We start from the raw sequence: 102,429 nt of genomic DNA, 5'->3' as shown, positions 1-102,429 counted from the left end.
TGGGCAGGGGTGGGGGGCTACCTGGGGTCAGGGGCAGTCAGTCCCAGTGGCTGTACCTGAGCTTCAAGAGGGTGTTGGGAAACTGGTCTGGCAGAAGTATACCAAGATGGCAGGAGCCTACAAGGAGAGGCTGAAGGATGTGGCCTTGTTGGAGAGGAAGGCTCAGACTGACCTGAGAGTAGCTGACACATGCTTGGAGAGGAGTTACAGAAGCAATGGAGCCAAGCTCTGCTCTGTAGAAATGGCCAGAACAAGAAGAAGCAACAGGCACAGGTTATGTCTTGGGAGTTTCAAGGTGACCATCAGGGAAAAGAATGTCACCAGGATGTTCACTGCTCGGAGAGGCAGCAGAGTCTCCACCCGTGGAGACTCTTGAGGTTTAGCTAGATCTCAACTGACCCAATCTAGTGTTGGTGACTGTTGTATCTGGGCAGGAGGTTGAACTTTCTGTGACCTGTGGCTGGATTTCTTGGGCAACACCAAAACCAGCTGGTTTGTCCTTTTGCCTCCTAGTTTGTCAGTTCCTATTAAACGCTGCTCTACCACAGAAAGCAGGTTCCTCCTTGAGATGCCATACAGACCTAGGCCACCAGAGGCTTGTTGGTTAACTACAGAAACCAGAACACTTGCATATGCGTTTGTAGTCTGAAAACAAACACACTGTTATGAAAGGAAAAGGACCCCCCCATACTTGGCTGCTGATTCTGAACTGCTTTGTGCATTTGAACCTTTGCTGATTGAGGAGACATCCTGCTACATGCAAAGCTGGTGGTGGCTTCCAGGACAGGGTAATGCTGACCAGCTGCAGCAGTCCAGCATGTGGTGACCAAAGGACCAGGAAGCCTGAACCTTGTAGTGCTCTGTCCCATAGCTGCATGAAGCACTGCAGCAACCCATGTCCAGTAGTAGCACTTGACATAGAACATTAGAACATTTTTTGCCCTGCTGAGCAACCAACCAGCCACTCTTTTTATGCTCCAAGGAAGCTTTTTAGTTTCTGATCTTAGCTGGTTTGAATTTTCCTCAAGGTTCGAGGAAAAGTGGCTGTGAACGGCTGTACTAATTGCCAAGACTTCATAAGCAGCTCCTGGGGCTAGTACATGCCCTTGAAATCCTGAGGGATTGCTGGTTTTGGGTTAACGCCTGGGGAGCTCCTGGGTTGGGCCTCTCACTCCCGTTTCACTGGGGGGAGGTGATGCACACCTTGCTCCCCCCTGCACAGGTCTTGCACGGCACAGAGACTCCACTACAACAACGGAAATAACTGGGACGGGAGGGATGGAAGGAGCAGCAGTATATGGGGTGTGGCAGACGGTACCATCACTTTTTAGAGACACGTACATTTTGAACCCAGTGCTCAGCCTTGCTTGCTCAGAGGCTGTTATGGGCTGGGGTTTCGTCCCACCTGTGGGAGCTGTGGTTGGGGTTTGGCCGCACGAGCAGCTCACCTCCTCCCCTGGCATAAGCACAGCCTCTTCATTTTTGCAGCATGAGTTGCACAGCTCTGCTTGGCACCGTGACCTGCTCCTGGTGCTTGAGCACAGTCTGAACATCAGCCAAGGCTTTGAACCTAATTGTTTTCAGTGAGTTAAGGCAAAACTTCGGGAGAAATGAGCAGTGCCCCAGGGAAGGATGAGGCATTACAAATTCCACATTTCCTCCTGCTAAGCAACTGTTTCCTCATCCAGAGAGGAGGCATTTTGAATGACTTGTTCCTTTTAGGACACTCCTGAGTTAGGCAACTCACAGGCATGGCTCTGCCAGGAACCATTGCTGCATGAAAATGCTTACTAAGAAACCCTGGTGAGCATGGAGCTCCTCCAGCTGCCAGCCAAGGTGAGAGCATCTTGTCTGCTGCAAAGGGCAATGGCCTGGGTGCTACAAAGAGAGGTGAGCGGGAGTGTGCTAGCTTGATTGCTCTTCAGTCCAAGTAACCACAGATCCCTGCCCTCAGTCAACCCCATCATACCAAGGAGGCTGCCACACGTGACTTCTGCGTGGCCAGGAGTGGGCCCAAGCCTTTGAACCCGTTCCCATGCAGCACATGAGCCAGGTCTCCAGCACTGGGCAGGACCAGCTCCTTTCCCTAAATCTTGCTGATCTAGGAATGTTCTCCCTTCCCACCACGTAGAGATTTCAGTCACGCTGCTGGCTGGTGGCGATGCAGCATGGCACAATGTGACCTGTAGTCTGTAGACTGTGTACATCTGTATGTGTACAGGCACACACACCCACACAGACAGATGGGAGAAGCTGCCACACCACCCCTGCAGAAAGAAATGTTGCTTGAAGACCCTGACATGCAAGTTTCTGTTTTCTCACTTAGACATGTGCAACCAAATACATATCCTGTAGGTGGGATGGTATTCTGTCAGTGTTTTCCTTGTTCTCTGAAAGTGTTTTTAATATATGAATAAACTATTTTATCCCTGATTCAATATTTGCCCTTTTGATTTCCTTGCCCTTACCATTTATTTTTTGCAGCCCTCTTTTGCTTTATTTTTCCTCGTACCTTTTCATATTGTTTGCTTTAGGTGTAGTCTGTGGATGTGTGTCCACACTGCAATCAGTCAGTGTGGTCATACATGCACACTCGAAGCTAGTGTGTATGGGTCAGTGGCAGTAGGGTGGGTACGGCCCTGGAGTAACTGTACCCACCCCGTTGGGCCCTTTCCAAGCACACGCTGTGGGCTGCAGGATCACGTGGTGGTGGTGGGAGGTCCTTCTCCCCATCTTGGGTCTCTTGATGGTGTGGGACAAAGTCATGAGAAGCAAGTTTGAAGGCTAGGACTGTTCAGTATGGAAAAGAGGTGGCAGTGTTTTGTAACAAGGGCTGTGAAGACCATGAGTTGCACGGAGAAAGTAAGTTGGCATAGCTGTTGACTGTCTCCTCTACCACAAGGATGGGGGCTGCAAGAGAAGTTAGCAAGCAACAGTGTCAAAGCCAGAGGAGCTTCCTTCTCCTACAGTGTGTCATCCAGTTGAGGAACTCCTGCCCACAAGGACACAGCAGATACTGGCGGGTTCCTTCGGTTCAAAAAGGGGGCAATTTTATTTTTAAAAAAAAGTGTCTGACTGGAAGAAGTGACACAACGGAGATCTTTTCTTGTAATTTCTTGCACAAAATTCCAAAGAAGTATTTTGTGAGAAGCAGAAGTATCTTATCCTGAGTCATTTTAGTCCAATATATAACATAATTTATTTGGTTATTTCCAGTGCAACAGTTGTACCAGAGTTGAAGGTCAAGCAGTCATAGAACTGAAATCCCAAATTCAACATTTATACATAGTTACTCCTTATATCTAGGCTGATTTTGCAATTTTACCTCTTGCATCTCAGCCAGGGAAGGAGAAAAGGGTCTTGAAAAATAACCTGAAAAGATATTTTAACATTATAGCATTTTGGCTTGCTGTTAAAGCAACTCTGTATTTTTCTGAGAAGGCCTGGCATAAAACCTCAATTTCCTGTGATGACCACAGTGCTTCTCTTTCAGGACAGTGAAAGTGCTACTATGCAAGAGCGTTTTGCCTGAGTGGGGATCACAGGGCTATAAGCCTACATTTGGTATATGTGTAGTCGTGGTCTCCGTTTTAGCTTTGTCTTTGCCTTCTTCAGGGACAGACTCCCTGGGTGGTGCTGGGTTGGGCACAGAGCAACGTGGTTTTCATTCCTTCTGGAAGTAAGTGCCCACAGCTAGTCACCTGCATACTTAGCTTCGGGTCCAAAAACCTCTTTCAAAATTCAGTGAGAAGGAAACAATGGAATTTCAGTAATTATTTTATTGGCATCAATCACTTCTCTGGTATTTGCCTTAGAGAGACTCATTACCAGTTAGCTGGGGCCAGATGACTTGGAATCAGTTAAGATCTGGGCTTGGCCATCTTGCATCAACCCCTGACGTCCGATTGCCTGCCACAAGTTGGCTCATGTAAGAGCAGAAGAGAATCTGCCTACCAGGAACATGAGGTGCCCTTGGGTCATAGCTGACAGGCCACTGTCACAGCCCCTGGTTGATGTACGTGAGTGAGAAGTGATCAGATCAGCACTCCTTTCAGATTAACAGCAGCACAACATGTCAGGGTCATTACATGGATGAGATGTGTCTCACTGCTAGGAAACTCTTAATGACCAAGATACGAACGTGATGAAATAGTGAGGGGAGGAACAACGTAGCACCTTGAATACAGTCCAGCTCGAAAGAGATGGACCAGATCTTCAGCTGTTCTTCATCTGTGCGTTTTGCTTTTTTCTTTTTATCCCCTCAGGACTTCTCATTACTTATCATTCCCTAGGCTGTCATTCAGGAAGGACTCAACACATACTAGTTGGTACACCTGGGAGCAGTCCTGCTGTGGCCAGTGGAAGGCACCTCATCACTGTGGTACCTCTCAGGACTCAGGCATGGGCTGTACATGTGTGTACCTCAGTGGATGCTCCGCTCACCCCTTAGCACCTCTGAGCAACACTGCAAGGCAGCTGGAAGGAGTAGTTCACATTTCCAGAGCATCAAAAAGGAAACCTGTGGTGCTTTTGATCTGTGTTTTATTTTGAGTGTTACTCTGACTGGAAATACTGAAGGAAAAAAAAAAAAGTCAAAACAGAAGCAACCTGAAGTCTTAGATGGCCATAAAAAATGTAGGTCACCACATTACTATTATAAAAGACAACTTCTCCATGACTAGACATGGGCCCACAGGTGAATAAAACTGTAAAGCTAAGGACTGGTTTGCACTTCGTGTCCCTCCTACTTGACATCGATATCTATGGTCATGCTCTGCAGCTTGACTTGTTCTTGTCATTTTTGATACACAGACTAAACAAAACCTGAGACAGAGGGCAAACGTGTAAATAGGGGAGCAGCCCGCTGGGGAATTCTGATTTTATTTGTTTGTGTTTTACTACCTTCTTATGCCAGCTAATAAGGTGACTTACCATGCAGCAGATAGATGCAGATAGAGCTGATAGCCTCTGGTGCCTGATTTTGCAAGCTGGGAAGTGAGTCGCTGAAGTTATTGGTAATAGACTGGAGATATTGCCTGCAAAAAATATTAATGTAACCTGCCTCTGTTAATTAGACGAGTATACTATTACGGGGTAGATTGAAACAATTAACTATTGTAACTGTTTAGGAGAAAAAAATCAAAAGAGCTGCTAGTTTTCATAGCTTCACCAAGGAAGAAGAAAAAAAGCCACGCTGCTGCCACTGTGGCCAGCAAAGAAAAAAGGAGATTTGCCTGTAGGACAGACAGAAATCACCTGCTGACAACATGAAACAAGCTGAAACCATGTCTTTGAGAAAACGTTCCTGCAGTTTGAGTTGAAATCCCCTTTCTCAGCCCGTGCCAACAGCTGTCTCACAGGGTGTTACAGCTCAATGGCTCTTCCTAGAAGGGAAAGCTTGTGCAAGCAATGGGAGGAAGCTCATGCAGGAGCGTTGTACCATATGCCAGGATTGCTGCCATGAATCGAGATACTACCAGTGCACAGAGAAAGATAATGGGAGCAGGCAAGACCAGCAGCTGCATAAAATAAAAGGAGAACTGAAAGCTATATGCTGTCCACTGGCATAAACCAGAAGTTCCTGTAGTCAGTGAAAACGTCAGCCACCTTCAGGACGAAATAGGTTCATGGCAGGGCAAAACCCACACCCATCTAACTCGCACACTCTTTCCTAGAACTCTGAGGTTCCAAATGAGGGCCAGGACACACATGCTGTTGAAATCAGCCTTTTGCAAAACCCTATAGGACTGGAAATGTGATGGTCACTGATGAGTACGTGCCCTGCCTCCATCACCAACCCTCTAGCACGCACCTACATAAAATTTTTTCAGAAGCAAAATGTTATCAACATCAACCTGTTCCTGTTTTCAAAAATCTGTAGTTTTTGCTGTAGGACTCCTGTGTTGACGCTATTTAGGCTGTCTCCAACCAAGCGTGGAATGATGTGTGTATAACAGGTTGAGACTCGATTAGAAAGCTACTCTCAGTGCCTTCAGATAAAGTGGATTACTCTGTTGTTGCAGTTAAGTGGAAACCATTAGTATACATTGTCAATGTTCAGATTACATGTACTATTGGTTATTTTGTTGTGTTGACATTCCATGTATACTTCATCCTATGCTGGTTTTAAGCAACGTCTGTCACCTTCTAGAAGGAAAGAAATGCAGATGAAAAGCAACACCGGAAGGTAAAATGGGGTTGTAGTGTTGTTTTCAGTAGTGAAATATGTACTTGCCAGCACATTGTCTGGTGCTGAAGGTGAGTGATACTCCATCTACTAAGAACGCTGGCGGTTCAGATGTTCATGCAGATGTCCTGCAAGATTATAGATGTGTACTGAACCCTCGGTGCCCTGGGATGCGCTAGTCATGCTCTCAACTAAGGACACCAAACATACTCCAGCCAGCAGGCAGTGACATGCCCGAAGGGTGGGATGTGCTAACTCAGCACCTAGCTTGCACCAACATTTCCAAATGAAATAGTCCTCCTAAAGTAAATACATAGCTACCTGAATTGATGGAGAAAAGTCGGTGCCTTTGAAGGCTTCCACAGGAAGATCTTGTTCAGAGAAATCCTACGTGTAGATGCACCAGCCCTGCAGACTGAGTCCTGCCTTGCTGGAGCCTGGCCTGCTGCCATGAAGGGAGGCATCGGGGGGCTGAGGCTGCTCCTGCAGCTGAGCTGCCTCTTTACTTTTGTGTATTTGGGGACATGTTTGTATCTCTTTCTGACCACCGTGCCCATGTCACTGCTGACCTGTGCCACCAGCTCTCCCCTCTGTGGGGTAGACTCATGTCTCCAGCTTTGGTCACCCTGAGGACCAGAGTGGCAGTGGGACATGTGGGCTCCAGCTGCCTCTTGAGCTGAGACCTTTGGTACAGCTGTCAGCAAAGAGGAGCCAGTGAACAGCTCCTGATCCGCCACATTTCTTGCTCCTCCTGGACATGACCTGTTTCTCGTCTTTCCCATCCGATGCTCCCACTGGGCTATCTCCCCTGACACCCACGTGACCCCATGGGGAGGGGGTCAGCACCAGGATCCTTGAGCTTTCCAACCCACATGTGTAAAAGTTTAGCCCACAGCTTCAAGTGTTTCTGTCCCAAACACGATGATAAAAATCTTTCTAACTTCAAAGAAAGTCACATCGGTCCTGATGGGGAACTCTGTTTTTCTAAGAAGTAGATGTTTATCGGCTGCCTTGAAAAGTTTGCCCATCGAGTTGCAATCCTGGTAACCTGGATGTTAGGGCATAGGTGCATTCCTGTTACTCATCCAGCCCATGATTTTACTGTTTGTCAGTGAAGGATCTGTCCACTTGTCATCTGATTGTGTAAATCCACCTGCCATGTGAGTCGGGATTTAAGTTTCGCTGATTTTCAGGGTCTGACTATGTGCAGAGGGAGTTGTAGTCATTTTTTTTTCCCCAGGAACTTCCTTTCTCTGAACACCACCCCCTTGGCAGCGGCCCTGCTGACACCTCAGAGCAAGAGGCTGATAAAAAGGGCAGCCAGCCTTCCTTCTGCATGCTCAGAAGCCAGTGGCAGAGGCTACTCAGGAGCTTGGAAGCTGCCGGCATCGCAGGCGCCTCACGTCGAAACACCAACAAGAACCATGAGCCTTAACGTTGGTGAGTTTTTAATGCTCCATATGATAGCTTGTGTTGGATGTTCAGGGAGGGTTTCTCACTCTCTGCCATGGGTGATACTTTTGGAAAAGGTGTTTCAGTAGCTCACAGGGAGTAGGTTTGTTCTGACTGTGAAAATTCTGATTTTGACGGATTGGTAAACCAACTGAAAAATGCAACCCACCTTTCATCAACCTGTAGACGTCTGGCTCTATCAGTGATAATAGGAAAGAAACGCAGCTTTTCTAAACTTGTTCTGTGTCAAGGTGAAAGGAATTTCTTTCAAACTACTGAATCCTTTAGATTATTGCTCTTTAGTGATGGCTGATCCTATCTGACAGAAGTTCCAAAATAGCTGAATAGGTGGGATTTACTGGGACTTGAGCTGCATCTCAGGTCAGAAGATCCTGCACCGACCTGGAAAGGTGCCTGAGTCACTCCTCTGGCAGCTGCTGAACCACCACCACTTCTGGGGCCAGCCCAGCCCCAGGATGCCCAGAACCTATGGGGTTTGGGGTGTACCAGAGCAGCTCTGCATGTGGACTGCTTTGTGCCTGCAGCGGAGCTGGGAGAAGGTCTCGGCAGCTATCAGGAGGGTAGAGATGTCTTGACAGTGTTCTGAGACCCACCATTTCACACCTCCATACTTTGAGTGTGGATGAGCTGAAGTTTTCCAGAAAGTCTCAGACAGCAGAACCTTTGGCATGTGATCTCACATCTCTGGGATATGAAAGAGTGTTTGCTGGAGGTTGGGCAAGGGCGAGCAATGAATGTATATGTCCAAATTTTGCTCTTTCTTGCAAAACTACAACTCGCATCCCACTTACCTTCTGAGCAGTCCTTATTCCCACTGAAGGCAGGCATGCTGGAAATGCTCTGCTCTCTATTAATATTTTTTAAAACCCCATCACCTCATACTTATGGAAAAAACGCCTCAGATTCTCACCAGTGCAAAGGCCTCATGTCCCCATTTTTGTTCTGGGTGATCGCTGTGCTCTCAATGCTCTGAACATCTTTCCAGGGAGGTCGCATGTGATGGTGCCAGTGGGTTAGTTTAGGAAGGAGCTCTAGAAGGGATAAAGCATGGAACTAGGAAATATAAAGAAATATACTGTCTTGAAATTTCTTCTAAATAAAAAAAAAAAAAGGAGGAAAAAGAAAGTTATCCGGCAGGATTTAGGTTTGCTCCTGGCCTGCCCCAGGAGCAACTGCAGCCAGGGCTGCCTCTTGTAGCTCAAGCCTCCATCCCGTGAGTGGTCGCATTCTCGGCATGCTCAGCTCTGCTGTAAATCATTAATTCCCATACTGGCAAACTGGGGTGCCTGCAGGCAGCCGGGCACAGGGTGTGTGGGTGCCTGGCCCTGTGCCCCAGGCAGGAGGCAGAGCAGGAAGCCAAAATCAGCACACAGGGCTGCCCAGGCAGGGCAGGCAGCGGCCACATCCCCTTGGACGCAGTGATGGGCGCGCCGCTGGCTCGCTCCACGACATTTCTTGTTGCGGGACATTGTGCCAGCTGCATCACAGGGTATCACAGGTGTGTTTGCACAGAAATAAGTGCAGCACCATTGACAGGGACAGGTCTTTGGCATCGCGCTCTGCTTTGTCACAGCATATTGCAAGGCAGCTGTTCTCTGCGGTTTTTACTCTCTGCATCCTCAACACTGGTGATTTCCAGAAACAAGGGATAAAAATGCAGTCCCTACATTAGGAAATGCTGCAAGAATGGGTTCCCCAGGGCCCTTTCCCACAGCCATCCTATGCATCCAGCTCCTACATGCTGCCAAAGCCCTCATCCATTGCCAGGTCTGGCTTCTCGTAGCTCCTCAACCCGGCACCAGGGCTTCCATAAGGAACAAGGATCAGGCAGCTTTGGTGGCTGGAGATTTGATAACGCTGAGGAAGATGCACTTCCCTTTCATGCTTTTCAAGAGAGTTAAGCAATCTCAGCTGAATTTTTTTGACATACACACCCCTGCCCCATTGTGCAAATCAACCTGAAGTTGGTATCTAGCAGTCAGCAATCAAATGAAAAGCGCTCAAAAATTAAATCAGTTAGCGAAAGGTGATGGTCAATTTTAAGTCTATTTGCTGTACTGCTGATAAGTGCTATGTAATTAAGATAAATATGGTTTAAATACTTACTAAGAAGAAATACACGGAGGTAGTAATCTGGTGGGGATCCATGGGCAGTCAGTTCAGTTTACTCAAGGCTGCAGTCGCTCGCAGGTCACAGTGCCACCAATTTCAGCCTGCCCTGGATCCAGCCCTGCTTGTGGTGTCCCTCATGCTGCAGCAGCTATCAACAGATTTCAGCCTCTTCAATATAAGGGATGGCTCTTGTTGATACTCGAGTTAGCATGGTTGCGTGGTGTTGTGCATGTGAATCTGTCAAGACATTTTGTGAATTAATCCCTTCAACCATTATTCCTTTGACTGGCTAATTTCAAAGTTACCATAAGTGGATTTAAATTTCCTTACTCTCCCATGTCTTCTAAATCAGTCATGAGCCAAGCACTTTTGAAGTATTGTTACTCCCTACTGTTTACACAGAATTCATGCTTTAAGAATATTTAATGGGCAGGTACAAGACAGGTTAGACACTTCCAAAGATATATAGCTCAGTTCTGGCATGCTCCAGCTTTCCCTGCCACACCTCGGCAGCCTGCCAAAATCTGATGTAGTAAACCCCAAATCCCCATCTTTGTTTAAAAGCTGAGCGCTTTCTCTTTGCTCAAGTTTTGCTCTTTGCTCGAGCACAGTGTCAGGTTGTGCCTCTCAGAGCCTCGCTCCTTTGCTGCAGCCCTGAGCCCTTTTCCCAGCCTTGCTCCCATCCAGAGTCACAGGAGGGGAAAGCAGCCTGGGAGACAGTGATTTTAAATGCTGGATGCTATGAAATTAGGTGCTGTGTTGGGAATGAATGGGGAAAAAGCACCCAACAAATAGTCTCGATGGAGTCCAAAACTGTGCCGAAGTTGAACAGCAAAAGCACCAGTTGGCGTGGAGGGGGCAAGAACACTGTCCCCCATGTTTAGCATCTCCCCAGACAGGCAGCATTTCTGCAGCACAGCTGGCTCCTGGCCCCAAACCTTCCTTTGGTACTTGGTTAGTAAGAGAAACCAAGTCCTTGGGAAAAAAAACAAACCAAAACAAAATTTAAAAAAACTTGCAAATGTTCACATATGTAGATTTCCATAAGAGATTGATTAATGGCACTTGTGATATTACTTGGGACTAATTTTTGAGAAAATACAAAGTATCAGCTTCAGCATCCTGAAGAGTCCAGTTACCCAGGCTTGTGGCACCCTAGACACATTGGAGATTTCAGCAATTGTTGGGAGTGAAATTTCAGCACACTTCCAGCTTGACTGTGTATACTATGTTTTGTAAGAAGCAATTAAATCTAAAGTTAATTATTATTTTATAACATGAAGAATGTGTTCAAGGATAATATCAGGCTAGTCTTTGAGCAGAGAGTAATATCCTGAGATAAAATCCCAACGGTGAGGTTTAATTTTTAAGCTGCCCTGTGCTATCTGGGGAGCACCTGGGAGCATCACCTGTGAATGTGCCTTGACAAGCAGCACTTTCTTCACCTGTTTACTACTGCTACTATAACTACTACTACTATTTCTACTACTATCACTGTTGTTTAATACCTGCAATAATGAAGAAACATCTGTAATACTCAAGGAGGTGTGCACCATATCAAGGCACAGGCATGCAGCGAACATGACTTGCTGTCACAGCCTTGGCTTTGACAAGCTGCCACCAACAAAGCAGCTGAGCAGATGGGAGCAAGGAGGGTACGGCTCAGAGACATGGCAGGACCATGGGCACTGGTCAGGACCTTTGGTGGGCTCCTATGTGAGATGCTCAGGGGAGCAGAGCTGCCCCACAGCAGCTGCAGGGATAGGATGCGGATGTGCTGTTGCTGCTCCGCTTTCAAGGGGGAAGCAAGACTCTCAGAGAAGAAAGACTTTCAGTAGTGCAACAAAACTTGCAGTTGTGCCATCTTCCTGGTCCTTGGCAGGCTGTGGAGCTGGCTACTGGCTGCTGACCCCCCGGCCAGCTGGCAGTGTGCAAGGGCAGGCAGTGGGCCAGCAGACCTGGCTTTCCAAACCAGTGAGATCTTGTTTGCAGCCTTTTGGCTGTCGAGGAAGCAGCCCCAAGGGCACGCAGTGGGCAGCTGCCCATACACAGAGGTGCTGGGGTGCTGGCTGGGTGCCTAACTGGGACAGAAATCCTCAGGCTACATTTCCTACTGCTGCTGCCTCCCTCAAGCTGCTCATTCCCCACTCACCCAGGGCCACCTCAGAGGTCAAACATCCCTCAGACTCCTTGGGCAGTGAGGGAGGGAGGCAAAGGCACGTCCAAGCAACCCAGGGCCAGATAGTCAGAGCGTGAGGCAGGTGCTCATCCCTTCTCTGGGGGGGATTGTGGCAGCACTCTCACCACCAACAGCCTCCATAACCCATCCCAGCAATAGGAGTCTCTCTGTATCTCTATATACATATACTAAGTATTTACATTGTATTATTCTATTCTATTCTATTCTATTCTATTCTATTCTATTCTATTCTATTCTATTCTATTCTATTCTATTCTATTCCGTTCCGTTCTGTTCCGTTCCGTTCCGTTCCGTTCCGTTCCATCCTATCCTATCCTATCCTATCCTACCCTTATAAATACATTTTACATTATCAAAATTATTGTACCATCCATTAGCTCTGGCAACCCTTGGTGTGATTCCTTGTGCTAGACCACTGGATAGTTAGTTAATTTGATGACCTACAGGGCCCCATTAAGAAGAAAAAAACCCTGTCTTTACTGAGGAATTTACCATCAACACCCCCCCCCTTTTTTTTCTTTTCTTTCTCCCTCTCTGCTGAAGGCTTTCCAGGGACCGATCTGAAAGTCACTGGGATTGACTTTCTCAAGAGTCAGAACTGCCGCCAGCACCACACAGATGCATACAACATTAAGAACCTGGTGGTACGGCGTGGGCAACCCTTTCAGCTCGAGCTCACCTTCAGCAGGGAGCTGAGGCCCACCGACAAGTTGTCTCTGCGTTTCGGCCTCGGTAAGTGTGTCTGCCATCCATGGCCATCGGGCAAAGTGGGAGAGCCACAGCCACCTCCAGCTGCCTGTCCCTGCACCCGGCATTTCATGGTCATTGCAGACCCATGAGACCCTCCTGCATATCATGTTGGATTTGTTTCTAGGTGAAAACCCAATGAAAATCAGGGGAACCCTGATGTCGCTGAACCCGATGCTTCAGCCGGACTTTGGTGGGTGGAAAGTCTCCATCGTCAAGAAGAGCAGCACACAGGTAGAACCCATGGTCCGCGCTCCCACTCGGGGCAATGGTGGAGGGTACCGAACCCATTGGGAGCAACAGAGCAAATCCTCATACCCCATCCTGCCTTCCCCTAACCCTGTAATTTTGGGTGGGCAGCAGCTTTACCCTGTTTAATTCATTGGTCCCCCACTGCACACGCAGGATGCGCCCCATCCCTCTTCCACATATTCATCCACCACCATCAGTGCTCATGCTGTACTTGTGCCATGTCTGTGGCTGGGTTGGAGGGTCCATCATGCCGTCTCTCTTTTGTCATCTCCCCAGTGCCTGCTGTCTATCATCAGCTCACCCTGGGCTCCAGTGGGAAAATACACCCTGAATGTGAAGACTGGGTCTAACATTTACAACCCCGAAATGGGTGATATCTACCTTTTGTTCAATCCTTGGTGCGAAGGTAAGGAGGGTGGTCCAGCAACCAGCGGGTTGATAGTTACTGCTGCCAGAGATTGTCCCTGGGAGAGCTTTTCCTCACATTTTTCCTCCTCTCTTTCCCACATACATTGCTTTTTCTCCCTAAAACAATGGAAGCAGCATCTTCATGGAGCCAGTGGGAAGCTGGGCAATAGCAATGAGCCAGCTCCTCCCTGGGGCATCACTCTGTCACCTCTGTTTGCACCTCTGTGTCACCCGTTGCTGTTTCCTTTCCCTGAGCCACTGCAGATGTTAACTGAGATGACTGGGTTTGCTAAAAATCCAGATTAAAAAAAATAACCAGACAAAAAAATGTGTGTTGCTGGTTGGCATCTGTCCCCCAGTTCCCTCTATTGTCTACCTAGTCCACTGAAGTACTTGTTCAGAAAGAAGCTTTTCACTAAAATTAGACAATGGTCATACAGCAACAGACCTACAGAAGTAAAATAAAGCTTAGTCTTTTAGGAAATTCTTCCATGATAAGAAAAAAAAAGTGAGTGATACATGGTCATAATTTGTTGTGAATGTAACAGACCACCAACTCCCCCAGTTTAGCTTTCCAAGGAAAACTTCGTATAGCCTGTGTGCAAACCACCTGATATCTGAGGGTTTTTTTGTTCCAGATGATGTCGTCTTCATGGCTGATGAGGCACAGAGAAACGAGTATGTGCTCAACGATACAGGCTACATCTATGTTGGGTCTGCATACAACATATACAATAGACCCTGGAATTTTGGGCAGGTAAAATACAGCTATCTAGCTAGTGTTATTACCTTAATTCGCTCTTTCTCCTTTATGCATTAATTTCAATGAATCAGACCTAAAAGCAGTTTAAGGCCATGAGTAACTCAATGTGCTTGAATAATCCTGCAGGCTTCACTGGGAAGGCTCACCTGCTTAGAGTAATCTGCATATTTAAGTGTTTCCCCCAGCTGCAGCTTCAGAATGGGGCTTAATGGCATGTTTGTAATCAGATCGCAAGACCCCTGGCAAAGAATGGGGAAACTGGGGATGGAGCATTTCTAGTTAAAAAGATTCCCATAAGGAGCCCTCCCTGCTCTCATGCAACACAGCAACTGTTGGTAAGCCGCTCATGAGCCACAGAGAGCGCTGATGGGGGAAAAAAACCCCATCAGATTATTTAGCTGTTGCATCATGATTGGGAAAATATACAGGAAAAGCACTGGCAGAGGTTGTCATGGTTCAAGTGGTGCCTTCCCCAACTGCAAGGTGAAATGTTGGCCACAGGACACAGTCAGCCCCCCCTCCCAGGAAGGGTGTTCCTCTGTGCTGCCTCCCAGATAACTCCATCTAGAGATAAGAGGTGGATGCCAGAGCAGGTTTATTTGCACCCCATAGAAAGCACACAGACACCCAAACAAAGCATCCTGCACCCTGCCCAGGCAGACTTCCCCACCAAAAAGAAGTTGGAATCTGTTTTGTTTTCTCTTCTTGTTTGTATTTTGTTTTATAAGTCTGTGATTTCAAGCTGCAGAGACCCCAGCAAAAGTGCTCATGCTGATGCCTTTCCCATGGAGGGGCCAAAGGGCATTGTCCATAGGGCTGTTCCTATCCTAATATTTATTCTGCCTGTAAGCAATGAGAATTGATATTGATATTCTGCCAAGCTTTGTTGGATCAGATATTTGACATTTCTGTGAATTGGACCTCAGTAAGTTTTATCAGCAATTGCTAATTAGGAAACTTTTGCTGTAATAATCTGCATTTATATACCAATTTTTTTCCCAGGGTTCATTTTGTACCTATGTCAATAGGCTGAATATCTGTAGTGCTCTTAAATTTTCATTACTCTAGTGAGTAATTTGCAGGGCTGCAGGGAGATGGCGTAGGTGACTTAGGACTACTCACAGGAGTAAATACTGCTGCGTCAGGTTCCAGCTGTGTTTGCAAGACACATGAGACAGGCTTTTGTCTTCCAAGGTGGGGCTCTGTTTAAGCCCTTCTTTAGAGAGAATGGCTTTGGGAATTCCCATAGGCTTGAAGATTCAGTATCATAAAGGAAGTTTGAAAGTTAAGCCTAGTCAAACAGTTTCCTCCAAGTACTCAAAAAGACTTCGTAGTGATTGAGCTAATTTTGTTTTAAAGGGGTGTATAAAAATGTCTCCACTTTCTCTCCAAAACAGTTTGAGGAATACGTCTTGGATGCCTGCATGTATCTGATGGACAAAAGTGGACTCAGGCCGGGCAGTAGAAGGGATCCTGTGCTTGTGTCCAGAGCCATGTCTGCTTTGGTACGCCTCTCGCAGAGAAGTGCTTTGCCACTCCAGCTTTCCCTCCTCCTTGTTACTTGCTCTTTTTCCCCTGGGGCCTTGAACACCAGTTCAGGATGCATCTGAAATGGGTTCCTTTAGGTAACTGCATGCAAAAAGCCAGAGGTATTTTGGGTGGAGGGAAGAGGCGAGCATGGCTTAGTGTGGCCAGCAGGACTAGGGAAGAGATCACCCCCATGTACTTGGCACTGGTGAGGCTGCACCTCAAATATTGTGTTCAGTTTTGGGCCCCTCACTACAAGAAAGACACAGAGGTGCTGGAGAGAGTTCAGAGAAGGGCAATAAATATGGTGAAGGGTTTGGCGCACAAGTCTTATGAAGAGCAGCTGAGAGAACTGAGGCTGTTTAGCCTGGAGAAAAGGAGGCTGAGGGGAGATGTTATCACTGTCTGCAACTACCTGAAAGGAGGTTGTAGGATGGAGGGTGTTGGTCTCTTCTCCCGAGTAGCAAGTGATAGGACAAGAGGAAACGGCCTCAAGTTGTTCCAGGGGAGGTTTAGATTGGATATTAGGAAAAATTTCTTCATGGAAAGGGTTGTCAGGCAGTGAAACAGGCTGCCCAGGGAAGTGGTGGAGTCACCATCCCTGGAAGTGTTTAAAAGATGTGTAGATGAGGTTCTTGTGGACCTGGTTTAGTGCTAGAGGTTACGTTATGGTTGGACTCGATCTTAAGGGTGTCTTCCAACCAAAGTGTTTCTATGAAATACAGCATCTCCCTGTCTCCAAAGCTTGCAGCTTCCCTGGTGGCTGTCCTTCTCCAGCAGCTGCATTGGCAGAGCCAGCTCAAGGGTTGTGTTTCAGGGGACAACTGTTCTCTTGCAGTGGGACCCTTCTGGAACTTCTGGGCTGTAGGATACAAGATGTAGAGTGCGTTATGTCCGCCCCAAGTAGCAGTGCGCCATCCTTCTAGACATCCAGGTGGCAGGTTTCTAACCAGGGTAGCCGCCAGATGGCACCAGCAGCTGTGGAGAACCTGGGGAGACACAGGGTGGGCAGAGACCCCAGGGTTTAAGCCTTATTCAGCCTCATGCCCATATTTTTCTCCTTTGCATGTGTGTGTGTGGCCGCAGGTTAATGCCAATGATGACAACGGTGTCGTGCTGGGAAACTGGTCAGGGAATTACAGCAATGGGACCTCCCCTATGGATTGGATCGGGAGTGTTGCAATTTTGCAGCAGTATTACAAAACTAAGAAGCCAGTGTCTTATGGTCAATGCTGGGTCTTCGCAGGAGTCCTCACTACAGGTAAGCATTGAACTGTCTCCCTTGCCTGACATCCTAATTACTGTGCTAGTAAGCCAAATTACCATGCCTCTGAGCAGCAGAGGTGTCAGGGTCTGTTGTGTAAGGAGAGGCTGAAGGAGCTGGGACTGCTCAGCCTGGAGAAAAGAAGGTTCAGGGGCTCTTCTCCATGTGTATAAATACCTGACAGCAGGGAGTGGGGCAAATAGAGCCAGTGGTGCCAAGTGACAGCACCAGAGGTGATGAACACAAAGTGAAACATGGGAGGTTCTGTCTGAACATGGGAAAAAAGGCTTTTTCACTGTGACGGTGACCAAGCGCTGGCACAGGTTGCCTAAAGAGGTTGTGGAGTCTCTGTCCCTGGAGATATTCAAAAGCCACCTGGACATGGTCCTGGGCATCTGCTGTAGAGGACACTGCGTGGGCAGGGGGGTCGGATGAGATGATCCCCAGATGCACCCACCAACCTGAGCAGTTTTGTGACCCTGTGTTTTGTCTGTCTGTGCTGCAGTTATGCGCTGCTTGGGGATCCCATCCCGCTGCGTGAGTAACTTCAACTCTGCACACGATACAGATGAGAACCTGAGAGTTGACGTTTACCTGAATGAAGTCGGAGAAAAGCTGACCTCGATGTCCCTCGATTCTGTCTGGTACTGCCAAAGGGGGCTAACGCTTCCTACATCCCCCTGCAACCACCCTGCAGCACTGTGTTTTTCAGCCCCAGTACCCTTTCCTCTGAGAATTTCCCTCCCACTTCGGCTTTGCTGCCCCAGAGACAGGGAAAGCTTGGGGTTTCACAGGGTTACACGCAAATCCCCATTAAATCATGCCCTTACTTAAGGATTAAGAAAGGAGATCATGACTCTTCTGGCTGTAACAGCTCACTCCTTCTCTTTCCAACCCAAATGCACACAGGAACTTCCACGTGTGGAACGATGTTTGGATGAGGCGGCTAGACCTGCCAACAGGGTTTGGCGGCTGGCAGGCAATTGATGCAACCCCTCAGGAGCAAAGTCAAGGTAGGGTTTGCCTGGAAAGGCTCTTCTACAACTCCCAGTGGAGACAGAGACATTTTGTATGAAAACCATGGTCTCCAGTCAGCAAAGCACATACTGCCCATGCACATCTTCACACACTTGGGCAGTAACATCCTAAAACGCAGGTCTCAATCCTGTTGTCTCAGCCTGGGATGAGAGGAACAGCATTTCTCAGCAAGCAGAAAGCCAGCCTTGTGAGATGCTGTGGGGACATGAATGTCATTTCAGAGGTTAGAGCTCACAGCTGGAAGTCAGAGCTAATTTCTCTTTCCACCATCCCCTGATTTCTTTGGTGAAGCCGAGGGCTCAAAGCAGTCTGTAGTAAGAGGTGCCACAGCTTTCCCCAGTAAAGATGCTTTCTGTAGAGCTTTCCTGAGGAAGTCATGAGTCTGTTCATTGGCAAATGAGAGGACTGGCTGCCAGAACTGGTGACTACCCTCCCTGCACAGATGCAGGGAATTTGAGGCAGGAAATAAAACATTAATCCTCAAGGCTGTGCAGAAAGTGGGGTGTTGCCAGAAAATCAACACAGGTGGCTGGACTTGGTTGACTTCATCACCAAGCCATAACTCTCAAACCTTAAAATTACTCAGGTGAGGAGAAACACATAAAAGCTTTTACCAGACCTTGGTAATCTCTAAAAAAGCCCAAATAGCTAGGGGATACATCGGAGCTTTTGGAGTTCATTGCTGACTTGGAGGAATATTTTCTAGTAAGAGTCAACTACCATGGCCACATGTTCCTGCTTGGGTGGGTCTGAGGGTGGAAGAAAAATTGGAGGCTCTGCTGATATCTGGAAAAGCAAATGGTGTTGAATGCACTTTCTAGGTTCGTTCCAGTGTGGTCCGTGCCCGGTGAAGGCTGTCAAAGAGGGGGATGTGTATTTGCCCTTTGACGGCAAGTTTGTGTATGCGGAAGTGAATGCTGACAAAGTCTACTGGATCGTCAAGAAGGTGAACGGCAAGAATAAATTCACCAGGATTAGCACAGAGACCGAAGGCATTGGTGTGAAAATAAGCACAAAAGCCGTGGGGGAAGACAGGCGGGAAGACATCACTTCACAGTACAAGTTCCCTGAAGGTGACTGCCCCCTTCCTCTAACGTAGTGACAAAGAGGAGACCCCCTGGCCCCACAGGTCACCCCACAACATGTTATCTCCAGGAGATAGCCACAGGGGTAGCTGCAGTGGCAAACCCTGTGTAAAGCCTGGAGACCTGAAGGAGCAGTGCTGCTCCTGGGCATCTTCATGCCTCCAGTGGCACCCATAGGCTGCTCTTTTGGGATCAGTGAAAGAAATAGGCTGAGCAACCCATGTAGTGATTTGACTTACTGTTGCTTCATTTCTTCATTCTTCCTGTCATTTCATTCCTTAGAACATACTGGAAACAAAAATCCCCGCTTTCCCTCCACACGGTTCTCAGATCCAGCCGTGTTGTGCTAGACTGTTAAATCTGTCCCAGTGAGGGGCAGGAAAACCTTAGATTGAAAAAGTTAAGAGCATCCATCCTTTAAAAGTGCCCCCTTCAGGAAATTCTTCCAGTCCAAAACACCACAGTTAGTTCTGGTGGTAGTGTAAGCCAAAGAGGGTCTCCTGAGCAGAGGCTGGGGATGCCCTGACATCCTCTTTGCTCAGCAGCAGAAGCATAAATAAAGGGAAGATGGTTCTCAGTGAGGAGACTGGGGTACAGCTATCACCCATCTTTTTTCTTCATCCAGGCTCCGTAGAAGAAAGGGAGTCTATGGAGAAAGCTCTCTCCTTCATACGTCCTGCAGGAATGGTGCCTCGTGCACGCTTCGCTTCAGTTTATCCCATGAGTGAAAGATCATTAAGTCTTCAGATCCTCGCGCCTGAGCCAGTCCCCAAGACTGGGCTCCATCTTGAGATAACCAACGAAGCACCTTTGCATCCTGGCAATCCCCTCGAACTGGCCATTACAGTGAAGACCTCTACTCCTGGGAAATGGACCATCAATCTTGTTGGCTCCTGCCAGCTGCAGTCCTATACTGGGAAAGTTGAGGCCAGTCTTGGATATGTCAAGGAGACTGTCGAGCTTGAAGGCGAATCTGGTAGGCACAGAAAGGTCGCTGTGTTCTGTGGGCTATTTACTGTGTCAGTCTGGGGTTTCACTCAAGATGGTTCATAATAGCTCTGCTGTAGGTGAGTGCATGATTCTGTACCGCAGGAAGAGCAGAAATCACCTGCCTCCCTTGTTACTGCATTTGGGAGTCTCAGGTACAGACTGGGATCCCAACGTAGTGGGGGCCAAAACACAAAAGTCCTGTTCCTGCCACAGCTTCAATGAGATGGTTAGAAACACATCAGAGTGGGCAGACAGAGTTTTTGCTGTGCAAGCATCTCCTTCCTGTCTTCACCATGTCAGCATCAGAGATGCCACTGCAGGCTTCGGGTGTGTCCATATGGGTCACATCCCACAAAGGATTTAGATGGCTGGAAATTTCAGCCTTTTCTTTTTTTTTTTTTTTTTTCTTTTGCTTGCTGCTCTAATGTTGAACAGCTGGTGGTGATGCTGCTCAGTGTTATTTCAACCTCATGGCTGCCTGGCTGATCCCAAGAGCTGTTTGTTGCGTATCTTTGAGCAACCTGGTTTGCATTTCTGATCCCCAGCAATGTGACTGAAATTTGCTAAACAAGAGAATAACGAGTGATGAATAATTAACAGCACTTGCTTATTCCAAGCGTGAGTCACTCAGACAAAAAGAAATCTTTCCTGCTGGTTATTGCTGGGTGTTTTCAAGCATATACTCTGGCTGTCAAAATACAGCAGGGTAGGACACAAGAGTAGCAACATACGTTTAGAGATAAGGACAGGCATAATTTTTTTTTGGTTCCCAGAAGCCAGGAAGCTTTGAAGCTAAAGCAACATTCAGGCTCCAGCCCTGCTGACTCTGGGGCTCTTCTGAGCCACTGGAAGTTTGTCCAGGCAATTAAAGATAAAATCTGAAGTGAAAGGAAAACAGCTAATTTTATAGCTAGTAGTGCCTCAGAGAAACCCCAGGGGACGTGGGCTTAAATGTACCCAACCTCATACTTCCCTGCCTCCTCCTGAGTGCCAGGGCAGCCGGGGACAAGCGCGGCTGAGACGCTGGACATGAGCCAGAGCCGACACTTGGCTTGGCAGGGAGACCGTGTGTGCTCAGCCACCCTTCCCATGGGCTGTGTGTGCCAGGTACCACTTGCTGAGCTGGGGCTTCCCCCAATGGGGCCTCCAGGTCTGGCCAAAAGCTGGATGGTCTCGACAAATATGCCTCATTCTGCACCCTGAGGCACCAACTATCACAGCCAAATTTGCCATCCAGTTTGCAGGTGTGTGATGAAGCCCTGAGCTGTGTTTTTTCCACCTACAGAGACACAGATTCCTCTGAAGATCGGAGCTGACACATACATGAAGATACTGGCCTCCGTGGAAGATGAAGTGCTTGTCCATGTCACTGCCATTGCTGAGGTCCAGGGGATGGAAGACAAACTCACCAAAGAGATAACAATGCCCTTTGAGTACCCCCCCATCACCGTCCAGGTGCCAGCCAAGCTCCCTGGGGACAAGGGTTAAAGGCCTGCTCACTGTAACACCATGGTGGTGTTAGCATTTCCCGGGGTATCTCCCAAACAGCTGCCTCCTGGGGTGCTCAGTCCTCAGTGTATTTGGCTGCTCAACCTTTGTTTGAAGGTTGAAAGCACACACAAAATGCAGATTTTATTGCCCCATCTAAAATGGGCAGGCAGGGGCTGCTGGAGGGAAGGGGATGGAAGAGGACAGTTTGTGTGGGGCGTATCTCCAACACTGCAGCTCTAACCCCTGAAGGAAAAACCGGTTGAGAAACCAGAGAGAAGAGCTGGGAAAACAGGTGGTGGGGCAAAGCACACGGTGCCACAGGAGGGTGGAAAAGATAGGGGGGTTGTCCCCCACCACACTGGGGGTAAGGAGCAAACGGGCAGCAGCTCCAACATCTTTATTACCTTTCTGATCCTTGGCCTTTCGGTTTGTTTCTCTCTTTCCTCCTCTACCAGATGCCAGAAACAGCCAAACTGAATGAGGAGTTCACCTGTGCATTCATCTTCAAGAACAAGTTGAATGTGCCCCTGGACAACTGCAAGCTGCTGGTGGAAGGCTTGGGCATATTTAAGATGACAACATTTGATCAGGGGTAAGGCAATGAGCCCAGTATGAAACAGAGATTCTGCTTTGTTTCTCTTTTTTTTTAAATTTGTTTTTAATTTCCATTGAAGAAGCAGTTAGGAGATGTGTAGTAATGCAGCCCTTTGAAAACCATGTTAGAGACCTTGCCACATTTGGGCTCAATCCCAGCAGCAGAAAGACCCACGCAAAGGTTGGCCTGCTCAGGACATTTCGGCATGACAGGGACTCTCCCCAGGTTCCTGCTGTGATGCCGGGCACAGCCCAGCCAGCATGAACACATCTGCTTCCTTCAGACCCAAATTTAGCGTTTAAGCAGTATGGGACAGTCTAGGAGGGTTTCCAGGGAGCACTGGGACCACCAGCCAGCACCACTATGCCGAGCCCCGCTTACTGCATGTTGGGCATCAGAGAAGGGAAACACCCTAAACATAAGCAGCAGCTATTTCTATAAGCAAAATTATTCAAATGTGGCAAATAAGAATGATAACTCACACTGGGGCTATTTGTTTTTTCTTTCTCCTTAGGGACATACAGCCTGGCAGGATCATTAAGTCTGAAGTAATCTGCACACCGACAAGACTAGGAGAGAAGAAAATGGTGGCCAAGCTGACCTCGGCTCAGCTCAAAGGGATCTCTGCAGAGAAGAAGATCACCATCATCAACTAGAATCAGTGCCTCAGCAGGGTGTAAATGGTGACCCGGCTAAACACATCGCACTGTTGCGTGTCAAGGGCACTTCTGGCCTCCTTGATTGCTGGATAGTAATCTCGAAGTAAAGAGCAAAAAAATCTCATTAAGCTAAGGGAATTAAACTGACTTAGAGGGCACAGTTCTGTTGATTGCAGTTAATTGTGATTCAATAAAAGCTGTTAAAATCTACTGTGTAGTTGGGTTGTATGGTATTGCCAAGTTGGGATGGCTCTGAGCCTGTGGGGGGACATTCCCACCTCCGGCCAACGGTTGGAGCTCACAAAGGTGTTGATCGGTTGGTGATGGGTGTCAGTCCAGAGGGGTTTTGCAGCTGCTTGGTTGCCTGGGCTGTGGTCTTACATGGGAGGCCACCCAGGGACCCCACCACACCACAGGCTGCTGCACAGATCAAGAATCTTTTCAAGCGAATCCCTCCTGGGCGATTCCCTCTCCCTCCTAGCTCATCAGATGGGGAAGGTACTGGCATGCACCTTTTTTTGTCTTTAGACAACAAAAAGAGCAAACCTAGTAGTTTCCCCAAACACCATTTTTCATACATCTTCCTTTCCTCACACCCAATTTCTTTTGGGGGTTTTTCAGGCATTTATCGCAGAAGTACCATCTCCAGCACCATTACCAGTGCTTCCTAGGAAACTTAAAACCTCTGTCCTTCCCTTTCCACCCTGAATTCTGATGGATTACATGTTGGACCTTGATGGTGATGTACATCTGGAGTTCTTCCAGCCACAGTCAAGTTGAAGGAAACAACAGCTGTGCACATCTGGAGTCCACCCAGCCCTGCCACTGAACTGCACACCCCAGCACCTCCCAAGCCCACCGGTGGCAAGGGACAGCTCTGCTCCACAGCATTGCCACAAAGTGGCCAGCGGCAGTCAGGCACTGGGGTTTCCAGCATTTCCATGCGGAAAGAGGAAATGAAGCCACACGTTAGCACAGGGGGTTTTGTTGTTGTCGTTATTTATTTAAAAGGCAAATGCTGAAGCATTCGGGCTGCAGAGTGGGAAAAAACAAAACAAAACAAAAAACCACCAAAAAACAGCAACTATGCCTGGTTACATGGCAGCCCATGAAATGGGAGGGAGAAACAAAAGAAGGGAGAAAAAGGGAAGGGGGAAAAGAAGGGAAGAGGCAAAAAAAGGGAAGGGGGTAAAAAAGGGAAGAGGAAAAAGAGAAGAGGGGAAAAAAAGGGAGCAGGAAAAAAAGAAAGGTTTGCCCACTGCTTTGCATTTCAAACATTTAGGGAACCCTTGGAGGAGCGCCCAAGGGTGGCAGCTGGGCCACAAAAGGAAGTCAGACTCAACAGGCCCCACCACCCCTCTGCCCAGGGTGTCTTGGTGCCCCATGGTAACGCTGGGTCCCTGCAAGGCCACCTCGGTGGTGACCGGGCTGGGAGCAGGGGACCCTCTCCCCAGACAGAGCAGGCACAGGGTCTGCACGGCGACCGCAGGGAAGGGAAGAGCAGGTGGGCCTTGGTAGATGGAGCATTAGTCCTTTAATAAGTACAATAGTGACTGGAGGCATAAAAAGGAGTTACAAACAGCAAAATATATATATATATATATATCTTTTTTTTTAAGAGATGTAAATTCTTGCATAGAAAACCTGCTGTAGAAGACACCAGATAAGAAGTACAAGACCGTTTTCCACGTCTGCCACGACCTTGTCCATCACGTATCAACACCTCGCACCGAAGCAGCGATGGGACCTCCAGCAGTTGGCAGCACTGCAATTGCTCTCAAGGAACACCTTCCCCAGGTGTCCGGCGAGCCAGCCGGGACTGCAGGAACATGGCCCGCAGGTGAAGGCACAATTTAACAAGGGGCAAGGAGGGCATGGAGGGAAGGGAAGGAAAACGGTGCGTTTGGTTTCAATTTCATGAAAATCACATTTGGTTTCAAGCTACCAGGTAGTCATTAAAGAAGGAGGTTTATGCCAGAGCTGTGGATAAAACAGATTTTTCCAACTTGTGGTAATTTTTGCAATTTCTGACAGTTGCCACACAATATGAAGATGGAGGAGATACACCAAGGGGTGCTGGGACTTCGGGGGGGAGGAAGAAGAGGGGAACAAGGGAGTCTGACAGCAAAGAGACACCAAGAAAAGCAATTTGCTGGACATAGAAAGTCACCCTACAAAGTCTTTGGGGGCACCAGAACCAGAGCTGGGCTGGCTGCCCATGGCTCCGTGTGAGGCACAGGGCCATGTCTCTGTCTCTCGCTCAGACAATAATTGCACCATGGGAGAAGAGGAGATGGCTGTTCTGGCTCTCACCCCCCTTCTTCACACTGCTTTTTCATTTCAGCTATTAGAAAACAAACAAACAAACAAAAACCTAGAAATGCCAGCACCTGAGGAACAACACAAGAGGTGGGAAACAGAAGCGAAGGATTCCTATTCTCATGATGGGGAGAACCATTTTTTTTGAGAGTGGAGGAGGAAACACTCTGCTTCTACCTGTGCCTACCCAAACATACATAAATGGGGTCCATGTTCCAAGAAGCATCACCAAAACATAGGGCAAGGGGGGGGGTCTCTCCTGAGCTGATGTCCCCATGCACTTGCCTCAAGGTGATTTTCAACTATCAACTAGTTTCTTCCCCCAGGACTCCATAGCACATTCCCTCTGCAGAGACAGCACCAGAGGCAGGGAATTAATTGGATGTAGAGGCTGAACAGAAAGCCAAAAGTAGAAAACATAAGCTAAAAAGGGCACTTTTACTTTTCCTCCTTCAACATCCCTATTGCTCCCTATAGGAAATCCCTTATAGATCTGCATATGTCCCTGATGTCCCTTTCCTGTGGGACGCTGGCAAAGGAGCACAAGTCTGATGAGGAACGGTTGAGGGAACTGGGGCTGTTCAGCCTGGAGAAAAGGAGGCTGAGGGGAGATGTTATCACTGTCTGCAACTACCTGAAAGGAGGTTGTAGCATGGAGGGTGTTGGTGTCTTCTCCCGAGTAGCAAGTGATAGGACAAGAGGAAATGGCCTCAAGTTGAACCAGGGAAGGTTTAGATTGGACATTAGGAAAAAATTCTTCACAGAAAGGGTTGTCAGGCATTGGAACAGGCTGCCCAGGGAAGTGGTGGAGTCACCTTCCCTGGGGGTGTTTAAAAGGCGTTTAGATGAGGTTCTTAGGGACATGGTTTAGTGCTAGACTTAGGTTACGTTATGGTTGGACTCGATGATCCTGAGCGTCTCTTCCAACTGAAATGATTCTATGATGCTATGAACGCAGGCTGGTGCAGGAGCAGGAGAGCTTCTTCTCTCGCTATCACGCTGTTGCACAGAGCAATGACGTTCAAAGGCCTCATGTCTAAATTACAGGAGAGTACACCTCAATCCTCCACAAACTCAGGCTGTTTTTCTTTACAAAAAAAGGCTTTTATAAATCCATTTTTTTCTAAATCTAATTTCCTTTGAAAAAGAGGGGCCATCCAGAGGGGATACGGGATAGAACAACTGCTTGAGAATACTCCCTAGGTTGTAGCCAAGCTGTGCTCCTAACAGTCACGGCACTCAGTTTGTTCCCAGTCCCTTTGCCAGAAAAAGGGACTGCTGTGGCAGAGGACAAGAGCAGAAGAGAATCTCATCCCTTCACAGTATCCCTGAATGTCACACCATTAATACGTCTTGCACAAATTGCACTTGGTATTGCTTCTATAAATAATAAAAACTTCATCTAGGTCTTGCGCAATACTATGCCTTCATCCCCAAAACTCCTTTCTTTTACTTTTGAGAGGAAACAGTTATCTTTGGTCCACATTATAGAGGGGGGGGAGATGAACGCAAGCTCGTCCTGTGGGGGGGAGGAAACCAGGAGCACGTCTCTAATATCCTGCAAAATTTACTGACAATTGAGCTAAGGGACATGAGAAGAAGAAAAACAAACAAACAAACCTGAAAAACAGTCTGAACTAAAACCACACTGACATTTGGAGCACACCAAGTGTTTGTAGCGTGTTTGGATGCAGCGGCTAGCATCACCTCCCCATGACGTTGCTGCAACTACTGCCACCTGCAGTGACGCCTTCCTTGAGCAATGCACGCTCCTGCTATGCACTCACCAATGTGCTCCAGGAGCTGGCTGCAAAATTAGCATAAGGAAATAACAGCACAATGTTAAACCCTAGTATGATTAAGAAGCAATATTCATCCTCAGCTAACTCTGGCCATCAAGGAAAAACAAACAAAAGACAGACAGACATCTAAATTAGACAAGACAAATGGAGAGAGCCAGTACCTCCATCAGCAGGGTGCTCACGCATCACCCTCTTCTTTATGGCAGAAATATCCCTGGTGCCCAGCCTAGACCAGCTGCCTGTGTTCTGGGCTGCAGAGCTCGGCCAGGCAGCTCCCGCTCCACACATCGTACGTGCTCAGGAACCGCACATCCTGGCGAAAGATTTTCCCCACCAGCAGCTTGAAAACTTGGCCAGTACTTGCCCGCTCTCGGTTGTGCTGGCTGTGGATGAAGGCTCCCGCTAGCCCAGCAGCACTACCAGCTCGCTGTCCTCTCAGCCAAAGTCTTGGGCAGCCCCACGAGCACAGAGGGTCAAAATGTACCCCTGGAGATATTTTGGAGCCCAAAGGAATAATACCCACGGTGAGCTCACCCATCTGCTGTGCCTGTAGTCTGGTATTCCACCTTTGCCAAGACCTGAGCACCAGTGGTTTTCATAATCCACAGAAAGAGCTAAAAAGGACACTTTCTCCAAGAAAACCTTTGGGTCTGGGCTAATCTGGCCATTGCGCATGGTTTATTATTTAGCCCTCCAAGAAGCTGTAACAACAAAAGATTAACCAGTCTCCTTAGGACTGCACATTTCTGGGAGCTGGGGCCAACCTATCCAACAATTATAAACTTCCCTTAAAGGCCAAGTAAGAAAAGCCCAATGAAGCACTTGTCACAGGTCCAAGAAGGAGATTATGAATCTCATCCCTTACAAAGCTTTCTCTGGAGATTTGCATTGCTTCTGCTAGTGCTGTACCCAGCTTCCAGATAAATACTTCTGAATTTTTTAATGCACCCAAAGTATGTTAAAAAACAACCCTTTAGATCTCCAGCAAAAGCAGTTATTAAAAACAAACAAAAAGAACCACCTGAAAGCTGCTCTTGACACCTTGGAGAATGCTTTGCTTATTCATGTAACACTGGGACGGCAACATCTCGAGTGAGAAACTGCTCAATTTCTTCTTGGGTCAATATTGCAGATGCAGGAGCTGCTGCTGCCGCTTCAGCCGGCACTGGGCTCCTGCAGTTCAGGTTCGAAAAGGGATTGAACCAGCCCAAGGAGAAGGCACCACCAAATGCCAGCTTCATTCCTTCCCAGCCGCTGATCTTCTCCCAGGTTGGCTTCTGGTTTTTAAGACGCTCAATACCCTGCAAGAAGAGAAGAGTTGTGGGTTGTCTTGCATTTGTAGAAGGTACAACCGCTGTAGCATGTGCAAAACGGCTCATCTACAGTCAGGTCGCTGCTTAGGTTTTAGTGAACAACAAAGACAGATGTCTCGTGTTATTGAGAGTTTCATAACAAAAGCCTAAAACAAGACAAAATCCACGGATAACATGAATCTCGGTGACCTATTTCGGTACAAGGTGCTATTGATTTGTATGGTAAAGAGATGGCTTTTAAAAAGCCATCCCTTTGGGAAACATAGATCTTTTCTCCTGATGCTTTTTTAATCCCTCCAGGAATAACAAAATGCAATTAAAATTGAAAATTTCACCTTATTTAGCCATCTTACAATAGCCCAGATGCAAGCAAAATACTACAACTTTTTCCAGTGATCGGGAATTTACCATATCCACATGTAGGACTGTCACTAGAAGCTGACATAAGAACACCAGTGAAGAGCAAATACTTAAGAACAAAATTTCCATTTAACAAGTTGTCTAAGACAAATCACACCACACCACTCGCTGGGACATGAGGACATCCATATGGGTGGAAGAGGAGGTGTCAAAGCAGGACACCGGAGCCTTGGTCAGTCACTATTTTGATTTTATCATCCCTCCAAGAGCATCACTTTTAATAAAGCAAACATTTTATTGGCATTTAAATAACATATCCTTCAAATTTAGGCTGTGACATTTTTTTCTGGTAGTCGTCTTCATGTAGAAATAAGGAACTAAGAATTTTTTTTAAAGCTACCACTATGTGAAACAGAGCACGTATTTTTATACCCATCTTCTTCACCATGTAAGAAGATCTACAGCTGCACATGATATGCTCATGACAATATACAAGAAGCCACACAGAAACGCTGTTCTTAGAGAAGCAAGAATACTGGTTCCAAGGTTTTAGATGCTCAGGGAAAGGACAAAATGAGCAAATTCAGTTAAAAGCATTTAGAAGAGCAGCTTTAGAGGAGCTGTAATGAAAAATACACTTGCCGTGTTCTAATTCTGCAGATTTTCCCTAGTGACCCAGAAAACATTTCAAAGCATTGCAGCGGGAGGAAATGAATACATGCAACAGCTCAGGGGCACCACAGCTGGACTTGCAGTAAGCCTGGTAACTAACACAACATTTTAATACAGCAGCAGCTTGGCTTTGCAATAACATTGAGTCAGCATGAGGAGGCCTGGGAGAAAACACACCATAAACTGAAGAATTACATGCAAAGCTTTTGGGAGCTTCATCTACGCAGCATTTCTCATGCTAACTTTGGAGAAATCCAACAGCAAACGTGCAGAAATTATGAAATACAAAACATTAAGTCTTCAGGGTTGCAATTTTGGGAAAAATTCAAGCCCTGAAGCACAAACGTGCATCTTGCAATGCTAAGCACAGACATGGTGTCTCTTTGCTCTGCTCCCAAGCTGGCAAACGCAGTTTTTACTATTCCAAGGAAAATCCCTCGCAGCCTCTATACAATTGGGACGAGGCATCAGGTGCTGCTGCTGCTTCAGCATTTATCGTGTGAGTATCTGGACAGAAGGAAAACAAGCAGCATGGGGCAGGAGGAGAAACCGCCACCAAACATTGAAACCTTTCCCAGCAGCACAAGCTTTAATCCTGCCCTCAGTCAGGTCCATAACCTGGTTCATTCCACACTGCCATCTAGATGGGGAATAAGGATCTTGAGCACTTTTGGGCAGCGAGCCCTCTCTTCGCTCCCCAAAACGACATCCCTCACCTGCTCCAAACAGAATCTGCTAACCAGGGCGATAAGCAAGGTCAGGCTGAGGTTGCACTAAAACCAGATTAGGGAGCAGTTAATCAGCGCAGGCAGGGGCATACTTTCCCTCACCCAGCCTGACCTCGCTAATTCCTGCAGGGCATGTATTGAAAACGAGCAGAAGTTTTAAAAATTGTATCCTGGTCTGATTTTGGCTGCCTGCCCCACAGTCAGTAGGGCCTGAGGTTTTGCCTTAAAAGTGGGAAGGAAGGAAGGCACAACTCTTGAAGATGTTTCACTACTGTTTAACGAAACTTTTTTTAAAAATATATTTACCTCAAATCTCTGACCATTCTTTTAGAAAGTGAGAATTTTGTATTTCAAATTCAACTATCAGCTGTTTCTCTTTCCCATCACACAACTATTTCACTTTTTTTTTTTTAAAAAGGGGCTCAGGAAGCATCACCTGTGACTATTTCAAATTACACGATTTTGAACAAATAGTGAAAAGAGCATACATAGACAGAGCGATATTTAAACACTGGACACTCCCATTTCAGTAAGCGGTGCAGTGTCGCAAATGCAGGGACAGTAAGACGAGGGTGACCCGTTACCACTGCGACACTGCAGGACAGACCCCGTTTGTCCCACTGTTGCCCTTGGTATCCGCTCCTGCACAGCGCCAGAGGAGGATGCTGCACTGTGTGGCCGGACCCAGAAGCGATCTGCAGGACAGCTCTTGCATGTTAGAAGAAGTGCATATGTATTTTTTTAAATACACTTTTAAAATCCAAAGGGAAAGAGAGAATAGAAGGGGAAAGCATTGTCACAATTCAAAGGGGAAGACAGAGGAAGTGTTGCTATCAGAAATCATGATTAAGGCAGTCTTTCCCTATGGCAGGTCTCTGCACTCATTGCTGCTTGGAGCACCTCTTAGATTTGGGTAAAAAAAAAGGTGTCCTGCCTCTGATCAAGTTTATGCTTCAGCTTCTCTCAGCCACACTAGAACAGAGCAAGCACCTTCAATCAGGTAGTTCTGAGAAAATACATGAGCAAACTGGTAAGTCTGCCTTTCTTGTATTAACACTGACCCACATTTACTCTAATCCAAATTGCACCACCAAGCCATACAGTGCAAGTAACACTGAGGAGCCCCAGCTACTGAGACACACACCTAACAGGTACCAATGGGCATTTCTGCAAGCTGTGATGACGCCTCATTTAAAACAAAACTAGTTGTAAAGTCAATATTAGAATTCAGAAATTCCTACAGTATAATTTGACATACTTCAATTCACATATAAATTCTGCCCAGTTTGTTCCTCTAATCTGAGACTGGGCAAGTGGCAGCCACAGCACTAGGAGCTGGTTTTCTGGAGTGTCAATAATGTGACACTCCAGGTCAAAGGATCCTCACATGCTACGTAATTTACTTATCAACTCTCCTGCACATTGATAGATTATATCTCTTAAAAGTAATGGACGTATATATCTACTCAAGGTCCTCCAGTCTTGTTCTTAAGTATTTGAAGGCTAAACAGCATTGAAAAAGTGTAAGGTTTTTGGTATATATCTACTCAAGGTCCTCCAGTCTTGTTCTTAAGTATTTGAAGGCTAAACAGCATTGAAAAAGTGTAAGGTTTTTGGTCAAAACAATAAATGGATCTGAGTCGAGCCTGTTGAACAGCTGCAGCTAGTTTAAAATAAAAAGAGACTCAAACCCCCCAAAGTTCACATTTCATTGAATCTTCTTTTCAAAATAGCAAGTTTTTAAGTCTGCCTGAGTGTAAACCTTTTGTTAAAACCAGTCTGATCTGCAACAAATATTTCATCACTTTCTCTTGTAGAAAATTGATAAATACTGCTTTCATTTCAACATAAAATACTTTTGTGGATAAATTATTTCCAGATCTCTCCCCCAAGTTCTTTTTAGAATACTGACTTTGCTTTGAATTAACACTTTTTTTCCTTTCTGGTAGGCAAAGATGATCATAATCTTTTCAATTCAAGAGGTAAAATAAAGAGAACAAAGTCAAGAACACTTACAGAAAAAGATCAGCTCCCCGTACGTATCTTCTGCCAATAAAGCAAAAACTATTTGTAGAGCAGCACTAACATGAAGGAGGACACCCAAGGGTAATATACCAATGCTACATAATGCTGTTTAACAATTTGCATGTTTGAAACAAACAAACAAAAACACCAATTACACATTTTCTCACAATAGTCAAAATAACCAATCTCCTTCCAAAATGCATAGTGAATAAGGATAATTAAAAACAAACGAAAACTGGAATGTGCACCAGTGGAATTTATAACCAGTACAATTTTTAAAGCAATGAAGTGTACGAAGAGATGCATTCGTTCATTAATTGCCTAGGTGACTAAAGCCTGCCCCCACAATACATGTTGAAAAGGTGTACAGACAAGGTTCTTAGGGTCATGGTTTAGTGCTAGATTTAGGTTATGGTTGGACTCGATCATCTTGATGGTCTCTTCCAACCAGCATGATTCTGTGATTCTATCCCATGATTTTGCACCAAGACACTTTTAGGCCCAGATTCTCCACCAGATCAAGTTATCACCTGCACATCCCTCGCTGACTAAACTGACTGCGGCCGAGGATCCAGCCCTTAACCATTAAGCTGGGACCATTCTCTGAAAAACAGCACTGCATACCAGAGCTACGTGTTTATTTACAGTAGTTTTCCACTACCAGCAGTATCAGCGCTATAAAAAACAAAACCTCAGCTTTTCTTTGCTACGGGAACGTGTCTGCATAGGCCACGCTTCCTTCAAATGGCTTTCCCGGCGAGGAACAAGCGCAGCCCGTGGCTCCCTCTGGGCAGTCGTGCTGCAGAGATGTCAGGCTGATCCGCCCCGGAGGCTGGAGGGCTGCAGAAACAGCCTGTTGGCACAGCAGCACGCTCACTGACAGCCTCCTCCGAGCAGGGAAATAAAACCACCGATTAACCCCCCACTGTACTACTGATTAACTCATTTTTCAACTTAAAAGTTGTACAATCAGTTAATCTTTATGTGCTCCTGCCTGATTGCATACGGAAGTGAAAGTTCACAAAACGACTACAGATTTTTCCCAGTGTTTGAAGAAAGAAAATAGGAACAGCCAACAAGTTTTTGGAAAAGTTTTATTGCATTTGTTTTCCATATGGAAGCATTGACAGATTGAAAAGATGCAGCATTCACATTACTTCCGAAACGAGACATCCATTAAATTTCTCCTTCCCTGATTTCCCCCCCTTCCCTCATGGCTTTGAAGCAGTCTAAACAGGTCATTTTCCAAAAAAAAAAAATACCGTTTTGTTTTAAACCAAGGAAAGAAAAGATTCCTTGGAAGTCACGGACACATCTGATTTGTATTTTTCCTTTGTTTGCAATTCATTTGGTGAACCCATGGGAGTCACGATCCAAAAATATAACAAAATTCCTGCCTGAACACAAGAATGTCAGCTGTAATTATGAATGGTTCAGCTCTACCCGTTTCTGGAACGCCTTCTGTCCCTCCCACTTCCATCACCACACAGCTCATAACAATATGCATGCGCCTTACCATCAATATTTCCCACTTGCAAACACTTACACATATACGTGTGTGTGTTTACACACATACACATGTATGCATAGATATGAGAAAAGACTTACAAAGCTCTAAATCAGGGCAGTGCTAAGAATATAGAATCAATCGCCCTGGTACACCTACACATCCCGTCAACATTAGTCTTTATAGTAGTCTGGGCATTCATGTCAGTTTTTCACATTAACACTGTTTAGCAGGCATTGTTCTAACAACTCGTTTACCAAGACAAATATACACAAACAAGATGATTCTGCTATTCTAAACACTTGAAAATTAGATTTCTTTCTTTCCTGCAAATGTAAGGCATTTAATAATCCAACGAGTCTTCTAAAATCTGCCAGAGTTATCCTAAGAGGGCAACGATTTCCTGCACACAAGGGAGGGAACAGACAAAATAATGCCAGAAAGATGGAAACAGATCTGTGGCTAGAAGGAAAAAGGAGGGTGGGGTGGGAATTGCTGTTGGCAACATTTGTTTTGAGTACTTTTAACTATATACGATCACCAGGTCAACTGGCTCTTTGCTGTGTCGCGTTCTTGCCTTGCACCTTTTGGCAAGTGAAGTGTCTGCTTCCCGGTTCAAGTTCGCTTACGAAAGAGCAACGTGCCCCTTCGGGAGGTCCAAAGGTGTCTGTGTAGGGCTGTTGGCACTCACATGTCTTCCACAGAGCTCATCACAGTCAGGAGACAGCATGAGAATCTACTCAGAAGAGGTGGATCACAACAGAGAAAGAGGATCCCCTTCACATTAGTCATGCCAAACAGAAAGCAGAGAGAAACAAAGGCCAGTAAAGTTAACAAGATTTAAAAAAAAAAAAAAAAAAGAGAAAAAAACAATGAGAATGAAAAAAAAGAAAAAAAAAAGCAGCAGCGGTTTCAGCCAGAGATACAGTTATCTGAAATTGTGGAATACAGGGCTTTTTTTTCTCTGCAATTATCAGCCATTGAATAGACATAAAAAAAGTTTGTTTTGCTTTGTGTTTTCAACATTCATGGAAAATTTATAACAGTAGTGCTGTAATATGTTTCTATTTTAGTGGAAATGCTGGTCAAGAGTTCCTCAGACCACATACTGGTATGGGTCTGCTTTTCCTTGGTCTGGTGTTGCGAATGGGCTAAGCCATGCTATAGAGAACGGATGGCCAAATACTGCTTTCATGTTCATCCATTTTGTTTTTTTAGCCCATCTTCTCTCTTCCTTTTTCAACTGTTCTATTCCCTGAAAATAGAAATATCACATTTTCAGTCAAACGCTCAAATTCTGTAGTTCTGGGTCTGGGGAAAGGTCTATTCTCACTTACCCCTTCTCTAAAGGATGGAGTAGTAAAATATAAATGTCTTTACTGCCTTTCCTTTTCATTGTTTTATACTAAAAAATACTAAGGATAGAAAATATTCCTTGCAAATAAAATTACTTCCATTTTATTCAGGCCTAGATATTTCATAAACCTTTTAAGACCTGACCTCCAATTGCATCTGATGTCAATTAAAAAAAGCCCACCGCCTAAAACCTATCATGAAGTATGTGCTTTAATGGCTGAAAGCATTATGTGCTGACCAGATGGAAAAGTTTTAGAGGAAACCATTATAAGCTTGCAGACAAAAAAAAACAACCCACAAACCCAAAGACAATCTCGATAATGCTCCCAGATTCACCAAGCAAGTTCAGGAAGTGCCCATGGCTCAGTGTAGCTGAGTCTACCTGGTGCCTCTTCATGTTTCATTAGAATCATGCACGGGCTGACAGCAGGGAGAAAGGGTTAAATAAGACACCGATTTGAGAGAAATCATTGGCATTGCTTAGTAAAGGTTAGAGGGAGAACAAAAATAAGCCGTCAAGCAATCAGCTGAAACATTCGCTAGTCAATCATTAAAAAAGTAAAAAATTATCTGTATCGTGCCTAACACCCAACGAGTGAATTTGGTCTTTCAGGAGAGCTGTGCCTGGCTGCCGCAGAAGCAAAATGAATGGGTGCAGTCACTGGAGAGCATTAGTCTCAGACAGGCTGCAGCAGCGGGCTGATCACTCTGCTCTTTAACTTCGCATCTTTTGCAAGGTAAGCTTCTCCCGACCTACATGTCTCTCCCGTGCTCTGGATTAATGCACTGTAATGAATCTGTGTGTCTCAAATTACCAATTCTGGGAGCTCTGCAGAACACATGGGTCAACTGCGACAGTTGTGCTGATCCCTGGTAAATGTCCCCTCTAGAGACAACAGCAACATACTAGGGCTCTGGGTCCCTTCAGGCAGAAAGGAACCATCCTGGTGGGACAATGTACACAAGATGTGGAGTTAGGTCTCCCAGTGACTGGAAGAAGAAAGGGAGAAAGGGCAAGACACAGCCCTGTCTCTAAAATACGAAATAAAACACCGCAAGAGACCGCACCTCCAAGAACTTCACCTGGAAATATTCCTCTGTTCAAAAAAGACTGCTTGCCAGATACAACCAGCTCAATGCTAGCAAATCAATAATGAGACATTCCACAGAGCAAAACCCTTAATGGCACATATTTAAAAAGAAAACAAAAATGAAAACCCACAACCCAACAGGGGGAAGCCATGTTTCTTTTCTTATTTTAGATTGTGGCATTGTTCTTTTAATATCTATAAGTTCCCAGAATTTAAGGGGAAGGGAAAATTGGGGGGGTTTATTTGGGTGCCCAGCTATAGGAAGCAGCTTCTAAAAACTCTTGAAAGGCTTCAAAGATCGGGAAATCCAAATGATGATTTCACAGGCAGCATTGCTAATTCATGCGCTTATTGACAAACTCAAGCTTGGCAGGATCTTGTTGTTCTGTGTGACACTGTACTTCTTCCCAGGGCTCTCCCCAGCAGAAACAACACCTGATGTCTTCCTCTGAACACACAAGAGCCACAATGTGAACAGCAGCCTCTTGCAGAAGTCGAGTATTTGAAAAAGTACTGCAAAAAAGACTCAGGAGCAATGGGCTCTTACAGTCTGTAATGCCAGTCATAGCTCTCAAACGGCAGCAAAAATACCTATTCTAGCTTCAACTGGCCATGGGCAAACAAGTGAAGTGGAAAGAAAACTAAAGGAGGTAGGGGAAGAAGAAAGAGTTGTTGCTCTTTTAAGACTTATCACTTCAACCAGTCCAGTTAATTAAGGTATCTGAGCATGCTTGGTGAAGGCCAGCAGTATTCACAGTGTGGGAACATCCCCAGGAGTCACAAGCTCCATCTTTACAGAAGTGGGCAAATGGGATAGACAACGGACTGCAACACTATGTAACCTCTGCTATGCCATTGTTGTCTGGGGACAGCATGGTGGCTTTGCACCAGATGGTACCCAGCAGGTTTTCATGGGCCTAGTCCACTCTCTTTTTCCCCCTCTGGCAAGAGTTTTTGAACTGTTTAACAAGCAGATAAAACTTAAACCTTATGGACTAGACTAGGGGTGTCAAACTCATTTTCACCGGGGGCCACATCAGCCTCACAGTTGCCTTCAAAAGGCCAAATGTAATTTTAGGACTGTATAAACTTAACTACTCCAGGACTAGAAGTGCCTGTGTGTCTGTATATGTATCTCCCTCCTACACCTGCTCATCCTGATTTTCCAGCACATAGAGCTGTAGTGACACCAGGGGACACACAGCTGTATTTCAGACAATATAAATGTAAACCCACTTCACTAAAGGAAGAAGTTTCTTGAATCCACAGGGACGAATGCTCTACACAGTAACCCCAGTTACCAATGCCCACCTTATCAGAAGTACTGTCAACACAGCATCCCAGCCAATATGTAGGTGTATACTACTCACAGTAACCTTCAGAGAGCACAATCCAGCACTGTGCTAGCTCAGTTTATGATGCTGGATCTTTCCTCAAAGGCTACACATACATGAACTCCTCGTGCAACAAGAGAAGACCTTGTAGCTTTATACAGGGCTTATACAAATGGTGAGAGAGAGTGTAAAGGAGAGTCTGTGAAACACCCACCGTTTCATCAGTGCAGATGGAGTGTACTTGGGTCCCAAACATAACTGAGGTAAAGATGAGAAACAGGAGAGCCTCGAAACACAAGAGGATGAGAAGAATCACCGTAGTTGGTGGAGAGAAGGAACTGCACTCTGTGGAGACAAAACAATGGAGTTGGAAGGGGAGATCAGGTAATGCAGCAGCTGCTTAACACCTGCTAAGCCACGAGTTTTCCACACTCGAGCTATCAAAATAAATTACACGATCATCATTCTCAAAGAGGTGCACAGGGAAGTTCTGACATTCCTGAGGGTATTCAACAATGAAAATGATCCCGCAAGTTTAAATAAAAGCAGAACTAAAAAAAACTCACCCTGCAACACTTCAAGAATACAACTTTCTTTTCCACTTAGGTGTTTCCCCAGAACACTGACCGAGACTCCACTCAATTTCACCTGTATCTTCTCTCCTAAACTTTCATCTTAACAGATTTTCCAAAACGATAATGTCCCATTAGAAATCGCAAGTTGGTCGTCAAGACACAAGGATAATTAGAGTACGCTTCCTTTCATAACTGCTCTAAGTCATAACCTAAAGAAGGGCGGATTAAGCCAAATTCTTATTTTTCCTCTTACTCTATAGTGCAAACTCTGGCAAGCACTGATAAAAAATTATGAGAAGGTAACTATAAAAGAGGAGCAGAAGAAAGGAAGAGAAAGAAAAACGTTGTAGGGCAAAAATCATAGTGTTGAGTGTTGTACGTATCTGAACATCTCCATATTTTTCTGAAATGCAAGAATGAGAATCACCAAAAATCCTATTTTTGTCATGAGATGTTAAGCTTTAACAGAAACACCATAATCAGGGGCTAACACAATCAGCACATACCCAAGGCAGATGGAACCACAGATCCATCTATCAGAACTGCTCTGTTCTGCCACCAAACCTGGGACAGGTGAAAAGTGCTTCCCTCACAGATACAGGCTCCTAAAAAGTGGGCAAAGGAAACTCTGTCTTTTGATGTATCCTTCCTCTATGGCCCTGGCCAGTGTATTAAAATCCAGATGTTCTCAGTGACAGCTGGTGGCTATTTGAAAAAGTTTTGAACTGCAGAACAACCCTGTCAAATTCAGTTCATATGTGTAAATGTGTCCACTGTCTGCAGTATTATAAACTAAAACCGATCATTATATTGAATGACACAACTGAAACTTCAAGAAAAATGAAGCTAATGCTCTTCCAGAAAAATCCACAAGCAGCAGATACATCTGCACACACATTCTTTGACAACTTGCTGTTTGACTCAGCATTACCTAGAGGATTTCCTATATCTATTTGTGTTTTTAAAAACACATCTCAACTGGCTTTGTGAAAATTTACTCACTGGCTGCTCCAGAATGAGGGCTGGGATTTTTATTTTTGGTTGATTGGTTGTTTCTTTTTGTGTGGAAAGGAATTGTCTGTTCTTGTGAGGGTGGATTTTTGGATCTGAGTTAGTATGTTTTCCTGGCAGTCTTGCAAGAATGATTCACACTACCCTTTTAAAAAAATTACACACGTTCTTCTTATCTTGTGTTGGCATTCAGGAAATCAGTGCCACATTCACATCAGCAGTAGATGATTGCACACATACTATCTAGGTGTCTTCACATCTCAGCTTCTCCCTGGGCAGTGTTAGGCTTAAGTTGAAACAGGACTTTTCAGGACAGAGATCTCAGCAAGTCAGAAACAATGAAGAAGTTCCAGGATTAAAAAAAAAACACCAAACAATAGAGGTAGCACAGCAGAGCCCTGACAGCATTCTCCTGAAACCAGCATAAAATGGGTTGCCTTACAAGCATACTATATTATAAGGTCTTATACATAGGCTAATCTGGTATTTTAATGAAATACTTTGTTAGTACTCACTTGTCCAGTCTTCTTCAAAGCAATACAAGAAGTGAAATCCCACCATGATTAGAGCATGCAGGGAAATCAGTGCTATATACATCTGAAAAACAAAGGATGTAATATAGGTATCAGGTACGTTTAAAGCCCAAAATGCCAAATCTTCCAAATACTTTAAGTAACGTGTTAAGACTTCAAACAAACCCAAACCAAAAACCACTCCAAAAGCCACCAGGCCCTCCCCCATCCCTCCTAAATGAGGACCCTGAAGTTGGCAAATGCTAAGACTACACAGACTCATTCTGGCTTTACTAACAGCTCTGAGTGCACAGCAGGGACACTGTTTAATTCAAAGCCAGGAGGGCACGAACCCCAGACTCCTGCACCCCAGCACAGCCTTCCACACGGCTCACTGTCCTGATCTCAGCTGAGTACAGCGCAGCTTTCAGAGAACAGCAACACTCTGACATCGAGGTATCATCTCGTCAAAGCTTACGTCCTTGCTCTTAGGAGCACTACAGTTTCCCAGAGAAAAACAGCTAATTTGTTTTAACCACAACATGCACCTTATCCATTTTCCAGCATGAGTTTCGGAAAAATTATTTAAAAAAAAAAAAAAAAAGTATTTTTTCCCTGAGGCAGACACTGCATGGAAAGTTTCTCTCAAGCTTCAATAATTTGTACTTAATCCTTTTTGTTTTAAACTATATGAAGTGCTACACACACACACTACAATTTACCAAAACAAGGCTAAAAGATTACTCTCCTGAACCGACAGACTCTGACACAGGCCGGCAAATATTGGAAGTGAGAGGGGTTATGTTACAAGAAACCCTTGTGGAAGCAGTAAAAGGTGACAGGAGAATATTTTGGTTTTCCTTGCAAGTTGAGCGTGCTGTTGTTCTTTCAGCTCCTCAGATCTCAAAAAGGATAACTAAGAACAAAACCAGCAACCGTTTTTGTTTCTCTCTCCACTACATTAAGTGTTTAATACAGCCTGCTTGAAAGTAGATGTCAGTTGTAACAGAAACAGAAATCTTTTTGATAGGATTAAAACACCTAGCTCACTCCTCATGGTGAAGAAAACCTTGCTCAAGGCAAAGAAATTGGATTCATTTTGTTTTGTAACCCACAGCCTAACAAACCACACCACAGAACAGTAAGCCTTTCCACTTAACTGAAAATCTCTGCCTTTTTACTTGGTAATATGAGAACATTCTTCCTCTAACCTACAGATGTCTCAAAAGATTTATTAATAAAACAGCATCGCTGAATCTCAGCCTTGCAATGCTCACGCTACTCCCACAGGATATTTGCAGTTTGCTTTGATGAAGTAGATTTCAACCCTTCCATGAATATGCAGTATTCAAGTTTGCACTCCTGTTTTTGTCCTCATGATGCCACAGATATAGTAGAAAAAGTCAAACACCTCCTTGGTTTTCAAGTATGAAAATAAACCACTTGCAAGTAAAAAGTGGATAATCTTTGCCAAAGGGTATGCAGACTTCCCACTCCTCACTTCAGATGTGGCAAGAGCTCTTATTACATGATCCCACTCACGTACTCGTACAACCACAACGTTTAGGAACCTACACATGGCCTGGGACCCTGCCTTAATGCCACAACAAACTACTCACATTATGAAAACCCTGGCAAATAGTTCCCCTGACACCTTTTCCCCTGTTGCTGTGTTGTGTGTGTTTCCTAATTAGCAAAATAAAGTCAGTGACAGTTCCCTGTAAAGTTCTTCTGAAACAAGTGGAAAAAAGTAAAGGCAGCCAGCCTTCGGGGCTGCTTCACACACTGCATTTCAGCGCTGCCCGCTGGACAACCTCAAACAACACTTGTAATATACTTACTGTAAACAGTACAAAGTACTTCTGGTTATTCTCTCCTACACAGTTATTGACCCACGGGCAGTGATGGTCCATTTTCCGAATACACCTCTTGCAAACACTGAAAGAACACAGGTCTTTAGCACATTTCATTCCAGGAATACAAGATTTCACAGGGGCTTGGGGGACACAGAAATTGAAAAGAATCAGAGATGAAATTGGAACCTAAATGAATTTACTGGTCACCACATTTGTATTTGTGGTTTGTTTGCTTGACCATGTCTGCTCAAAATGAGCCACACAATACCAAATCACCATTGCAAAAAAATAATGCCAAATAAGACACCTTAGCAAAATATTCACATCAGTGGTTCTATCAAAATATAGTTTGAACAACACACTCAGGCAGATGGAAAAAAAACCTGTGATTTAGTTTAGTTATAACCTATTCGGTCTGTGAAAATGTCCACAGATGAAAAACAAACAAAAGGAACAACCCAGGAAGTTGTAAAAAACAGTAATGAATAATGATATTTTTCAGAGTTGATAATAACAGACTAAGGTTTATGTACTAACATTAGCTGGTAGCAGGAACTTGCAAAAAAAAAAGAAATAAAGCATTAGGACAGATTCTTAACATCAAGGTAAGCCACATACTAGCACACAACAGCTGTGGCAGTCGGTCAGGAGAACAGTACCACAATACACAGTTCAAGGTAAAATTACATGTTAAAACACTTCACAAAACCAGGCTAATAAAATCAAAATGCAAATTCTTGCCAGCTTGCACATTGTGGCTAGAAGTCAAATAATTAAAAGATTATTACTCTGTGTGAACATAATTCTCTTTCTTAGTCAGTAACTGCTCCAACTCACATAATAAAGGAAGTGTTTTTCTCTGCTGCTTTCTCATACGATAGGAGAGGACCAGCAGTCTCCTGATACCACATTGCACAAACAAGCACAGAAATCAAATATGAAAAAAAAAAGCACAAAACCTCAAAAGAACCAAACAACAGGAAAAAAGGAAACAGCCATTCCAGAGCAATTCTGGCAGCATCTAAACAGAAAGGACTGAGGGCTCTGCTAATTTTATTTTTCTTCTTGTAACAAAAAAAATATTTCGACCTTAATATAAACAATAAACTTAAACACCTAAATGCTTGAGGGAAATTCAAACGAAAACACAAACATGTTCTTATGAGCACATATGAATGAATAATAGAAAACCTGTCTATCAAAACAGCCTTGTGCTCACTCTCCACAGCAGGAGGGGGTAATCCCCAGGGACCCACACCTGCTGTGCCTGAAAAACAAATGCATTGCTACATCCCTGATCCTAAATGAAAGAGTGGCCAGGCAGACCCCAGCCTCCCAGCATGGGGCCAGATCAGGAGCCACTTCTCCTCAGGATCCCTATTACCTGCTGGCCCCAGGTGCAGCGGACAACAGTCCACAAATCCTTCTTTTCCTAGAATTAACAGCTTGACATGATTCTTGAGCTACATGGGGAGTAAAATCAGCTGGCACAGTAAAAGCAAGTTATCTGCCAGATAATGGTACTTCACATGAAAAGTATCAATTACTGTTGCTAAAAAAAAAGAAAAAGCTGCAGGGGGGAGGAGGCAGGGCAGGTGGTGTAAAGCAGGAGGGTACTCCCTCCAGTCTCATTTACCTTGTGCAGATGTACACACACCTCCCTTGGGCTCTGAAACAGGTAAGTACCCAACCAACCTCTTCAATTGCTCCTAGGTCCTGACAACCTGAGGCAGCCAAGCCAAAGACGACCTCCATGAAGGAGGTAGCAAAGGCTGAGAGTTTTTAGTCTGTGCTAGAGCATCCGTTCTATACCAAAAGCAGCTGAATAAGTGGCAGAACATGAAACCAGCTGGTAGAAAAGGAAACTCAGAAACTAAGACTGAAAACTACAGGCAGTGGGGATTGCCTGTACTCAAACACTCTCCCCCTGCTCAGTCACTCAGCTTCCAGATGCTGGCAGGAGTAGTTTGCTGGCCACAGAGGACTTAAAAAATAGTATATGAATCAAAAAGCACTCTGGTCCCTCAGGCATACAGCTAGCAGTACCTCTTGCTGATGTGCATGCACAACCTTGATGTGTGAAAGTCAAATAAATCTGCCTAGTCCACCAAAAAAAAGTCTGACTGAAGATTCTCAACAGCATCAGTGCTCAGTTTCTCAAATCTTAATGTCTATGAAGTTATCTTAAAGCATAGAAATAAGGACCATGGAGATGAGGTTTTGTGTTTAGCCAGAGTGTCTTTTTCATTTACCTATACTGTGAGTCATCAGCAAGACAGCAATTTTAGATGCGAAGTTTCATTCATAATTGAAGAAGCGTCAGAGGGGATTTTACAGTAACATTAATAAGTGATAGGCATGATCACATTGCTCCTGCTGAATTACCAACTCCCGATTTTGATTAAAATAAAAAAAAATGACAAAAAAGAAAAACATTTGCAAACTAAGGGTCTGAAAATAAATATGAAAAATTCAAACAGCAGAACAAGTTTGTCCAGCTCAGTACTACACATTCTCCTCCCCAAAGGTCCCTGCATGAATCAGCAGTAACCACGATACGAGCTCTCTCAGCATGTATTGGGTTTTGAGTAGGTAAGGAAGGGACACCAGTGTAAACTCATTAACTCCTTACTGGAAAGCAGGTTCACTTGTTTTAAAAGCAGAAGGGAATTTTAGGAAGTAGTTATATTTTGCTGACTGCCAATGAGCAAAAACTAAAAAGCTCACTAGCAGTTACTCTCTTCAGGGAAGTTTATCCCACCAGGAGAAGAAAGGACATGACAGATCAGTAGGTATACTGATCTAACACAAAGTACAAAGCAAAGTCACAGTACTCAATGAAAATGTGGAAGTTTGAACTCTTAAAAAAATATATACAGTTACCTGAACTTTAGTTTTATTTTAAATACCACTTCTAAATAGAATCTACAGTTAAGACAAATGGGTTTGCAAATGAAAACAAGAAGAGAAAGGACACTGACCTTTGGAGAGACATTACATTTAATGAATTGCTATGCATTCTGGCATATCATGTCTCTTTTTAAGTCATGCTTACATGAAAATACACGGAAAGTCAACTAAAGGTCTGGAGCGAAGGCAGCATTCGTTCCAAGTACTTCTCACTTCACAAGAAGTAGCCCCAGCATGCTGTAGATGAAAACTTGTCAGAAAAGGTCTGAGACTTTTTCAGGGAAGCTTGAACGTGTCTGGCACTACTGGCAACAGAATTCAGATGCCAGTCTCTCAATTTAACCACTTCAGTCTCAGACTCCAGTAACAATTTAGATCAAGGCACACTGGAGAAGTGTTGAGGTCTTGATAAAAGAGCAATCCTCAGAAAGGACTTTACCTGCAGTGATGTGCTCTGTCAGGTTTGATGCTACAACACTTTGGGCACTTGTAAACCACCTGTCCTGGCTTTAGCTGTAAACTCTCGATGAACTCCTTTGTGGCATTACCTTTGGGTACAGCACCCTGCAGAAAACAAAACATAACAAAACAAACCAGAAAATTAACCTGTGGACATTATGAGTGCTAAGAACAATAGGATGACTTAGAACTATGGGAGGGGAGGGAAGGGAAAGAAATACAAACTTCCCTAAGATCAAAAGAGCTCCAGGAAGAGCAAGAAAATAAATTAAAATGAGATCCTAATATACGAAAGTACATGTTGAACATAACTTGGGGGATTTTTGTTTTTTTTTAACATAAGTAAATACTCACTTAAGCAATTAGTCTTTTGTAATCCTATAGTAACCTTAAATACTTTAAGAATCCTCATCGTTCTTTTCACATCTATCAACAAATCTATCATGCCAGCGTTTCATATCGCAAACTGGAAACTGTAGATATTCTATTCCAGTAGAAGCAGCTACTTCTGACGTACCATTGTGGGCATTAAGAGTTGCTGGTAAACACCTCATGTACTTATAGCTATGCTTCCATTGTGTATATGTTATTTAAAACATGGTTTAACATTCAGTGAACACTAATAATCCTCCCACCTGAATAAGACTAAGTAAAACATTCTTAGCTGTACAACTGCCACTAAGATACGTGTCTTTAAACAGGTAACGTATTGCTGCTGCAGGAGACCAAGTTCAAGAGTTTCCAGCCTTTCTAGGGCCATAAATTTGCTGAAAAAAAAAAAAAAAAGGCAAGAAACAAACTGTATGAATCCATGCCCATGTACTGGCACAAATGCACCTCTGTGGATGAAAGGCTTTTATACTGAAATAAAAACAAGGATGTAACATTTTAACAGATTTCTGAGGAAACAGTCTCTTTTTAACACATGTATACAGCCTCCCAACAGCAATAAATAGGAATAATACACATCAATGGGAGAACTGCATGTTGAACCTGTACTATAAGTCTTTCTTGAGCAGTCTTTCAGTTTTTCCAGAAACTTCCTGACCAATTTAAAAATTACCAAGGTCAGTTTCCACAAAATGCTACAACTTATGTTCTCTCTCTTGTACACTGCAAAGCTCAAAACCTTAAGAATGTTTTTAGCAAGAATCCACAGAAGGCAGTTTCTGAAAAGCACAACACACTATCAATTCTGAAGAATTCATGTCTTCATTTATTTATAATAAGAATTCCTATTTGTTTGCATCAGTGGTGCTTTCTGTTTCATTCTGATCCCAGACATGCCCCTGGTTCTCCACGATCCAGCTGCTTCCTCCATCCCTGACTCAAACTGTCTGCCAGATGTTGCTGCATCCCTTCACTTTATCTTCCCCCCACTGTTTTGTTTATCTGATTACCACAAAAAAAGCTCTACAAAGAATAAAACAAAATCCCACAGGCTCTTGCCATCCACACACAAAGTCCCACCACAAAGTAGGAACTAACTTATCTTTTCCCAGTTACTCTGCATAGAGATTGTATCTGTTTCTCCAACACTGCTCGCTCAGTCTGCTTCAGAAAACAGCTTTTGTTTCAAGAGAGTTCTTGCTAACTCTGCAAAATAGTTCCAGTGACCTGAAGGTCCCTAGGCAACTAATGCCACACAACACACAATAATTAACAACAACAAGAACCCCTAGGATATAAACTATATAACAAATTGCTGCAACCCTGTATTCCCAAGGCCAATTACTAGAAGTTTCAGAGGCTCAGCTGCTGCTCACAGTTCTGCCCAGCAGCAGGAGCATGCCATGCATCAGTTTATACTATAAACTGTGAAATTAACCCAAATCAAGCCATTTCTGCAGTGCTGCGGCTTCTGGGAAAGCTGGGAACTAAGGCACAAAGATTACACTGAACTTTTAATGGCACCTAATAAGGTTTCAAGTAGGCAATGACATGTGGAAGGAACAATTAGAATATCAGAGGCACACTGCCACTCCCAACAGTAAGAAGAACACTCAGGAGGAAAGGGCCAAGAGGAGTCTGAGCTTGTATATCCTTCCACTGACCAGTGGAGATGGAGTTTTGAACTGAATCTACTGTCCAGAGATTATTAAGCAAAATAAACCATCACAGGCCACTCAGAGTAAGCATCATGGTACTGAACTGCAACTTTTCACTGGCTGAAAGACAAGCAGCAGACCAGATCCCTCATAAAGCAATGTCCTATGGAGACATGCATACAACAGGCTCCTACAACTCTGTTGCTTCCCACCTGCCTAAGAACTGCCAGCTCTTAGCACACTCACGTAGTATTTATTTCAGCATGGTTCAATAAACTCAACTAAATCACTAGTATGAGAAATGGTAACATGGCTTTTCAAAACAACACACTTTCTGCTGCACTCTGCTGAAACAATACTTGCCAAGGCAGACAACCAAAACCAGCTTTTCCAGCTCTCCTGTTTGTCAAGACACGACAAGCCACAAACACGAGTTCTGCCACTGGGGAGAAAAGAGCATCAGAGAGAAATGCTCTCCTTCCCAGTGCAAAAGGAGGAGCTGTTCACACAATAGGAATCTAAAGCTGGGTCCTTGACTTTGCATCTGACTTGAGTGGGATGAGAAATTAGCGTACCACATCAGCAGCCTGACACACAAAAGTTATTTAAATCTGCCACTCACTCAACAACTAAGTTACCCAACATGTAGCACACAAGAAAAACACTGCCTGTTTCTTTGCAAGACATACGGAGAGAGATATACTTACTGGGTCTGTCAGCATAGCACGAAAATGTGACGCCAAAGCGAGGAAAGCCAAGGTGTTGAACAGTGTGCCATTGATGACACTATAAACATAATCTCTCGATGGAACTAGCATGACAAGAAGGACTACAAAGTCGGCATAGAACACCAGCATCCAGGTAACGACAGCACATGCAATACCACAGCCATCTCGAATAAACCACATTGTTCCCAGGGAAGCGCGGCTTGGAGGTGGAACACACTTTTCTGGCTGGAGGTATTCAGGTTTCCTTTCAATATCTCTGAAGCGGTGGACTGGAGTAATCATCATAGGCTATTATGTCCATACTTGCATCTGAAAGAGAGACAGAAACAGCGTTCACTGCTTTACAAGACACACAGAGGCCCATTCACATACTGGCATGGAGATCATGGCGGATATTCCAAATTACAGAAAGTGAGCTAAAAAAGATAAATAAATCAAACACAAAATAATGGAGTTGGAAACCAGACTCTTGTGCTTATCAGAACACTTCTTACGCAGAAGACTCTCTAAGTGCTTTTAAGACTTGGTTAATTACATATTAAAGCCCCTGGTGTGCCACCTTCACCCCCATAGAGGAAAGGCAAAAAGTGTCTTAATGAAGAGAACCACGATCAGGCAGGCACCAACATGAGCAGCCACAGCACTGACTGAAGAACCAGACTTTGTCATGTGGGAAAAAAGACCTGGCACAGCTGGCAGGGTCCCATTTTACTGCATCAGACCTGGGGAAGGGAAAGGTCTCTTCTACCGAAACTGGGAAGCTTGCAAGACTAAGAGATTTCGTTTCTGCTTATCCATGGACTCATGGTTTTGGGCTAAAACTGCAAAAACACACCACTGAGAAGTTACAGTGGTGGGAACTGCTGAAGCAGCAGCAGAGATCTTGATAGGAATTTCTAGTCTTGCCTGGGGGATGCTCTTCCCAAACAACGGCTGTCCCCCACTCTTACCTCCTCAAGTCTTCTGCTTTGCCATCCTCCTCCCACCACCTTTCCTCCATCCCTTCACCACATTCACTTTACCTTCCCTTTAGCATTCCTAGCTATAACACATCCACTCCACCGCAATAAGGGCACTAGAAAGACACTTGCTGCCATTGCCCTAACCCCTCCACCTCTGCAGGCACCTTGTCTATCCAGAGGGTGAGGTCCATTTTGAGCTAGAAGCTGTACTACTCCAGGTATGCACGGTGCTTACTGCAGTTTCAATGTAACTCTCACTAAACATAAGCATTTGAGAAAACAAAAAAAGGTTCTCATTAGACGTTGGCAGGGGATCAATCAATCCGCAACGTGAACGCACACCACTCAATGTCAGAGCACACCCGGAATGCTGCGCTTTGAAATGGCTCTTCACACACCCAGCAACTTCTTCCAAAGACACTTCTTCACAGAGTATTTGCACAATGCTCTAAATGCTCAAAACCACTACAAGCTACACAGAAAGACACACCTTCTACAAAAATTGATACAATAATTTTGCAAACAAATACCCTGAATGGCATATACCTAAACAGAAGGGTTCAGCCTTCTCTTGTTTCAACATGTAAGGATTATTCTCACTTCTTTGCAGAAATGAGTGCATTTTTTCCATTTTAATTCAGAGCAAGGGAGACGATGTTCACCACTAATTATGTTTTCTGCCAAAAAAATTCATGCCGGAGCCATTTTTGTGTTTAACTGTTAAAAAAGCAATATTGTTGCCTAGACAAAATTGTAAATTTCATAGAAAACGTAATGAGAAGGTCACAAAAGTATCTAGGACCTTAAACTTCTCTCAAAGATTTTATCGCTAAGTTCTCCCAAGTACAAGGGGAAAGCTTTATTTTGCATGATACTGATCTAAAGGGAGATGCTATTGCCCCTATCTAGACAGGAAAGGAGATGGTAAGTTGCTTTGTAATTGTTATTTTGAGAGGACCAAATCCATAAGAAGACAATTAGTCTCTCACAGCCAAAGGTTGAGGTTATTAACAAGACGGATGGTTAATTAAATCCAAACACAGAAGTGATGAGCTTGTGCGTATTAGTGCGAGTGACGTGGAACTGAGGTGACAGGAACTGCTGCTGCCACATCCAGAGGCAAAACCCAGAAGCACAAAGTTTCTAGCGTACAGAAGCTGATGAACCATACCATTCACGGCACCTGTTTTCTAACATAACTGGTATAAAAAGCCCAGGAGAATCAGGTACTCTCTCATATTCCTGTTTTTAGCGTTTGGTATGCTGCCAACTGAGAAGGTTTAAGATGGTTTATGAATCTGAAGAAAGCTGCATGGATTAATGTTAAAGTATATCAGTCATACGTCACATATAACAGATAAATCAAGATAAAAGTGCATGTGCAGGTCTCATTCACTTTGGTGAGAAAAACAAACACACACTTCTCCTCCTCATTCACAAACTTCACGCACCACATTGTAATTATTTTGTATTTTAACCACAGCTATAATTTAGCTTCATGACTCTTGATAATTAGGGAGACAAGCCATATAATTTTCAGAAACAGCGATTACCCAAACAATCTGGTGGTCTAAGTTCAGATAAATCTATACTTGCTACTAACTCCATACCTTTTCAGCATTTTCCACCATTTATGTAGGGATGCTTATGTATTCATACATTCACACAGACTTTACAAGTATTTTAAAGACTCAATCCCTCCCCTCTCCAAGGAAACAGGTTAACCTTAATTGCATTATTTAATCATCTTATTAAAATTGTTATGCTGGTTTGCCAGCTCAAAACAAAGTTGACATAATTAAAGATTCATGCCCAACCATGTTTAGATGAGAGTAACATCATATCGCATTAAAAAATAGGAAAGAAAACAGTAATTTAGGTCTTCAGATTTCAAAATGAAGTTTTAGACTTGACATACTAGGTGCAGTAACAAGTTGGGATAGTCCTGAACACAGACTTTCAAGATTTTTTGCCTAAACTCTGAGCCTTTCCCCACCACAAGGTTTGTTTCCCAAAGCAGAGGAAGGAAATGGTCCCAGGAAAAGCAAACTCTGTTTAATAGAGGTATTAGTTTGACAAGTCACCTTAAGGTCAGTAGTAACAGAGACTGACTAAAAGCCAGACAAATACACAGTAATTATAAAATTGTGGGTTTAGTCCCAAACAGCACACTCCAGCAGTCAAACAAATCACCTCTCTTGCAAGTACAGAAGTGGTTTCACTCCAATAAGAGTTCTACAGCTCTCGCACAAATATTACTGAGCTATATTTGGGGGGGGCAGGGGGGGAACCAAAACTATTGCTATGGGATTGAATACGTAGAAAGTGGAAGCGGCCTTGAGGCACCTCAGTCTGAAAGCCTGGGGACTCATTTTTGCAGTGCAGCAAGGAAGCGGTTAAGGGGGGACAGCCCAAGTGTCCACTCCTGACTTCTGGCTGGAGGACAAATATGTTATTTAACACACTTTGTTATCTAACACTTGCTTTAGAGGCATCATCAGGCAACAAAATGAAAAAGTCAGTAATCAGCACATAAACACCACTCATTATGTGAGAAATACATACATGTTCTAGGGTGCATTGAGTCAAGTTACAGGAGCCTGGAGTCTGAGTTTCTCTTTTACATGACCCATGAGGTTTTTTTGTTTTGTTTTTGTTTGTGGTTTGTGTGTCTGGGTTGTAATTCCTTGTTCTTACATTCACAAACATCTGCTTTTGTTTATGTTGTCTAACCTGGTATTTGCTTATAAACAATACCTCCAAATAAAGACTCTAGCAGGGAGGAAGCAGCAACTTGCCCTAACTGGTCTGTCCTTGAATCATGCTGCATATGAACTTAATTTATAACACACAGATGGAAGATGTCAATCCCTCCTCCTACAGAGCAAACAATATGTAAACAATGAAGGCAAAGGGCTTAAGGACTTAATCACAGTGTCAGGCTACAAGAGAGGCCACTAGGTGAATGTGAGACACAATAACAGCACACACATCAATTTAGCTTAAGGATATGTCAGAGCAAAGGCCTTTTCTTCTTTTTTATCTGGAAGGCAATTGGCACTACAGGAATAACCAAAACGCATGTAATATACACAACAGACTTTTAAATAAATTAAAATCCACTTCCTGCTACAGGGAACACTTAAAATACGCTACCACACCATATCTAAACTAAATAACTGTCTTTTGACCCGCCGTAAACCATGTCAAAAGCCTATTTTTTAATGCCCTGTGACCACCAAAGAATGCATTAAAAATGAACTAATGACATAGGCCTTCACTCGATGTGTACCTGAAAGCTACCTGAGGTTTTGACATTATAAAACTTACACCAAGCTTATCATCATCATCATCACCTCACTGTTTTTCATGTAATTACTCATGCTAGTGAAGTCAAGCATGTGGGTATGACTTGCAAAACTCCAGGGTTACTATGTTCATTGCAACCATTTCCTCTATTAGAAGGCCATTAACATTAGACTTTGGGAAGAGGTTACATTTTGTCATATGAACCAACTGAACTTCAAGTTCTGCCAATTCCATCAAAACAATTTGGGGGTGAGGGTAGAGAAACAGACTAGAGGGAGATCACATGCATTTTCTTAGGTTTTCAGTTTGGGTCTTTATGTATTTAAAGAGATACTTTGGAACACCTTTTATAACACACACACAGAACCAGAGCTCATTGGCAGTATTTTGAGAGCTGATAAACAACAATAAAGTTAACTTTTTATTGCCATCGAAAGGAAGCAATCATACATAACCACTCATCTTATATTCACAACAGCTAAACTAGGCAACCAAGATTCACAGGACCGGATGTGATAAATAAAACCAGCAAACCCCAGATAGATAGATAGATTGAAACTACAAGAGAGTTCATTTTGAAGTTTATTTCATTTTTCTATATATAAAACTGCATTGATTAAAACAGTTTTCAACAGAAATCAGAGTGTGTTTTCTAACAGGATATTTACCTATGTTTCTCCTGCCACACTTTCATATGGCTCAAATCTAAGAACAAGCCCGCTGAAACTTGCCAAAACAAGTTCTAGCAGGGATAATAAGGAAATATTAGTATTCATATATTTTTCCTAATGGCTTCTGCAGGGCCTAAAAAGCTTTATCTGACCAACAGGAGTGGAGCTAAACAGCCCAGCTATGCTGAGAATTTTTGGCAGTCTCCTGCAGATTCATCCAGATATCTGTCAGCTTGGCAGTTCCCAGTCCCTGGTTTACAAAACCCTGGAGGGTCAACAGGACATTTCTAACAGGTTTGTGAAAGGCTGCTAAAAAAAGCAAGCCTATTATTAGCAGGTTTAAATTTGCTATAGAGAGCCATATGTCCATTGGATTTTTTTTTTTTTTTTAACTACATGTGGAGCCCTGAAAAAGAAAAACAAACCAAAACCCAACTGCAATTCAAAACCCCAAACAGGTCAAAAACTATTCCTCTCAGGTTTAAATGGCAAAAGCAACAGGGCAGGATCAGGCACAGAGGTTAATGCTGTGCTGACAGGACAGCAAATGACTCGGATCAAAATGTCACAGGGCAAAGTCAGTTCTGCCAGCCCTACACCAGCCGCCCCAGGAGCAGGTAACAGGATTATGCCTGGCACAGATAATTTTCCGTTTTTCTTCTGGAAATTCAGGCTACATTTATGAGTACAGTTTCAGCCAAAGTACTACATTACCAGCTACACGTTTGCTTTTAGCAAGATGTTCACAGACATCTCAGATTCCCCTGAGACCTTTGGCTACTGAAGTCAGGCAATTTCAACAGTTTCAGTTCCCATACTGATGAAAAATGCATTAAGAAATCAGAATGAAAACGATAGTAAATCCCTTAAAATTAATCTTTAAAAAAATTACAAGGCTTAAAACAAACTTGTCATTTTCTGAGGCTAAATGCAGATGCTGGATTACCTGCCTTGCAAATGGGGAAAGAGAACACAAAAAAATCCCTGATGCTAACCCAGTTATAAAATCTTATACATGAAGGCGGTAAGTGGCTATATTACAATGTTGTGCTACAATAACAATTTAGAAAACTGCTTACATCATTATTTAATTATTTGACAAATAATAATTCATTATTTTTTATTTTTAATGTACTTATTTTGGAGTGGCTACGCATGAACAAGAACTTAGTAAAAATGGATCACGCTAAACTCACACTTAAAAGAATATTTTTATTGGAAGCATCCTATTAGAGAGGAAGATTTAACTGAAGTTGTGCATTTCTGAAGAACACATTGGAACAGGAATACATGTAGCGGGAACTTCTGCCTGTGGAGGGCTTGGGGAGGTAGAAATCACCTCAAAGACGTCTGTCTGTCAGATCTAAAAACTTCAATCCTGAGGGCTTGGATCAGGCTGAGACTGGCGGGCTCAGAGACGCAGACACATAAGGCACGAACCCCACAGTTACCTCATTTACATCAGTGCAAACAGAAAGCAACTTCAACAGTGCCAGAGGAATTCCATTAGGAGAACTGTGCTGAAAATAAGCCATGTTTTTGAAATTAAAACCACTGTTTTTTCCTATCCTAATGTTTGTGGTACGCAATCTCTCAGGACAGATGGTAACAGCTTCCTGGTTAATGTCTGTATCATTTAAGTTTAACTAATGGATATATACTATATAAATAAATCATAATGCAATGAAGACTGACCTAACAGTCTTGAGTTATCTGGGGATCCACCCCCATTTACAAGGCCTGTCAGCTGCTGGCCTGAGCAAAAGAGAGAAGACAAAGACAAGGTAGTTGCTGCGCCAGGTACATCAACGCTGGACCACTATGGATGAGTGACAAAATTGGGGTGACATGAAGGCACAGGAAACAAGTCACAGGGACAGGAGAGACAGAGGCCAGACGTGGATCTGACTTGGTCTGATCACAAAGTCAGTGATCTTAATAAGCCATCAGAGCTGCAAGGGCAACAGAGAAATTCTGTCACTTCAGTCTCACAGTTTCCTGGCAGGCTAAAGACACACGAGCTACTAAACCTACCTAAAAAGAGAAATATTAATCCACAACATAGAAATACAAACCAGCTTTGTAGCATTGCCACCTATCTGGAGGAAGTATCAGAATGAAAGATCAATCTTGCAGAAGGGACTGCACTGGGAAGCAGAAAACAACAAATGGGGGTGTCATGCTTTCCCACAGCATTGCAGTTATCCTGAATACACAGCTTTATGAGAGACAAAACAGGAGGAGCTGTCTTGGTCTTCTAGACAGCTTTGCAATTTTGATGCTGACTCAGGACTTAAAAAAGCAAAGCATTAGATTAAGGGAATTTAAATTCTCAATTTGCCCTGTATCTACTTTTTTTTTTTTTTTCTAAAGGGGGAAGGTTTGTCTATGCAACTGGTATTATTTTTAGCATCCATTTTAAATACTATACTGGTTTCATGGCTTAAGAAATATATTTTCTAGAGAAGCAGAAAAGAACTGCAGCTTTAAAGTTTTAATCATAATAAGAAGTTTGCAGAACCATCCTAGTCTAAAAAACCATTCTCAATATCTTTCAAGGCAGAAAGAGCACCTTACCTATCAGACAGACCTTTTCACTCAGGTGCTCTAACCCAGGATTTGGCTTCTTCTACAGCCCTCCCTTCACAAACATGAACAAGTCACTCAGTCCCTCTGTATTTTATTCCCCAACTTGTAGTCCACACTTCTTCCCTATCATATAGTGGTAGGGAAGATACAGGTATGAAGGCTGTAAGGCACTAAGATTTTAAATCTAAATACTACACCTAAGCAGGTATCTAAACTAAATATAGAAAGACACAGTGTATAAATTAAAACAGCGCATTAATAAAACAGGGACCAAAAAATTTATCACCTCTACCCTAAAAAGGCCTGAAGTGAGTGTGACGATTGTCACAATCCACCTCTGCGGTGTTAAGAGCCAGCCTAGAAGAAACCTAAGCCATTACTTCAGGAACTGGAAAACCCTGCAGGTTCAACATTTCTGAAGCTTTTGGAATGTACTGAACAACATCTGAGCTGGCAAACTTTAGTATTTCTTGTTTTGCTCACTGTTGCATTAGCCAGCACAAGTGATTACTGTCTCCATAACAAAAAGAAAAAAAAAAAAAAATCTGTGTGTAAACATTAATTTTGTTATCCCTCAAAATACTGGGAGTTGAAGGCCAGGCTAACTGCAAGACATAGTATATTGTTTATCTGTTCTATGCTGTATTGGACATCAGCGATTCAAGTAGTCATTGCAAAGAACAAAGATGTATAGCACATTACTATCTCCCTTTATCTCCTGCTATAGCCCTTTGATTTCTGTATCTATGGTATGGTACAACTGCCTTCCCACTAGGACTGTAAATGTTTCATTGTCTTTTTTTTTTTCTTTTAATAGTATAGTACGTCACGCTACCTTTATTCGCTCTTACTGTTTCAACTTGAGTCCATTTGTTTTAACTTCTGCATGCTGCACCACATCTAAGACTGGTTGCCCGTGTCAGTTCCACATTATTGCAAAACTCACAGCTGAACTTGACAAACACGCCATCCACCACCCGGCTGGCAGAAAAAGCATCAACAAGGGCCTTGCATTTCCTCTCATTCAACATTCCTTCCTTGTCCAAGGGTATTAACACTGAGTTTTCTGTGTCCTTTTACTTGCTATTACAGCAATTCCCAACATTTTTCTATCTGAACTCTGCTGCTGTAGCCTTCCTTCTCATTTCCTTACTTTCCTATCCCTGTTCTCTGCCTCTTTTTTTTTTTTTTTTTTTTAAACTCATTGCACCCCAACACCTTCTGCTGTAACAGCATCATCAGTTCTGTATGGTCACCTTGCAACCCAGCGGGGTGATGAGACATGGAGCTATAAACCTAGATAAATTTCTCTCCAGAATCCCAGAATCACTCCCAACCACCCCAAACCCTGGGGGCACAGCCAGAAGCAGGCAAAAGGAGTTAACCTGCCAGTGTTCCTGTGGAGGCAGAGCCAGCACCCAGCTGCACCTTGCCTGCAACACTTTGCAGCTCTCCAGCTGGGAACCACTGCTGTATGAGGAGGCCTTTGGCACCCACAGCCTGCAGAAAGGCTGGCTCGCTCTTTTGGACTCCCTCTGAAAAGGACAATGTGTAAAGTGTTCCTGGCAGAGCTGCTGCACTGCAGTTCCAGTCAAGTTACGGGCTATCTTTTTTTCTTATCGTCTGCACAACCCAAGAAATATGCAGCTCTAATCAGGAAAGCTTCAACTCCTCATTTTCTCCAATGCAACCTTAAGTTCCAGTTTAGTGACACGCACAAGTCACACATGATGTTCCAGGAACCATTGCTCCTATCTCTTTTACTTCAACCAGCTAAGCACATGACAGACAAAATAAAAACGGACAACAAACTTTTCTATCTTGTCATATTTTAAATTACCCGCTATCTTCTCTCAGGAAGGTAGAAAAACTGTACTCCGGAATACTGCCCTAAGAGTATGGTCATGTCGATACCGCAGAGGGACCAGAGAACACCTTAAGCTCAGTCAATCAACATCTGCAAAGTCTAGCTGAGATAGAGTCAAACCATTTTCAGACTGACACGCCAGTGGGCATCCATCACCTACCCTGTGGTCTCCCCTACAGGAGAGATATCCCATTACAAATGTATGGGAAATGTCTGCACAAGCAAGTTTCCCAGAAATAATGCAACACATGGGTTTAAACTACACTGACTATGCGACATTGCTAGCTCCTATTCTGTTTGAGATGCACAGCAACTCACCTATCAAGAAAACTAAATTCATGTTAGATAAGAAAAAGAGATTTATCAAAGCTGAGTTAGCATTGCCCAGGCCACATGCACACTGTCAGACTATCAGTTGCTCCCCACTGCTGACACAAAAAAACTGCCCAGAAAAAAACACACAACTACTTGGGCACAGCAGATCTGCATCTGCTGAGGAATTATGCGTTCATCTTCTTGCAACTGGCTCCAAATAGCTGCATTAAATTACATTTCGACATTTTTGTCTACTACCAAACAAGCAATTTCAAACAGGAACACACACCCTGTCTGTAATTACAATACTTTAAATGGAAACTAGAAAGGAGGCAGAAACATGCAAAAATACACAGGAGGTGATAAACATTGCAACAAATATTTTAGCTTGTAGGCAGACTTTACCTTTGTCCTTTTATAAACCTGTAACCACACACAGAGCTTCTGGTCACATCTTCTAAACTTCAATGAGCATTCAGTCCCACACAACTTCTTACCACAAACAGGTGCCATTGGTATGACAAACACAATTGCATCAGTGAGACAGCATGAATAGCTACGCTGACAGAGTCATAGTGTTTGAAGAACTGGATCTTTATTGCACATGGGGCTGCATTTTTAAATACGTGAATTAACGCTCCATTTATAATGACTGTTATCACTGAAATGTTTGTAAGACTATAAAAGACTTATCTGTTGCTCTCACTAAGCAAAGGAAAACACGATACTCACTAAAGCCTTGCTATCTACACGACCAGGCATCAAAGCCTGTCACTCACGGCGCCCCACCAGCCCCTTCTCTGTGATTCTACTGTACCAGAACGACAAATTTGGGCTTATTTCCTACAGATCTGACACTGCACACCTTTGCTGTGTCAGGAGTCTGGCACACAATCTCTCTCCTGCACACCGAAAAATATAGTTTATCTTTTCTGAATCAGGATCAAAATGAAAGAAATCTAAACAACCTCTGGTGTCCGCCCAGCACCCCTCACTAGCACACAGGCAGCAGGAGAGTGCTTCAGAAACCAGACTGCTGCTGCCTCCTCCCCGTGCCTGTGTTTTCCTGAAGCTTGTTTTCCAATGAGCCATCGTGAGCTCCTGCTTATTCTTACAGAAATTACTTTTCAGAGGTGCTCCAGTAGTAACACTTAGAAGCTGCTGTTTAAAACCAGTCCAGATTACTTCCTACCAACACGTAACTCACCATCCATTTCAACTAAACCCGCCCGAGTACAGCTCCTCGGCTTCAACACGGATCGCTCCCGATGCTGAAGTCCCCACTGCCCCAGGGACAGCCGCAGCCCAACGCCGGGTGACCGCGGCCCCCTCCGCATACAGAGGCCCCGCTCCAGGGCTCCGGCCGCTCGCCGAGGGGCCCGTCCCATCACTGCGGCGCACTAACGGGTTACGGGACCCCGAAGAAATTGCTGGAGGCTCCGAGTTTAAATTTGCTGCCCAGAGGACGTTACGCTCCTCCGGACGGCCCCGGAGCAGAACCTAAACCGCGGATTTAGCCCAGTGTTATTTAACATCTTCAGCCCGGCGGTATTTAGAGCCCAGGCTCAGCAGGGGCGACCGGGAGCCCACCTCCCCTCTTGCGACCGCTGCCAGCGCCTCCACGAAACGCCACTCCGGGACGCGACCCGCCGCGGAGGGAAGGGGGTCACCGAGCGGCCTTCGGCCAGCCGCGCCACCCGCAACCGGGCTGCGCGGGGAGCGGCGCCAGGCGCACCGCGGGGACGAACCGGCTGCGCGCCGCAGGCAGCGGGCACGGCCCCGGGACAGCCGCGCCGCGCCGCCCCCCTCCGGCGGCCCGCTCCCGCCCCCCTCCGCTCCGCCAGCGCACACCTGCCCGCTGCCGCCCCCCCTGCCGTTGTTGGTCGCGACACCCACCTCACAGGCCGCCGCCGGTCCGGCGCGCGCCCCGCCGCCCCCACGCCGCGCGCGCGAGCGCACGCCGCCAACGCCGCCACGCAGCGCCGCGCCGCGCCCCATCCGCCCCGCCGCACCGGGGAGCCCGCGCGGCACCGGCACTGCTCCCACCCCCGCGTCCCCTCCCTCCCGCCCCCGTCGTCCCTTACGCTAAGCTCTGCGAGGAGGTGGGGCGGCCGCCGGGAGGAACCAGGAAGTGAGCGGCGGCGGCGGGAGGCAGCGCGCACCCCTGCCCTTCCTCTCCCGGCCCGTCCCCGCCCCGCCGCCGGGCGCGGCGCGGGGGGCTCCCCGGCCCACGGGCGGCTGGCGGCGCCGCGCCCGGCGGGGCTCGGCCCAGCCGCCGGGGTGCCGCAGGGCCCCGTGTGGCCGGGGCGCGCCTGTGCCCGGTGCGCGGTTACGTCGCGGGCGTGCGGGGGCGGGGAGAATGCGGGTTTTGCGAGGGAAAAATAACCTTTTTTTTCCTTTTTTCTTTTACCTTTTTTTTTTTTTTTTTTTTTTTTTTTTTTTACAAAGGGAACAGCTCGGCTTCTGAGCCCCTAACAAGTTCGGTCTTTCTGGCTTGCAGGTACCCAAAATCCTGCGGCACCCGTGAGGACAGGGCGTATCGCTGCAGGTGTCTGCACGTCCAGGCACCTGCTCGCTCGCAGCAGTGAAGCTCGCTCGACTCTCACCGTCCCCAGACACGGCTGCCGGCAGGTACAGCCTCGCCAGACCTTAATCATGGCCTGAGAACTTCTGCATTCCCAGCGGCTCCTTCGGCTGGCTTTATTTCAGCCAACGCTTGTCATCCACCTACCATCACGAGGTTAGAGGAAAAGATGCTGCTTTGCCCTAGTTAAACAAACAAAAAACAAAAACACAGAACAATAAAACAAAACACACACAAAAACCCCACCACCAAAACACAAACAACTGGCGTCCTTTTTGTCCAATAACCTTCACCCTTGCCTTGGAAACAGGAATCTATACCATGCTAAGAAGAGTTCTTCAGAGCAAGGAGATGCCTTCTGCCATCCCTGAGGAGAAATGAGCCAGACCTGGGTTTCTCCAGCCTTTAGAAAACTGCTTTTTTTGCATATAAACAAGATTTGCTAGCTGAGCCTCTGGACTGCTTAAAAATTTAACTCACATGAAGTAGACTACAGGGGGAGAATTTAAAAATAGTCAATTTTTCATTGCAATTGGAACTGTGTGCTGTGGGCTAAGCTGTGAAACAGGCAGGACTGCGAGCCAGAATACCATTTCCCTGCACTCTCAGTGGGAATCATAGGGCACACCTGCGCTAACACTTTATTTCAGATCAGGCATTCAGTTTTACAAGGGAGCTTCCAATTTCTCCTTAGCATAGGCTGGCTCATGCTGTGGAATGAGGGGACTCGAGAATCGCACTATGGGGTCAGACAAAGGGTCTGTTGACAGATGCTATTTAGGGAAAACGTACAAGCCAGGCCCCTTCTCTGCAAGCGCACAGCCTTTGCCTGGCACCCCCTGGCCCAGGAAGGAGGCCCAGCCCCACACACCCCCTCAGGGTCAGCCGGGAGGGTGAGCTCCCCAAGCCTCAGCCCCCCAGCTTGGTCAGGCTCCACTGCTGGCTCTCCCAGCCGAGCAACAGCCAGCGATTCCCACGCAACAATCCTGGCATGCAGAAACTCAACTCCTTTTGGATGCAAGTAAGCCACGGGATGCATCCCAGAAACGTGTCTGCTACGATGGATGCGCGGCTCTCTAATGAGACCAGAAGTTAAAACCTCCAAAATGTCTTTTTGCTCTTCGGGTTTGCTCCCTCTGCATCGCACCTGCTCAAGCAGGCACAGCCGGAAATGCTCTGTACATTTGGTTGAGCAAGGAGTCTCAGAGAGGAGAGCTGGAAGCACCTAGAGATGCTCCAGCAGCATGGCATGTTATCCTTTTACACCATGGGTCATTCTCACCAAGTTAGCATCAGTATGAAGCCAGACAGCAACTTTTAAAATAATTTCAAAATATTACACAAGAGCTGTGCAAAGGAGTGTGAAGCTTCCAACATTATGCACTCATTGTTGTGAAACTTTTAATTAAGGCTGTCAAAAAACACCCCTCAACTATTGTTTTAATATACAAGTTTTTAATTACATTTTCCATGTCTGCTTTCCCAGGGACACCTGGCACCGGGCAAACAGCACTCTCCTAGGCGAGGGCACTTTGTTTCTTCCCTGCTCCAAGCTGCCCCATGCGCTGCACCTGGCTCGGACCTTTCTCTGAGGTAAAAACTCAGCATTTCCTCATTTTTCTTGCGGGGATCATCACTACACGAGCCCTTCCCGAGCAGTCGAGCATTTCCACAGCCTCCTTCAGGAGCGTTTACCCGGGAACAGCCCCTTTGCTTTAGCAGGAGTTTCGGCTTCTTTGAGGGGCCGTTTTTCGGCACGCAGGGGCGCCCAGCGGGCACCACGCCCAGAGCGCTGCACCTGCTCCCCCTGACAGCCGTCTGTGAGGAGCTCAGCGGCCACACACACGCCCTTCACCCAGAAAAAAGAGAAGCCCCCGAGGCGAGATTGCCGCGACAGCACTTAGGGCGACTAGGTCGCTTTCCCGCCTTGGGCGCGTGGGCGGGGAGCAGTTGCGCAGGCGCGGGGCCCGCCCCCGCCGGGCGTCACGTTCCCGCGCGCTCTCGCTGGGCGTAGTGGCGGCCGTTGCCAGTAGCGGCGGCGGCGCCGGAAGGGGGCTCCGGAAGCGGAAGGGCGCCGAGAGCCGGAAGCAGAAAAGCGCGAGCCGGGAGGCGGCATGGCGTCCGTGGTGCTGAGTGAAGCGGAGAAGCTCTATATCGTGCATGGCGTCCAGGTAGCGGCAGCGGGGGACAGTGCGGGGGGCATCTTGTCGGAGGTCTCGATAGTCCAGGGCGGCCGTGCCTGTGGCCGGTAATAGCTCTGTCCCGTGAGGAGTGGTGCAGGGCCCTTCCCCGCCTCCCGGGCTTGCTCCCTGTGAGCAGGTGTGGGGCGGGAACGGGTTATTGGATGGGGGGTGGGAGCTGTCCATTAGGTTATGTCTGCGGGGGAAATCTCGGAGTGAGCATCGAAGCATAGTGAGAACAAGACGTTAGTTTGTTTTTTCCATTTCTTGTCCATCTCTTTCCCTTTTTTCCCTTCTTTATCAAGTTTTTGCCCTTGTATAGAGCTTTAGCGTGTCACTTAGCCAAGGAACAGAGAGTGGCCCAAGGAGGAAAAGGGAAGGACGGGTGGGGAGAAATGCCAAAGATAAAAGGACTGTACTTTGCAAAGTACAGAAACTGTATTTCACACCAAAGAAAAGTATTTTTATGGGAATGAGCTGCATAGGGCACGTAATATCTGTTTCTGAAATACAAACAGATGAAAGCACTTGGAAGGCTGGTGGCTTGTTTTTCTCTTCTGGGTCCTAATTGCTTATATAAAAGTGCAGAACTTGAGTATCCCAAGAAAGACCAGTGTCGTGTCAGGTAAAGTACCTTCTAAAGCCAAGACCTTTGCACTTTTTTAGTCTGAAGCTTTCTGTTGAAGCAGGATGGAAGTACTGCAGTTCAGGTCTGTCTACAGGAAGGTGTTGCAAGCTGTAGATAAATGAGAGGTGAATGGAAAAGAGAAGTTGGTTCTGTTGTACTCTTAAGTAAAAGTTAGTGATGAAACTGGGAGCTGTTGCTTTTATGTTAATTTTACTGCTGTGTTTGGCATAGGAAAAGGAAAATTTAAAGTCACAGTTTCTTTTTTTACTTTTACTGATTCCCTTAAGCACAGTATCTTGATTGGTGTTCTTAGGAGGACCTTCGTGTAGATGGTCGTGGCTGTGAAGACTACAGATGTGCAGAAGTAGAAACAGATGTTGTATCAAACACAAGTGGATCTGCAAGAGTAAAGCTGGTTGGTAATTTTCTTCGGGGTCATGTGCCTTGCAGATGAGATTTCTGGGTTTATGAGACTAGTTTTAAGATAAGCTGGGGCTATTTGTAGATGGGTTTGCGTGTATAATAAAATGTGCATATATACAGCACTAACTGAAACTGTTGGTTAAGGAAATAATGACAGAATATGTCCTTCATTCAGGCCGGCTTAATCTAATTGAGCTAGATTTACTGTCAGGTACCTGGAAAGCCTTCAGCCTGAACTACTCTACCATTTAATCTTTAAAAAATGAAATTGCTCTTGTGCCTAATCGCTGTAAAAATAATTCTGTTCCTCTAGAGTAAAGCAAAACTGTGTGATATATTTCTGTTTTAACAGGGACACACTGATATCCTGGTAGGTGTAAAAGCTGAAATGGGGACACCAAAGTTGGAGAAACCAGATGAAGGTTACCTGGAATTCTTTGTTGACTGGTTAGTATAACAGGAGAGAAGGAAATAAATCTAATATTTGGAATAAATGACTAATCAGATCTTACCATTCTTCTGAAGTTTGTACCTTCATTCTACTAACCTCCCGTCATGGTCTGAGTACTAGAAACTAATTACTTTACTGTTTCAATAATGATGAATGTTCAGAAACTTTCTGCTGGTTCTGCAGACTCAAAATAAGCAAAACAAGAGAAGTTAAAGAATGAAAGGGTTAAAAAAAATCACAAATTGCATAGCCTCAGTGCAGTTGGAAAAGACTAATGGTTCAGTTACAGATGATTTCTTGACTATAATGTTATTTGTCTTTTTTACAGTGATAGAATAGAAAAAATCTCTTTCAAAAATGAAGAATTCCAGAAGAAAATAATTACTGATACAGATTGTACTCTAACTGCACTTAAAGGATTTTGCTTTCTTAGTCTTAGAAAGCAGTGTAACAAGTTCAAAGTGTGTTTTGTACAAAACTGTTTAGAAAAACAACATTCTCACTGTAAACTTCAGATGCAAAAGTTAATTAGAAAATATAGTTATCATATTTATCAGTGAATCAGTATTTCATTTGTTAACTAATTTGGTATTTATTTTTAGTCTTATTCCTGGCTTTGTGCTGCAAATGGACTATTGCTTATCCTTACAGTCTTCATAGTGCTTTAATTTTGAAGGAAGCGAGAAGAAAATTGAGAGCTCTTGTTTTCACATTGCTCAGAGGTAGCACAGAGACATCTCAATGTTATTCCAGACTGTTGTCTGAAACTACAGTACCTATATCTTGCAGACTTCCTAGAACTGTTCATTTTGAAATAATGTGCTTTGGGAAACTCTTGCAAAAGCCTTGGCACTGTCAAGTTAGCTGTTTTGCATGTGATTCTTATTAAAAGCAATAAATCTTGCGTCTCTGATATTAAACCAATTAAACCATTAGTAAAGCTAAGGCATGAGAGCTACTGTATATCTGATAATCTGTCTGACCTGACTTGCTATATCTGCCTTAACATTTCTATCTCTCATATTATGCAGCCTTTTCTAAGACTGTCTCTATACACAACAATATACTAGTTAACTCGGGAAGCTTAGGTTTTGTAGGAGGAAGGACTCACCTATGAATTAATGGTTTATGATTTCTGTTCAAAAAATATCAGACAGGAAGATGATGTTCTCAAATGTGGTCATGCTGTTAGAGGGCATCTGAGCTTGACTGCTTTATAAAACTCATGTATGAAATATCCTAAATAGTACCTGCTTTGTTCTGGTGGTTTTTATATGAAGAAAGTCCATTGACAGCAGGATATTTCCTTACTAAAACGAATGGTCTGTGGGGTTGTTGCTAATTCTGTGACGCTTCTTTCATATGTAAATCAATTTTAGAAAAACTTCAACTCATTAGATGAATGTTCGGTTGCATTTCCTAACTGTTAATCTCTACTTCATAAGAAGTTGGGAGGGAGATGTGCAGCAATGTTGTGCAAGGTGGATCTTGTCAGTTCTAGAAATAAATAATCTTTATTTTCTGTGACAACACAGACCAAAAGCCTAAATTTTGTAGAAGGGTAGTCACTTCTCCCGTGCTTGTACCATCTAGCCTCCAGAAAGATGCAGAAGACAAAATGCAAAGTGGAGGCAGCTTGTTGTCTGTAGAGGGATATGAGATGCTGTCAGTACTCTGATGCTTTTCCAGGCTGCCACTGGGTGGTAGTAAGGGAGCATATTTTGGTACGCTGCACATCCTCTGTGTTCTGCTTGGCTTTTATATTGTTCGAACTAATGATAAAAACTCAAGACTGCAGTGTGTGCTATCTTAAAATGCTTATTTCCTGAAACTTTCAAGGTTTCTTGTACTGCTGAAAATAATCACTTGCTCAATCATGTATGTAATTCGCTGCCCCAAAGTGCTATCTCTTTTTATTCTGCTCTGAATCCCGAACCTAAAATCTGAGAAGCACATTTAGTCCCATTTTGAGACAGACTTTAATGCAAATCTCTGGAAGAGATTATTTTGGGGACACTAATTTGTGATACTAGAAATTAGTCAACATAGAGCAAGTCCACATCCTAGGTGATGTCATTACTGCCCAGTAGCACTGGAGAAGACAGTCATCCTGGCCATTGATGTTGAAAGGCTGCTGTGTCTGCTTTAATCATGTTTGGGTTTTGGGGCTGTTCTAATACTGACTTTTTAGGGGTTCTTTTGGCTTTTCACTGAAGCAAAGATTTAGCATTTTCAAAGTGTAAGAAATAACGAAAAAAGAAAAGGCAGACATCTGAATTCCTTGAATGCATTAGATTTTGTTTGTGGAACTAGGAAAGCTAAGGCATATATTTGTCCACGTCTGGCCATCTGTTCCTCCACTTTGAAGGCCAGACATGCTTTTATTCCAGCTGAGAGACTGAGCCTATGTGTGATGCCTGCACGTGAGTCTGGATCAGTTAGGATCTTAATATTATAGACAGAAAGCAATTCTCCAAATCATAAGAGTTGACAGTATTGCAGAACAGCCACATCAGCATGCTGTTTAGGTGATCCTCAGGTATTGTTCCATTGTGTTTTGTGTGGAAAATGCTAACTTGAATTTCGGTGCAGTCACTGAAGGTATCACTTGAATGGTGGCTGCAAGAAAGGAACCCTTCCTCCTCTCCTCCCCTCTCCTCTCCTCTCCTCTCTCCTACTATAAATCCATTATTGTGGCACCTGTTCTATGTAGAGGCAAACTGATGAGTTTTGAAGGAATGAAATGTCTTTACATTTTTAGGGTGCTTCCTCCATTAAATATGTGTTGTCTCTGCTGGATGGGCTTGAGCTCAGTTTTGAGAGAACACCACCATCTGATGCTTGACTAAAAAGTATTTCAAACTCTATAAGCAGATGTTCTTTTCAGATGTGAAGTGCAGTGACAGTCCTTGACCAGGCAAAGACCTGAATCGGTAAATCCATGTTGGCAGAGTTACCAGTTTGACTACACTAAATCCAAAACCATGTTAGCCCAGTTCTTTGTAGGATCATGAGCTTGAATATCATCATCATCATATTAACAGTTAGACACCATCTGGACCTGAATTCGGGTCTGTCTATTTCTGGAACTGCCTTGGCAGTTCACATATATTGTAAAAGTGGTATCTTTGGACTGTTCTCTGGGATATTAGTGAGGTAGTTAACTTACTGCTGGTTCTAAAACAGTGAATTTGACTTCTTGTTTCAAATGGTTGTATGCTTCTTTTGGTGCAAGAATAGAAATCTGGTATTGGTTGCTTGAAGTAAATATGACTTCAAGTGAAGAGTATCCTCAGTATAATTAAGCTCTGGTAAAGCATGAAAATAGTTGTAAGCGTTTGTTTAATTAATTGTTTTATCTCGGTTACGATTACTTATGTTGTAAGTTATAATATATTAATGGTCTGAGAAACGGATGAGAAGTACTTAACTACTGTGAGGGAAAGCCTTTGGCTGGTAACACCAAGGGTTTTGAAAGAAGAGATCTGTGACAGAAACATCATTATGCTTTAGGAGTCTTGACGGTTATGCAATGTGACACTGAAATGGTTTTCAAAGTCTTTAAAATTACATTTTGTTCAGGACTAGAAACTGTCTTCTACTTGGCCACTAAGAAGTTCTTTCTGTACTCCATAAAACAAGCTTTTTGGCATTTTCTTTTATTAGTGTGCTAGACAATGCTTTTTTAATTTTAAATTGCTCCGATAGTCTGAGTGTTGGATGGCAGTTTGTACCAAATAGTATCCTGTTATCATTACTTCTTTATTTCACTTTGATTGCAAGGAATTGAATAATAGCGGAATTAAGGTGCAGTGAAACTTGCAATAATACTCTGAGTGTGACATTCTTCTTACTCTCTGTCAAAGAAAGAGGCCATTTATAATTAAAACTTAGAACATTTGATAGAACTTCGTGTTTAGAAATAATAATGAGGCATAGACCAAGACTTCTATAATTGTTTTCAACTTATCTCAGGAATCATTATGCTTGCATAACCATACTTTAAACAGAATGGTTTAAATTGAATTATCTAGTTGCATGAAAGCTGCTTCCATGGATAAGTGCTTGTTTAATATAACCTAAAGGCCTGAGTCACCATATTTCCAGGATTAAGTTATACTTATATATGGTCCTATCTTATAAAATTGGTGTCTAATACTAACGCAACTGCAAATAATATTATGTCACTCTTGCGGCACTTTTTCAAGTGGCAAATGTAGTGTGGAAGCATAGGTCACTGCTTGATTGTCAGTAATTTATTTTTTTAAGCATGCATAGTCCTGTCTGTTTATAGAGGCAGCAAATAACTTATGTAAAGTTCAGTAGCTCTTCCTGGCATTCTGAGTTTTCGTCAGTTCTGCAAAAGAACAAGTTGGGAGAATTCCTCACAGGTGTTGCAGCCTTGTTGGTACAGCTAACTTGATGATTTAATTCATACCTAGATAATGTGGATCTTCCGTTGTTGTTTTTTAAAGGTGAAGGGGTTGTATTCCAAGACTTTTTCAGCTGTGTGTTTGCATTTCTGTGGTGTTCCTGTTGGAAGAGCTAAGAGTTTGTATTATCATATGAACACAAAACATACATGAGAAAGTGGCACTGTGAGGTGCCCAGCCAGGAGAATAGAAGGCTTTGCTATTATAGTTTTTGAACATATTGAACTGCTTCTGTGGAACCACCTCTTTCCTGTGTTCTGTAATAACACATTTATTTGGGAGAGTTTATTTAAAACAAGATCTGCAATGCGTGCCACTGGTCCACTGCTTGAGAATGCTCTTGCCCTGTCTATAAACCAGAGGTTGCATTCAGAATATTTGTTTGTTATTTTTCTGTGTATGCATCTCTGGACATTTCTGCTCTATTTCATTGTGACTTGGACGTGTTATTTTGGGGGAGTGTGGTGTAGTTTTGTGGGGATTTTGTGTGTGGTTTTGGTGTTCGGTTTTTTTTTTTGGTAGGTGTGTTTTCTGTGTTTTCTTTTCTTGTTAGAATGATCTTAGCTGTGTACAAGGTCCCAGCACTCAAGGACTTTCTTGCTTGACTGATCATAAACAAAGTCTATTACATTGGAATCAGGGTAATGAAGACCACACACTTTGGTCAGATCCCGTCTGGTAAAAAAATGTTCTTTAGTTGCTGTTCTCCATAAGCTGCAGTTGCTGAAAATAATGAGCTGCTCTCTGTAAGTGGCTTGATAGCAGAGAGTACAGTCAGAAAAGAAATTAGCAATTAAGGTCAGTCAGTCATGTCACTTTAGGGAAAACAAAAAGCGTATTCTACTTGTCATATTGTCACATCTTTTCTTAGCCACTCTCTTATCTTAGGAATTTAACATTCGACTCTAACAGGCTGTCTTGTTAGCTGTTCTGAACTTAGTACAGATTTCTCTCCTTTTTTTTATTTTTGAAAGGGTTGAGATGATAGAACATGAGACAGCTTAAGAAATAATCCTTGAAAGAATTCACCAACTTTAAGATTGTAACTTGGATACTGAACATAGTAGTGGAATTTAATTAGTATCAGAGCTGCTTGTTGCAAATTGTAGATATAGTATATTCATTAAGACATTTTACTATGCAAAGTGGAAATAATTTCTTCGCCAGACAGGAAGCTTATTCTCGTAAATATAAATCCTTAGATATTTCTAATGCTTTGTATTTAAGAAATGTTCTTTGGGTATTGGCTGCTGCAGAAGTGAAAGTATTTTTTCTTTCTTTATCTAGTTCTGCAAATGCTACTCCTGAATTTGAAGGCCGTGGAGGAGAAGAGCTTGGCACAGAGATAGCAAACACTCTCTACAGAGTATTTAGCAGCGAGAGCAGTGTAGACTTAAAATCACTTTGTATTAATCCCAGAGAACACTGCTGGGTCATCTATGTTGATGTATTGGTAAGTAAGGAAATTAAAACTAACATTCAAGGAGGTTTTTCAGAGCACTGACTTAGCATAACCATGTGTGTTTTCATATAAAGAATGTTTCTCATAATGTGATATAATGCGTCACAGCATGGATGGCCATTTTCTTGTGAATCTGCCTATAACAGTTAATCACAACTTCCATCTTGCCCTTTTTCTACTCTTCTTGATGCCACTGCTCTACTGCAGAGCTCAGAAAACACTTAATAAACCAAATCTGTCTTAGACAAGTCAGTGACCTTATACTGACAAGGAAATTGCCACTAAAGAAGGCACAACTTTTCTCCAAGCTAGATGTAACAGGAAATGTATAATTCTAATGAACGTAAGTTAGCATGGGTGTTTGTTAGCCCTAACGTAGCCAACCACTATTATCAGTACTAATTCAGTAAAGTAAAATAGAAACTTTTCTGGCAAGCGTTACTTCGGGCTTAGGCACTTTTTGATGAAAACTGTATACATGTATTGAATGTAGAAGAGAAACTGAATATTTGTTCCCCTTAAAAAGTGGAAACTGAATTTTATGCATGTAAGTCTTGTGCATGTAGCTGCTCCGTTTCTAAACTATGCTGTATTTAAAGCACTCTGTCATGGGAATTTAACAGAAGTCTGCAAGTCAGACTCTCCTGAGCATTATTTCCTGTTCTTATTGGTCCAGAGTTGCATTTCTATTTGTCAAATCTGTTTCTAAAAATATGCTGAGGGATCTTACTCACAGGAATCCATTAATGTCTATGAAATGATTTGCAAAATGTTAAGCTGTATCGCAAAAAAAAATAAATACAGGGTTTTGATAAACAAAATGGGAACATTCAGGCTAAGACCTAAATAAATGTGAAAATTAGTCCATTAGGTGTTTAAAAAGCAGTACCATTAGCCTAATTATAGTAGGTATGGAACATACTGTGACTTAGTCCACATACAGAATGATGAAATTTGTACCACTGCTGAGTGCTTTAACAGTCCTATTCACCAGCTTATTGGAGTTTGACATAGTTTAATAGAACTCAAACTGAGGCCTTTAGTTACTAGGTAATTACATGCAGAGGTACAGAATATTAAATGCTGTGCTTATTTAAGCAATGTACTGCTTAACATTGCATAAACACTGCACAAACAAAGACTTCCATAAAGCTGACTGCTGCATAGCTTTTGTATGAGGTTTAAGTGGTCATGATTTGATGCTTCCTGGGCGAATTTGTTGATTGTCCCAGCTACAGAGAAGATCAGCCTGGGTATTTTTCTGCTACTAGTTGGATCAGAATTTTGAATATCAAGATCTACGCTATGTGACACATTTCACATTTGAATCTGTTGTAGGTTCATAAGTAGGACTCTAAACTTGATGAGTCCTTTTCATGTCATATTCTACAGGGATTTAGTGTGTGAGCCATTGAAGAGCTGCTGGTATGATTGGGACAAGATACTGTGAACATTTGTCTCTTTGTTCTGTTCCCCCCTGCTTCTTTTTTTTTTTTTTCCCACACCAGACCTCTATTTTCACACTTTCAAGGTACTTGTACTATTTCCTCTTCTAAACACAAGACATACATATCACAAGTGAGTTTATATTTGATGTAGGCTCTTGATACCTGCAGGTTTTCTTGAAGCTGCTCTTGCCTAATCATTCCTATAAAGCTCTGTTTTAACAGTACATGGTGGAGGTATTATGCTTGTGCTAATACAAGTCATATTATTCATTATTTGAGGGATGCAGATTCTGAATACAATAACAATGCTTATTGAGAGTCCTTTGCATTATGTTTTCCTTCAGAATTCCTGGAAATCGTTCACATTAGTGTTTGTGTTGCGTAATTAAGTTGGAGGGAAAATAAGCCTTAAATCTGTCCTAAGTCTGAAACTACTGGTACCTTGTGGTCAAGTGGGAAGGTACTTGTTTTCAAGTGTCGCATTCTGAAAGACAAGGTTATGAACCTGGAGGTGCTCCATTGCAATTTATTTTAGCTCTTCACACTTTGATCAAAGCCTCTATATTCAGCTCCTATGTGTAAACAAAATTTGAGATATGCAACATAAGTTTAACTATACATACTAGAAAGATGCAGACAAATGGCACACGTAGATATGTATCAAAAGTCAAGAACCTTGACCTTGCAAAATACATGCGTTCTTTCTTAATAATAGGTGTTCAGCTTCCAAGGAGTAGCTCATTAACGCGGAGATACACGGTTCTGCAAAACTATAAGCTTGTTCTCACCATCTCTGTCTTTCTCTCTATTTCTTTCCCCTTCTAAGTCATCAGTGTAAGAAATAAGCCTTTAAGCATTTTTGAGAGTGTTTTTGATACATGTATAGTCTTTTCCACATAATTTGCCCCAGCAGCCTGCAGTGCTGAGCCAGGAGAATCAAAGTGTGCATGAGGTTCTGCTGAAATTTTAGGAATTCACTACTGAGCATCCCTCAGAGGATTTCCTCATCTCTTCGATTCCCCCCAGTTTGGAAAAAAAACCCAAAACCAAACCAGACTACTTAGAAATCTGTCCTTTCTTTGAATAACAGTTGTGCGGACTTTCTTAGTCCTTGAAAAAAAAAAATTGTGAGGAATCTCTAAAGAAGGTGCTTCAGCTGAGAAGAGAGTGTTCGTTTCTTTTTGGAGGAGTTGTCGTACCATGCTTGATACAGGCTGTGCTCCTGGCCTGTAGGTGCCACTGTAACAGAGAGGAGGCTTTAGAAGAGCAGCCTGAGCATGAGGTTTGCAACAGCACAGGCACATCCTATTATTGTGTTTTAATAACAAAGATATTGTGGGGCTTATTGTGTTATCCAGTAAAATCAAATAATGACGGAAAGTGACAAGTTAACCTCTCTGTATCCAGCAGCTGTTTGCAAAGAAATAATTGGATCGCTTTTTTATTTAGTTTTCGATCCCAACTTTTTGCCATTCTTTTTACACAATTCAGTCTGTCTTCATAAAAATAAACTGTCTTTCCATAATGCGATTTATGATTTCTTCTCAGTACAGGAGTTTATCTCATTCTTAAATAGATTTTGAAGAACAATCAATATTGCAAAACTTGTTTTGCTCTCATGCAGCATGGATTGATGTAATGGAGAGGCACCCATATGTTCTTGCTGAAGTAGTTTCAAATACTTGCTGGGGATGCGTGTGTTCATCGAATAGTACTGGCAGCTCAGAGCGGAGCTTATCAGAGAAGTAACACTGGATTGTGGCCGAGTACATCTTTGGGTTGTCTGTCAGCCTGTGGAAAGTATTAGTGGTTATGGGAACCCTGCCTTTTTATATAGTATGCAGTGCTGTTCTCCTGAGCTTCATGGGAAGAAACTAAGCTAGACCCACTTCCACACACTTTAATTCAAATTATAGTGTTAGCAATAAGCAGACTTTGATATCAGGATTTCCTTAGATTCTTTTCAGCTACAAGACAAAGCTGCCAGTGACTCTTTTTCCATAAAGAATAGAAAATAAATCATGATGTGCCTTAATAACTATCCCTTCTAGAAGTAGCTTTTCATACCGTGTTCTGAGTGACAATTTGCATTGCTTTTTTGGAAACAATTCTACCACTTGGGTTTGTCCAGCTGATATTTAAAAATCACTCCTCTTTGAAATAAAGTCTAGAAAAAGGATTGGCTTGTTTAACATTAAAGAATGAATATGGTGAGTTTATCAAAAGTATTCTGGTCATAATCTAGTTCAGTGCCTTATTGCAAGAAGAGCAAGAACAGCAGTGGTTTCATTTCAGCTTCTGTTATTAAATTTTATCGTTAATTTTATTATGAAGTGCATTAACTCTTCTAGTTTGTATGTATAATACAGTTAGCTAAAATCTTAATTTCCTATCTGTTGTTTCTTTTCGTATATAGACCTTAAAGACAACTTTGTTTTTTAAAAACCTGTTCTGGTTCTTAATTTTGTGCCTTTTCAAGTAGGTTTTAAGTAAAATACTTGGTTTAAAGGCACTAGCCTGATTTTCTTTTAAAGAGATTCTCTTTTTCTTCCCCAGTTATTGGAATGTGGTGGGAACCTGTTTGATGCAATCTCTATTGCAGTGAAGGCAGCTCTCTTTAACACAAGGTAAAGCACAGATCGTATTTCACATGAGTGGAAGTGGCATGAAAGTGGAAGAGAAGTATTCTCTGTGAGCTAAGCATTTTTAATGCGTAATTATTTAAATATGAAATAACAAAGGCAATTTGCATTCAGATACAAGTCAGTCCTGTTGCATGCAAGCAACATGAACTAAGGACTTTAATTCAGTTTCTAGTAATTGTCATATTGCATTATATGCACAATCAGGCTCACAATATAACTTCTGTTCTGTAGCCAGAACAAGAAAAAATCATCTTGACCCTATGGTTTTGTTGCAAGTAGAGGAGGCCTTAGTGTTGATGCCTTGTGGGTTTAAAATAAGTAGTATTCACTGATGTGTGATGCTCCTGAATAAGCAGCGCTTTGTCAGTGTGACTACTGGTTTGTTACTAGCCCTGACTTCCCACTTCTGATGCTCTTTCTCATTAACTGTTAGTCTAGAGTTGTTTTTAAAACTAAGAGGAAAAAATGGTGGTGAGAGATTGTGGGGAGGGGGAAATGATGTGTCTTTAAAAGAACTTCGTCCCATGTGTTTTAATTCAAAGAATGGAAGAGCAAAATTGAGCAGAATGAGTGACGCAAGTGATCTGTGTGTGTTTGGATGATAACATTCAATAATATTTTTTCTATTGTTTTTATCTATAGATGAAAGAGAATACAGAGTTTTGTAGCACCCTAGAGAAAAGAACTAGTGAATGGCTTTGCTAAAAAACTTACATAGCAGAAATAGCTGGAAGAGGTGCAAAAGTTAGACTCTTACAAGCATAATTATTTTGAAAGTGAATTTCAGGTTGTTCTTCAGCTGTAAATTAGAGATCTGCTGAAGTCACTGGCATAGTTCTGGCTTACCCGTCAGGGACAGTGCTAGAGCTGGAAAAGTACATGCAAGAAAAAGAAGAAAACATGCTTTTGAAGACAGATGGTGTATCAGGATATAAACACTTCAGAAGAGGATAAGGGGAGAATCCATAAAAGACTACAACTTGTATATATTGCTGAGAAATTGCCCGTGTTAATCAAGTTCTCAACAGTAACTTTTAATAGTAGATAGTTTTTGTATCATTAAGAAATACTGTCACAAATGTAACAGCTCACAAAAGAATTGACAGGACACTAAAGGGAAGAAATACCTGTGTCTCTGTGTGTGAGCTGCCAGGATGCAAAAGTCATCTATTATATTTTAAAGAGTTGCTCTCATGTGAGTTGTTTGGCAGATCCAAAGCACATTCTTTATTTACAAGATAACTAGGTATTTTCTCTTATTTCAATCAGAATCTTAGTTCTGAATAAAGAGAGAAGATCATGTAAAAAGTAATTATAATAAATAAATAATAAAAAAGATAATCTGTTGCTTTGGGAACATTGGCAACATGGAGAGTATGTTTTAATGATTCTGCTTTATTTTTATTCTTCTGAAAACTGTATCTTTCATAGAATCTTTAACCTGTGACCAAGCATCCACAGTCTTGTGGAAGGCAAATATCAAATCAAAATGTGGTACAGTATGACATAATGCAGAGCCTGTTGATTTTTTGACTTGTGAAAATCCTGTCTATTGACCTGAGCAGGGAACACTAGTATATCTAATCTCATACAAGCTCAGGAAGTCAAAAGGTGAAAAAGTGAAAACCTGTTGTCCTTGTCCACTGTTCCTCTCCCTTTCTGTTGGTACCTACTAACTGATCTTTGGATTGACACAAGGTTGTTTACAGTAGCTGCCTGTTCTCCGTAAAATATTATTGTCTCAGCAAGACAAGATGTCAATTTGAAGATCATTTCAGATTAAGTGTTCTGAACTTTGCTTGACATGTGTGTCCCTCTTTGAGTCTGTCTTGCCTTTCATAATCTGTTTACAACCAGGTTTTTGTTATAAGTGTTTTTGGACCTTTGTCAGCCTTGGCTGCAGCCTCGGAACCAAGAGCAGGGACCTCAAGCTGCTGTTTTTTCTTTGAAGCTACAGATTTTTAAATGTTCAGGTGGCCATGTGAATACCTCGGCTTCATCCTTAAAATCTTTCTCTAACCATTATGTAATGCTGTGGACAAGTTTTTCTTTAGGGCTGAATAAATGCAAAATCATAACTTAAGGAATTTTGTGCAAGAATTACGGGATTTAAATTCTTTGCGTGTCTGACCTGACTCATTGTATCCCCTTCAGGCATGGAACAATGACAATATGACTGTTTTAGGGGGAACATATAGTCCTTGAAGTTTTGTATTGTTCATTATGTTCTAAAAACTGTATCAAGATCATGTGCAGATATCAAATTTTCTTATTAACTATGTCTCCAAGGTGCTTAAGGCTGGATTTCTCCATGATCAGTGTAGATATTGTAAAATGTGCAGGTAGCTATTATGTCAAGATAAAACGTTAAACTTGATTCTGTGGAATGTACCTGCTTGCCGCTGAGCAACAGAGACTAGGCAAATTACAAAAGCTAGGAATTTTATAACACAGTAGGTTTGTGGATGTAATTTTGTGGGGTTTTTTGTCATCTTTTTTTTTTTCTGGGCAGCATGGTAGTGGAAGAATTGGTGTCTGCTTGCAAGGGTAGAACTGGTTTCGCAGTTGTCAAATCTGAGTCTGCAGCCCAAAGAAAAGAACATTGTTCATTATGTGACTTTAGTCCTGCTGTACAGATTTCTGCCCTGATTAATTGCAGGAATTAAAACAGAAAAATAAAAGTTGCAAAGTAAACACGTACAGCTAGTTCTTAAGATAAACCTTTACAAGCTGGGAGAGGAAACCTTCGGTTTTCTGGCAGTGCTTTGTGCGACACTCTCTTTGCCTGATTTTTGTCTATATTCCTCGTTTTTATGCAACTATGGTGCTTGTGTCTGCTCAGCTGTCTTTTTGCATCTGCAGTGGTTCTAATTTGTACCTCTCATCTGTTCTTGGCCAAAACAGCTCCTTGCAGGCATTTTTCAGGAATGAATTCTGGCAACTTTTTTTTGCAGACCAAACATTGCTCTGGTTTCATAGCTGGTTTAGGAGGGAGTTAAAAATTGCTCAATCTCACAGATTTTCTTGAAATCTTCCTTCATTTTAAACACTGCTCTGGCACATACACTTCTTGTCTAGGCTGTTGTCCAGTCCTGTCAATTGTCCTGTGTAGCTTGAGCTTAGTCACCTCTTGTGACTTTATTCCATCAATTTTTAATGGAATATTTTTAACCTCAAAACAAGCTTTGATGCATTTCCAAGGAGTTGTTATGTAACTCTGCAAAGCATTTTGAGTTTAATTTCAGGAAAAAGTACACACCGCAGTTGTTCTGCTTACTGAAAGTTTTTGTTTTAGCTTGGCTCAGGCCAATGTTCTTGGTGGGAATATGTTCTCATTGAAGCAGAGTTAGCTGTAGTGTGTAGCTGTGTAGGACTCTTAGCCACAAATAACTAAAATATTCTTCCAGGGAACAACAAAAATCACTTTGCATTGGTGGGGGGAAAGTGCACTAAATCAGTTTCCATCTCTCTTTTAAGAAAGATTTGGTACAGAATACATAAAAGAATGTAACCTCCAGAGTCTCGTTATAAAACACAATGCTACTGTGAAAGTGCTACTATACAAACAGATTGTGGTTGCGTTCCTCGTGGTTACTGAAGTTAGCTTTCTAGGGACATCTTGAAATATTTTGTTTTCAACCGCAAATGTGTAAAAGTGAGAGCAGTGTGGTTGAGGTATGTGTGGGTTTTACTGGCCTGTAAAGCAAAGTGTCTCAGTCAGTACTCCATCCTAGTGGGCACCTGGATAAATGAGGGTGTATAAGACATTGAAGTTTTTGGCTTCTTGAGATACCATCTTCTGCTAAATTGTTTTAAATTACTTTCTAAATTGTGCTAAGAAAGCTGTGTCAAATCATCCTGTAAAACTCCCATTAAGTGGCATAACAAATGCAGTATATGCATCACTGATAATGAGCCTGTCTAGCTCATTTGTTAGAGGCTCCATCACTCACAACTGAGAATAAAATATTTCTTGGATTTCTGCCTGGGTTTTTATCCCTGGTTGTTGCTTTTGTATATCTGTCCTTAGAATGGTAGTCTTCTGGTTTCTTAAAGAATTAAAATATCTTGCCAAACTTCCCATCTTGCTAAAGAGAGAGGATTTTACTAATGTCATCTTTTTCCTTTACCCAAAGTCTCCTTAGTTGGTGTCATTCTTTCCTGAACAGCTTTACTACTTGTATTTGGTACTGATGTCACAGCTTTGCCAAGCAATGCAATTGCTGTAATTCTGACTTTACTCTTGTCTGCAAGACTGAGAACCACAGTACAAAAGGATTCAGCTTTGCCAATTTCTCTCCTGTACGTCCAGGCAGATGCACAAAGAATTGCTCAGAATTGCATTGTGCGAATACCAAAGAATCTGTCCACTTATATTAGTGTAAAAAAAAAAAAAAAAAAAAGTTCAAATTCTAATGGTTTGAGTAATGTAAATTTGATGATCTTATCCTAATTATCTTCCCACTTGATGTTTTCTTCCTAGTCTCAGTAAAGGAGCTGTTAATACTTGGATAACATTCTGGATTTTTTTCTAAACCTTCATTTAGAGGAATGGGCACTTCCTGGAGTTGAGACTGTATGACATCTGTATTCGTTGTCCTGTCAATGATTTTGCGTGTTTTGTTTCCACAGAATACCCAAAGTGCATATTCTGGAGGATGAAGAAGGCTCTAAAGAGATTGAGCTGTCTGATGACCCTTATGATTGTATTCGACTTAATGTGGATGATGTGCCCTGCATTGTCACATTAAGCAAAGTAAGACTGACTAATTTCTGACCTTCTGCCTACAAACTTCAGTTTCTGTTAACTTCACCTGACATTAATTTTTTCCCTAGAGATAAAACTTGTGTTACAGAAGTGGTCAGTGTGCACTATGTATATATTTGTTCATCCTTGGCCTCCTAATTAAGATGAACTTTTATCAAAAAGGGTTGTTTTGTTGGTTTTTTTTTCACCTTCTGACTTGCGGATTTCTACTTGATGCGTTCTTAAAATGCATCTTCTTGCATGCAGAAGACTTATTATTTTTCATTTACTCCTTGCTCAACAGCCAGAGCAGCAGATCCTTCAGTGTGTTGAAACAAATGGATATTGTTGTGAGGTGCAGAGGTTGTGTGATGTGCCTGGAGTAACCCAAAGAGTATTTTCATGGGTGCAATACTGTCCTTTCCAACAGGTTTTTGTTTTCCATATGTAGCCTGCGAATAATGCAGTTGATTTGCTGGATGCTGCATTTTCCAATGCAAGAGTTAGTGATTTGCTTAGTTACCTGGAACTTTGTCTGACGTGTCTTTTAAGCAATTTTTATAAATAGTATAAAGACCACCACTGAAGTGGGGGCTCACCCAAGTCCCAGGATGTGTAGTGGGGGAGGAAAGTCTGTGCTTGGAGTTGGGGGGAAAGGGGAATCTGGAGATTCATTACGAAAGGATAGTCAGTGAGTAAAACAGTGTGGAGTAGTGACATGCTTATCTCACCTGTATTACGTAGGTACTCATGATTTGTGGTCAGAAGCTGTTTAAGTACTGTGCTATCAAGTCAGTCACATGATATTGGGATGGGAGGCTGTAGATAGCCAACAGAGCTACAGCTCACAGTTTAACTTCTTAGTAAAGAGCTTAGACACCTGCAAACTAATATGTCGTTTTGTCACTAACTTACAGATTGGATACAGGCATGTGGTGGATGCTACCCTTCAGGAAGAAGCCTGTTCTTTGGCCAGCCTGCTTATTTCTGTGACCAGTAAAGGTGCCCTCACTTCTATGAAGAAAATGGGGAAAGGCAGCCTTGATCCTGAGAGTATTTTTGAAATGATGGAGGTAAGGAGTTTTGAGCCATTAATGATGATACTGAATTATACTGGAAGAACTGAAACTTCAGTATATGAAAAGCTGCAGTAAAGACTTTAAGAGCAGACATCTTGGTGCTTTTATTAGGTGCAAAGGGAGCTTGCTGAAGGTCACAAACAGTTCCTTTGAAACAGAATCTAATATGAATGGAAGTTATCTAAAAGCTTTAGAAGCCTGAAATGTATGATACTCACAGTTGTTTCAGGGAAGTACCCCACAGCTGTAAGATAGTAAATATTAAGTTGATAAACATTGAGAGCATTTTTAGAGAGAATTCTCTCATTGTTTCCCTTAAAGACCAAAAGAGCAAAACTTCTAACATGGTAAAGTCCCTTTAGAAGTAGAGATGGTATTTTGAATTGCTAGTGCAAGATGTTTTCTTCTAGCACAGCTCATTTGTTTTGTTATAAGCTTACTCTTCTTACTGTTGTTTTTCTTTGCTCCTTCATTTGGTTTCTGATCTGCCCTTACTCCATGAAAATACTAGTATCTGGATGTTGTTCACATCCACGTAAGAATTCCATTTTAAACCTTTCTTCAGGCTCTTCTTAAAATTGTTTTGCAGTATAAATTCTCTTGCCTGGGTTTGGCCTTGAACGTGAGACAGAGCTGAGTTTTGAACTTGGAGTCAGAATGAAAATTAAATACTTCAAACTGGCTCTGTTTCCTAGAGATCCAGAACTAATTTCAGCATGGCTGTAGTCAGGAATGTGGAACTTGGAGCCAAGTTTGAAAACAGTTGCTCTCAAGTGGAAATTACATGCTGAGTATATATGGTACTTCACTGTTTCATGATGTTGATCCAAAGTGCTAATCTTGGTGGTACTGGTAGGCTTTTTATTTGCATCCAAAGAGGTCACTTATCCCCCTTACCATCTTTGTAGATGTGCAGGGGGGGTCATCTCTAACTTGGTGTCCTGAAGAAACCAAACTTCTTATGGATGTCTGATGTGTCTTCCTTGGTAAATTTTGAGTCCAGTTCTAACTAAATGTCAGGCTTGAGGTTTTGGGTCTAGGGCCGCTACAAAGAGATGAGTGCTTAGGTTAGATACAGCTTCATGGTAGAAACTGGCCCACATGTAAATTATCTGCAAAAAGCTTTGATGGGAGCCTCTATTTTGATCACAGATTTTGCTTTACATTGAGCTCTAAATACAAAATCAGTTTTTGCAGTTCTGTTGTATAGCCTGCCCCCAAAAGCTGTGCTGGGGATTGTATTATGCTCATCTAAACACTAATCAGAGATGCACATGGAAGGTAACAACGGGAAATCTGCAAACCATCCTACTCTGCTTAAGAGCTTTACTGAGCTGCTTGTTGCTGCAAGGAGTTAAAAGCCTAAGCTGATCGCCTGGTGATTTGTGCCGTCTCTCACTTGCTTTGGAAGAAGTCTTCCCTCCTGAATGGTGAGCAGTTTGAAGGAGCGAGGGATAAAGCTGATGAGAAAAAAAACCAAGATGTTTTCAGGGATGTCAGAGATTATCTCTTTGGCCCTGCCTCAAACTCAGCAGCCTGATTAGGATACCAAAAAAACCCAAAAAGGCCTGGGAATGTCCAGTGGAGGAGCTGCATAACCCTTGCTTGACACCTCCATTCCCTAATGATTTGGCTGCAGGTCAGTGCATTCAGCTTCCCCTGCCTGGTAGAGAACAGATGTTCCTAGGACATATCTCTTAGGAAGGCAGCTTCATGGGAAAGTTCTGGGAAGCTAGCAGCATTAGGCTGTTTTTTTTACTGAGTTTGTGATCTGATCCATAAGAGAAACAAGCAGGAATAAGGTGGCAAGAGCGTTGTGTCAATACCACAGCGCTGCACAGTTCCCATTCGCTTTGACCTGGTGTGAGTGATGTTGTCCTACATTTGAGAAGAATGTGCAAAGTGTATCACCCCTCAGGACCCCAGACTGCTGCTGTGATCTTTGTCCCGGTGCAGAGCTGTAACAATTCTTGTGTGTGACCCCTTTTACTTAGCAGGACTCAAACTGTCTAGGATTGACAGCTACCCTGCTGCATCAAACCTCTTCCCATATTCCCTTTGGGTACTATGGGCTGTATTCTGTAACCTAATTCTTCTATTAGAAATGTATCTTTTTTTAACATTTGTGTGCCTATGGTGTTGGCAGTTGTCATCAACAGGTGAAAGCGCTTTGTGGTCAGTTGTATGGCAGGCATAGGATTGTTGCATAGGTCAGGAGCTAATAAACTCAGTTTAATATAAACTGCCTTTGGCACTTCAGAGACAGGTGGGCTTTCTTCATCTTTTTATGGAGTCAGTATTTCAGGTCATTTAAAAAAACCCTGGGTGTGGACGGGTTTTGATAGATAAAGATTTGTTGCTGAATTAGTCAGGCTCAAAGGAATCTCAAGGCCTCTTGGAGAAGCTGAGAACAGAATCTGCTGTGAGAAAGAGGGGCGTTCCTCAATCACCGGGGTCCTGGCGTGGCGTGAATCATCGGACGTATCATCAGTGAGACTCCAGAGCATGGACAGCCCACGATACTCATTTAGCGAATCCATGCTTGGAGCGTGGACGCGTGATTAGAATGTAGTTACGTATATAAGGAGACTTGTTTCTGTAATAAATGGCTTAGCATGATTCACATTGAATCAACTTGTTTTCCTGAGTCCCTATCTCATTCCTACACCTGGGAAAGCTCTAAGAGGCACCACTACCTTAAGATCTTTATTTCAGCATTGCCCAATGTTTTTCTGTCCTGCAGTTTCCACAGTACAATTGTGCATGTGGGTAGAGTAGAAGCTGTTATGTGGATTTCTATTGCTGGAGTTTATTTCTGTAAAGAAAATCTTCTGTTAACTCACTTAAGGTCCATGGACAGTACAGAATTTCACATCATAATGAAGAGTGTGCCCACAGCCTGATTTGTTGTTGCAGCCAGTGTACATTTTGGGTTTCTCTGGCCACCTGACAGGGTGTTGAGCTGGTCTAAATTCAGTCTGCTAATTCCGAGTACATTCACAAGAGTTCACTGAACTTCATAGTAGGCTGCTTTGCTGGTTAAGTATCTCTGGTCCTCTGGCAGCTAGCATGTCGCTTGGTGTTGCATATGCTGCCTAATTTGAATGTGTGCTCGTGCCTGATGTGTATTAATTTGCATTGGGTGATCAAGCGGTGCACAGATCTGGTGTTAATGATCACGGAATGCTCCTCTGATGAATGAGAGCACTGCCTTTATGTGTACGTTTTTCCAAAATTTAATCAAATTAAAATAGAACTCCCACAACTGTTATTTTTCTTAATTAAAAGCATGTTTTCATTATATCAGCTGGTGTATATTAATCATTAAAGGGAAAATATTTGTCAAAAGGAAGTGATCCGTGAGGGTTGTCTTCGTGTTAATAATCATATGTCTCAGATTTGTTTTGCTTTCTTTGCATTGCAGACGGGACAAAGAGTGGGCAAGTCATTGCACATAGCCCTTCAGAAGATTTTGGATGAAGAAGAGCGTCTGGGGACCTCACGGCAGAAAGTTGGATTTCTAGGATGAGTTTTTATTAAATGTTCAAAACTGTTTTTAATTGATCGTGCGATCTTGTCAGTTTGTATATATAAAAAGGATGCTTTTTATTCCAGTACCTTTACCCTTCTGGCTAAGAGGCTTTTAAAATGTCGCTAAGCTTAAAGAAAGCTACAGTTAAATGCAAATAAGCAAATTTGAGATGCTGCCCATATGGGTGGCTGTCCACACCTAGGAGGCACGCCAGCAGCAATCGATGCAATTGCCAGCGAGATGCTTGAGTCTGTTTTCAAGAGTGACTGGTATAGGTTCCACTTAATTCTGTTTGCCTGTGTTCCACTTCTGCAGAGCAGCTGCTGTGTTGTAGGGCATATATGGGGGTGTCCTCAGTACAGCACAAGCCAGGCTTTGGGCCTCTTAAATCTTCTCTTTATTCACCAGCCAGATGAGAACAGCAGTTTCTGGAAGTCTTCCTTCAAATTATCTTACTTTTCTTTGAATAAAATGTGGTTATATTTTACTATAAATACAACACGGTCTGAAGTTTCTAGGTCATATTTTAAACTGAGATTTCTTTGCTTACTAGGGCTCTGCCTATACCTTTGGACAACAGGTACAATAGTAACCTAGCCAAAACCTCTCACAGTGGCTAAGGAAAAGGGAAAAGAAGTTAATTTTTTAGGAGTGTGGTAATTCAGCTGGAAAAGCATAGTGACTGTCAGTAACCATCCTTTACAGGGAAAGACAGAAAATGGCAGATAAGGTATGTGATCGAGTTGTATCATCAGGTCTTCAGAGCACTGGATTCCCTCCCTGCATAAATTGGCTGGCCCAGCAAAGATCTATTTATTTGGCAGGATAGGAAGATAGAACAGACGGAAGAAGTAAAAGGAAAAAGTTGATTTTCAAGAATATGATATTTCAACTGCAAGCGTTAGAAGGATAATTTTGAACAAACATTATGGGAAAAGTTATTACAATAGTCCAGGAATCATTTAGCTCTTACTTACGCAGTGTTTTCTGAATTTTCTTTTTAATTTCCTAATATCAGATTAAGAACACTTTTTCTTTTTTTGGTCTGGAATGTGTTTGGTGGGAAGAACAGGAAGGTTTTTGCTGAAGGAGAGCTGTAGATATAGCACAAAACATATTACATCTGAAATTAATAACCACGATTGCATTGAAATATACAGTGTACCTAAGGTCCCCACGTCTCTTCAGCCCTTTTCCTGGAGCTCACACAATACTATGTATTTCAGGTATGCGTAGCCACTATTCTATTCTGTTCCGTTCTGTTCCATTCCATCCTAAGCAGTCAGGTTAAAAAGAAAAAAGAAGTCCCTCAAAATTTGCCCAAGATGTCTGTTTTGAAGCAGTGGGATTTGTTCAGAACCTTAAGTATGTTATGATAGTGCTACATAGTAATACAGACAAGTGACAATGATTATATATATGATCCTTAATCACTCCAGTGGAGTTATTCCATGTGAAGCAAAGACTAACCTGACCTCACCTTTACAGCAGCTGTGATCTATTCCTTGCTGCACAAAGCTACTTTTAAGAATGTAGAAAGAAAGAAAACTGAAGGGAGAAATACCATTTACGGTACCCTAGACTTACCACAGGCAGTGGTTTTTTTTTTGGTCGTGTATTGTTTAATGTTTCAGAAAATGGTTACTCTAAATGAGGATTGTAAGTTTAACCACAGCCATTCTCTGAGTAGCTGTTGCCTGGTTTATTACAGATCTGTGGTTGGATACCAAAAGGCTGCCCAGAGTTACTTCCAGGTTGAATCTTGTAACATGGTAATAACAGTGTATTTCTACATAGCCTTCCAGCTGAAGATTCTCCAAGCATTTTGCAAGTTACATCACTTAAGATGCTTCGTGTCCCTTATCCAGATCCTTGTAATTTTAAATCGTTTGTTATGAGACCTGGGATCTGGGGGAAGAAACATTACTGTGTTTCAAGCATGTTAACTGACACCTCTGTGGAGGTGAATATATTTGCATTCCCTTTCCACTTCTTGCTGAGGATGATAAATATTTAGCCCATCTGAGATCTAGGCTATGTGCTCAAGATACCTAAAAAGCAAACTCTTGCTACCTAAGCATCTGTGTCTACTGCCAGCATGGAAACCTGTGCATCAGCTGTGTATACAAAAAGAGCTACCCTGGTCACAAAATACTTGGTACCAAGCACTTTCTGAGACTGTCACTGTCAATTAACGTGGTGCAAGTATCTGCAGAGCCTCCTCTAACCATACATGTCCTCCCCCTGGAGTTTCTGTAGCTGTACAAATGGGAGGGGGTGGTCTTCAGAAGGTCCTATTCCTTCCACACTCACAACATCCCATCTGTTGGTATTGAAAAGCAGGGGAGTAGAGTGTGACCCTAGTTCAGACTGGGACTGCTTCTACCCACTGAGATATAAATAATGAGCCCCGCCAAAAGTATCACGCAGCTGCTGGTTGGGCTTGGCTGCCCCTGGAGGTTTTCTGCCACCAACCCATGTCCCACATGGATAAACAAAGCTCTGACAGGGGCAAAAGGGCCTACAGCTCTCCCGGTTGATACTACATCTGCCAAGAAATATTTGAGATTGTGTTTCTCAGGCATGCTAAGGGCTATGCTGCCCATTTCTATTTTCTTGGCTCCCTTTAACCCCTCCTTTCCATCTCAAACAAAAATAGCAGTTAGAGTTTTAACAGAGGCTTCAGCTGAGACTACTCCTGTTCCCATCTGGACTGGTGGAAAGTTCCATGTGTTGCTGTGCAGATATTGCCACGTTTTCATTGACTCAAGTCCAGTAGAACTAAGAGGAAACATCTGTGGAACGGGATAGCTCTGTGTTTGTCCCAGAAATTAATTGCCTCTGCTGGGAGTACCGAGAGGCTGAAAGCTGTGTATTAGAGATGAAGAGTCTAGCAACTCCTGCTAGGCTAGGCTTCTACTTGTGTTGCCTAAAAAGCATCCTGCATTTTTTTTTTCACTTCCCCCTGTATCCCAGCCTAAAAGTCTGTTTGACAGGGATAGTCCCATTGAAGCAGAAGAGCACCAGGCTGCAAGTAAGAGGACCTGGCTGGTTGCTTCTCCTGTTGCTTTAGATCTGTGTTCACGCTCAGGGTGATTCACAGCAGATTTGCCAAGGGCAGGAATCCTATCAGCCAATGTTTTTGCAAATACAGTAGCTGTTCAGTATTGCAATTGTGTAGATTGGGAAGGAGAGAATTTGTTCTGCCCTGGGGGTAGTTTAGGCTGTGGGGAGGAGAGGGGCCATGCCACCTGCAGTTGGGCGTTATAAAATAGAATCATAGAACCATTTAGGTTTGAAGAGACCCTCAAGATCATCAAGCCCAACCATAACCTAACTCTGGCACTAAATTATGTCCCTAAATACCTCATCTATGCCTCTTTTAAACACCTCCAGGGATGGTGACTTCACCGCTTCCCTGGGCAGCCTGTTCCAATGCCTGACAACCCTTTCCATGAAGAATTTTTTCCTAATATTGAATCTAAACCTCCCCTGGCACAACTTGAGGCCATTTTCTCTTGTCCTATCACTTGCTACTTAGGAGAAGAGACCAACACTCTCCATGCTACAACCTCCTTTCAGGTAGTTGTAGACAGCGATGAGGTCTCCCCTCAGCCTCCTTTTCTCCAGGCTAAGCAGCCCCAGTTCCCTCAGCTGCTCCTCATAGGACTTGTGCTCTGGACTATTCACCAGCTTCCTTGCCCTTCTCTGAACTCTCTCCAGCACTTCAATATCTTTCCTGTAGTGAGGGGCCCAAAACTGAACACAAAAACTTGCTTCAGCACAGTCAGCAGATGCCACCGCCTCCTCAGCAGTTGGATGTTCTCCAGCCCTGCCGTGGCACTGGTTTGCGGTGCATGTAGTAGGCAGCCACTGAGACCCAGAGCAGGGGGAAAACATCATCATGTCTTGGTAACACCTCAGAGGGGAGCATTGTTCCCTCCTTTCCTTTAGCACACTTGAGCAAAGAGCAAGAGTAGTCCTGCAACTGGGACAGAAGCTCTTCAGCCTCCATGGTCCTGTTCTCCCTGCTCCCAACCCCTTGCGTCCTGCTACATTCCTGCCTGTTAGCACTCCCCTCTGCTGTGAGACAGCTGTTCCCTCCAAGGCAATAGGTGGTTGCTCCTGTTAGCTGTGCCTCCCTGCTGTCAGGGGGGCAGCTACCAGGGACTGGTTTCAGGCTGGTACTTTAAATGCCTCATCCTTTGCTCCTTTTCCTTTGATGAAGCCCTGGACTCCCAGTCATAGTGCTCAGCCACAGCCAGGTGCTTTGGTACCCATCTCCTCACAGAGAGACTGCAGTGCCTCAGTTTTTCCTTGGATCAGCTGCATTTCTAGCTATTTGGTAATAAAAACCTTTTTGCTGTTCCAGCAAAAGAAAGTTAAGATCTCAAACATGCTGCTGTTTATGACTCCCTGGTGATGCTTTTAACCTCAGTTTCATCAACTGGAACACTTTTTAGTAAGGCTGTGATTAACCTCTGAGCTTCTCTGTTGCTATCCTGTTCTCAAGATTAGGGTAAGATGAGCAGCACAGGTGCCCCTGACTCTTCATGTCATGGCATTTGTAGACCACTTTTGATCTCCCTGCTTTAGACTGAGAAGATCATAGTTACTCTGGCCCCTAGGCTAATGCCTTGGGAGGGGAAAAAGGACATGAAATGTCATCCGCTTCCGGACATACAGAGGCCCTTCTCCACCCAGCTGGCATGGTGGGGACTGCAGCCAAGCCATTTGTGCATGGGCTTTGGAGGTGCTTGTAGCCACCAGCCTGCAGGCCCTCTCTTCCAGAGGAATGCTCTCACTACGTGTTTTTGCTGTGTTTTTGGCAAATAGTAGCTTTTGGTATTTCCAGGGTTGGAAACCTGTGAGTTGCAAAGTCATGATCTAAATCCTACTTCTTTCCCCACAGAGACCAACTTCAGTCTGATGAGGTTTTTCAAGGGCATGGATTGCTTTTTTCCTGCTGTCTGATCAATCAACCTTTTCTATGAATTGAAAAAAATCAAGAAATTCACAAGGCTGATGCTGAAATTCTCTTACAGTCCCTAATCCAGCATCCACAGCCATTTGAAAGCAAACTGGTCACTCAGAGGTGAGAATGACATGCCACAAGATCATAAGCTGGCAGAACTGCTGTCTGCTTGCCAGTCCTAAAATACTGACTTTAATTTCAACGGCGCCTTCACTTGAGCTGATGCTGAGACAAGCAGTTTCATGCAGCCTGCTCAGCAAACCTACACAATTAGGAGTTTCTCTGGACTTTTGATTTTAGATTTAGACACTTGACTACAGTTTTCCTTTGGCTGGTCAGACTTTGGGACATGGAGGACAAGAAAAGCAGTGAAGACAGGTTTATCCTGAGCCCACAGGAGCGGCATGCTCCAAACAGAAGCAGCGGTGAGTCCCTTGATGCAGCTCCTTTTGGAAGCACGAGGATTTTGAGCAGCTGGTAGCCTTGAACTCAAGTTCTTCACATTTGGTTCTGGTTTAAGGCCCAAGGATCTCTTTTAGTGCAGATCCTTCTGTCCTGTGCTGCTTGGTGAGCATGGAGTAGAGATTTGAGCCATGCTTGCCATGGGATGTGATGGGAAGGCTCCCTCCTTAGGCTCAGAGCCAGTTTCCTAAAGTTGGTGCTGGGGATAACATTTTGGCAAAGTGCTGATTCCTTGGTTTTCCACATCATTGTCCTTATGAAAACCACCCTTTCCTGAACTATTATCGCATTCCTTTTCAATTGGTCTCAAAAACAATGATCCGTAGATTCAGCTCTTTCCATTTTAACCTGTTCTGATGTTGTTTATGCTGGTGGAAATCAGGAATGACGCCAGCACGAGTTCGTGCAGTGGCGAATTAATACCAGACATTTTCTTCTGTTTGCCCCACTTCCTCGCAGCATGTATTTTACTGTCCACCGCTCTTTCTCTCCTCTGCCTGCTTGGAGTTCCTGTGGTGCACTGAGGCACAGATCCTCCATCCTGAAGAGTGGATTTGACCAAGGCAGCAGAGGTATGAAACCCAGTGTGCTGCCCCAGCCATGGGTCAAGCCACCAAGCTGCGCAGCCCCACATGTAAAGACGCTTATGGGTCTCCCCACTGTTCTGCAGTCAGCACTGGATTCTTCCCAGAGGAAGGGGGCTGTATGCAATAAGCAAGCATCGTTTGGCATTGTGGTGGGAGCCTTTGGACTGGTAACTTAGCCTTGAAAAGCCAGGTCTGGTAATTCCTGATCTTGATAATAACTGTGTGAATACTGTTATCTGGTTCACCCTTCCACTTTCCAGCCATTGTATGGCGGCGCTGCCTCATTTCTTGACTTGGCGGTACCTGCTTATTTCCTAGGAGCAGAAACAAAATAGCCTCTGATCTTGCTGCCTGTTTCCGTGCCTAGCTGGGAACGAAATCACAGGTCTGCATCATTGCCAGGAGCATCCAGCTTATTTTCGTGGGCTTATTCCAGCCACTGTTTTGCTTTCCAAATGCAGCATCACAGCCTACTTACTGGGTTTCCCAAAGCCACGTAAACTTCTCTGACTGCTTCCCTGTGGCCCTGGGATGGTTTCCATAAGCACACTTTCTTCTGCCCTCTTTTTTTTCATCTCAAACCAGCTCCCTTCCAGCTAACAGGAGTGTGTCCAGGCTTAAAACAAGGGAATAAAGTTCTTTTATAGAGAAGTAAAGTTTGTAAGTCCACAGACTTAAAAAAATCATGAACAAAAACCTGGTTTCTTGGTGTAATTATAACCTTTCTCCTTCTCATTAACCTTTCCATGAATTACCTGTTGCTCTCTTTCTCTTGGTGCCTGCCCCCTTTCTCTCTGGTGGGCTATATGTGCTTAACGAGCATCCCAGCTGTTGCTTCTCTGCTTCTCTTCAGGGCTCGCCTGGCCAAAACCTCGCTGCCGTATTCCAGCTCTGTTAGTTCATCTAATAACATGGATTACCTCTTCCCACCTCCCACGCCTCCCTTACATAAGAAGTGTGAATCATCAGGATCCCAAAAGCATGATGTCTGTCCAAAGAGCCAATTTACAAAGGACCATTGATATCTTCATTCTTTATTATAACTGGAACTGCGGCCTCGGGCTTCAGCAGGAGCCCAGGCAGGGAGTGGGCTGGGTACGGGGAAAGGACCTTCTTATAGCATCCTGGTTCTGGAACCATTTCAGCAACACTTCAGCTTGGTCCTGTCAGGTGGATTCATGAGCTTTTACAGTGCCAGGGAAGTCCCCTGCAAATAGGTGTTACAGCCAGAAATGAGATTTTTAAGTCTACCTCTCTTCATTTTTCTCTTTTTCAATAAAAATTATGGTGGCATGCAGCACAGAACCTGCCGGCTGGAACACGGAGAGGTCCTCTTGGTTGCAGACCTTCAGCGTGGGGACCCCGTGCTCGTAGAGGGGCTGATGGAAATCAGCCCTGCCCTTCTTGTTTCAGCTGGGGAATCAGAGGAATGCAATGATCCAGCAGATCTCAGCCACCCAGAAACCTGTGGTTAGGGATCGCCGTGAGCCTCCACATCAGAGCCAGCTGTTTCATGTGCAGCAGAGAGAGCAATTTTTATTCACTAGCATGGCAGGACGTGAATCAAAGCAAAGGCAGGCGAGCAAATCTGGAGCCAAGGAAAACCAGGAGGTGCTGAGTTACTCAGAGTACTTTGGATAGGTAAATGTTACTCAAATGTCAAGAGAAGGGAACATGTATGTGTATGTAGGTGTTTGGCATCTCTTGAGCTCCATCCCATTTTGGGATAGTCCAGGTAGGAGAACAGTAAATCCCCAAAATGTATATTCTTTTGCTTAAATTTGAGTGGGGCTGGGTGTGTATGTTAAAGGGGAGTAGAAATCAAACCAATTCCTCTTTGGCTTCAAAAGCTTGGTCTGCAAGGGAGCTCTGTTCAGGTAGGATATAAGGGCAGGGTTTTTCTTATTCAGCAAAAGTGCAAGGGAGGGTAACACAGCTGTAGCCAAACTAAATCAACAGCAGCTCTTTTTCCAGCCACACCCCTGTTTCTCTCAGACCTTTTATGCTCCTACAACTCCAATGATTCACATTGTGCTGGGTGGCAACTTAAGTTTTCAGGAAAGGCTCAAGGCTAATGGCCGATGTCCAGAGCACTTGGTTCTCAAAAATTCCTGTCGGTCTTGTCTAGGTGAATTTCTTCCGCTTGCTCAGGTTGTTCCTGCTCCTCCTGCAGGAAAGACTCACCCATTTGTGCTGCAGCTACTGAACAACCACAACACCCAAAAAATGAGGCAGTGGTCTTGGTTTTGGCTGCACGGCTGCTCTGGGAGCTGTTGGGCTACACCAAAGTCAGGCTGGAACCCTGCAACGGGAACCCAGGGAAAAGAGCTTTGTTTGGGATGCATTCCTGTCATCCCAAGTCTTGGTCATCCTGGTTGTCTTTTACAGCTATGGAGCATTTAGAAGCCTGAACATTCCCAAAACTGAGTGAAAACCCACATTTCAAAGTAATTTTAGTCACCTAAGCACTCAGGTGGCCCCAGGGAAGAACCCCCACATACTCAGCCTGACTCCAGGGTGGTGGGTGTGAAGCATCAACTGGCTGTTATGAAGTGTCTTGGTGCTTCAACAGACCTGGCCACAAGATACTTTGGATTATTGACAATCCTGGTGTGTGCCAGGTTTCTTAAGTTGGAAGAGCACCTGTAGGTTTAGACTCTCAAAGGTGCCAGAGGAGGAGGGGAAGCGATTTGGAGCCAGGTAGGTGCAGGACAGCCTTCCTCTTAGCAGGACGTCTGCAGTAGAAGGTCGAACATCTTCCCAGTTCTCTTCATCCCTGCTTTTGCCCAGGTCTGCTGAAGTGCAGCTCCCTTGCAGATTGCTTTCAGGACAAAGATGTGGGTGTAGAGGCCATGGCCAAGATCCCTTTCCCACCGCCTGGTGGGGTGAGGCAGAGCCAAAATAGCTCCAGCTCCCAGACAGGGTAGTGGAAAGGGCTGAAGAGCAAAACGATGAGCAGACCTCTGGTTTGGTTAAAACCTCTGGAGCTGTTGTTTTGTTTCCTGTCCTACAGAAACAAAAGCATTTCCGGAAAAATTAAAAGCACATGAAGCCACCGCATGATCTGGCAGTGGGGACGTGTTTGCCACCAAAGTAGTCTCGCTCCCTTGGATGGTGCCACCCAGGCACCTTCGAAGTCTCAGTGAAATGCTGCAGCTCAGCGGCACCAGGGGTTTATGTTGCCACAAAAAGAATCACCAGTAGCTGCCTAACCTGCCAAAAATTCTCAAATCCCAAACCAAACTCAGAGTTAGGAGAACAACCATGGGCCTAATTTCCTCTTCAGCAATTACAAATAGATTACACAGATATGCTGGCTACAAATGGATACAAGCATTTGTTAGTACATCAGGGTTTGCAAAAACCTTCCTAACAAGAAAAGCAGGTACAGGAGTAATAAAAGCCTTACTGAAAGAAATTATACCCAGGTATGGGGTTCCAGAGTCAATTGAGTCAGACAGGGGTACCCGTTTTGCACCAAATGTAATCAGACAGCTGTATAAATCACTGGGAATGGAGAGGAATCTGCATAATCCCAATCACCCACAGTCTTTAGGACATGCAGAAAGAGTGAACCAGACATTAAAAGGAAAAGCAACTAGAATGTGCACACGCTCTGGATTCAAGTGGCCAAAAGCATTGAACTGAGCTCTATGGGATACTTGAAATGCACCATGGCAACCCGTAGGACTAACCCCGTCAGAAATTCTCTTTGGGAGACATTTAGCTATATGAGGGACTTACATCCCAGCTAAGACTGGCCTGAACAGTTAACCCCATGTGTACTGTATAAGCAAGAAGGGTTCAAAGATAGCAGAAAATATGCTCAGTGGTATCAGTCAGCACCACCAGAAATACAGGTGTGTGATATACAACTTGGAGATTTATTAGGATATTTTCACAGAAATCCCTGTCCTTGCAAAATTGCCATAGGGGTAGGGAACTATATGACCAAGGCAGCTGTCCTCACTGCCTAGGATGGGAATCGCCATGAGGTGGGTGATTTACACCAGGACCTCTCCAGAACTGGTGATTTGAGCCCAGGGCTGGCAGCCACCCTTCCTCCTCAGCCACTGACATAAGGAAAAGCAGCAGCAAACACCAGCTCAGCCCCAGGCAGGTCCCACAGATGGCGGGGGGACTGCCACCAAGCAGCTCCCCATGGGCACGGCCCAAAGCCTTGTCCTGCAGCATGAATGTGGGAGCTGAGTGAGAGCAAAGGCACAGCCCATGCACCACAGGGCTGCTGTGCTCAGCACCCCCAGTTTTGGAGAGGAGAGCCCCAAAAATAGAGGTCCAAACATGTTGCATTGGAAGCTCCCTTCAACCCATGGCTGTCTAAAAACATGGAGAAGCAACAGTGGCAGGACAACCCGATCAAGGCCACTGTGGAGCCGTTTTTTGAAGTGTAAGAGTTGTCCTCCACTTTGAGCAAGGACTACTTGAGAACAAAAAGAGCCCTCTGCCCCCCCTGCAGCTGCACGGGGCTGGGGATGGCAGGAGCCTCTGGCAGGGGGATAAACCAGAAATCTCCATGCGGGCCTGGCATCACACCATGGTGGGGGTGCTTGGGCCCCCACATGCTCCCTCTGCAGCTGCTGGCCCCCTTCTGTTCCCTCGGCCACCCAAACTCCATCTCATGTGCGCTGAGCCGACAAATGAGGCCAAACCCACAGCATTTTGCTAAGATCCGTAGGAAATCATTCCACAGCCTTATGTTTAGTTTAGCAGACTTTCAGTAGATTCATTCCCTTCTTTCTCTTCATTATTTTTTTTCCCCTTAACAAAAACAAGCAGCATGCTAAGAAATGCAAACCCGCTGGGATGTTTTCAGCCTTGGCCGGGGCCGCCTGAGCCCCCCCGGGGCCGGGAGGCTGCCTCTGGCCGGGGCTCAGCGGGCGGCTTTCTGGGAGAGCCTTTTCTGATCCAAGCTGGTGTTCAGCTGTCTGTCTGAGGGCAGACTCCACTCGGCGACGGACGGACGGATGGACAGCAGCAGAATGGCACTCTGGGGAGCCTGCCTGCTCCTCTGCCTCCTCTCCCTCGCCCAGGTCTCCGGCCAGGAAAACAACAAATTCCGGCCAAAACCAGCAGCTTCCAAGAAAGGTAAGGAGCGGTGGCACCGTCCCAGTGAGGAAAACTGGTGGGGCTTGTGGGGGGATGCAATTACCCTACAGTGTTCTAATGAAACTTTAAAAAAAGCATCTAAAAGCCAAATAAGGTGTCTTTTTTTTCTTTTCTCCCCGTGGGAATGATTGCATAAAATAGCAAGGAAATGGAAATGTTTTCAGCATGTTCCTACCTTGAATAAATTTGATGGGACAGCTCGGTCTGAACTTCAGAGGGTAACATATTTTTCTGTGTTATCTCCAAGGTTCACCCCAAACTGCTAAAATCTCCTTTTCTATGACTCCCTACCCCTCCTCATTCATTTTTCAGAAGCAAATAAGCAGCAGATGACAGGCTGCTGTTGTAAATTTGGAGACAAGAGACGGCAGATCATATGTAATCCACTAAATATCAACATGAATCTTCATTTTACAACACTCGCCCCGGGTGCATGTCAAGCCCTACACGAGCTTCAACTACTCAGGCTTACCAGAGGGCACTGCACATAAAAAGTTGCCTAAATTTTCTTTTCCCTAGTGTCATGGGTTCTCTTTTCTTCTTTCTCTTCTCCTCTTCTCTCCTCTTCTCTTCTCTTCTCTCCTCTCCTCTCCTCTCCTCTCCTCTCCTCTCCTCTCCTCTCCTCTCCTCTCCTCTCCTCTCCTCTCCTCTCCTCTCCTCTCCTCTCCTCTCCTCTCCTCTCCTCTCCTCTCCTCTCCTCTCCTCTCCTCTCCTCTCCTCTCCTCTCCTCTCCTCTCCTCTCCTCTCCTCTCCTCTCCTCTCCTCTCCTCTCCTCTCCTCTCCTCTCCTCTCCTCTCCTCTCCTCTCCTCTCCTCTCCTCTCCTCTCCTCTCCTCTCCTCTCCTCTCCTCTCCTCTCCTCTCCTCTCCTCTCCTCTCCTCTCCTCAATACTGTCCCATTCTTTTTCCCTCTGACGCAATGCACATCAATTCTAGGAGAAGGCAGGTAAGGAAGCAGTTCTTGTTACACCTGGCAGCGTGTGAGCCTGCCTGATGTGACCGTTGTCTGATGCTGTTGCATGGGCTTGGACCATTTCTGGTGGGTGCTTTCCTGCTTGGAACAAAGCTGGGAGCAAGGAAGAAGCATCCCAGGAATTCACTTGGCTGGGCTGCTCGCTACATTTGCCCAGCAGCTATTTTCATCTGATCCCATCCTTGAGAAAATTCTCCTTTTTCTGCCATTAGATCTTCCTACAAAATCACTGCATAGCTGCTTGTTCCATGTGGCTGTTTTCTAGAGCAAAAATACCTCCTTGGGCTGGCACAGGGTATATACATGTGGTACACTTAATGGATGTAGCAGGAAAGAGAAATGAGTTTCTTAGAGAAATCATATTTTTCCCTGTGTCACTGGAACTGCTGTTTGTAACCCACTGGTGAAAGCAAGTGAGAGAAAAATCAAGTGGAGAAAAGTCAGATGGTGGGAGAAAAATCGCTTTTGACAGGAAAATTTGTCTCCAATTTAAACACATTTGTCAGAGGGAAGGGAGCAAGCTTTTTTTTTTTCTGAAAATCAAGCCGTCTCAAACAGCTGGTGTCAATTTTTCTTGAGAGCTTCCAGGATTCTTTTCAAAGGAGAGGTCAAGTTTTCTTTGGGGAAAAGTAAACCCCAAACTTGGCATTATTTGGCCAGCTGTATCCAGCCTCGTGGCAGGTCAGCCACCCTCCCTTCACTGGAAACTTCCAGCATTTCTTGGTTAACTTTTTTCCTGACTTTTACCAACATCAGGGGGGGGGGAAAGAGGGGGGAAAGCACTAAAAATCCCCCACAGAGTTCCTTTTTGCCCCCAACTGCTTGCCACATTCAAGCCGCAGGGGCTGGGCAGGATGGCCCCATCCCATCCCAGGCCCCCAGCACCCCCTGTCCCAGCTCACCCCGTGCCCTTCACCAGGGAGGGTTGAGCAGGGTGAAGCCACTGGAGTGTTGGGGTGTTTGGCTGGATTTATTTTTTTTCAGTCTGCACAGCCAAACCACAAATGTTAGAAAAGAAAATGATGATTCAAGCCAAGTTTTTTATCTTTTTATATATTTTTTTTTTGTAATTATTGTTTACATTTGGATCTGCTTCAGAACACAATGTGGTGCTGGTTCAATATGAAAAATCCGAACCATAGCATTCAGAAAATGCTGAGATAGCACATTTATTTTGCCTTCTGTTGGGTTTTTTCCTGCCTCAAATTGCTCCCCAGTGATTTTTCCAGACCCAGCGGTACAGCAAACTCTACACAAACCTTGATGTTTTGGAGGCAGATGGGATTTGTCTTCCTCCGGTGGCCACAGGGGTCTCGCCCAAAGGGTTGTGCAGGGGAGGCAGGAGCCGTGTTGAGCAATGGCAGCCCTGCTTGGGGGGGTGATGGCACTCCCCAACTCAGGGGTCCACACTGGGGACCCACTGGCCCTGGGGGGGGGGTCCCCTTGGTCACAGCTGTGGCAAGGTGCTGGGGCCACAGGAGAACCGTTTTAGTGTAACTCTCACATGTACTTTTAAGGTAACTAGAGCTGACCATTAGAGTCTGCATGCTTAAATCTACAGGTAAATCTTGGAGTACAGATGCTCTTCACAGAAAATGCCAGTGAACATTTACACTTACACAAACTCAGGGTGAGGGTGTTCAGTCCCCTGCTCTGATCTGGGGACAGACTGCAACATGGGGTGACTTTTCCAGCTGGGACATTCAGGAAAATGCCTGGTGTCAGAAGAAAAACCAGTGGCCAGGGAGGTTTGATGACAGACATTGTGAACCAGAGAGATGCATGCCCCGCCGAGGGACAAGAAACCTGTTAGGATGGGAACAAACTGGATGATGCTTGCCCAGGCAGAGCTGAGCAACCCAGATATAGATCCAAATATCATACTGGGATAGTTCAATAATCAAAATGAATTACAGAGGGATTTGGTTGTTTTTCATTGTTTAATTAGAACAAAGAAAAACATGCAAGAGCTCCACTTGCAGCATTTGAATACATTACTGACCAGGCTTTCAGACCAACAGACTATTGTGACCCACATCCTTCTGTGAGTCTCGCTTTCACCTCACCTCTGCCCGCGCTTAATCCTGCAGCTCACAGTTAACCACACAAGAACCTGCTCCAGCTCCCACGGGCAGCGCTGTCAGCCCCCATGCTGGCTTCAGTCCCAGCAAACCCAAGCTGTAATAGCTTTGATCAGGGGCTTCAGGAGGCCAGCCCTGAGGAAATGACAGCGCAGAGACAAAAACCTCTGGCAACTAAATAGAAAACTTGATGTTTGTTGATGCAGCCGCGGTACTTGCTTTGTAGCTGAAGCGCAAATTAACCACTCTTGGTTCTCCCCCACGACGTCCCGGTGAATGAGCTGATGAAGGAACGCCCTTGTGGCCCAGGGCTTGGAAACGAGGTGGTGAAAAGGGACAGGACACTTAGGTTAATTGTCACAGAGATGTGTCACCTTGCGTAGCAGGAACCCTCTAGATGGGAGCCCACCAGCAAACCTGGCTGGAACAACGTAAGGAGCTGCCCCAGCAAGAATCAGTGTCCTGCCATGGCCCTTGGATGTTATTTAAACTTAAGGGATATTTGTTCTGCTGCAAGACCAGCTTGCACGGAAAAAAAAAACAGCATTAATTAGCTGTTTCCCACAAAATGTTCTCATCAAAGGCAGCAAAATAGTAACTAGTGCCTCAATGTTAAGTGAACCCATTAAAGTTAATTGAGCAATGTGTAAAGCAGCTTAATGACCTCCTTCTGATATGTCTGGATTTTCATATTCATGGCACCATCTAGTCTTTGGGCTGGTGGTTTTGGTTTGCATCCAAGCTGCTTCCCCATTTACCTGGCTTGTTGCCTCAGCTCCCCATCTCTTTGACCCTTGAGGAAGCCCATCCTATTGCCTTCGTGGGAAAATTGTCTCCTGTCCTTTCACCCCATGAGAACCACCAGATGCTTACACCAGGCCAGGCAAAGCAATAGGAGCAGCAGAGACAGTGTAAGGAATACAAACACCTCAATCTCCCACTACCTCCAAGGCATAATGGTCCTTTTGTTCCTAGACAGGAGAAATCCAAGTATGATTAATAGGTGGTTGGAGCTCTTGCAGAAGCAACACACTGAGCAGGATGTAGGATTTAGTATCAGGCAGCAACCAACTACGCAGCCAAGGAGGCATCTTCTCATAGCAGGAGAACAGCTCTCGCCAGTTTTTGGGTACCTGCACAGGGGATGCTGAAGGCAGAGGCAGCTGTGGTAGCCTGAGGGATGGCGTGGTTGGTGGGCTGAGGGATGGAGTGGCTGGCGATGCAGGGGCAGATCTATCAGAGGTACCACGGCCCTTCCAGCCTCTTCCTGCTGAGCGTCAACCCAGTGAGCAGGAGCTTTCCTACCAACACACCCATGAGGGCAGACTAAGGACTGCATAAAGACAAAATTTTGTGCTAGGATGCTTAAGGAAAGACAGGAGGGTGTGCTGCAAATAGAGGGAGAGAGGGCATGTTTTTGAGGGATTTTAAAAAAATAAAACCTATTCAGCAGCAGCTTTAAATCCCCCACAAAACACTCGTGTGTGGCAGGACTCCTGCTTAGGAGGAGCAGCATCAGGTGGTGCCCTCCTGCGTTTTGGGAGCTTGACCCCAATGCAGCACCACTCCAGGCAAGTGCCCTACACAGGGACTCCAGAGACAAGCCTGCACCTTGCAACACTCGTGTGTGGCCACCCAATTTCCCCAGCACTGCAGCAGCAGCCCAAGGGGAGACCCCCTCCATCACAAAGCCCTGAAACCCCAGCTGGGAAAACTGGGCTGCCGGTGAAACCAGGCTAGTGAGCAAATGCTCATTCTGATGGATATGAAAGGGGACACAGGTGTTGACTTTGTGGATCCCTTTTGTTCGTTTTTCTCTAAGGGCAGAGTAACAGGGAGTTTTGATGATAGGAACAGCTTCAGCTTCATCCTCCAGGGACACGGCCAATGTTCACGCTCCTCCCTTGCCCTCTCCAACAGATAGTGTGAGCCTTAAAATGATTGAAGACCTGAAGGCCATGATTGACAACATCTCTCAAGAGGTTGCCCTACTGAAGGAAAAGCAAGCACTCCAGACAGGTAAAGGACTCGCTGCTTAGCAAGCGACTACAATTGGTCCACATGTTTTGACAAGAGATGCCCAAGCACCCCACGACAAGGAGTCTATTGTGGGGAGAGAGAGTGGGAGCTCGGCTGCAGTTCCTCCAGGCAGATGGAGCTCCTCAGACGGTTAATGATGAGAGTGTGTGGCCCCTCTTTATGTGTTAGAGCTTCCCATTTGTATAGCTATGGATATTTCTATGACACTAAGCCAGATGTTCATTTTACTTTGTGAATCAGAGGGATGGGTAAAATGGAGTGGTCTCTAATAAAATGTAGTTTACTCTTCTCTCTGAATCCCAGTGACATGGTGACCTGGTCTCTTATACATACTATGGTATTGCCCAGGGAACCTCACAGGAGGTCAGTCCCACCATGCTTCATTGAACACATACAGAGGACAGTACCAAAATGTCCATCTTCCAGCCATGCTCCATGGTTATTCTGTGTGAACTCCAGCAATGCTGGTAGGAGAGGGATTTGCAGAACGTGAAACAGAAATGCAATGAAAATGCAAGTTAAGGAGAACGCTCTCCTTAAAAGAAAATGAACACAAGCAAAATCAAGACTTTAGAGCCAAACTTACATTCATTGAGATGTAATTGGTTTGGATATTAATGCATGGCTCTGATTAGTTATTGTTTGGCCCGAGTACCCTGCACTCTCAGGGTTTAGAGCTTAAAGGAAAAATGAAGTAAATGGCTATTCTTAACAATAAAATCAGATGCAAGTAGAAATTTCTTCTGAATACTTCAAACTAGGCAAGCACAACACTTCTGATCAAAGCCTGTTAAAAAAGACATTTTTTTCTCATGCCTGCATAATTATGATGATTGAATTGGAATTGCAAACTTTTTCCCAAAACATGCGAACACTCGGCAGCGCCCGCCTCAAGCCTTCGCTCCAACCAGTTTGTCAGAGGAAGCGTAGCAGCAGCTGGGGAAGAGCAAGACCAAGGGAAGGGGCAGGAGGACCATGGCAGCAGCAGAGCCCAGGAGGGTGACGGGGCACCCCCAGGCCCATTTTTCCTCATGGTTTGCAGACAGGGAGGGCTTGAGTCCTGCAGAGGAGGGAGAGACCCCTGGGATTCCCGTGCTGCCAAGGATTGCTGTGCAGCCTAATAAATGAAGTCTGTAGTCTGGCTGCTGTGATTGCTGCTGCTGCTGCCTCTTCCTGGGCACGCTTTTTTAAAACTAATAAATTCCCTTTCTTTCCTTTTGTCCTGTTTTTTTGGTAACCTCTCAGTTTGCCTGAAAGGCACCAAAATTCACCTAAAATGCTTCCTTGCGTTTTCGGAGATCAAGACGTACCACGAGGCCAGTGAAAACTGCATCTTGCAGGGGGGCACGCTCAGCACCCCCCAGAATGGGGAGGAGAACGACGCCCTCTACGACTACATGCGCAAGAGCATTGGCTCTGAGGTGGAGATCTGGCTGGGCCTCAACGACATGGCAGCAGAGGGCAAGTGGGTCGACATGACGGGCGGCTCCATCCGCTACAAGAACTGGGAGACTGAAATCACCACCCAGCCTGATGGCGGCAAGCTGGAAAACTGTGCGGCCTTGTCGGGGGCCGCGGTGGGCAAGTGGTTCGACAAGAAGTGCAAAGAGCGGCTGCCCTACATCTGCCAGTTCATGATCGTGTAGTGGCGGGGGCCTCCCCCTGCCCATCCACCCGCCACCTGGGTCTTACCCCTTGGCAGCAGGATTATAAAGCTATAGGTATGTGTATGTGTACATGTACATATGCAAGCACGCGCGCGCACGTTCCACTAGAGTCACTCTGCAAAGAAAGTCGTCACAGCTCCGTATTGGGTTAGAGAGCGTTAGAGCTTTTCGTTTGGCCACATCCAGCCCTGTTAGCAGCTGCATTGTTCTTACTAAGGCGTGATTTATAGATATATTTTTTTACACAGGGAATTTTATTAGGACAGCTCAGTTGTTTTGGCAAAGACACAGTGCCTCAGTCCAGCCTGGCAAACAGCCACCTCGGCTGCCCGGGGCTGTCGCTCTGCAATGTCCTTTCCCACCTCACTGAGCTTCGTTGGGATACCAGCAAAGCTAGTTCCCACTTTCTTCTCCTGTTTTGCTTCCTGTAAGCCCTGGCAGCGAGGCACACAGGATCAAGATCCTCATCCCTCACAGCACCCTAATTCAGGCTCCTGGGGATCGAGGTCCTGTCTCAAAAAGTAGAGAGAATTTGTAATTTTTTTCTGAGAAAAGGGTTAAAGAAAAAAAAAATAAACAACAAAGGTGGGAAAGAAATGCAGGTCACACCAACAGTTTAATGAAGCCCTGCTGATGCTGATTTGCTGGCTGTTGGCGTAAAGGTATCAGCAGTTCTTTGCAGCTCAGTGCTTGATAATAACTCCTCCAGTTTGAGTCATGTCTCCTGCGCTGCCAGGTTGGGAATGTCGAGATGTGACACTCATGGGGAACCCATGCGAGAGGTATTTCAATGTGCTGCTTTGTTTAAAAAGAGCACGATGATGGGTATTCCAAGACACTGAGTGGAAGAGTCAAGCTGGAGGGATTGAAACACACACAAACAAATGCAGAGTGCACATTCCCGAGGCTGTCACTATTGTCAAACTCTCTGCTGTTCAAATGACTATAAAATAAATATATATATAGCTTGCTGAAGGAAGGGAGTTGTGTCAATGAGATTGGAGTGCTTTCTTCTCTTTGCATTTCTCTTCAGAGCAGCTCCAGGGACCTGCAGAGGGTCAGAGATATCAAAGGCAGAGGGGAAAAGAGCTTCCCACCCAGGATACGGTTTATAGGATTTCCACCTCCCCTCTTATCATCGCAGTCACAGGCCACACACGGGATACAGGCACGGAATCCTTTTACAGGCATATAAGATTTCCCTCCTCTCCTCCTCTTATTGCTGAGAAATGTCACTCCAAAATATGAGCCAACCCAGAAAAAAGGTCTTTCCCTTGTCCCCATTTGGCAGTGGTAGTGGTGTCAGGGGAGGAGGCACCTCAGGTCCCAGCGTGGAGCCAGCACTGACCAGGCTGCCTCCTGCCTCCTCTGCAACGAGCAGAGCTGCAGCAGCACTGAGTGTCCCTCTCCTTCCTCCACTGAGGTGGTGATGGCCTCTCCTCCTCAGCATCCTGCCAAGGAGAGAAGGCTACATGAAGAAGCCTTTGCAGACTCCAGGCCCTGATCCTGAATGTTTCTGAAGCTCTTTTCTATAGGTCATGGTTACACTCTACAAACCAGCTTGTCTCAATCAGTAAAAACCCTCTAGTTTCCTTGCCAGATGATCCCTCCATGTTTTCAGATACACATGAATGCAAAACAGCCGAGCCAGCAGCATTGCCGGCTTTGGTCCTGATTAAACCACAAGGTCTTAAAACACAAATGCATGGTCAGAGAAATAAACTGAGGGATTTTATAGGAGCCCAGGAACTAAAGAGGGGTGCTATAAAAGCCACAGACCCTGGCGGAGCTGAGATT

At 44.2% G+C, this 102,429-nt stretch overlaps 4 protein-coding genes across 7 annotated transcripts; 3 read left to right on the top strand and 1 right to left on the bottom strand.

Moving 5' to 3' along the window:
- The first annotated feature begins 7,470 nt into the window (after positions 1-7,470).
- On the top strand, positions 7,471-23,001 carry TGM4 (transglutaminase 4). Its single transcript, XM_005510646.3, has 14 exons — positions 7,471-7,627; positions 12,516-12,704; positions 12,847-12,953; positions 13,248-13,377; positions 14,018-14,136; positions 15,540-15,647; positions 16,756-16,930; positions 17,439-17,577; positions 17,843-17,946; positions 18,793-19,044; positions 19,682-20,032; positions 21,332-21,501; positions 21,993-22,129; positions 22,647-23,001. The coding sequence occupies exons 1-14, from the start codon at positions 7,612-7,614 to the stop codon at positions 22,786-22,788; spliced, it is 2,139 nt and encodes a 712-aa protein (XP_005510703.2). The 5' UTR covers positions 7,471-7,611; the 3' UTR covers positions 22,789-23,001.
- Positions 23,002-23,773: 772 nt separating this feature from the next.
- On the bottom strand, positions 23,774-59,406 carry ZDHHC3 (zinc finger DHHC-type palmitoyltransferase 3). 4 transcript variants are annotated; one of them, XM_065051772.1, is made up of 7 exons: positions 59,195-59,406; positions 47,377-47,706; positions 44,602-44,726; positions 41,238-41,334; positions 39,400-39,481; positions 37,513-37,643; positions 23,774-28,213 (listed from the first exon to the last, which is right to left on the bottom strand). In XM_065051772.1, exons 2-7 carry the CDS (start codon positions 47,680-47,682, stop codon positions 27,971-27,973), a joined length of 984 nt encoding a protein of 327 aa, XP_064907844.1. In that variant the 5' UTR covers positions 47,683-47,706; positions 59,195-59,406; the 3' UTR covers positions 23,774-27,970. The 4 variants fall into 4 exon arrangements, with proteins under 4 accessions (XP_064907844.1, XP_064907845.1, XP_064907846.1 ...); XM_065051773.1 differs by lacking the exon at positions 59,195-59,406 and adding an exon at positions 59,007-59,146; XM_065051774.1 differs by lacking the exon at positions 23,774-28,213 and adding an exon at positions 33,091-34,772.
- Positions 59,407-61,660: 2,254 nt separating this feature from the next.
- Positions 61,661-82,750, top strand: EXOSC7 (exosome component 7). Its single transcript, XM_005510645.2, has 8 exons — positions 61,661-61,865; positions 62,816-62,917; positions 63,278-63,372; positions 69,097-69,262; positions 73,276-73,346; positions 77,997-78,120; positions 79,029-79,184; positions 82,615-82,750. Exons 1-8 carry the CDS (start codon positions 61,809-61,811, stop codon positions 82,717-82,719), a joined length of 876 nt encoding a protein of 291 aa, XP_005510702.2. The 5' UTR covers positions 61,661-61,808; the 3' UTR covers positions 82,720-82,750.
- Positions 82,751-93,613: 10,863 nt separating this feature from the next.
- CLEC3B (C-type lectin domain family 3 member B) lies at positions 93,614-101,607 on the top strand. Its single transcript, XM_065051777.1, has 3 exons — positions 93,614-93,852; positions 98,846-98,944; positions 100,211-101,607. Exons 1-3 carry the CDS (start codon positions 93,732-93,734, stop codon positions 100,609-100,611), a joined length of 621 nt encoding a protein of 206 aa, XP_064907849.1. The 5' UTR covers positions 93,614-93,731; the 3' UTR covers positions 100,612-101,607.
- Positions 101,608-102,429: the final 822 nt, after the last annotated feature.

Source organism: Columba livia, chromosome 2 (genome assembly GCF_036013475.1).
Source record: "Columba livia isolate bColLiv1 breed racing homer chromosome 2, bColLiv1.pat.W.v2, whole genome shotgun sequence".
Lineage (NCBI taxonomy): Eukaryota > Metazoa > Chordata > Aves > Columbiformes > Columbidae > Columba > Columba livia.
This window is presented reverse-complemented; position numbering and strand designations above follow the sequence as displayed.

Coding starts and splice junctions, on each gene's coding strand:
- TGM4 (XM_005510646.3), top strand. Junction 12,705..12,846: donor GTCTCTGCGTTTCGGCCTCG/GTAAGTGTGTCT, acceptor ATTTGTTTCTAG/GTGAAAACCCAATGAAAATC. Junction 13,378..14,017: donor GTTCAATCCTTGGTGCGAAG/GTAAGGAGGGTG, acceptor TTTTTGTTCCAG/ATGATGTCGTCTTCATGGCT.
- ZDHHC3 (XM_065051772.1), bottom strand. CDS start 47,682: ATGATGATTACTCCAGTCCACCGCTTCAGAGATATTGAAAGGAAACCT. Junction 44,727..47,376: donor GTGCTATGCTGACAGACCCA/GTAAGTATATCT, acceptor TGTTTTCTGCAG/GGTGCTGTACCCAAAGGTAA. Junction 37,644..39,399: donor CTTTGAAGAAGACTGGACAA/GTGAGTACTAAC, acceptor TTGTCTCCACAG/AGTGCAGTTCCTTCTCTCCA.
- EXOSC7 (XM_005510645.2), top strand. CDS start 61,809: ATGGCGTCCGTGGTGCTGAGTGAAGCGGAGAAGCTCTATATCGTGCAT. Junction 63,373..69,096: donor CTGGAATTCTTTGTTGACTG/GTTAGTATAACA, acceptor TTCTTTATCTAG/TTCTGCAAATGCTACTCCTG. Junction 78,121..79,028: donor GCATTGTCACATTAAGCAAA/GTAAGACTGACT, acceptor ACTAACTTACAG/ATTGGATACAGGCATGTGGT.
- CLEC3B (XM_065051777.1), top strand. CDS start 93,732: ATGGACAGCAGCAGAATGGCACTCTGGGGAGCCTGCCTGCTCCTCTGC. Junction 93,853..98,845: donor ACCAGCAGCTTCCAAGAAAG/GTAAGGAGCGGT, acceptor CCTCTCCAACAG/ATAGTGTGAGCCTTAAAATG. Junction 98,945..100,210: donor AAAGCAAGCACTCCAGACAG/GTAAAGGACTCG, acceptor GTAACCTCTCAG/TTTGCCTGAAAGGCACCAAA.